The sequence below is a fragment of the Cervus elaphus genome, chromosome 32, assembly GCF_910594005.1.
Source record: "Cervus elaphus chromosome 32, mCerEla1.1, whole genome shotgun sequence".
In the NCBI taxonomy this organism is placed as follows: domain Eukaryota; kingdom Metazoa; phylum Chordata; class Mammalia; order Artiodactyla; family Cervidae; genus Cervus; species Cervus elaphus.
In genome coordinates, this window is record NC_057846.1 from 10,641,330 (window position 1) to 10,763,045 (window position 121,716).

Sequence of the window (121,716 nt, forward strand, 5' to 3'; positions counted from 1 at the left end):
CTGGTATTGCTCAGTTCTTTGTTCTACGAACAGGCCGGCTGTGCCTTAGGTTAGGGCTTTTCACAGGTTAATTCTCTCTCTCTCTTGCTATCCCACAGTTTAAGTTGCTATCTCACATTAGCGCCCTCAGATTGCCCTCAGGGCATTCAGGTCCGGTTCTTACCCTAAGCAATGCCGCCCTCCTCTCCGTTCAGCCTACTTGCTGGTGGTGGATGCAAGCGTCTGGGGTACTTTTCTGCTGGGAGTTGCTTTTAGGCTTGTAATCTGTGCGTTTTATTTATTTTTCCTCCCAGTTAGGTTGCCCTCCGAGATTCGAAAACTTCCCCCAGACCCGCTGGTGAGAGGGTTTCCTGGTGTTTGGAAACTTTCTCTATTAAGACTCCCTTCCCGGGACAGATCTCCATCCCTAACTCTTTTGTCTCTCTTTTTATCTTTTATATTTTGTCCTACCTCCTTGAAGACAATGGGCTGCTTTTCTGGGTGCCTGATGTGCTCTGCTAGCAATCAGAAGTTGTTTTGTGGCATTTGCTCAGCGTTCAAATGTTCTTTCGATGAATTTGTGGGGGAGAAAGTGGTCTCCCCATCCTATTCCTCTGCCATCTTGGCTCCTCCCTCAGAGAAAGCTTTTGACAAATGTCAACAGCCATTTATGATAAAATCTGAAAGCAGGTATGGAGGAAACATACCTCAACATGAAAGCCATGTACCCAAGTGCACAGCTAACATCAGACTCAATAGTGAAAAGATGAAACAATTCTTCTAAGATTAGGAACAAGACAAGGATGTGCACCCTAGCCACTTTTATTCAATATAGTTTTGAAATTCCTAGTGACAGCCATCAAAGAGAAAGCAATAAAAGGCACCTATATTGGGAATTAAACTGCCACTGTTTCCAGGTGACACGGTACTACACACAGAAAAATCCAAACGTACCACTGGACAACTACTAGAGCTCAATGAATTTGGTAAGCTTGCAGGATATGAAATTAATATACAGAAATCTGTTGTATTTCTGCTAACAAGCTATCAGAGAAATTAAGGAAACAATCCTATTTACAATCACATCAAAAAAAAAAAAAATGAAGTAACTAGGAATAAGCCTACCTAAAGTGGCTTAACACCTGTAGTGAGGAAACTATAAAAGACACTGGTGAATGAAATTGATAACAGCACAACTATATGCAAAGATTGACCATGTTCTTGGATTAGAGTAATCATTATTGTTCAGATGACTTTACTACTCAATGTCACCTGAAATTCAATACAATCCCTATGAAATATCAATGGCAGTTTTCACTGACTGGAACAAATAATTCTGAGGTCTGTATGGAAATACAAGAGAACTTGAATAGCCAAAACAATCTTAAGTATGGAGGTATCCCATTTCCTGACTTCAAACAGTACTACACAGCTAATCGAAACACACAACACTGGCCAAAAAAAGACACACAGACCAATGGAACAGGACATATTCCAGAAAGTAACCCATGCACTTATGATGAATCAACAAAAGAGGCAAGAATATATACTGGGGAAACACAATCTTGTCAATAAATGGTGCTGGGAAGACTGGACAGACACAGGTAAAAGAATGAAATTAGAACAGTCTGTAACACCACCTAGAAAAATAAACTCAAAGTGGATTAAAGACCTAAGGGTATGACCAGAAACCACAAGATTTCTAGATGAAAACATAGGCAGACATGTAAATCACAGCAATATCTTTTGTGATTTTCTAACAGAAACAAGCAAAAACAAGCAAATGGGACCCAATTAAATACTCTTGCACAGGAGAGGATACCACTGATGAAACGAAAAGACAACCTGCTGAAAGGGAGAAAATATTTTCTAATAACATGACCAGTAAGGGGTTAATATTCAAAGTATATAAAACATACAACTCAGTATCAAATGAACAATCTGATTAAAAAATGGGCAGAGGACCTGAACAGACAGTTCCTCCAAGGAGAAAATATAGATCGCCAAGAGGCACATGAAAAGACGCTCAACATTACTGGCTAATCAGGAAAATGCAAGTCAAAACTACAGTGAAGTTTCACTTTGTATTTGTCAGAATGAAAAGTAAAAAGTGTTAGTCACTCAGTGGTGCCTGACTCTTTGTGAACCCATGGACTAAAGCCTGCCAGGTTCCTCTGTCCTTCGAAATTCTCCAGGACAGAGTACTGGAGTGGGGCAGCTGTTCCCTTCTCCAGGGGACCTTCCCCATCTAGGGACTGGACCCAAGTCTCCTGCACTGCTGGCAGATTCTTTACTGACTACCCTCAGAAAGACAGGAAGCACTGAGGAGGCTGTGGAGTAAAGGGAGAGCTCCTACAGTGCTGGTGGGAATGGAAATCGGTGCAGCCACTATGCAGAAAACAGTAGTGGAAAAAATTAAAAATAGAACCAACAAGAGGTTCAGCAATCCCACTCTTGGGTACACACACAAACAATACAACACAGACTGGAAAAGAAACATGCAACGCCCAGTTCACAGCAGCAGTATTTACAAGAGGCAGCTAGGGAGATCTGAGCCCACATGCGAGTGGGGCTGGGACATGAGCCCTCCAGGCCCGCAGTCACAGTAAGAGTCCGTGACCTACCCCACCAGCCTCCTGCTAAATGCTCAGCCACCAATCAGGAGGCCCTCCTGCGCAGCTGTGAGCACACACTCCCGCTGCTCTGCCCTCTGTGCTGCCCCTCAGACCCCAGCATCTCCCGAGGCCGCAAGGACTCTACACAGAAGAGAAGGTCCACACCTCACCATCGTTCCATCCCTCCAACTGCCCCAGGGCGCCTGGCCCGGCCTCTTCCCACTGGTGCCCGGGCCTGTCCAGGCCTCTCCGCAGCCCTCCTCCGCCGTCACGTGACCACTTCTCTGCCCATCAACCCTTCTGCTTGATGACCACTCCCAACACTAAGACCTCCTGGATCTCACTCCTTCAGCGGCCACTTTTCTTCTTCACAGAGAGCCCTGAAAGGGCCTCCTGTACCCGCAACGCCGTGTCCCCGGCAGCCCCCACCCCGTCCCCCCACGGCATGCCGCCCACCCCGGCACGGCGGCACCGGTGTCTGACCCTTCACAGCACTCACAGTCGCTTCCCCTTCGCAAGGCTCCTCCTTGAGGGTCTGGGACACAACCCCATCTTGGTCCCTCCGCCCACCAAGCCTCCCCACCACTGTGCTCTCCAGAGGCGAGCCCACCCTGCCCCGGGGGTCTCAGCCAGGCCTGGCCCCTCCAAGCTCCCAGGTTTTACCTCTGCTCCAGCCGCACAGCCAGCTGCCCCCAAGCATCTCCTGGGTGTCCGAAACGCTTCGGAGCGCCACTTCACCCCGAACCGGCCTCGTCCCATCTCTCCTCAACCGCCTCTGCCTCCGCCTCTTGAAGGGCACGGCTTCCCTCCCTGGGGTTTCAGTCAGTCCTCCCGGGATGGCCTGGACTCCACCCCGCCAGCATGTTCCGCGGGCTCCACCTGCAGGACGCGCCAGGATGCACACCTCCGCCTCCGCCCCGGCTCCCCACCAAGACCTGGTCCACACGGCAGAACCACTCTGTTCCTGAGTCACCACACGGCTGTTCTTGGCTGAAGACCCCCAGGGACCCTGCTCTCAGGGTCAGAGCCCCAGTGCCCACAGCCCAGCCGGACTGCCCGTGCCGCTCCTGAAATGGCAGGTCCCCACTGGCCCCAGGGCACCATGTCCCCACTCCTGTTTCCTCACTTATGGAAACGGCTCCAGGCCCTGGTCTGGTGCGACCAACAGATGCAGGAACGGATGTGAGCTCTCCTCACTACTGGAAATTCAGGATAAACTGGCAAAAATATACAATAATTTACACTTCTCAGTGAACGGTTGGTTTTAGAAAGCAGTTCTCTTAAGACAAGAATTGTTTTGTCACCATGAAACGGGTTTACTATATTTTTTAATGGTTACCACAAGTGAGAACCAAGACAAGCATGGCCCCAGTCCAGCAAATCCCGGCCCCACACTCTCCTCTGTGAAGTCACTTCACAGAGGGACACATGCGGCAGCCCCCCATCCTCAGACCCCGTCGCTGTCTACCCCCAACGCTTGTCAGGACAGGAGGAGAGTCAGGTAAGAGGGATTCATTCCTGCCATGGACTTTCCCATGGGGGCAAGGTCAGGCTCACCGCCCGCTCTGGAGGCGACCCTCAGGAGCAGGTGGGGCCACAGCAGGAAGCTGGTGAGACGGAACAGCAGGGGTGGGGCCATCTGCTGAGCTCGTCGCAGCAGGACCACGAGCTGAGTCCTCAGAGCCTGCAGGAGGGACATCCAGGATAAACATGCAGCAGACGCCATGTCTGGTGAGGCCTCTCCACAGTTCACACATGGTGCCTTCTCCCCGTGTCCTCAAGTGGCCGAAGGGCTGGGGGCACTCTGACCGCATTCATGGGGGCTCCACCCTCCTGATCTCATCACCCCCCAAAGGCCACACCACCACCCTGGGCATTTGGATTCAACCTGAGTTTTGGGGGGGATACACACTCAGACCATAGCAGGATGACTCCACTAAACGACTTACAGGATTTGTGCCGATGGCAGGCAGGGGCTCAGACCTCGCTATTGGGATGAGCAGTCTGGTCACACGCTGAGCCTCGGGAGCTCCAGCTAATCTGACTCAATAGGAAACTTGCTAAACTGGGACAATGAAGAGACAGACCTCGAAGCCTGAGGAGTCAGGACCTCACTGGGAACCACTCAGGGGAGCTGACTAGAGTCTGGTCCGGAGTAGACTGTGGCCCTCCTGCTCCAGCCCACCTGTCAGTCACACCGGCCCAGACTGTCCCTTCTCCACAGTGCAGAGGGGCCTACAGCATTCCCGTACCCCCAGTCCTGCTCCCAGAACACAGGCCCCCCAAGGCAAGTGACAGGCAGACCTGGGAGAGAACTGGGTTTACATCCATCACCAGGACTCGATCACACAATGTGAGTCATGTGAACTGGCAGCTGTCCAGTGCATATAAAGCTCACTAACACCACGCCTCAGCCTTTTATGTGTAGACTTATGTCTGAACAGTGCACACACCACTAATACTCCACTGCTAAAAAATGCTAACCAGCACCTGAGCTTTCCAAGTCGTTCCAGTGAGATCACTGACCACAAAGAGCAGAGGGCACCTGCGTCCACGGGAAATCCCCTGCATGGGCAGCAGCTGCCCGGGAGAGACATTTGCTCACTGATCCAGGGTCCCCTGAGGAGCATCCACCCTCAGTGCAGGACCACCCTTGACCCCCTGGCCCCTCAAATGATGGCATTTCCCACAGCGGTCAGGGGACTTGGCCCTTGTCCTTCAAGTTCAGAGTCTGCCGCCTCTAGAGAGCTGGGTCTGGAAAAGCACTGCTGACGTCTGGATCCTGGTCACAGAGAAGTCCTATTGCCCTGGACCTCGCTGACCTTCTGCCCCCACTCAGAAAGCGCTCCAGCCAGGAGGGAAGACGGCCCTGCCTCTGAGTTCTGAACAACTGGAAGACTAACCACTTCTGATGACAAGTTACATGGTCTTCAGGACCGAGTGGGAAGGCCCGGCATCTGAGGATGCTGAGCCCAGCGGCACCGGGTTGCTGTCAGGGGCTTTCAGGGGATGGAGCATGCAGGAGCCCTCCTAGACAAAATGTCACTAGTACTCTCACTGTTAGTGGCCAGGTTCACTCTGCCGGGTGCTCAGTCAGCCAAGACGCTGAGATGCCAAGGTCGCCAGCAAAGAGGGCTTTATCGTGAGGCAGCCAAGTGTGGAGACTGGAGAACAAATCTCAGGTCTGCCTCCCAGGAGGTGCGGGACTGGGGTATTGATAGGAGAGTGAACAGGGCCGTGTGGGCACCGTGATAAAAGAGGTGCCTAACTGTCCTTGTGCACAGGCGTGACTGCTCCAGGCCTCTGCACGTTCACAAGGTCACCAGTGCACATGCAGATCCAGGGGAGGGTCGGTGGTCCTATCCCATCTCAACCAGCTCAGCCCAAACTCAACAGAGCTGCCTCCAAACTCCTAGAAGACACCTCAGATCAACGCTTATCGATTAGGCTCTGCACTGCTGGGAGGACATGTAAGCCTTCACAACCTTGACTAGGGACAGCAGGGAAAACAGGTTTAGCCCACAGGTTCTGGGTTCAGTTCCCCCCCTGCCACCCCTGCCGCCATCTTGTGATCGTGCCTCAATCTGGGGAAGGGGGGAAGAGGATGGCTTTGGCTACTTTCGGCTCGTAAGTGGCATAGACCCAACCAGGGCTTGAAGAGTCAAACTACTCAGCACTTGTCTGAGTGTATTTTCTTATCCCTGGTTTCACTATAACACTGACCCCAACAAACAAATACCTCCTGTGCACCACTTGTCAAGGCAGACACAGGCCCAAGGCTGGTAACTAAAACTGCAAAGACGTACCCTCAAGGGGCACACAGAAAGCCAGCCATAGGTAATGTTCAGGATTTTTAGGGGTTTTATCCAGGGAAAGGTGGGGAGAGGTGATCAGCCCAATTGATAGGTTACATCTGAAGTCAGTGAAGTTAGCTGTGGTCAGAAAGTTGACCACCACAACCAAGGGGTCAGCACAATCTGGTTTTGGAAGAAACCAGGTTCTGGAAGACAGAACCATCACCAGAGAGATTACCCTCTTCTACCAAAGTAGCAGAAATCCTCATCATAACCTACTTCTATCAAAGCAGAAGTCCTTCCAAGCCCAGGAGGTTAGAGACAAAGGACTCACAAAAGAACACATCCTGCTTATAACCTAGAAGTAGCCTTCTAAAGGGTGTGATTTGGACAAAGTCACCACTGCAGCAAACCCATTCACCCTGGTTTCTTTCTTGTAGCTTTTTTTTTTTTCCTTGCAGCTTCTGAAAAGCAACCTGAAATCTGTCAGGGCTGCCCTGCCCCTGGGAGAAGCCAGTGTCGGAGTTGGGGCTGGAACCAGCAAGGTTTGGACGACCCTGGTCAAACCCTTCTGCTGCATGGTTTCCATTTCCCATCACAGTTCTCCTAAGGGCCCATCCTGCAGAGGTGGAGCCAGCCTTCTGGATGTTCATCTTCCAAAATTTTAGCCTAGAGGTCCCGTCTCCTCCTTTAAAGGCATCTCCAGGAGGGCTCTGCTGTGAGTCCAGAGCTGGGGGTCCAGGTGTGGCAGAGCCCAGTCACTCCCAGGATCCCTAGTGTCTTCTGGTGGCAACCGCGATCCTGCTTAGAGCTTCCCCGCCCCCATCAGCAGGCAGCTCTCTCTTCTTGAGTTCAAAACCTCAAATGTTTAAGAGCGCTGAGAATCTGCCTTCTTCCTGGACACCTTACAGCCTTGTTCAGCCAAGAAGTCTGAAGTCAAACCCATACCTGGTCTCAGATGTCCTCTGTCTCACTGGTGCCCAGGCATCATCTGCATCCTGGAGCAGGTTTAAGGGTTCAAGGTCCCCGGGTCTGGCCAGGACTACTCCAGTGAAGAACTCGTAAGGACCTGAGGAAGTGCTGTCCAGCAGTACTGTGGTCTAACTCCTTTACCTCCACCTTTCCACTCGAAAGCAGACTTGGGATTCAAAACTCAAAGGTGTGCAGGAAAGGCCTCCTTCAAGTCCAAAATGTTCACCCAACAAGAGACCCTGAACAAAGTCATGAGCAGAGTATGAATAAGGGAAAGCAATGCATTCCTACAACCTATTAAGTGCTCTTCAATCAAGTACAAACACTCAAATGTGGACCAGCCAATCACAAAGTGACTAGCAGGAGCATACTGGAGGAAGGCCGTTAGGAGTCCACCCCAGGCTTTGCTTCCTCCTCTTCATGGATACTGCATGACGTCTGGGATGCCCGCCCCCTGCAGAGCCTGATCTGTATAGCTGTGGCCGTCTCCCCTTTTCCCAGCACCCACATCTTCCTATCCCCCAGACTCACCCTCTGGGCTTTCTCTCCCAGAACCACCGTGGTAGAGTCTGCAACTCGCAGATCTGCTCTAGTGGTGGTTTAACATCCACCTGGTGTCCAGGTGCGGAGGCTACCCTGGCGCTTAGTTCAGTCAATTTCATCACAGAGGGGGAGCGAGGCCGTCAGGCAGGGACAGAAAGCCAACAGGGGCTCTTCCCCTGCTGGAGAAGAGCTTTTCTCTAGGGTCCTCTGACACTCCTTGCTACTAATAGTCCATGGGGTCACAAAGAGTCAGACACGACTGAGCCACTTTCACTTTCACTACCTTCTTTAAGAGTCTAAGCGTGGGACACTATCCCAGGGTCCCCTCTGCCTGCAGCAGGCACATTAGTGTGGTCCCACTCTCAGGTGCCCCATTCGAGTGGCGGTTTGAGGCCTCCTACCTTTCTCCCTCACTGGGGCCTCAATTTGGTCCACTCTTCCTTGAGTTCAGGCAGCCGCCAGCACAATGGCCCGTTTTGTTTTCCATTGTTTCCTTTTCTCTTGAAACTGGTCCCTGCAATTACAAACTTAAGGCCATTTCAACAAGTTGAGATGTCAGCATCTCTAAAGTCCTTCCCATCTCTTGCAGCTTCTGTGTGTCAGTCGCTCTGACGAATGAGAATCATAGGGCCCATTTTAAATTCTCTAGGTCCTTATGATTGGTATCTGTACTGCCAGTAGGCTTTACAGACCCTGTCTAGAAATTCTGAAAACTTCTCATTCAGTTTCTGTTTTACCTTCTGTACTTCATTAAGGCTTCTTTGTTTTGCCCCCCTCTTCACACACCTGCAAGAATGCAATCTCTATAAAGTTCACGTTTCAGACTTTTCCCAGCATTCACAACCCAACTGGGATCTGCTTTTCACACAGTTATGCTTCCTGCAGCCCGAGGTGGGTCACCAAGGGTTTCTGTATGAAGCCCATCTGCCTCCTTCTGAGCTTTACCCTGCACTATCTATGTTCTTCTGAAGTGAGAAGGGTGGTTAATACACTTTTGAACACTTGTCCAAGTCAGGTTGGACCCCCCCCTTGGGGTCATCTCTGTAAGTTGGCATACTGTTCTTCCAAGTAAGTTCAGAGTTGTAGAAGAAGAGTGGACCCAGATCCATCCCACCCACCTCGCATTCATACTCCCAAGGGAAACTTGCTTTAACAGATGTTGCCCCACCTGAGTTTGGGTAGCTTTCTAGCCAAATTGGCTACCCAAGTGGGTTTGATTGACAGCAAGTTGTCCACCTTTTCATTAGGACCAAGCAAAACAGGTTTCTTTCCATCCTTGCAGGACTTTACATCTTCTTGGCACAGGTTTATTCTGATATAACATAAAAGACTATAAAAAAGCATTTCACCTTCCCCTTTACAAAACAAATCTGGTTGAAAGGTTATATTGTAACTTAAGAATCCATTTCCAGGCTGTTTCCTGTGGAGTCTAAAGGATGCTGTGGCCATGCAGACAGAGAGAGTGAGTGTGAGTGTGTGTGTTGGGGGGGGGGGGGGGGTTGGGCGTGGGGAGGTAGAGGAGAAGAGAAGAGGTAGGAAGAAATTTCACCTCCTCCTTGTCCATGGATTCATAAGTCAAGGTCACCCAACTTTGGTGAATACAGCCTAAAGGGAATCACAGAGGGAACCTTGGGATAAGCACCTCCCATTCTGAAGCAGCTTTGCTTCCAGGGGTCACAGCAACGAAATGTAAGGGTCCTCGCTGTGGTCACCAAGAAGCTTAATTCTCAATAGCCAATTCTTGTTTTTCTTACAGAAGCTTTACTTATTATAATAGAAAACAGGAAATGACCCAAATGTCATTAATTAGGTAAATAAACTGTATTCAGCCAAACAATGATACAGTACTTGGCAATGAAAAAGAAAAGACCACTGAAGCACTTAATCCGTGTGAATCTCCAAAGAATTACTCTGAGTGAAAAAAGCCAAAGGTTACATACTGTAAGACTACATTTAAACAACATCTGTGAAAAGGGGAAATTACAGAAATGGAGATAAGGATGGATGAGGTAGCAAAGACGGGAGGAAAGCAGGTGTAACTGTTAAAAGGCAGGCAAGGAAAAAGGTCTTTGTGGGCACTTAAACGTTCTGTATGGGACTGGATAGTGGCGCCTGTAGTAAAGAACCTGCTTGCCAACACAGGACACATAAGAAACACAGGTTTGATCCCTGTGTCAGGAAGATCCCCTGGAGGAGGGCACGGCAATCCACTCCAGTACCCTTGCCTGGAGAATCCCATGGACAGAAGAGCCTGGTGGGCTGCAATCCATGGGGTCTCAAAGAGTCAGACACGACTGAAGTGACTTAGCTTGTGACTGTATCAGGGTCAGTATGCTAGTTGCTATGTTTAACTACAGTTTTTCTGGGTGTTATTATGAAGGGAATTGGGTAATGAGGATACAGGATCTCTATATTATTTCAACTTTCCAATTTCAACAGTTATCCACAAAGCTTAATAAAAGAAGCTCTCCACATCAGCCCTTTCATCCACACACTTCTGTACTCTAGACAACCTCACGCAGATTAAAGTGTATTTTCTTAGTTTGTATAATTACAGTTGAGTGGTATATTCAGTTTATTACCATTTTGGATAACTGTTTCTTGCATAGAACCGCCAATTCTCTACAGTTAAGACATAGACAGATGTGAACACAGACCGAACTGCAGCGCCCGGGCCTCAAGCGCCGGCGCCTCTGCTGCCGTGTGCATGCTCAGTTGTGGCCGGCTATTTACGGCCCCATGGACTGTACCTGCCCGGCTCCTCTGTCCATGGTATTTCTCAGGCTAGAATACTGGAGAGGGTTCCATTTCCTCCTCCATGGGACTTTCCCGACCCAGGGGTCAAACCTGCGTCTCTTGCCTCTCCTGCGTTGGCAGATGGGTTCTTTACCACTGAGCCACCCGGGAAGCCCCTCAGCTGCTGGACTTTGCCTAATTGTCTCCAAACCCTCCAGCCTCGCCCCAGTCAGGACCTGCCACCGACCTGGCACAGACGTCTTCCTACCCAAAGCCCCAAACCACTTTTCTGCCACAAAATGAAACCGAGAAGCGGGGGTCAGGGTGCCTGGTGGGGACGCGAGGGGCAGCCCTGGAGCAGAGGGGCCCGAAGTTCACCCTGGGCCTCTCGGTCCCTGTGAGGCGCCAAGTCGACGGGCCGAGGTCCTCGGTACCCTCTCCTTCCCGGCCCGCCTGCAAATTCATCACCAAATTCGTCACCAAGCTGGTTTTCGACACAAAACAAACTGAGGCGAGGCACGGAGAGTGGTTACTCACAGCGAGACGACGAGACGGAACGCCAAAGTTTCAAAACGCCTCAGTGAAGCCCAAGGGCCCATGAGAGAGACATGGCGGACGGCTGACCTGCAGACGCAAGGCGTGGGGGACGAGGACGTGGGGACGCTGGGCGTGGGGGAGGTGGACGTGGACGTGGGGACGCAGGGCGTGGGGGACGTGGACGTGGGGACGCAGGGCGTGGAGGGCGTGGACGTGGGGACGCAGGGGGTGGGGCCATGGACGTGGGGATGCAGGGCGTTGAGGGCATGGACATGGGGAACCTGGGGTCGTACGCAGAGCCGGGGAGGGCCGGAATCCTGACTGTAAAAATCTGCCTGGCTGCCCTTGTGCGCACATGCAACGAGGCTCCAGGCCTCGGAACATCACAGGATCTCCAGTCTTGTGCAGACCCAGCTGAGGGGTCAGTGGTGCTATCCAGGTTCAACGTCCAAGCTAGGCAGCTGAGACCCCAAGTGCCTGGAAAATCTGGGGCAAACAGCTTGTTGTTGAGACTCCGGGTCGCATGGAGGACATGAAGTCTTATAACAGCCTTGATTGGTGGGGGCAGGTGCAGTGGGTTTCAGCTTGAGCATCCAATGAGTGATAGGGCTGTGATCCTTAACTTATAAGGAGGTGTTAGAAATGGCTCAAGGGACTAGAGTCACCAGGGGACGTTGGATTGTGAGGTTGAGACCTGGCCTTACTACTAACAGGCCCTGTGTGGGAACAGACTGTCTCCTGCCCACCTTCCTTGCTGGCAACCCGGAGCAACGCCTCTGAGGGGTACTGAATAACTTAATATAAGAAAGCAAGCACCTTGACTTAATCTCATCTTAAAATGACAGCCAGCACTTCCAAGGATTAGCATCTCAGGAACGAAAGTGGCCTTAAAAATCATACAAGCAAAGTTTAAAATATGTTTTACAGTATCACAGAAGTAAACAGCCTGATTCATAGGAGTTCAGAGGAAGAAGAAACCACCAGGTTGTAGGGGCTACAAAGCAGATGAGACTTAAGTCTTGAGTTAGATGGGAGCACCAAGGGCACAGGTCTGGCCTGTGGGGACTTGGGGCAGCTAAAATCCAAGAGCTCCACTTGCCAAGCCTTGTGCTTCCACTTTGTGGACTGCAAGGAGAAGGACAGTAATAAACATTGTATAGAGGAGAGACTCCATTAGTGTGGGTTTAGGGGGAAGGGTTGAATCGTGTTCTAGAAACTGAGGTTTCATGGAGGGAGAAGATAGCTGATGGGGGAAGTGGACTGGAGGCCAATTTCAGTAGAGATGAAATAGGCAGCAGTGCCTGGAAAAACAGAGTCCCTTAGCACCCCCTGGGTGCAGGTAATAGTGCTGCAAGCAATAAATAGTGATAAAAGTAATAATAGTAGTACAAGTAAAGGAAAGAAATGCTTCAGAGACTTTAGAAAATGGTAACGTTGAGGTACCATTGCACGCCAGTCAGGATGGCTGCTATCCAAAAGTCTACAAGCAATAAATGCTGGAGAGGGTGTGAAGAAAAGGGAACCCTCTTACACTGTCGGTGGGAATGCAAACTAGTACAGCCACTATGGAGAACAGTGTGGAGATTTCTTAAAAAACTGGAAATAGAACTGCCATATGACCCAGCAATCCCACTTCTGGGCATACACACTGAGGAAACCAGATCTGAAAGAGACACGTGCACCCCAATGTTCATCGCAGCACTGTTTATAATAGCCAGGACATGGAAGCAACCTAGATGCCCATCAGCAGATGAATGGATAAGGAAGCTGTGGTACATATACACCATGGAATATTACTCAGCTGTTAAAAAGAATTCATTTGAATCAGTTCTAATGAGATGGATGAAACTGGAGCCCATTATACAGAGTGAAGTAAGCCAGAAAGATAAAGAACATTATAGCATACTAACACATATATATGGAATTTAGAAAGATGGTAATGATAACCCTATATGCAAAACAGAAAAAGAGACACAGATGTACAGAACAGACTTTTGAACTCTGTGGGAGAAGGTAAGAATACTGGAGTGGGTTGTCGTTCCCTTCTCCAGGGGATCTTCCTGACCCAGGGATCAAATCCGGGTGTCCCGCATTGCAAAGGAATTCTTTACCATTTGAGCCACCAGTGAAGTCCCTGTAAAATTTATGAAAGGAAATTTAAAAGGAGAGAGCTTTCTTCATGAAATTGGACATTAAGTCCAAAAGAGAATTTGATGGAAACATAGTTAAACTTCAAAAACACAGACCACGCTTGGTTTCTGGGCAGGAAACCAGAAGGAAGCATCCCAATAACCACTTCTGATGCCTACACCATTAAGCTGTAGATACTACAATGCTACACTATCCATGGTTGGTTGAAGCAGTGGATGCTGAACCTTGGGTACAGAGGAACCACCTATACAGAGAGCTGCATCTACTCAGAGGGTCAATGGTAAATTATACACCTGCAAGGAGGGTGAGCCTACCTTAACCTCTGCTTCGTTCACATCCGAAGTCTGGAATAGACCTTTGACTTCTGCCATTTTATGTACTTCTCATGTGATTCTCATAGTTTGGAAAATGCTGAGTTCAGGATGACCCTCAGTGAACAAGACCAGTGGTGTGCTGATAAAGTGGATAAAGTGGGAGTCTAGGAGACTTTTGACCTACTTGTGATGAACAATGGGTTTTGTTTTCCTTAACGGTCCTTTGGGGGACCTGGAACCTCTGAGGGATGGACAAGCAGAGAAGAAGGAGAAGAATGCCAGGTGCTGACGATTGGGTTCCCCTGTTCAGAGGTGCCATTGACAACTTGCCTCTGCCTCTAACCAGGTATTTCTGGCAAAGAGAAAACAATCTCAGAGTGTTCTTGCTTAATTTTATCCCACAAACTCAAAATTGTTAGGCTGAGTTCAGTGGAAATTAGAACAACAATAACAATAAAGCATTTGATTTTGAAAAAAAAAAAAGAAAATGGTAACGTTTCTCCCTTCAAATTAGTGTGTTCATTTTATTCATCTGCAACACAGTGGTCTTGTCTAAGTTTCATGTGGGAAGGAAGCAGGAAAATGACAATAGAGTGAGCACTCACTTAGTCATAGCTTTTCCACAGATGCTTTCAAATCTTGGCTGGATCTGACCCATTAGAGGCCAGGAGCTAGAACGGGCGGGGCTTTTTATTTTTGAGAACAGCTTCTTTGTTGTCTGTTTGTTGAATAATTCAGTCATATTAAACTTGGGAAAAATTAAGTGAAAAAAGTAAAAAGTGATAAAAGCTAACTAAAAGATGTGATTTTGGATGTACAAGGAAAACTGAATTGTTGGTACTGAGGGCTTGCCGTAGGAATGGCACTTTATGGGGGAGGATCTGATGGACTGAGTGTCTAACCTGAAGGTAACTCGTGACACAGAACTTTACATCCTGAGCCTTAGTTGAAGTAAATATCTGTGACAGTATTGCTCTGATTGTTGCTTTATACCCAGGCAAGCTCATAAAACCTAACAAAGCTACCATACCATGCATTTGGAACTATAATATGAAGTGTGCTGTTTCTACACACACAAGTAAGCCAAAGTGAAAATAATTGAAGATGCTAGAACTGAACATAAGTTACTTAAATTTTATATTAAACATTGCTGCCACCCAAAAGTAAGTTTAATTATAGAGGATGGAAAGAGAGCCTTGGGACTCTGAAAGAACCCGCAGGGATGATGGACTTGAACACTCACTGTGTTTCTTGATCATGTTAAAATTCACTTCAAATTCTGCCTCTTCTTGACGTTGATATCCTACTTACTTAAAAAAAAAAAAAAAAAGAACTCCCTTGAGGGACTATCAAATGAACGGGCCCATTTAAAACATACAGTGAGATGAATTTAGAAAAACACATATGCTGGTGGTACCAGCAGCCGGGCCCGCATCTCCATCAGTTGGATGACCCCAGGGCTCCTCCCAGACCCTGGGTCTTATCTGAGGCTTCACTGAATACTATTTTTGCCTATTGAAGAACTTCACATACTTGCGAATACACAGTCGAGGTGTCTCATTTCTTTCAGATTTGTCAACATTGTTCTTTTTTTTTTTTAATACCAAGTAGCATTCAGCAGCAGCAGCAGCATTCAATTGAGGGCTTCCCTGATAGCTCAGTTGGTAAAGAATCCATCTGCAATGCAGAGACCCCAGTTTGATTCCTGGGTTGGGAAGACCCGCTGGAGAAGGGATAGGCTACCCACTCCAGTATTCTTGGGTTTCCCTTGTGGCTCAGCTGGTAAAGAATCCGCTTGCAATGTGGGAGACCTGGGTTCAGTCCCTAGGTTGGGAAGATCCCCTGGAGAAGAAAAAGGCTACCCACTTCAGTATTCTGGCCTCGAGAATTCCATGGACTGTATAGTCTATGGGGGTCTCAAAGAGTCGGAGAGGACTGAGCGACTTTCACTTTCAGCGTTCCATTACATTGTAACAGTATTTGTTTATCTGATCACCTACTGATGTGTTGTCTCTCCAAAGGCACTGTTTTGAATAAAGCTGCCAAGAACACTCCTTGTACAAATCTTGCAATGCAGGTTTTTGTAGCCGGGATAAATACCTAGTGGAATTGCTGGATCAGATGGTACTTACATGCTTAGTTTATGAGACTGCAGATGGTCTTCCTGGTAAAATGTTCTACCTGTACCCCCATAATCAACACGAGAATTCCAGTCACCCCCTTCCCAGCCTTGACAGCACTTGGTGTTGTCAGAATTCTCCACTGTATCATTCTCATGAGCAAACATCTCCTTTTCAATAAAGACCAGGGTCATTTTTGGAGGATTACAAGCAGGATGAAGAGAGGGACCTTGCAGCTAAGGGCTGGGTCCCACAGATGTCCAGCTCACACACCAGCCCAGGCCTCGCCCACTTCTGACTGACCTGGGCTCCGTTCCCTGGGTTCAGTAATTTGCTCACAGAACTCAGGGAACACTACTTACGTTTACCGGTGTGTTACATACATACAGGAAAGGATGAGGTTGAAAGATATGGACAGTCAGATGATGAGGCACAGAGGGCGAGGTCTGGGAGTGTCTGGGGGACAGGAGCTCCCGCCCCTGAAGCTGGGGCCGTGCCCACGCTCCCGGAAGCTCTCTGAACCCCGTAGTTTGTGGGTTTTGATGGAGGGTTCATCACAGAGGCACAGCCACGATGCATCATGAATTCAGTCTCCAGCCTTTCTCCTCCCAGGAGAGGCGGGTGGGGCCGGAAGTTCCAAGCTTCTAATCTCGGCTCAGGACTTTGGAGCCCCCATCCTGAAACCACCACATTAGAACAAACGCGCTCCCAGGACCCAGGAACCCCACAGGATTGAGGGGGTTCTGTCCCCTGAGTCACAGCTCCGTGACCACAGCCAGGCGGGAGAGGGCGGCGGGCAGGAGGCTGGAAAGTGGAAGCGCAGCATCTCAGCGGGCTTCTGCAGAGTTTGCGGGAAGGGTCCCAGGCACAGAGGGGGCCGGCCTGCAGGCACGTGAGAGGGTTTGGAAGTTGGGGAGGGGGGCCGGCAGGCTGTGGCAGCATAGTCTGCAAAGTAGCCGAGGTAGCCTCGGGCAGGAGCAGGGACTCCTGGTCCCCAGAGAGGTGCTCACGTCCTTCCTGCGTGGGTGGGAGTGGAGCCGGGAGGTCACCCCGCCTCCAGGCTCTCGGTGCAGCGGGAGTCAGCGTCCTGCTGAGAGGGGGAGGTGGGGAGGGCAGCCCAGGGGATCCGGCAGGGCTGGGACCTCCCCGAGGGGGTGGGGATACCCTTGAGCAAAGGAAGCATTGTGAGGGTGATGGTGGGCGTGGGGGCAGGTCCAGGACCAGGCGGGGAGCTGCAGCGGGGAGCGAGGGAGGGGGTCTGGGCCCCTCTGTCCCCTGCAGGCCCTCCTTCCTGGGCTGTCAGACTACCTGGCTCTGAATTCCCAGGGCCCAGACCCAGTCCCCCAGCTCATCTGGCGGGTCCCGGATAACTAGGTGCAGATGCTGCCCAGTTCTGAGGGGCGCTGGCCTCTCTCAGGGTGGGGTGGGGGCTGCGATGCCCTGCTTCTCACCCACGGAGACCCAGGCCGTGGGGACAGAAAAAGGAGTGGGGTGCTGGCCGTGTCTCAGGGCTCCTTGAGCCACGGCACCTTCCTGACTGTATCTTCTCAGCACCTATGACACCCCCGCCCCACCCTGCTGAGAATCAGAGCTCGTTCTGGGCAGGACCAGGGCTCTGAGAGCAAGAAGAAACGTTCTAGAACACCCATCCTCTTTCTCTGCCCTTCTTTGACATTCCTTCCCAGTCCCAGCTCCCCGAATTTTGAACTGCTCTGCCAGAGGAGGGGATGGGGGGAGGAAGGGAAGAGCACAGCCCCCGGGGCCTCACAACTCGGGTGTCACCTGCTGGCCCCCAGGAGCCTGCGTGTGAGCGTGAAGCACTGAGGTGGAGGCCCCTGTCCACCACCCCAAGTCTGCAAGGCTGGGGGGCCGGCCTTCCCTGCTCCCAGCCTGCCCTTCACCTCCCCCGCTGGAGACACAGCAAAGCCAGAAAACAGCTTAGTCCTTGTTGCAAGAGCTCTGGGAACAAAAGAGTCCTGTCTCCTGCCTGGAACAATGATTCCTTCTCCCCCTCCAGATTCCAGTGACCACCAGAAACAGCAGCCGCGTGACCCCGCCTCACTTATCTCCCCGGGTGCTTCTGCCTCCTCTCTGCTTCCTGGGCTTTGCTTCCCCCTGCACCCCACCACCCCCACGTCCCCTTGGCCTGCCAACCATCGCAGGGGATATGGGTGGGGGCAGGGTGGGAAGCAGAGACGCTTCAGGCAAGCCCAGGAGGGGAGTGTGGCTCAGTGAGGGAGGAGGCCCTGGGCACAGGTGCTGGGACCCTAACACCAAAGCCACTCTGGTCCAGGCCCTGGGGCTTGGGCTGAGGGAGTGCACCCCCAGACACTGGTGGTCGTTTATGCAGAAAGGGACACACAGTTTTGGGCAGAGAGTTTGCTCCAGGTCTGTTTTGTTTTTTGTTTTTTTCATACAGTGCAATGGTTTTGAGGTTCATCTCAGCTACTGAGTGTAGTTTATTCCTTCTTGTTACTGTTATTTTTTGTTACACACAGTGTTCTACTGTGTGGACAAGTGTACCACACTTGGTCGATACACTCACCCCTTGATGGAATTTGAATTGTTCCCAGTTTTGAACTATGCACTGTTTGGAACAGTTTGAAATGTTATGAATCAAAAACTCTTGCAATGGTCTTTTTATGGACTTATGTTTTCAGGTTCCTTGAGGACATATCTAAGAGCAGGGTTGCTGAGCCTGTCCTACAAGAAACTGCAGAACAAATGTTCTGAGTGGCTGTACCATTCTACATTCACATCAGCAATGTGCAGTTGTGACAGTTCATTTTATGGGGCAACTGACGGCCATGGGTTACCCAGATTGAACATTACTTCCAGGTGCTTCCAGAGGAGATTGTGCTTTGAGTCAGTGGACTCAATAAACTGCCCCCACTCATGTGGGTGGGGGTGGTCCAGTCAACTGAAGGTTGACTGTAACAAGATGGAAGAAGGAGGAGCCCCTCCTTTGGTGAGCTGGGTCATCTCACATCATCTGCTCCTGTCCTCAGACTGGGATTCACGTCATCGGCTCCCGCAGTTCCCTGGCTCTCCGGAGTCAGATGGCAGCATCGTGGTGCTTCTCAGCCTTCACACCTGTGTGAGCCAGTTCCTCATAATCAGTCTCTCCCAGCTTCTCTCTCCAAATATGCATATAATAGCCAAAGGCAGAATTGCAATGGAAATTCTCATCTTTCATCCTCTTCCACAAAAGGGCTTACAGAAAACGGTTATGTATCTGAAGAACACTAGCCCAGATAGGACTGGAGGCCTGAGTTAGAGCTTGTTCTGCCCCAGCACCCCACCCTGCCCCCTGGGGCATGCTCTTCCCAGTGACCCTGAGCTTAGGGGTTAATAGGGCCGTTGTGGAGATGGGGCGCTTCATTCCATGCTTCTAGTTACAGTGCTGCTACTGTATTGTCCCCATTGATCTGAAATAACATGATTTCTGAGTGAAAAATGATGACAATGGCAGCCTCTTGAACTTCCTTAAGTTTTTAAAAATGAACTTGTGAGCCATCTATTAGAAACAGTGGTTCAATATGTTTTCTTGCTCCTGAAAATTATGACCTAGTGAGCATCTACTCTTCCTGGACATCACAGTGTTCTCTGTGTGGTTCTCCCTTTCAAGTTTCTTATCTATGATGTGGACACTATTAATCACATTTTCTAGAGGATGAGAGGGAAGTTCAGAGACTTGTGTAATTCACACAGGATTTTACTAGTGTTACAGACCAAAAGAGGATCCCCAAATCCTTTGTTTCATCCATGCACAGTATAACTTCTTTCTTATTTCTGCCCCACTAGATCAGAAAACACATATCAGGATCTTCTTGTTGGGTAGTGAACTAGCGCTAATTCACTTGGGCTTTCTATCTCTGTCCACCATGGTTACTAGGAAAATTGGGTAAGAGATCTTTGAATAAGCTATTCAAAGAGTCCTAGGAAAAGAGACCCAAAATAATTTTTCCAATAACATTAAAGTCACTGAGAGGAAGTATCTTTTTTTTTTTCATTTATTTTTATTAGTTGGAGGCTAATTACTTTACAATATTGTAGTGGTTTTTGCCATACATTGACATGAATCAGCCATGGATTTGCATGTGTTCCCCATCCCGATCCCCCCTCCTGCCTCCCTCTCCATCCCATCCCTCTGTGTCTTCCCAGTGCACCAGCCCTGAGCACTTGTCTCATTCATCGCAGCACTGTTTATAATTGCCAGGACATGGAAGCAACCTCGATGCCCATCAGCAGACGAATGGATAAGGAAGCTATGGTACATATACACCATGGAATATTACTCAGCCATTAAAAAGGAAGTATCTTTTTCAATTGATTCAGGCTCTAGTATCTTTCCAGAGTGCTCTAAAACAGCTCAATTTTTCCCATAAAATTAGTAATCTCTAATAATACAGATTGCTAAAATATTACCTTGTGCACGTGTGTGTGTGTGTGCTAAGTTGCTTCAGTCAAGTCCGACCCTTTGAGACCCTGTGGACTGAAGCCCACCAGGCTCCTCTGTCCATGGGCTTCTCCAGGCAAGACTACTGAAGTGGGTGGCCATGTCCTCCTCTAGGGATCTTTGAGACCCAAGGATTGAAACCACATCTCTTATATCTCCTGCTTTGGCAGGTGGATTCTTTACCACTAGCACCACCTGGGAGACCCCAAAATAATACCTTACCTACTACTATTTCTCCCCAATCATTGTATTCTTTATATGGTAGCTGTGAGTTACATGAGCTACAATTTGCAGGGAAAGAACTTTTACAGAGCATGGTGGCTTTAGAGTCATTTGATGTTTAAATTAGCTTTGTGACATTTAATTATATTATTGTCTCCCTTCTACAAATCTAGTGGATGGCACCCTAGATCTTTATGATGCCTGGAATTTCTAAAATTCTGAATTAAATTACTTCTATGATTGAGAGGTTTGGACAGGAGTCACACAGGGTGTGACTCACTATTTAGTGTTGACCAGGTAACAGGCAACATTCTATAACTGTCATTTTGGTTTGTATTCTTCTCTGGCATTTTGTCCTACAGCAGAAATTACAGCAATAATATGCTTCCTTTTTAAAATTATAAAACGAAGAAATGCCCCTTGCAAATAATTCCAACAACACATTAGGGAATTCTTTTTCATCCTAAGGCGCGTTTGTGAGGAACCAAGCATATATGCAGATTTTCACCTCAAATGAGCTCACAGTAGGATGCTTTTTAGGCTCAGACCCTAAAGATTCTGCCTGCAAAGCAAGAGATCGGGGTTCGGTCCATGGGTCGGGAAGATCCCCCTAGAGAAGGGAATGGCTACCCACTCCAGTATTCTTGCCTGGGAAATCTCACGGACAGAGGAGCCTGGGGGGCTACAGCCCACGGGGTCGCAAAGAGTTTGACACGACTGAGTGGCTCACAGTTTCCCTTAGGCCCGGTTAGCACTGTCCATTCAAAGGGTGACACCGCAGGGTTACCCTCTGCCTCTTAAGTCATTACTTTTTGGCTCTTACAGGGTAGTGAATTCTAACCCATGTTCACCGGTAAAGTGAAGGTGAATATGAGAACTTTTTAGTAAAAGGCAAGCTTTAAAAACTGCCTCGGAAATGTGAGAAGTCTTTGCTTTTCCAAACCTCCAAGACTTGGCGGGTCTGAGGCAGCTGACCTCCCGAGGAGCCAGGAACGCCCCTGCAGGCAGGGCCAGCCAGCAAAGGGAAGGGGTGGAAGCTCTGGGGAAAGGGAGGGGGTGGGGGAGCTGGGGGAGAGATAGGCCGGAGGACCCTGCCCACGCGTGCCTTGCCCGAGGGCTCTGCGGGGAGAGACGAGGGTCCGAAGGTCCGGGGGTCCGGGAAGCCTGCGCGCCCGGCGCCGGGAGACCACGCGTGCGCAGCCGAGCCGGGCGTTGGGCAGAAGGAGGGGGCGCGCGGCCACGTGGCTCCGCAGGAATGCGCGGGCGCGGGGGCGGGGCAAGACCGAGGAACGGGCAGGCGCAGCAGCCAATGGGCTCCCGGCGCTGCGAAATTAGGCCAATCACGGCGTTCGGGCGGGCCGACCTCCCTGTGGGCGGGGCCAGGGCGCATCCCAGGGCGGCGGACTCGGGGCTGGGAGAGGGGTCGTCGGAGGGACGGCGGGCTGGGGTCCAGTCCCGGCTGCAGGGTGAGTGCGGGTCGGGGAGGACTGGGTCCCGTGGCTTGAGTGCGGGCGGGGGCGGGGGGCGGCTGGGGTTCTGCGGGATGAGAGCGGGCGGGGGTGGGGTGGGGGTCCTTGAAGGGCGCCGCCCGCAAGCCCACCTATCGCGGAGCTTCGGAGTTTCCTTTTTAACTTGGGAAGCTTCCCTTCTGCCCAGTTCCCTCGAACTGGCGGATCCCACCACACCTTGCAGTCCGAGCTGCCCGCCCACCCCAGATTTTGGGGGACGGTGCGAGGGCCGCTCGGGGCGCACGCCGCCCCGGGCGTGGACAGTGCAGGTGGCGGAGCTGAGGCCCTGGAAACGCCCCACTTATCGCGAGTCCCGGGATAACGGCAACGGATCGAGACCCACCAGCCGTCAGGAGATGCAGGAGGCACCCCGGGCCCGGCCTGGGGTCTGGATGAACCGGGCCCCAGTGAAGTCCCTTGAGGAGTGGCCAGTTGGGGTGTTTAGGTCAGCAACAGTCGTTTGTATTTTCCTATAAAGGCAAAAGTCCTTGGCCCACTTTGCTGCTGCTGCTAAGTCGCTTCAGTCGTGTCCGATTCTGTGCGACCCCATAGACGGCAGCCCACCATGCTCCTCAGTCCCTGGGATTCTCCAGGCAAGAATACTGGAGTGGGTTGCCATTTCCTTCTCCTTGGCCCACGTTAGGGTGAAGGTAATTGCTACTTTAGAAACCCCGCCTCCCGTCTCGCATGGCTGGGAGACAAACAGGTGCGCTGCCAGCCGGGACAGGTGATTCCTCATCCCTACCTGACCACACTTCCCCTCTGGAAGACCATCAGTTTGAAGGTAGAAATCTGAGTAAATGTTTCAGCTTTTAACAGGATGTGAACATTCTGAGAAAGCAACAGACATACTTGGTGCAATGTAATATTTACATTTCAATTACTGGGGGTGAAAATTCTTATGAACTCAAACTGCAGTGGATTTTTAGCTTTTCTTTGGTTGAGCCACAAAGTCAAAATAAAGTAGCTGCCAATGTCCTGGATCTTATGCAAGAGTTACTTAATAGTAACTTAATAGTAACAAGAGTTCCAGGTAGAACATTGCAAAGAATAACTTTTTTACTGTTCGTCGCTTAAAATATGTATTTTGAACATGTTCTCAAGGAAATAACCTTTTTAATAAAGGAAAAATGAGATATACTCTGTGTAATATTAATATATTGATATAATGTATCCCTTAAGCTCTCACCATGTTTACTTGATTGGCCCTGGGGTATGGTTTGGTTAAGTGACTCCATCTGCAGCCCAATATTTCAGTTATTGAAATATCAATAATTTCAGATATGCAGATGGCACCACCCTTATGGCAGAAAGCAAGAGGAACTAAAGAGCCTCTTGATGAAAGTTGAAAGAAGAGAGTGAAAAAGCTGACTTAAAACTCAGCAATCAGAAAAGTAAGATCATGGCATCTGGTCCCATCACTTCATGGCAAATAGATGGGGAAACAATGGAAACAGTGACAGACTTTATTTTTGGGGGCTCCAAAATCACTACAGATGGCGTCTGCAGCCATGAAATTAAAAGACACTTACTCCTTGGTAAAAAAGCTATGACCAACCTAGACAGCATATTAAAAAGCAGAGACATTACTTTGCTGACAAATCTCTGTGTAGTCAAAGCTGTGGTTTTCCAGTAGTCATGTATGGATGTGACAGTCAGACCATAAAGAAGGCTGAGTGCCAAAGAATTGATGCTTTTGAACTGTGGTGTTGGAGAAGACTTTTGAGAGTCCCTTGGACTGCAAGGAGATCCAACCAGTCTATCCTAAAGGAGATCAGTCCTGGGGGTTCATTGGAAGGACTAATGCTGAAGCTGAAGGTCCAGTCCTTTGGCCACTTGATGCAAAGAACTGACTCACTGGAAAAGAACCTGATGCTGGGAAAGATTGAAGGCAGAAGGAGAAGGGGATGACGGGATGAGATGGTTGGATGGCATCACCAACTCAATGGACATGAATTTGAGCCAACTCCAGGAGATGGTGAAGGACAGGGAAGCCTGGCTTGCTGCAATCCATGGGGTTGCAAAGAGTTGGACATGACTTAGTGACTGTTGTTACAACAACAGCATCTGCAGTTAGGTGGCTGTGTGGCTGTTCATAGTCAGGTGTAGACTCCCATGGTTTCCTGAAATAATTGATGAGTATCCCTCTCTCTCTCTCGGGCCAGGTATTATCAAAGCAGTTATAGACATTTAGGGATGAGGTAAAATCCAGAGTTATTAAAAATAACTTTTTTAATCTATTACAGTCAAGCTTGACTTTGTTTTACTGAATTTGTCTTCTTGATATTTTGATGTGCTGCGTGTTCTCTGATGTTTTTCTGGTGAGGTTAGAAGGTTAGAAACTTCTCTTTGGAGATTCTTGGAGATTGAGGTCTTCTGGTGGCATTCGGACCCTGGGCTGAGTTCTGGAAATGCTCACCCGACCCTGGAAGAGTCACGTCCCCCGTAGAACCTCAGTTTACTCACTTAGGAAATTGCTGAAAGGCAAGTTGTGGAAATGTATTATAAACCAAGAATGTTCTGCATGAGAGCAAAATGAAAATGCCGTGAGTGTGGCTGTGTCACTATAAATTAAAGACCCATATCGGATAGTACAGTATTCTTATTGCATGAGGCGTGATAGAAAGGTTGCAATGAAAATCCAGATCTTGAGGTACTCCGGCCATGTTGGTGTTTGTTTCACATGTTACTCATAGCTTGCCCGGGTAGAGAGGGAGTGGAGTGAAACGAGACAGGAGGGGATCACAGGCATTAAACATTTATGGGACAGGACTATGGCTCCCTCAGTTATGCCTGCTGGAAATGTAGTTTGGGAAGTTGTGGGGCTTAGCAGTACAGAGGGGCATCGGATCTGGGGGTGTGGGGCGGGGCCAGCAGTGGGAGCTCGGGCCCTTCTCTGACCATGATGGCTGTGAGAGTGAGGCTCAGGAGAGCTGGCACGGGACCCCTGACCCGCCACCAGCACCGCCCCCCCCAGGACACACCCCTCACTGGGGCTCCTTCCCAGCTCAGACTTCAGAGAGCCAGGCCTTGAAGTTGGTTTTTGCTTCTTTACATCTTTGTGTCTTTGTGTGCCTTTTCAAAACTTTGATTATAATAATGACCAGTCACAGGCCCTGCTGTTATTCTTTCATTTCCTGTTCTTCTTTATGTCGGGAAAGTAATGTGTACCTGCTAGTAGAGAGTGCTTTCTGTGAGTTGTTGATGTTTTATGGTTCCATTAAGCAATGTTCAAAAGATTTTTTAAAAGATTTTTTGGAGTTTTTGTTTTAGGTTTAGTGTTTCTCTTCCAGGAGCCACTTTCTGATACTAGAAATTGCTTTTTAAAGTAAGTGTGGTGTCAGAGGTTGCTGCAACCTCCCGGTGCCCTTGTGAAAGGGAGTGGGGACGAGGCCCGCGGGGGCGAGGGGAGACCTCAGTGCTCCTAGGAGGATGGCTGAGCCAGCCTTCCCCAGGGGGCCACTGGCCGGTGGCCCAGGTGAGGCTCCAAGACCTTGACTCGGTGAGTCGCTTGGGACTCCTGAACTGGGCATTTTATGAAGAAAACAAAAGGAATCAGTGAGGGTGCCCAAACAGTCTGCACACTGGTACCTATGCGAAGCCAAGGCCTTCTCCACGCGCGAGGAGGTCGGGGTCCTGGGGGCGGGGGCTTTGCTTCCTGGACTGAGGCTTCGCTCTTGATTCTTGGGTTGGAGACGGGCAGTTTGCGGGGAACCAGTACCTGACAAGTGGACATCTTTTTTGTTGTTGTTGTTGAAAGAAAGCATTGTGGACCTTTAGGCTTCAAAGTCAAACAGATGTGAACTTTGAACTTGAGTCATTTCTCATCTGTGTGGAGACCAGGATCTGACCGTACAGGACAGGCTGAGGAGTTTTAATAGAAGTGCGCCGTGCACACACACACGCGGTATTTTATTCTGTTATTCACGTTCTTTCTCTGAAGGGGTCTTGGTGGTGACTGACTTGGAGGAGCTTGAGAGTGTTGAGCTGAAATGGTCGGAGCAGAGGTCCATGTCTGTCTCCACTGGGGCTGGAAGTCCTTGGTGGGTGTTATTGTTCAGTTGCAAGATTGTGTCCAACTGTTTGCGACCCCATGGACTGTAGCCCACCAGACTCCTCTGTCCATGGGATTCTCTAGGCCAGAATACTGGAGTGGGTTGCCATTCCCTCCTCCAGGGGATCTTCCTGACCCAGGGATTAAACCTGGGTCTCCTGCACTGCAGGCGGGTTCTTTACCCGCTGAGCCACGGGGGAAGCCCAGGAAGCCTTGGACCCAGGAGGGTGTCGGGGTTTCCAGCGCAGGGAGTCAGGAGGGTGCTCTGCCCCTCGGGCCGGCTCTGCCTTGCTTCAGCAGTGGCATGCAAGGGCTTGGAAGTGCAGGCATTTGCCTAGCGGTGGGGATGGGACGCCTATGTGGGCCATTGTAGAAACAGCCCAGGATTTCCAGAGTTAGACGTGATCCCAAGTCAGGAGCCAGAGTCTGCTTCTGGGTGAGGAGTGCTGAGCTCTGATGGAAGGAATTCGGCGTGTCTCTTCAGTCCCTGTGTGTGCAGGTCTGAGCCTGGCCGAGATGCTGGGAGGCCAAGCGTGGGGCTGGAGCTCAGGATGGTGCGGCCGTCAGCTCCCTCTGGGGGACGTGGCCTTGGCCCCTGGCCCCAGCGGCCTGCTCGCTGTGAAACTGATAAGACATCAATGCACGCTTTGTTCTCAAGCCCTGGACTGGGCAGTGGCCAGTGGGCAGCCCTGGTTCTGTCCATCAGAGAAGCTGAATTGGATGTTGCTTGTGTGGCTGGGGACTCAGCCTGCGGGCCCTTCTCCCAGACAGTGCCAGGGCCAAGCCTTGTGTCAGAGTTCTTGTCCCGGGGGGCATGGATTTGGTCACTTTTCTTTTGGAACTAAAAATCAGACCCGAGGATAGAGTCCCGCCTCGGGTCCAGAACTGATCGGGGCCTGGTGGAAACCCGCTGGACCTGCCGCTGGCCTCTGTTCTGGAAAAGCATTTAGACACACGCTGCTCCTGGTGATTTAATAGGAAGGAATGAAAGGTTCAGCGTTTGCCAGATGGCAGGAGTGTTTAGGGTGTGAATCACAGGTAGTTGAGGGGGAGAGATTATTTTCAAGGTGTGCGTCCCTGCATCCCGTCTGGGCCGACAGGAGGGCAGGGGACCCTGGCGCCCATCTCCCCTGTGTGTGGGCGGGGGTGGGGACCCCGGGGAGGCCAGGTGGCTGAGGGCGTCCTGGGCTTCACAGCAAGGTGCTCCCCTGGCACCCCCGCGGTCTGCAGGGTGGTCCGAGTCGGTGTCGGGTGGGTGGGCATCCATAGGGAGGGACCAGGTGGGGCCAGGCCTCCCTACACCGGGCCGGGCCACTGCCTGGACACGTGATGAAAGGCTCCAGTCTCGGGGGACAGTGGCTTCGCCTGCGTCTGCCTGATGTATGCACACATGTACGCAGCGCCCTTCCTGCTCTGCATGAGGAGTTACTTGCATTTCCCATAAATAAGGGTGCACTTATGCTGCAGCGTGACCCCTCAGGCAGGGCCCACAGGCGGGCAGCAGGTGCCCGTGTAAGGAAGGCGGGGGCTTGGGTGTCAGCCCAGGGTTTCCCCGAATTCCTTCTTCCCAAGGCGGGATGCCGTGTCTGTCAGGGTGACTTTTGAGAGCTGGAATTTACTTTATGCAAGAAATTGCTGGGCGTGTGGGTCCCGAGAGGAGGGGCGGGTGAGGGTGCGTCTCCGGCCTCCTCCCCGTCTCCCTGCTCCCCTCCTCCCAGACATGGCCAAGTAAAGGCAGAATTAACTTTGTCCTTGGTGAGTTCTGAAAGGAAGGGGTCGTGTGTCTAGATGGTTCTGAGAGGAGGCTCTCCGGCTGGACTGCGTGGTCTTGGACACCCGTGTTTGTGCCTGGAGGCAGGTGGGCTTCAGGAGCTCATAGAGGGGACGTTTGGGCTGCAAGTCTGGACTATATGTGGGGCAGGGCCCGCTGGGTCTGGGGCACCCCGTGTCCAGTCCCGTGCAGGCCCTGGTTTAGGGGATTGAGGGGAGGTGAGCCGGACAAGGAAGGGTGGGGAGCATCGCCCAGGGCCGCCCCGCCCTCGGTGTGTCTGAAAGCAGTCCCCGCCTCAGCTACGGATATGGGCTCTGACCCTCATTTGGAGGCCCTGCTGAATAGTCAATGCATTTCCACGCCTGCAAACCTGCAGATGCCGGCCTGGGCGGAGCCGGAGCCGCACGGGTTGGTTCCTGTGGTCCTGCGTGTCACGGCCTGGGGCCTGTAGGGACCGTGTCTGGGGAGGCTCCGGTGACTCCCCGGGGAAGGAGCACACCGTGGGGTAGAGCTGTCACCCCCCCATGTCAACAGGATTGGCAGAGCTCTGTCCTGGAGCCTGTGCCCTGAGGGGCCGGGCAGACATGGAGATGGCGTCAGCGCTCCTGTGGGGGCCAGGGCCGCCAGCGGGGCTCCATTTCCTGACTTTCGGCCAAACTTGTGTCCCTCCCACTTCCCCCCCTGCTGTCTGGCCCCTGTTCCTCAGCGGTGTCCCCAGCCTGGCAGTGTCCACCTCTCCTGTCCCTGCCTGCCTGTCTGGTTCCCTGGCTGTCACCAGCCCCGCCCAGGACGGGCTTCCCAAGGAAGGGGTATGTCCCTTCCTGCTGGTGGAGCAGAGAGCAGGCGGGGAGGGGGAGGGGGAGACACAGAGACAGAGACGGGGCCAGGGACACAGAGATGGGGCCAGAGACATAGAGACACAGAGACGGGGCCAGAGACACAGAGACGGGGCCAGAGACACCGAGATACAAGGACAGAGAGAGGGGGAGACGTGGAGAGATACAGAGACACACAGCAGGGAGGGAGGACGGAGCTCAGTCTGCAGGGTGAGTGGATTTGGACCTGGGAGTGTGCAGAGGAAGTTGGTTTGTAAGGATTTGAGGCCAGGGCAGCAGAGCCAGGAGGCGCGGGTGTGGCCGGCAGGGTGTGGGCTGCGGTTCCGGTGAGGGCCCCTCCCACAAGTTCTCAGGGGTCGATCCCCAGGGCGAAGAACCCTTTGGAAAAGACTGAACATTTGCCAATTGGCTGCTGTCTAACAGTCTTTGCCGCATGGAATAAGTTGCTTCTATTCACTCTTTTTTCTTTTTTGGGGGGGGGGGTGAGTGGACTCAGGCCCCATGGATGGCCTCAGTCTGATGTGAGCAGAGAAACAGGTGACCCAGGACACACCGCAGCGGGGCCTTGTGGGTGCTTGGCACCCCGTGCCCTCCGAGGTCAGATTCGATGGTCACCAAGTAGATGTACCCCGGCAGCTGCATTCCCAGCCTGGCTTATGGGAAGAGCTGCTTTTCCTTCTTTCCCCTTCCTCTCTCCACTCTCCTTCCTTCCTTCATTCTTGTTTCTGTGAGCATCACGTTTACTTAAAAATCTATGAAACCATTCAGTGAAAAGGCTTTGTGTTTGGTTTGCTGTGGAGTTTGACTTAACTTAGAGTTAAGTTCATGGAGCCTTCCCAACAAGACATGTGAGCTTTTCATTCTTCCCTCCTGGATTTCCGCGTGGAGGTAGATAGAGCCTTTCTCCCGTGAGCTCACTGGGAAGTTTGTGGTTTTAGACAGAGAAGGGCCCAGCGGCCGTGAGCCATCTGGGTTCCGTGTCCCAGAGTCCCCAGGCCCTGTCCCCGGGCTTGAGGTGCACTGGCTCCCACTCACGGCTGATGTCCAGCGCTTGTGAGGGACCCTGGGTCCCCCGACAGTCTGCAGCACAGTCTGCGGTGGGTGGACTCTGGGGGGTCCGAGCTGGGTGGGTCAGGCACAGGCTCGGCCTGTAATCTGTGCCCCACCTCGTGTGACTGGGCAGCACCGATGCCCGGGGGTGAGTGCCGTCTGCCTCCAGCCCCGCGGCCGCTGACGGGGGCGTCCCTTCATCTCGGTTCACAGCGGGGACGCCGGGGCCCCGGGCCAGAGGGGAGCCCCGAACAGGGTCTCCCCAGACAGGCTTCGCGTCCTGGCTCTGGCCCCAGGAACTTGTGCTGTTTCTCTGCAGGGATGACCTTGGTGGCGACTGCATCCCCTTCCTCACTCTCTGGACCCCGAGTCCCCGGGGGAAATACCCGCGGGAGAGGCAGCAGGTCCCAGACCCTCGGGGCGTCCACGGTGCTCTCCCTGCAGATCTGCAGAGACGGCCCAGCTGCTGGAAACCTCGCTGGAGCAAAGACTCAGGCTATTTCCATGAAATGTGAGGAAAAAAATCTAGTGACGGGGCACTTCCATAGCTGCCCAGGCTCTGGAGCAGAGTCCTGGCCACACCTCGGGCCCACCCCATGCGCTGCCCGTCTCTCCAGGTGGCCACTTAGGCCGCACGTGCCGTCTTTTGTTGGAAACCACAGCCCTAAACTGGAGAAGGACAGTAATAATCCCCAGGGCCTGGCAGCCCAGACCGGTATTACCTCCTGCCGTTCGTCCGCTGGGGCTTGGGGGACTTGTGAGAAAGTCAGGCTTGTCCTCCATTTCTGGGTTGGTTGTGGGCCAAGCGGGCTCCACGCTGTCCCTGAAAACACTGTCTACAAACCCAGCGGGCAGCCAGGAGGCAGCAGGCACCGGCCGGAGGCAGCAGGGCGGCCAGAGAAGGTGGGAGGAGACCCGGCTCTCGCCCGCCCAGCGTCGGGGAGCGAGCTTCCTGGGGCAGTGCCTGCATGGAGCGGAGCAGGGAACACGGGCACCCAGGCCCCCAAACCCAGAAGCAGGCCCTGTGTGCGGGCATTTCCTGAACAGTCTCCTTCTCAGGAAGGTGCTTGCCCGCCGATGCTGGTTTTGGAGGTAAACAGCCCCTGAGTATCATGATCTTCTGAAATCCATACACGTCACACACACAGACCAGGGCACCGGGGCTGGTCCCAGTGCCAGCTCTGCCCCGGGGACGAGCCCTGGGCATCCTCTCGTCTGCAGCAGGAAGACTAGGATGGCTACGCGGTGCATCTCGGCGTCCTGGGAGCTCAGCAGGTGAGCGGTGGTTGTTCAGTAGGATCAGGCTCCAGAGTAAGAGAAACACTGGCATGTTCTTTTGTTTTGTCCCGTGTTAGGAATGGAAAAAGAGAAGTAACTTTGGCTCTCTCTTATGCATTGTAAGTAGGACAAATAGCATTAATGAGGTTTGTACAGTGTGGTTTAAGATGAGTAAGTGATGAGATAGAGAAACCCGAAGAATCTGTAACACTTGGAAAACCCCAAGGTCTGGTGCGCCTGTGCGTCTGGCTTCTCTGGGTGAGCCTGGCCGTGGGCCAGTGGTGTCTGCTTGATGGACGATGGGGCTAGGGTCCCACAGAGGGGTGTGTGGGGGCTGCTCTGCCCTGATGCCAGCCCCAGGGCCCTGGGTGGGTCCTCAGACTGCCCTGGACTCGGCTGCTTTGCACTGGGAGAGTGAGGCAGTGTCTCCACCCCAACCTATGGTGAAGGTGTGAAGTGATACGGCAGCCCCTATCACCCCGGGAGCCCTGAGAACATCAGGTTCTTCTTTCCTCGATTCCTTCCAGGCATTTTAAAATTTCTTCTTGGGAGATGATACATCAGCAGACATCACCCCCTTCTGTGTTCTCCTGACTGCGAGTCCTCCTGGCCTTCCTCCTGTTCCCTCCTTGCAGCTTCCTGGGCCTCTGTGTGCATGTATGTGTGTGTGCATGCACACACTTCTGTGTGCACGTGTGCACGCACACGAGTATGTAATGTGTACACACACCTCTTTGGGCATATGTGTGATCACACACATGTATGTTCACACACCGCTGTGCATGTGTGAGCACATGTATATGCATGTGCATGCACACCTCTGTGCACATGTGCGAGCACACATGTATGTGATGCGTGCACACAGCTCTGTGTGCATGCATGTGAGCACGTGTATATGTATGTGTGCACACCTCTGCACATGTGCAAGCACACATGTGCGTAATGTGTGCACACACCTCTGTGCACATGTGCGAGCACACATATATGTATGTGTACACAGCTCTGCACGTGTGTGAGCACATGTCTATGTATGTGGGCACACACCTCTGTGTGAATGTGTGCAGATACACCTCTGCACATGTGTGCGATCACACATATATGTATGTGCACACATCTCTGTGCACGTGTGAGCACGTGTATGTATGTGCGCACACACCTCTGTGCCCGTGTGCTACCCTGCTGTGACTATGCAGACCAGGATGTGGCAGGTGTGGGCTGAGGGTCTGGTGACTTTATATGGAAGCAGTGGTTTTACATTCACTGTCGGAAGCCAGTGTCTGCTCGTGGGTTGAGGGTGAAAGGCTCAGGTCATCTGCTAACTGTCCCAGCTCCTCCAGGCCTCGAGTCCCCTGACCCCTGTGGTCTGCCCGTGTGAGTCTTGGCTTGGAGACCGAACTCGGTCCATCTTCCAGAGGGTGTCTCTGTGTGGCACCTGTGGGGGCCCTCCCTGGGCCTCGTCCGGGACCTCGAGAACCAGGAAAGTGCGTCTGTCAAGTTTATCTTCCCGTAATGGTTCTGGTGGAGTCCAGGCAGGTGTCTGGGGTGTCAACACCGTAAACAGTATCCTTGGCTCACAGGATGCTCCTCGGGAGCGTGGGACCAGACCTCCCATGCCTGCCTGGTGTGGCTCACGTCTCAGACCCCTCGTGAGGAAACAGGAAGGCAGGAAATAGAAAGAGGATGAAGCAGGACCTGGGATCCAGCCCAGGCCCGCGGGCTCACCGACGCGCTCGCTTCAAAGCTAGCCTCCTCCTCAGTCCTCAGAAATTAACCCTTCACCCCAAACTGGTAAAGATTTAGTTGAAGGAAGAAGAAGAATACTTGGGCTTTCGTGTCCACACACGTGTGAGGTTCAGCAGGGACTTGGCATACGGGCAGGGAGGGGTCCGGCCAGTGCCTTCTGCGTGTGGTTCCAGGTGCCGTCAAGACGCCAGGGGTCTCTTCTCCGCCTCGCTTTGCCCTGAGTGTTACTCCCGGGAGGTTACGGTCCTCACTGCAGCCGCCAATGAACTCCCGCCTTTTCCTCCCCTCAGGCTGTCTGCGGACACCCAGTGGCACGAGGAGCACCGCCCCCCGGCCCTGACCGCCGAGCCTCCTCCCTGCGGCCCCGCACGCCCTGAAGCCCAGAGCACGGTGGCTGTGGCAGCATGGATCAGCTGGGCCCACCGGCTCCCGCCAGGGAAGGTAACAGGCTGCGCGCGGGCGGCGGGGCAGGTGGGTGGGTGGGCACGTGCGGGCCCTCTTCCAGGCGTGGTCCACCTGGGGGGCTTCCCTGGGGAGCCTGGAAGGTGGTGCGGACGTAGGACGCCGGGCGTGCAGGCTGCTGACCCGTGCCGTCTCCTGGGGCTGGTGGCTGCTTCCTGGCTGGCCGCCGTGGTTGAGACCAGGGTTGAAACATGTTGGCGCCACATCTTAACACGATGGTACTCTAATCCTTACATGACTTTCTGGGTAATTAACATCTGTAACAGATAGCAATGGGGCTAACAGACTGGCTGTGCTGTGCGGCATGCGGGGTCTAGTTCCCTGACCAGGGATCACACCTCCACCTCCTGCATGGGCAGCATGGAGTCTGAGCCACTGGGCCACCAGGGAAGTCCCCTTCTTGATGATTCAGTGATACTTCAGGTATGATTTGCCCCATTCTGTAAGTGACATTGTTCTCCTAAAAATTTCCTTGAATGTGAAGAGGGAGCTAGAAATCATCGAGGTCATGCTTCCCTCACCACTACGACACTTGTATTTTGATCAGGTTTCTGTCTTTTCATTCATATTTCTTTTCTACATGATAGCAACTGTTGAATATCCATTGTTAAAACTGTTGACTGTACATTTTTACATCATGCTTAAGACTTTGTTATTTTCCATGTCAGTCCAAGGCTCTCCCATTGTCATTTCCAGTGGTGGCATAGCGTTCTGTATGTAGTGTCATTACGTATTCAGGTGGGAAAGCTCCATCCATGTCCAGCTATTACCTGCCATCAGTGACCTGGGCCTTCTCTAGAAGCTTCCTAGGTGCCAAGTCAAATCACCCGGATGAAGCAGGATTTGGGAGGAAGTCGTGTGGCAGAGAAGTGTGTGGCTTTGAGGGTTTCCCAAACAGCTGCTCGGGTTTGAACATCATCCTCAGGACACACGAGCTGATGACTGAGAACATGTGTGCGTCTCTCCTGGCATCAGTTTCCCTCCTCCTTGGGATGACAGAACTGGAGTAGCCCTGACCTCAGGAGGTAATATTCCTAAAACTCTTAGAGGTGGGGCCCCTGGAGGCGCTCAGAGAGTCAAATTAGAAGATGCAAGTCTCAGATGCAAACACTATTACAAGGTGGTCCAGGTTGTCTCAGGATGCAGATCTCAACATTTATTGATTATAAATGCTTTTGAACTGTGGTGCTACAGGAGACTTTGAGAGTCCCTTGGACAGCAAGATAAAACCAGTCCACCCTAAAGGAAATCAACCCTGAATACTCATTGGAAGGACTGATGCTGAACCTGAAGCTCCAATACTCTGGGCAGCCGATGTGAAGAGCTGACTTAAAAAGACCCTGATGCTGGGAAAGATAGAAGGCAGAAGAAGGGGCCGACAGAGGATGAGATGGTTGGATGGCATCACTGACACAGGGGACATGAATTTGAGCAAACTCTGGGAGATAATGAAGGATAGGGAAGCCTGGCGTGCTGCAGTCCATGGGGTCGCAAAGAGTTGGACACAACTTAGGGACTGAACAGCAACAATAAGCCACCAGAAACTAAAACCTTTCTGTAATTAGTAACAAAAAAAAGAGAGTCCTGGCAGGGAAAGGAAGTCATCAGTGTCGCCGTATCGATGCTGATTCAGGACAGTCCTCGTCCACTGCCTGATGATGTGCAGTGAGCTCACCCAGAGGCAAGGACAGCGGGTAGTGTCCAGCAGGGGAGGGGCCTGGCCTTCGGGGGTGTGTGGCTTTGTTCTGGGGACCCTGCTGCCCCCAGGGACCTGCTCCCAGCTGTGACACGCAGAGCCTGGAGGCGGCGGGGCACCTCCTGTGAATAGCTCCTTGTTGGTGGGTCTGTTTGCAGCCTGGTCCTTCTTAAAGATCTTCTTCTTTATAACAGTAAAAAGAATTAAAAACAAATAACCTTCATCTGAAACAGGAGAAACATCATATGTTGGGTTAAGCTTGCGGATTTAATCAGCTATGGTCTGAGAATCCAGGAACAATATACATAGCTTTGATCTCTGGCCTTAAAAATGACTATTCTTTTAGTCTTTTCCCTTAATGTGTTAATTTGTGACAAGCCTTTAAAAACCACTAATGGGTCAGCAGTGCTGGGGTTAGCTGCTCAGAGGAGGGACAGCCTACCCTCCCGCTGGGAGCACTGCGGGGGGTGGGGACCACAGCCAGCGCAGCCTGACTCCCAGGGCTCCCAGTCATTGTGTGGACTGACTGCTGCATTCATCCCGTCCTCGCCTGCCAGGAGCCTGCCAGGAGCTGCAGGCAGCCGGGATGGATGGGCTGGGCCTGATGGATTTCTCCTCCCCGTTTCTCCCTGCTGCTGCCTGCCTGCCTCCTTGCCTTTTTTTTTTTTTGCTAAATCATTAAGCACTCAGTTTATTCACTGAAATAAAGTGGTGAACACGTCTTAGAGCAAGAAATCTCTTCAACAGAAAAATAAAATTTTCCAGAACATTTTCCAAGTACAGTTGTCATCATTTCCTTAAATTCACACTTGCCAAATAATCGTGACAGGGACATCGTGCCAGTTAAATACCCTGACAAAGGTGATGGTTCGACTCAGCAACGTCATGGATCACGCTGGGCAGTGTGGAGGGTCAGGACAGTGCCAGTCAGAACCACGTGCTGGCATTTTGTCTGCCTTCTCGTTTGGGATCACACCGTACAGCTGCTGGGCTTCGAGAATTAGATCAAGCACACCTAAAATCAAATTGATGAAGACTGTTACAAAGAGAAGAGTTTTATAATTTATTGAACTACATAGGCTCTAAGATAACCTGGGAGGGGTCAGAATAAAACCTGAAGTGTGGGACCTGAGACTCAGGGTCTCCCGTGACCCCTTCACTCATTTCTTTTTAGAACAAAGTATTTGGAGTGCAATTTATTTAGTATTTTTATACTTAATGTATAGAAAACTCAGGTAGACACAGATGACTTTAATGCCATTTCACATTTTACATTTTCACATTTTCCAGCATATACTTTTTTTTTTTCCTTAAAAAAATTTTAAAGACCTTCTAGTGATCTGAGATTACAGCAGATACAGTGTTCTGGTCCTTTAGATTCAGCTGACTTTTTATTTTCTTGAGGGATCTCATTGTTTGTAAGTCATGTAAAAACTCTTGTACCAGCAAATCCTTGCATCTCTTGTCTTTCCCTTCAAAAGAGCATAACCCAGCTGACACAGGTAACTCACAGCTTTACCCTGGAGATGGTGTGCACACCTGGCAGATGCACGGAACAGGCGAAGTCGTTGCACTGGTCGCATAGGGACCGCTGAAGTGAAGGCTGCTCCTTGCCTGGTGGCTTACTTAGTGTTACTCCAAGTTGATTTTTACTCATGCGGTTCTAAGACCAGACTCTAAAACGTAGCAGGGACTTTTTCTCTTCCTTTGTGTCTCTCCTGCTTTTTCTTCCCAGCCTGTGAGTTGAGGGTCCTTCCGAGAGGAAACCCAGATGTATACCCCAAGCCTGATGGCACCGAGTTTTCCCAGTAGAAAGGTGGGGCCCCCGGGGGGGGCACTGTCACACCTCCAGGGCCCACCTGGGTGCCCACTGCTTGCTGCCTGCCAGCCGTGTGTTCAGGGGAGAGGACGTCGTTCTCCTGGTGTTAAATACTAACAGTGTGATTTACGTGACCTTAACCTTCAGAGAATGAAGTCAAGTATGACAGTAATAACAACGAGGAGGAGGAGGGGGAGCAGCTCGATCTGGACAGCGGAGATGAAGCGCCAGAGGCCGACAGGCAGGCTCCGGGCTCCACTGAGGCAGGGGACGCTGGGGCAGACGCTCCTGCCAGCGACACCGCCGCTGCCGCCGCCGCCGGGGGACCTTGTGCATCCTCCAGCCACCACCCAGGGACCAGCCAGCCCACCTGCGGGTTGAACTGTCTGGGGGAAGGTAGGGTGCAGGAGTCCAAAATCTATCATGTGTCTGATGTGCTGTGAACAGAAATTACTTGATTCAAGTTTGACTGAGGTTCTCTTCTTTGTTCTATTTTCTGTGGTTTTCAATCTTGTCCATCTTCTTTTCTGTTTATGTTCTGGAGGAAACAGGTACTTTTTTTCCTAATAAAAATGGCCTCATCATAGTTTGTCACTATGTACATGTATTATTTCAAAATAATGCTATTTGATATGAAACATACAAGTTTAATTTGTGTTTTAAAGTTTGGAGGTGGAGTTGGTCACTTTTATTCACTGACCGATGGTCTGGTTGGTACCTTCACCACCTCTCCATGTGGTTAATGATTCCCCACTTCTGGCAGCGTCTAAGCTACTCGCCTCAGTGGAGGAGCTGCCCTGGGCTCAGCTGGGCTGTGTGCTCCTGGTCCCCAAGGTCGCGCTCACCCCTCGGGTGCCCCAAAGCACGGTGCTCCCAGGCCTGGGGCCTCCCGGGCCAGCAGGGCACGTTGGCCAAGTCCTGCATGGCCAGGCATGTCTACCACAGTCTCCTTTCATCCTCAGGATGTGAAAAAGGACCGGGAGCGGAACCACCGAAACCCGGGGTCCTGTCGAGAGTCAACCCCTACTCCGTCATCGACATCACGCCCCTGCAGGAAGACCAGCCGCCGCCCCCAGACCTGGATGCCGAGGGGGAGGGCGGGGGCCCGCACGTGCCCAGCGGGTACTGCGTGCCAGTGCCGTGCGGCTACGCCGTGCCCTGCAGCCTGCCGCTGCTGCTGCCAGCCTACAGCAGCCCCGTGCTGCCCGCCCCGCCCGCCGAGCCCGCAGGTAGGGGGCCCCGAGGCTGCGCCCCCGCCTCCTTCTCTCAGAGGCCCACATCATGTGTGTCTGTGCCCCCGTGCCGTCCCTTCATGGGCGGCCGGCTCTCTGCTGTCAGACTGTCCAGCGGGAGCCCCGGTTCATGGAACCAGGGAGTGCAGGTTGGCTTCCGGGAGAACCAGGAGGCTCATTGAGGAGCAGCCGCACGGCAGGCGGGTGCAGGAGACTGAGCCTGTGACGGGGCTGTCGGGGGCCCGGGTCCCCACGGGTCCCAGGTCTGTGAGGCTGTCCCGAGGCACAGCGGCACCTCTGCTTAGCGGGACGGAGCCGGCAGGTAGCTTTGAGGACGGGGCTCCCGAAGCCAGTGTCTGTCATCTCTGTAGACGCCCCTTGGCTGTGTTGCTTCAGCCTCAGCTGGTTGTGCAGGGCTTGGGTTTTCAGGTTTAGAGGGAGACTCTGTGTCTCCCCCAGAGTCACATGTTGAGACCTGGCCCCTGAGGTGACGGTGTCAGGAGGTGACGCAGTTCTGAGGGTGCAGCCCCGCACGTAGGTTTAGTGCCCGATGACACACCCCGCCGAGTCCCCAGCTCTCCCCTCACTGGAGGGCATGGCGGGAAGACCGTTTGCAAGCCGGAAGGGGCCCAAGCAGACGCCGGTGCCTTGACCTTGGACGTCCAGGCTTCAGGCTGTCGTCTGTGAGCCCTCAGGCCGTGGGGTTCTGTGGGGGCAGCGCCCCGCTGTCCCGGCCGAGGCTCTCGGGCAGCGGCTGCGTCTCCCCCGGCGCCCCCCCAAGTCATGCGTCCGGCTTGGAGCACAGCGGGTTCTGTCCAGGACGGGCCAGTGCCGGCCTCTCTGCTGAGCTGTCCCCCTCTCACCGGGTCTGTTTCCCTGTTCCGTGCCAGGACACGCGTGAGGACCACCCCGGGCTGCATGTCCTGACAGCAGGAGCAGCCCCGGGGATGGTGGCCTCTCAGACGTGCCGTCAGGACAGATGTGTGTGAAGCCTGAGGAAAGCGGTTTTTTCTCCCCAGTTAAGATAGCTGAGGGGAACACGCAGTTTTGGTTATCAAATGTCGCCAGCTTTGGGATTCCTCCCCTGAGAATCTTTCGAGCTTGTCCTGTGGACACATTTTCAAGTAAATCATAACTGCAGCTTCCCGTGGTGTTACTTTTCGATTCTGGCTTGATTCGTTTGGGCACCACTGTGTTTCAGGCTGGTTCATGAGGCTTTTGGGTGTCACTCTTCATCGTCATCCTGTTTGGAGTACGTTTTATCTAAAGGCTGAAGAGCTTAAATCTGTCAGTTGATCAACTTTACAATAAGAGAAACCTCTCACTGATGAGGAAGGAAAGTACAAAACCATTTAGAGGGTAAAAAGCAAGTTCCTAGATGTGTCTTTAAGGTGTGAACAGTGTGAACTTTCCTCTCCTGGCAGAGACACAGGAAGTGGCAGAAGACAGCCAGCTGAATTCCTTGAGTTCTGAGGATCCAGCAAACAGGTATCTTGTTTGTGTTCCACAGGTGTTCTGAGTCCTGGACCTTCCCTGATATGCCGAGCGCTGTGAATCTGAGCTCACTGCCGAGGCCCCTCACCAGGCCCCTCCCCAGACCCCTCCCCACCCTTCCTTCTGTGCCCTCTGCCCTCTCTCCCGGGGACCCCCAGATCAGGTCTTCCTGAACCCCAGGACTCTTTCAGATGTTAATTTTACACTTATGGATAAAGAGAAACTGGGTTCACGACCAGATAGAGCTGGACAATGTGCTTGACCTTGTTAAGTTTCTCGAGAGTCCCAAGGGGAAGAAAGGATTTTTAATTTTGTCTGACCCAGCTTTCATCTGAAATCCTCGAAACTGATTTGATTATGGGCCTTTCTTTCATGCTGCTTGCCTTCACTTGCTGCTTCATCTGCTTGAAATTCCTAGGAAAATCCCTGCCTCCAGGCAAACTCCTACTCACCCTCCAAAACCTAGCTTAAATGTTTCCTTTCATGAAACCGTCCTCCTCTGTGCTTCCAGAGCTGTGTGCACACACCTGCATTGTGATTGATTGCTTTGTGCTCTCACCGTTATCTCCTGTGTCCCTTTCTGCTACCAGACTGAATTCTTCAAACACAAAGACCAGGTTTCATCACGTTCTAGAGCACCTACCACCCAGCATGGCAGCGTGCTCGGGGCATGGTAGGTGTGTTTGCTTTTAAGTGACTCGATTGAGTTATAATTCACATACCATACTACGTTTCACCTATTTAAAGTGGACCATCCTATAGTTTTCAGTATATTGCATCATTTATTGTAAAAGTACAATAAGAATACATACCATAAAGTTTGCCATTTTTAACCATTTTAAAGTGTAAAATCCAGTGGCATTAAATTCATTCACAGAGTCGTACAACCATCACCGCTCTCTGTCTATGCAACATTTTCATCATCCTGCTCAGAAGCCCTGCCCTTCATGCTGTACCCCACGGTGCCCCCTCCCCGCAAGACCTCTGTTCTACATTCTGTCTCTGAACGTGCCTGTCCTGGGTACTCATGTGATCTGAACCGTACAGCACTTGTCCTGTGTCTGGCTCAGTGGCTTGGCATCATGTGTCAAGGGTGATCCATATTGTAGTGTGTGTTGGAATTTCCTTCCTGTTTAAGGCCCGATACCGTTCCATTGTGCGCACATACCACATTTTGTTTATCTCCTCGTCTTCTGGCGGACACTGGTCCCTCCCACCTCCCGGCTGCTGTGCTAACGCTGCTGTGGACGTTGCGTACAGGTGTCTGCCAGGTCCCTGCCCTCACGTCCTCTGGCTGCACGTTCTCTGGCTGCACATCTAGGACCGGAGGCGCTGGGCCACTTGGTAGCCCTGTGTCTAACTTTCTGAGGAAGAGCCAAACTTCTCCACCACAGCTGCACCATTCTCATCCCACCAGACACGTGTGAGGGGCTCTCAACATCCTGATGTTCTTATGTGTGTTCTTTAAGTGAGGATCCAGACCAGAAGGAGGACAGCGCCCTGGCCCGCTGGGTCGCAGATCCGGCCAATACAGCCTGGATGGAGAGTGAGTACCGCCCCAGGGCCGCGGAGCCGGTGTGTGTCCGTCCGGCTCTGCTGCTGCCCTCCTGTCCTGCGTCCATTCTCCTAGAGCACTGACCACCGCTGACTGTGCAGATGCTTCCCCAGGCCCCGCGAAGCCATGGCTTTGTCTCCCATCAGATCATCTCTGCTCTCTGCATCTCAGCAATCCCCTCGTCCTGGCTGATGGATTTGTTCCAGTACTGATCTTGGCTTTTGTCATAACAGTCAGAGATTTGGGGACGGTGGCACTAACAAGCCATTCTTTCTTGTGATCCCCAGTGAGGTGCTTTCTCATGGTACCATTTTGAAGCGAGGTGGTGGGTGGTTAAGCCAGCCCATGGACCAGATGGCATGACATGGCAGACCTTCTATGCCATGTGTGGTGCAGAAAGCAGAACTAATTTTAGCTAGGCTTGTCTTTTTTTTTTTTTTGTCTTTTAGTTTTTTTTTTTTATAGTAATCTTGCCTTTCTAATTAGCCCTTTTACTGCCCACTGGCTCACTAATTTCTGTGTAATTGTCTTATATGATTGACTCCCAAGGTAGAACCTTCTTAGCATTCTCCTAATTATTAAATTCTCCCCTAGAATGTTTCATTTCTGTTTTAATTATGATATTGTTGAAACGAGCTCAGCGAACATAGATGCTTCTGTGAGCGGGCTATTAAATCTAGATCATTACAGGATTAAATTATCATCTCACTGTCCTCAAGCAACTTTATTTACAAAGTAAAACCTGTCTGACTTTTTCTCCCGTGAGTTGTTTTCATTAGTGGAATAACTGTTCGAACGTGAGGTCTGTACGCCAGCAGCCACTCACGTGCTCTAATAGGAGTGGAAATACTGTGGTCGCAGTTGAAACATTTTATTTCGGGACAGCAAGCGTCTCTGACCTGGGGTTTGACAGCAACACAAGAATACGCCAGGTCTTGGCCATGCGTTCACCCCGGGAACGTGGGAAGGGACAGTGGCTGCATGTCAGAGGAGAGGGGGGCTGTATTTACCTGGTTTTGTCTCCCGTTGCTTAGTAACCGTCACCTTTATGGGTTCCAGGATGGAGCGTACTGTAGTTTGGTTGGTCTCCCTGCAGAGCGTGGAGCTCTCACAAATACGCACAGGAGCTTCAAACTCTGCTTTCCTGTGGGACCCTTGAGTCAGGCACATGGAACGTCAGCCATGGAGGATCCCAATTTTTTTAAAAAAAGAAAACACCTTAAACAATTTCCTAGGATACTAATGTTCCATGTAGTACAGCTTGAGAGGTTCTTGTCCTAAACGTTATACATCTTTTTATGTGCACGTGGCTGCCTTTCATCTGCAGTCGCGGGAAATGAGATGACGCTGTTGGCTGATTCCTACTCAGAGTAGCAGTGAAGCTATCCCTTTGTTTCTGAGACTGCACACCATCTTTGTGTGTTTTGCATGTCAGAAAACATTAATTGCAATAACTTAAAAATGTTTATAAAGATGTGTAATTGAACACAAAACAAAAAAGAATACGTTGGCCTGGAGGCCATAAACCTCTTCCTGGAGATATTTCACAGCCCCTCCGTAGAGCTGTCTTCCCTCGGCAGGAAGTGTTCCGGCCTAAGAACAATGCCTGCAGTCTGGTGGGGCCCTGCCAGTTGCCCTCCCGGCTGAAGCCTCGCCGGAGGCCATGGGCCCATGAGTGCAGACTGCTCTCCCTGCGTCTGGGTCAGTTTTAAAGTCTCCTTTCCTTTCCTTCCAGATCCGGAGGAAGCCATTTACGATGACGTGCCAAGAGAAAATTCAGACTCTGAGCCAGGTTTGGTTTTGTCTGAAATTGAGTTTAATGGGCTGTAGCTTACCGGCTTCCTGCTGGATGGAAGTGGGCAGGTGGAGCCCCTAGGCACACAGCCCCTGCGCGTCTGTGGTGTGTTTTGTAAGGTTTCAATGTCTTGTTGATGCTGTGGGGTAGAACGCTGTGTGTGCACACCTGTGCGCGTGTTTACACCCAACCCTGGGGGTTGGATTACCTGAAAGAAGCAGGAGGAGTTAAAGATGTGAAAATAGAATGGAAAGATAAGGCGTGGAGGCCGGGGGGGGGGGGGGGGGGGGGGGGGGGTAGCAGGTGACGCACAGGAGGTCATGGAAGGAGGGATTACTAAGAGTTTTCCGGGATTACAGACGTAAGCTCCCAGATTATGCAAATACAGATTCAAAGCAGGGTCACGTGTGAATGCACGCAGAGGCGCATACAGCTGAGCCGGCCAAGCACAGCCCCACTGCACAGCCCCACCGTGACCTTCGTAACTGCAGCGGGGGAGGAGCCGCTGCTACCTGGGAGGAGCTGCAGTTAAGGAAGAACAGCATACTTCTGGACAGGCAGATAATGGTCCCAAACTGCTAAAGAAAACGCAGTGTTCTGACCCAGATTTCCACATCTGGCCAAAGTATTGTCCTTTAAGAGAGACACAGGCAGCATCAGATACAGACTGGGGAGCTTGATCGCCCGTAGAGCCTGGAGGAACAGTCCATGTTGCATTTCATGGGAAAGGGGTGCTGAACCCACAGAAGGGAGCAGAGAGCAGTGACGGGTTAGTGGACCCCTTCTGACCCTCGGAGGGTGTTAGCTCAGAATTGGAGCCCCTGCACCCGGAAAGCTTGATGCCGAACGACCCAGATGAAGGGTCAGGCCTTCACGCCCAGCAAGTAAGCCAAAGCCCATCCTAGCCCTGGAGGTGTGTCTCCAGAGTTCAGGTGTCTTCCAACATTGGCTGTTTCGGTGTCATTTCCCAGGGGACCACGTGAATGACAGAAACCATATGTTTAGAAGGCAGTTGGTGCCATGCAGTGGCCGCCTGGTATTAAAAACTCCTGACAACCTTCCCAGCCTCATAGAGGACATATTCTTAAAATCAACAGCAAACTTCCTATTTAAAAGCATGGACTCATTTATTCATCCCCAAAGTGCTCTAGAGGTGATCAGGTCCCCAGAGCTGCTACAGCCTCAGCTAACAGAGGCTGCCTCCCAAGACCCAGCAGGACGGGAGACCTTCCAGCCTCTTTATAAACAACCCAGTGGGTCTTTAGAGTAAGTGTGCTCCTGGGCAGTTATTAAGTACCTGCTGCAAGCAACATGGGGACTAAGGCTGGTTTCTGTAAAGCCAGGTCTGAAATGCATTTTCGGGGAACTGGTCCTCCCTGGTAGGCCTCCCCCAGCACAGACAAGATGATCTGGGGCCTCAGAAACCAAACGCCAGTGGCAGGCGGCCCAGCAGTGCCCCTGCTGAGGTGACGGCCGTTCTGTTCGGCCAGGTGCCCCCTGTGCGGGCAGCGCCTTTGTCACTATCTGGAGGTGTGAACAGATGTGCTTGTCACTAATTTTGAAATGACAGATGTGATAAAGACATTTAAATACAGAAACAGTTTATGGGCTTCCCCAGTTGTTCAGCGGAAAGAATCTGCCTGCAAAGCAGGAGACCCAGATTTGATCCCTAGTTCAGGAAGATTCCTTGGAGGAGGGCATGGCTACCAACTCCATTATTCTTGCCTGGAGGATCCCATGGTTAGAGGATCCTGGTGGGCTGCAGTCCATGGGGTTGCAGAGTCAGACACAACTGAAGTGACTGAGCACGCATGCACGCAACAGGTTGTAGGTTTTATGGGCTAATTTTAGCACAAAAGCAGAATTTATAGTTGTTTGCAATATGCTTCACTTTCGTTCATATTTGATTATCTGTGAACTGTCAATCTGTCTAATCTGTTTATATTCCATATATCTATCTAAAGAATTTTTTCCTTCATCAAGAGTTCTCTGTGGGCAAGAAATCATTTGGTATAATCGTGGTGGGTTCTCATAGACCAGTGGTCCTCTGGATGTGGATGGGCCTGGGGTTTGTCAGAGCTTTGTTGCCCCCACCCATCACTGCCAGGGGTCTCCCCCCGAGGCCCCAGCACTTCTCCTCCAACCTCTTCCCGGGCATCTCCGCCCCAGCCCTCAGCGACGCTCTCACACGGCAGACGCACACAGAGCAGCCAGGAGCTCTGCGTTTTAAATCGTCATTTGGCGTTTTTGCACTCAGATGAAATGATTTATGACGACGTGGAGAACGGAGATGAAGGCGGCCACAGCTCTCTGGAGTACGGGTGGAGCTCCAGCGAGTTCGAGAGCTACGAGGAGCAGAGCGACTCTGAGAGCAGGAGTGGGGTCCCCCGCTCCTTCCTGCGCGGCGACCACAGGAAGCAGGCAGGTGTCCCGCTGCGTGCCGGGGGACAGCGTGCTCACACGCGCGTGTGGCCGGGGCCGGACGGGGTTGCCTCGTTCACGCAGTCTTTACATAATTGTTTTTTAAGATGTTGATGTGCGGTTTGAGGAAAGCACTTGATGTTAGCAAAAGAGAGGAGGCCCCTTACTTCATACAGTACAGTCCTGGCAGGATGGGAAAATGAAATTTACATAAACGGAGCCCCTCAACAGGCCCCGAGCGAGCTCCCTGTCCCGAGTATTCAGGAAGTAAGGAGGCATTCCCTGGCCATCTGTGCCAGTGCCCGGCCGGCTGCGTGGAGAGCCGGGCTGGCGAGCACGGCGCAGCCCGCTGTCCTTTACGGGATGTTGTGATCCTCGGCCTTCGGAGCACAAACAGGAAGGAGTAAAAATAGATGGTGTTACAGGGGATGTTATAGGACAAAGGCCCCACCCCGCTGGGCACTCTCCTCCCTCGGCGGGACAGTTCTGAGACCAGGGTCCGTTGAAGAAGTGGATTCCGGGCTGATGCCAGGGCCAGCGGGTGTAGGTGGGGACCGGAGCACCGCTCATGGAGGGGCCTGGCGGCCGGTGGTGACTGGCCACCCCCACTACTCGTGTCATTGGCTGTCTGGGCTGTTGGTGAAAGAGGGCTTTGTACAGCTGTCCACGGTCACGCCCAAGGGTGCTCCGTGTTCTGTGTGAGGCCACACGTGATCAGAGGCTGCGGCTAGTGCCTCATGACGCAGTCGATAAATCACCGTGAGTCACGGCAGCCTGAGCCCCTGTGACCAAGCTGGTAGGCTCCTGGCATGGCCTCCATGTTTGTGTGGCTTACAGGTCACTTCGGGCACTTGGGGTTCACATATTCTGTGATCTCATCCTGAAACTTAAGAAGGCTCTATCGACTGCTGGTGGTCAACCCAACTACCTGATCCTTATTTATGTATGTATTTTTTGGCCACATGGCTTGTAGGATCTTAGTTCCCCGACCAGGGGTCAGGCCCACGCCCCCTGCATTGGAAGCGTGCTGTCTTAACCGCTGTAGGACCAGGGACATCCCCCAACTACTCAGTATTTCTAACAAGCTTTTCCAGGAACCTGGCTCTCGTCTGTCACCAGAGTTATCACAGCAGAGACTTAACCAGGGAGTGAAGTTACAACTGTAGTTTTAATTGCATCTGGTGACTAAGGTGACACTTGGCTTGTTCTAGCCGAGCCCAACATTCCAAATTTAAATGGAGATTTTCAGTATGGTGCTGGAGCCTGATTTCAGCAGGATGGAACACCCAGTGGGGGCCTTGGAGAGCGGTTAAGACACTCCTAAATTTCGTCTTCAGTGGGCCAGGGGGGTTAGTGCAAATTGGCTTGGTCCATCGATGGCCCGTGAGCTGTGGGCACGATTTCTGGGCAGAAAGTCTGCCCTCCTGGCTGTCCAGGCGGACCTGTGCTCCCAAATGCACCACAGTAACATGCCGGAGGGGGCTGGGCGGCCGTGAGCGCAGAGCCCCCACAAGGGCCAGCGGGCAGTGTCCTGGGACAGGACAGGGGATGCTGTAACAAGTCCCTAGTTCCCTAGTTTACAGAGTCATGTTTCAAAAACTGCCAAAGAAGACTCATCTCCCAGGCTTAGACTGGATCAGAAATTGCCCAGATGCCCTTGTCTGGGGAACATGGGACACGCTCACTAAGGCGCAGGCCTTGGGTTGCACATTGGAGACATCTGTGATGATGTGAGCACAGTTTTGAGACCTCACCCCATCCCGGGGGGCCGCAGAGGAAGTCACGTCAGTGTGGAGACTTAGACGTTTATGTGGCTGTCTCCAAACCATGCCCTCTTAGTCAGTGTTGGACTCAAGTTTCTTCTGCTTTGGTGCTGACATAAAGGAATAATTTTACATGTATTTCTACATTTTGGGTCATTTTAATTTCACTAAAATGTAAACGCATGCTGCTGCCCAGATTTTTCTGTGCGTTTACTTGCTCTAATTCAGCACAGAGGAGTCTCCAGCCTGGCTCACCTGGAGTCTGCCCTCTGCTGACATGTTTGACTCACTCCTGTGTTTATTTCCCGAGAGCCGGAGGGCTAGGACGGGGGGCCCGGGGCAGGAGGACATTGGTGTGTGAACGTCACCCACCAGACGCGGCTGAAGCCCTCTCAACGTAAGATGGCCTGAAAGCGCGGGAAGAGCGTGTTGTGAAAAGCTTGTGTCTCTTTGTGCTGTAGCTCTCCCATGACCTAACCCGCTTAAAGGAGCACTATGAGAGAAAGATGAGAGAGTTGATGGCAAACACGGTGGGCGCGGTAGAGATTCAGCAGCTAAAGCACAAACATGAACTGAAGGTGTGTGGTTCCCGCTGGAAATGCTTCTGCAGAAGCAGACTGTTGTTCAGTGAGCAAGCTCAGACCTGAGCTGCGGCGGTTCTCACGGTGCGGTCCAGGGAACCTCAGGGCCACCCAGGCAGTGGACGGCTGCTGTCATTTCCGGGACGTCCTTTGCCTCTGTCCTTCCTGGCTTGTGACCCACACCCGCTGGGACGCGGGATCCTCTGACTCCACGCCAGACTCGAGGCAGGTTCCCCTGTGTGCAAACCAGTGCACGTTTTCTGTTGTTTCGGAAAACATAGTAATTTATCACAAAACGTTCCTAGCTAAGGTAAAGTTAAATAGTTTTGTTGTTTATAAAATAAATATTTAAAAAATATTCAACATTTTTTCTCAATTTCAACTCCTTAGACAATACAGACAAATGCACCAGGTAAGCCGAAGCCCTCGGGGCTGCTCGGTGACTTTGTGAGCGTGAAGGGCTCCTGAGACCGCAGCGCTGAGAACTGCTGGCTTGAATGTCGTGGCGTCTGCTGTCTGAGATGGTTTTTAAAAGAGCACTGTCAAGTAACTTCACTTCAACTGAATTTGCCGTCCTTCTGATGTTTGTCATTTGTTTAGGTGTTGAAGGACACGTGCCCGAGGCAGGTGTTCATTCAGAAACATCCCTGTAAATGCCACTGCTGTGCTCCACGATTTCCAACTCGGGAGTGAAGCCCCCGGAATCATAGCATCTCCTTCGGCTGGGCATCAGGCTGGTCCCTGGGCAGGAAACAGGTGGCGGCCCTGGGGATAGTCGGAGGCCGGTGGGGGTTTCTGGGAAGCGCAGGGCAGTGTGTGAGGGAAACTGGCTCAGCAAAGAGATGGACACCCCCAGGAAAGGACCGTGGGAAGTGCCGTGAGCGGCAGAGTGGGACGAGTTGTCCAGGGCAGCCACGTGCCCCTCCTGTGCAGGTGAGCGGGGCCCGGTGTGTGGCTGGTGGCCGTGGGGCCCCGGTGCGCCGTTCCCTCTCCATGGACCTCGGCACCTGTGTGGCTTCACTGGGAGGGAGCGTGGACGGAGCCGGGCTGCAGGCCATGTCTGGCAGAAGGAGGGGGGATCTGGGGAGACTGGGGAAGGAGCTAAGGGGAGGCGCCCGGCAGCTGAGCAGTCGGGTGCTCCGGCAGGATGCGGGCACCGTGGAGAAGGGGGTGGCCGGCCGCTGTCCTGGACACGGCCAGGTTTGGTTGAAGGGGTGCAGGAGCAGAAGCAGAAGTGGCTTGGCCGTGTTTGACCTGGCGAAGGTGGGTGGTGGTGGGTACAGGACACGGGGGTGGGGTTGGCCAGACAGCGTGACCCGGGCTTGGTTTCCGTCGAGTCGGGTGAGAGGCCAGGCGCACATCCGAGGCGCAGGGACAGAGGGGCATTGCAGGGTCACTTTGGGCTGCAGTTACGCACGTCTGGCACCAGACTGGCGGCCCTGCGAGTGGGTAACCCGCAGGGGTGTGGCTCTTGCATCTGGGATGCACACTTGGGCTGATGCTGGGTCAGCTGAGCCTCAGCCCCCAAGAGTCCCTCGGCCGGCGGCACTTTGCACAAATGCACAACCAGGCAGTGGCCCTGGAGGCCTGGCGCTGGGAGGCCCCGGCCACAGCCGCAGGGGTGAGCAGCAGGTGTTGAACACCCGCCGCCCGCCGGGGAAGGATCACAGGAGGACTGTAGAGGCACCGTGGATGTACTGAAGGGGTGTTGGTGTGTGTCGTAAGAGGCATCTGGATTTTCTCTAAATGATCAATCACTTGGTGCCGGATGGCCAGTACCGCCAAGGTTAGCTTCTAAAGGACGAGAAAAGTGGATAAAACGCAAGGCACATGGCTGGGGGCTTCGGGCACTGGTGGCGAGTCTAAGTACTATGCCAGGACCTGCCCCCGGGAACCAGGGTGAGCATGCTCCCCTGTGGTGGGCGGTGGTCTTCCTGACTCTGTAGTCTCCACAGAGGAGTGGCTCTGCTGGTCCTTCCTGCGGGCTGGCCGTCTCTCTGTTCACATCCTGGCAGGTATTCCCGCCGGTGCAGTGGGTCCTGGGAGTGGTCAGTATGAAGAGCCTGTGAGCCGCCGGGCCAGCCTCCAGAGTGAGCGGCCGGGCCGGGCGGGGGTCTCCAGCTGGCGGCTCCCCTGTCTCCTGCGAGCTGCCCTTTAATCTCGGGCAGTCCCCCTGACGTCCATGCCCTCGGTTTCTCCACACCCAGGCTTCTCCAGAGCTCTTGGCAAGTGTTTGTAAGAAAAACGAAGGTCAACTTTCAAACACAGAAGGACACACTTTAAAACCTATGCTAAGAAAGGGCTCTTTTTTTAAGTCTCGTATTCATTTTTTTAAAAACCAGTGAAACCAAAACAGCCCCAAACCACCTCCCCATCCTCCACACACAACAGCCAGCTCTCCCAGATCAAAAAGCCAATTTCAGATGATGTTTCAAGACCAGACTACTTGACAGTATTCTTTTAAAATGGATTAAGAGCAGCAAGGAGTTTTCACCGAGCCGCCTCCCTTACCCGGCCCCCCTTCCCTGCAGATGCAGAAGCTGGTGAGGGCCGCGAGAGAGGGCACCAAAGACGGGCTGGAGAAGACAAAAGCCGCCGTGAAGCGGGGCCGCTCCTTCATCAGGACCAAATCCTTCGTCTCTGCCGGTGCGTTTCCTCGCTGGGTCCCCTCCAGGCGGGCGCGGGGTGGGGGACTCTCCCCCCGCGGCAGGAAGTGGGGGCACTCTCCCAGGTGGTAGATTTTGCCACCCCCCACAACCGGCTCCTCCCGGCAGTTGGGTGATGGGGGTCCTTCGCTGTCGCTCCCGGAGCCCCTGGGTTCTCAGCATGGTCGTTCATCATAGAACATGATCGCAGGGATGCGTTCACTGTGCTGGGGCCCCTGGGCGTGTTTCCTGCCCCTTCTGGATTGCGGTGGAGCAGAGAGGATCAGGATCCTGTGTGCTGGCTTTTTAAAGCTCCTCTGACAGTTTTCTGTGCAACTGGGCTTATGTACCTTTGAATTAGATAATCTCAATATTACCTAAAAATTCCTGTGCCTTTATGGTTTCTAGCCGTTCTGTGGATTCTTTAGATTACTTAGCTGCATCTAAGTTCTTAGAAATGAATTTAGTTTTGGTCTAAAAAAGATTTTTTTTATGAAGTTTTGTTAAAGTATAAAGGAGATAGAGAAAGCTTCTGACATAGACATCAGAAGGGGGCAGAAAGGATACCCTGGTCTAAAATTTTGGATCTGGGGGGAGTTGTGCTTTTTCAGAGTTCTAATGAGAAAGGCAGAAAGGAGGTTACTGAGTCTCCCTTCGTTTTTATCTGACTGTGGAGTGTTGGTTCTGAGTGACTCAGAACTGCCTTTATTTGCTTCTGATTTTGGTATGTTATAGATTCAGAAACTGAAATATGTGTTTCTACGCTGCCATCTAGACATTCAAATGACACCTCTGCCTTTTGAAGTTAGATTTCAAGTATCAAAAACTGCAAATATCGACAAACCCTGCTCCCCTTGTGGGAGGGGCTATTTTCTGGGTTTATTAAAGCTTCACTTGACTCATCTTTGGGTGAGAAAGAAGCCTGGGGCTGAGGTGTCTGCCCAGGGCGCCGGTCTGACGGCAGCTTTACTGCCCTGCAGTGTTATGAGCGCCCCATAACACACCCTGTCTTCCTTTAAGACCACAGATCCTGTCTTGAAGAGGAGCAGAACGTGTTCATCGACGTGGACTGCAAGCACCCCGAAGCCATCCTCACCCCCATGCCGGAAGGCTTGTCTCAGCAGCAGGTAGGGCGTGGGGCGGGGCTGGCACGGCAGGGCTACGCTGACCTCTCCGTCCGCCTGGCCTCGGGCCTTGCTGTCCTTAAACATGTTAGGTGTCGTCCCCCCCCCCCCCCCCCCCCCGTGTGATTGTGAGCACGCGCAGAAGATCTGCTTCTTTGTGAGAGTCACTTATGCTCGTTCACACTGACGGCCAAGAGACCAGATATGAGTGTGTGAAGCGTCTGTGCAATGTGAGGTTAGAATACAGATTTCCAGTAACTCATGAAGTCAGCCAAATGTAAACGAATTTCTTAATCTCTGAACATAGGTAGCAGAGGGGAAAAAATTAGGTGGTTTCCATTTGACTATGTTTGGGTGAAAGGAGAGGAGGGCATGAGGGGCCAAGGCATACCCCAGAGCGGGGGGCCTTCGGGGGAAGGGCTGCTGGTCCTGCGGGGATGTGATTTGAGCCTTCCCACGTGGGCAGCATGATGCAGTTCATGGACGCTGAGAGCGACGACCGACGACATAGGTAGATGACAAAGCTGGACAGACGTAGGTGGGCAGGTAGGTGCTGGTCGATATAGATGCACGAGTCGTACACACGACACGCACGCACGCGTGTGGCGTGCAGACCATGAAAACCCTCCGTGTCCGTTTTGAGTCCGACAGGAAAGATGGTGAGCTGCTCCGAGGAGACCGTCAGCGACCCATCAGGGTGGGGGCGGGGCCGGGGCGAGCGGGCTTGTGCCGAAGAGGGCGCGCGCAGAGCGGGGAGGGCGTGCGTGCGTGCGTGCGTGCGTGCGTGCGTGCGTGCGTGCGTGCGTGCGTGAGGAGGGCGTACGCGAGGAAGCCCTGCGTGAGGCAGGTGTAAGCGCCGGCCCGGGACAGCCCCGCGCCCTAGCTGTGCATGGATCTTGGGAAGCCTGAAGTCTGGGGACCGCCCCCAGGCGTGCTGTCCATATGCCAGGGTTGACCGAGGGGTGTCCTAACCTGCGGGGGCCCTGCGATTGGGGCAGATTTGGGGTTTTATCTTTACTTTCCAGTTGTTTTGATACCAATTCCAGGCCCTTTGACCTGATACACCAAGAGTCTTCTCAGGACTTAAGCAGAGTATTTAATACCTGAGTTAAGTAAGTAAGTAAAGTCGTTCAGTCGTATCCGACTCTTTGCGACCCCATGGACTGTAGCCTACCAGGCTTCTCCCATGGGATTTTCCAGGCAAGAGTACTGGAGTGGGTTGCCGTTTCCTTCGCCAGAGAATCTTCCCCACCCAGGGAACGAACCCGAGTCTCCCGCATTGTAGGCAGACACTTTACCGTCTGAGCCACCAGGGAAGTCCATACCTGAGTTAGATTCCCCCCAAATTCCCAGATATTCTGGCTCCAGACTTGAGACAGTGTCTGGGACTCTGAATCTGACCCTCTATAGTTTGGGAGGGGTCCAGAGTGAGGGGTCTGTGGGCTCATAGACACATCTGTATGTGCTTTGAAGCATCCACCCTTTAAACACGTCACTTTGTTCCTCAGATGTCCCTCAGGTTGATTTTTGCCGCCATCTCTGAAGGAGCAGCCCCTCTTGTGAAGAGAGGAGTGGCGCAGACGCAGCCAGGGGCGGCTCCTGCCACCAGGTGGCGCCGCAGTTCCTGGGACGAGCCTCCCCCTGCGCAGCTGGGGGCGGGGAGGAGCAACCTTGCTGTGCTTTTTAGGCTCTACTTCCCATTTACTGGCAAAACCAACTTTCCAAACTGTGTGTCAGCTGGACAGAAGTGCCAAGTGTCGTCCCTGGTCTCCAGCAGGCACCTTGGGGCCAGAAGCTTATGCTTGCGTGCCCTTGGGTCGTGGGAACAAACCCCAAAGTGATGTCACTACTTCACATGCAGGCGTCTCAGATCTGAGGGGGTGGGGGTTGCTCCTGAAACGACCTTGGTGATTCACTTGCTGTGCTTCTAGCTTTGGAGGCTTTGAATGGCCTGAGAACAAAACAGAACTATACCTCCACCTTCCAAGGGCTTTAAAAAAAACTTTGGAATAATGATTTTAGATAAGTGTTGCTAATACCATTTTTGGGGGGAAGATGGGAAAGTTTATTTTTTCTGAACTTAATATGTACACAAAGTATACATTAACCCCATGTAGCTCCATGCTGGGCATGCAGAACACAGTCAGATCATTCTTGTATGAGTGAACGAAGTTGTTATTAATGCCATAATTTTGCTGTGTTGTTCGAGTTGTGGTTTATAATTTGTTGTTTTTAAAAAACAACAGAATTGTAGTGATGGAGAAGTATGTTTTATGCCCATCATGGTAGATCATTAACATATTTTAAGGCCTTGGGAGATTTCACTTATGTACTGTTTTGAACACGGAGAAACTTTATCGATAAGCCTCAACAGAAGTGAAATCTATTTGCTGTGTTTTCCGAGGAAGTTTTTAACTGTTGTGTTTTCAAAATCCCAACAGGTCGTAAGAAGGTACATTCTGGGCTCAATTGTTGACAGCGAGAAGAACTACGTGGATGCTCTTAAGAGGATATTAGAGGTACTCAAATATCACGCTGTTTTGTCTTTTAGGAACCTATGAAATAGGTTTTGAAATTATGAAATACTCAAATTTGCAAAGTTCTTAAAAGATTGAGAATTGTGTCTATGCATTGACATCAAGAGTCATGCGGTTTATTTGGACACACATGTAATTATAAGGGTGAGCTTCTCTGTGTTCCTTGTTGAACCTGAGAAAAGCCTGGGCCGTGCTTGTTGGTCTCTGCCTCAGCAATATGAGAAGCCGCTGTGGGAGATGGAGCCCAAGGTGCTGAGCGAGAGGAAGCTGAGGACAGTCTTCTTCCGGGTCAAGGAGGTGCTGCAGTGCCACTGCCTGCTCCAGATCGCGCTGGCCGGCCGCGTGGCTGAGTGGGACTCGGTGGAGATGATCGGAGACGTCTTCGTGGCCTCGGTAATGGGGCTGGTGCTCACGGAAGGTCTGCAGGGTTCCCTTGGGCTCCAGGGCCCCCTCCCTTCTTTTTGGATGCCTCAGGGTTGGTCTCTTGTTGGCCCAAGCCCAGCTGACCCTGGCTGACCCTGGACGGACACTGCAGACCTCCCATGGAGGCCGGTCTGCGGTCAGGAGGCTCTGTGCACCGTGCGTCTTTCATCCTAAGCTTGGCAAAGAGGCAGTGAACCCTACATTATTTTCATTTCTCGATTTTCTCTTGTATTACAGTTTTCTAAATCCATGGTGCTGGATGCTTATAGTGAATATGTGAATAATTTCAGCACAGCTGTGGCAATCCTTAAGAAAACGTGTGCTACAAAACCTGCTTTCCTTGAATTTTTAAAGGTAAACACTAAAATTTTTTGGTGTTTTTTTAACATCCTTTTGGCCACCTGATGCGAAGAGCTGACTCATTTGAAAAGACCCTGATGCTGGGAAAGATTGAGGGCAGGAGGAGAAGGGGACGACAGAGGGTGAGATGGTTGGATGGCATCACTGACTCAATGGACATGGGTTTGGGTGGATTCCAGGAGTTGGTGATGGATAGGGAGGCCTGGTGTGCTGCGGTTCATGGGGTCGCAAAGAGTCGGACATGACTGAACTGAACTGAACTGAACAGATAACAGGTTCGATGCCAAGTACTTTGTAGTGAAATTTTACCAAATTTTCTAAGTGTATATTTATTATAATGATTTTAGCACCAATGGGACCCTCAGTATTGGATCAGTACCAGAAATAAAGATGAATTTGTCGTGGTAAAATAGCTTCTTGAAAACCACCTTTGTTTGCACATCCTTAGAAGGATGTAGCCAGATGGGTCAAGGCAGAAAGTGGAGACCAGACCCCAGACCCGGGGGCCGGCTGCCTGCTGCTGGTCAGCTCAGGGTCAGGCTCTGGGGTCTGGTCGGAGGGCTCCTTGGCCTCCAGGGCGGGTAGGGAGCAGACCCTTGGAGGATGAGCCCCATGGTGCTGGGGGGGGCTCTGGGGTCTGCCCCTCCTCTGACCCCGGGGTGTACCCCACCCTACCAGGAGTGGCTGCCGGAAGCCGTGGAGGTCCCTGATGGGCGCTGCGGGTGGTGTGCGCTCCTGCCAGGGCTGCGTCCAGGCGGGCGGGTTGGCAGGTGGGCAGCGTGATCTGAGCCGGGGTGACGGGCCTTGTCCCCACAGCAGTGTCAGGAGTCCAGCCCTGACCGCGTCACACTGCACAGCCTGATGACGAAGCCCATCCAGAGGTTCCCGCAGTTCATCCTGCTGCTCCAGGTGAGGCTCCCACCGCGCCTCCCGGTCCTCATGTGGATGGCCGACTTTCAGCCCTACTCCCACCCTCCCTGGTCACTTACATCAGGATGGGCCTGGCGGTGGTGGGATGGGGGAGGGAGGGCAGACTGTGAGGTCACCAAGGTGACAGCGCCCGGCTCGTAGATGGCCCTCTCGGAACCTGACTCAGAGTCTGGAGTTGGGCGCCTGGATGCAGGAGGTGACCACGCTGTGCCCCTGTGGGGCTTTCCCTGCACCCCCCAGGCAGACAGCACTCAAAGCCCAGCACTAGGACACACAACTGGGAAGGAGATCCTGAGCGTCTGTGGGTCCCCTCTCCCCGCTCTCGCAGCCTGACCGTTACCAGAGCAGAAGTTTCTGAGGTCCCGGCGAGCCAGCCACAGGGTCCTTCCCTGGAAACTCAATCTTGTTTTCCTTCCCACCCCTGTTTAATAAGTCAGTTTTGTATTTGCAAAAGGAGCTTCGAATGTTCAGCCAAAGCATGATTCACTGAGTTGGTTGTCCTTTCCCAGGGCTTATTTTATTCCCCAGAAGCAGCGATGCGATGCCAGAACCCTCCTCCCCTCCTCCCCACCGCCCCCGCCCCCGCCCATGCTGGAACCACGTGATGGGGGGGCCGGTGTGCCTGGTGACCGTCTGCCCCCTACCCGGCCTCACGTGTCTGCCTCCCCCTGCCTTGTGTCTCCTGAAGGACATGCTGAAGAACACGCCCCGGGGACACCCCGACCGTCTCCCCCTCCAGATGGCGCTGACGGAGCTCGAGACGCTAGCGGAGAAGCTGAATGAGAGGAAGAGAGACGCTGATCAGCGCTGTGAAATCAAACAGATAGCAAAAGCCATCAACGAGCGGTACCTGAACAAGGTGGACGCTTTCCCGCTCTGTAGGCTGTTTCCGCTTGTGCTAACGAGCTGTTGCTCTCTGAGCCACTTATTACTAATCCCCCAGGACCTTGGTGGTGAGTCCCTGGGCCCAGAGCTGCTGACCAAGGTCCATGGAGAGCCTCTGGGTTGCAGATCCTGGAAAGTGCACACAAAGCCCGCCTGGTTGAGCACTTTTCCTGGAAAGCGGCTCCTAGGCTGACCAGGTCCTCAGATGGATCCAGGGCCCCGAGAGTGTTAAGAGTCACTCTTCTAGTTGAATTTTACTTTCAAAATGCAGCGTTTCCTCTTAGTCTTGCTGGAAGCATGGACGTTCACAGAAGCATAGGCAGTCACACACGGTCTTACCCGCCCCGTCCGTGTGGGACCAAGCTACATATGTCATGAAGAAGGGATGCAGAACGCAGTGTAAAGGTGGCTCCTCTGCAGAGCGGTGTCTCAGCTTCAGGTTTACAAAGCTGTGTTCCTGCCACGATAATCCAGTTTCATGTAGGCTGAGCCATTTTTATTTGAAGCTCTCGTTCACAGGAAGCAGTTACTGGGTATGAGCCATGTTGAAGAATTATGTATAATAGTCTCTGTTCCTAAAGTCACGTTTGTTTCTGTCAGCAGGGGTCCTTTCCTACCGGATACTGGCACCTAATAATTTAACTGCAAGCACTTTATGGTCACACGTTTTAAGCTCAGATTTTCCCTGACTCTCCAAAGGGTTTGTATAGGAATTTTTATAAGCAGAAAGTAGTGTTCACAGATGTTCTCAGCAGGGCTTGTGTTGTTTAAAGTCCCGCTTCCCCATGGTACCGCACGTGTGGGGACCCAGGGCAGCCGGCGTGCTCTGAGGGCCGTATCACTGATGGGCGAGTCAGGGACTTTCAGCCTCGTCCCGGTGAGGTCAGCCAGCCAGGGTGGGTGTCTGGTTTCCTACCAGGCTGAACCGCTAAAATAAGTCTGCCTCCTGCATGAGTTAAGTCATTTTACCAATGAATATGAAGCACCTTTCCTTTGCTAACCAAGAGTGTCTTGATTGGCTCAGACAAGTAAAACATGGCCAGCCACGAGCAGTCGGGGTGTTAGGTCACTACAATATCCTTCGGGAGAAGTAAAAGCACAGAATAAAGACTCCCACAGACTTTCCAGGTCAAGACGGTGTCCTGAGTAAAGGAAAGGTGGGGATGACCGTCCCTGAAGACTGGAGTGTGAATTCTGAGGAGTCATTGAGAGAGAAGGGTTGCATTGAGTGACACGGGAAAACAGCTGGGCCCTCCGTGGCTGAGTCAGCATATCTTAGCTGGAGAGACTGTGCTCCAGGAAGGAAGTTAGGTTCCTGCCATTGTTTAGACTCATTTAAAAAAAATGCAAGGCTTCTCTGGTGGTCCAGTAGTTGAGATTCTGCCTTCCAATGTGGGTGGTGTGGGTTCAATCCCTGGTCAGGGAGAGAAAATCCCACATGCTGCAGGGTGCAGCCAAACATTAAATAAGTTAAAATAAAAAAGAGAATAGCATGGTTTTAAGGCAAAACAAAAATGTTTTTTAAAAAAGCCACTTTCTGAGCTCTCTGCTGTACATGCACGAAGTGTGGTTGGGAACACAGGGTTTCTCTGTAAAGAAAAGAGAATCTATAAAACTTGGACGCTATCTGCTCGTGTCTCTCATGAGGCTTCTTTCTCATCTTTTTTCTTTTCCTTGATGGACTTTGAACGCCTAGCTTCTAAGCAGCGGCAATCGCTACCTCATCCGCTCTGACGACGTGATAGAGACTGTCTACAATGACCGGGGTGAGATCATGAAAACCAAGGAGCGCCGGCTCTTCATGCTCAACGATGTGCTCATGTGCGCCACGGTCAGCGCCCGGTGAGTGGGCGCTGGTGTCGGCCCGCAGGAGCTCTCTGGTCGCGGGTGGAGTGGGTGGTGGCGTGTCCCCTTCCTGCGGACACTGTGTACAGAGCTCAGCTGGTGAGCATGTCGAGGGGCGGGCAGGGTGGAGGGGGGTCTCTGCAGCGTCTCCTGGGAAGAGAAGCCCGGAGACAGGTCCCCGTGGTTGCTGAAACCAGGGCTCCACCTCTCGCAGCGCCTCCCACGACGGCGGCGCGGTGATGTCCGGCCAGAGGTACCTGCTGAAGTGGAGCGTCCCGCTCGGGCAGGCGGAGGTGGTCGAGTACGGCAGCGGCGAGGGCGCGGTGGAGGGCGGCCGCTGTCCCGCGGGCCCTGCGCCCGAGAGCCTGCTGGCGGCGGCCGGTGCCAAGCCCCGTGAGTGATGCTTCCGGGGCTGAGGCGGGAGGCGTGGGTGGCGCGGTCCTTACAGGGGACACGTGGGGAGCGTGGACACACGCCAGCGGGCAGATCATTTCTGAGCGGTCCTCTTTCGGGGTCGGGAGGGGGTCTGCCCTTGGGATGCCATCAGTCTTTCTGATCCCCACCCTGAACTGCAGAAGGCATGTGGTGTGGCTGCAGAGAGAGCCCCAGCGGGCGTGGACTGGGCTGTGGGCTCGGCTCTCCGCCGTGTCTTTCCGTCTCCGTGGGGGCACGCCTGCCTATGCCCCTCACAGAGGACTTGGGGAAGGGCCCAGCAGTGGGTGGCGCTCAGCAGTCCTGCACACAGAGACTGCTAGGAAAGGGACTGCGGACCCTAGGATTTGAACTTGGTATCACAGGCGTAGTCACTACTTTCATCTTCTGCTTTTTTTTTTTTTAGTCCAAGTTAAAACCCGGCTAAATTGTACTCACTCGTTGGCCTCAGCCCCTGAATTGCGGAGTACTTAAAGTACAGTGAAGGGGAACTTCCCATAAATTGTTTTATATATAAAATGAGCCTTATATTTAATGTTATAATGTTATATATAAGTGTATTTGGTAAGCTTTTAGATTGTTTTGCTTCTGACATGTTCAGAAGGAGGCAGCATTTGAAAGGTGTAGCTTTTCCGAGTGAGCATGCACATTCACTTGGGTCTAGGGGGACAGGAAACAGTGACTGCTGGGTCCCCGCTGACGTGGGGTCTGCTCACTGTTTGCTCTTCTTCTTGGCCTGATGCTAACAGTCATGCATCTGGTGACCTCCTTGAGGAGCCAGCTCCGTGAGCATGTGCTCTTAGACTCCTGAATTGCTGATGAAAACTAATGCTGCTGTTTAAACAGTGTGCGTACCATCTCAAGTAATAACCAAAATACCAGACTTTATCACAAGTTTTCCTAAGGAGGGACCAGCTGAGGAGTAGGGAGAGGGAGAAATAGTCTCCAAATTGACTCGATTACTAATGTTTTTACTTAATAAGAGCAACATGAAGATCTGAACGTTCTTAAAAATTTAGTTAAATGTCTTGGAAGGATAACAGATCCTATTATGTTTTGGTTTTGTGAATAAAAATGATGTTTCTGTGCCTATTACCATGGAAGCAAGCCCAAGATGTGTTTGTGATCACGATCACCTCATTGTGTTCAGATCTCCAGGGATGCCTTCGATCCATGAAATAGATGCTATTTTCATGGGAACACTGCGTTCTCTTGTTTATCTTCTAGTTTATGGTTCATGTTGAGCCAGCTTAGAATAGGAGTCAAGTCAGCAGGGTTAAAAAGCAAAACGCAGGATGACTTGATTTTTAAAGTATTACACGCAAGAAAAAACCCAGACCAAGTCCACTGCTGCACTTGAGCCCTCGGTGATCCCAGGAACTTCCCACCTGCCCCTGCAAGTTGGGCACACAGACCTCACTGTCCGTCAGAAGACGGTGTGTCACTTTGCAGAGAACACCTTTTCTTTCATTCTGAATTTAGGGTTGTCCAGCTGCTCAGCTCTGGCCTTACAACTGGCAGTACTGCCAAGTCTTTAAATAGGACCAAGACCACTGAGTGGCCCCCAGATAGACCCCGGAACCCGAGAAGTTGCCATGGAGATGGGCCCCTTGACCCATCCCTATCCAATGGGCCTCTTTCTCTATCGGTTTCAATTACACACACGGTCGCACGCTGGAGAAGAAAGCCTAAGGTCAGAGAAGGAAAACACGATCATTGCTGATAAGGTAGTAAAATATCTCCTCTTGGGACAGAGGAGAGCAGAGTGACCCTGACTGTTGATGCTGAGGGAATGCTGGCCTCTCAGGGAGAAAGAGTTAACCTGTGTGTCCTCAGCGGGTCCCTGTCATGCATGGTGGTGACGGCGGGCCTCTGACTGCAGGTTTCCAGGCGGGGAGACTCCAGTTTGGGGGGCGGGCATGGTCTCGGCCCAGGTGTCCCAGGGACGGGCGCTTTGCAGAGCTGCCTCCCATTTAATAGTCTTGGTTCTGTGTCAGATGTGCTACTTTTTTAAGCGTTTATTAATTTTTAAAATTATGGTACTCTCACACAGCACAGTTCACCCATTTTAAGTGCACGGTGAACAGATGGTGGGGGGCCAGGGTGTGCCGGGTGCTGAGACTGGAGTCGGGGGCTGTGCTGACCTGGGGTCCTCTGCACACAGACGCGGTCAGCACTGTGGGCCTGGATATTCACCTGGTTTAGTGTGGGAACCTCTGTGGTTTCCCCAACTGTGGAGTGGGTCTAATTTTTAGCTCTGAGCTGTGAAAGGTGAGTGGGGGAGTAAATGGCCTTTAAAAGGCTTTCTCGGTTAGAACTAAAGTCTGCTAATTCCGTAAGTGTGGGCAGACAGAACTCAGGTCAGGGCCCTCTGGGACTTTTCCCAGCTCCGGGACAGAGCGTGATGCTGTCCAGCGCTTACAGAGACGCTGAAAATGGTCCAGGTATTCGTCCCACGGCAGCAGTGATGAGGGGTTCATCCAGGTTCACCCTGAAGAGAGGGCTGGTCCTGTGGGACAGATGGTGAGCTGCCCACATGCACAGATTCTGCCCTTTGACCCCAGCACCAGGCTGAGCGCTGGGGTTCCTCTGGTGGGTCTGGGCAGCTGGGAGCCTCCCGTCCATGACACACTCGCTGGCTGGCTGCCTCGGTCGTGCCGGAGTTTTCACAGAACAGCTGCAGCGCCCTCACCGCTGTCTCTCCTGACGCTCCCACGCTTCTCATCCCAAGTTATTTTGAGAAGCTGAGTTAGAAACCCTGCTCCCTGATGTTCACGTGACTGTTTTGCTGTTTGAATGACTCTTCTGAAGTTCAGCACTGCAGGCTGTGCTGCGGTTGAGTGGTGGGGACAGCGTGGGCCTCCCTGCCCGGCAACCACAGCTGTGGGCGGAGGGCCCTGCAGGGCCGGGCTGGGCGGCGCCTCCGCCCCACGCCCTGCCTGTCCTTGGCGGGGTGCCACGTGAGGCCTTGAGTTTTCCCCCAGGTGTGGAGCCTTGCAAGCTGGAGGCCCTCGGTTAGCTTAAGTTCAGGAACTTATTTTGCAAAATTCTGTGCCCACTGCATCTTAGTTTAACTCTGCTCCATGCTATCTCAGGAGGCGGGTTTATGAGGAAATAAATTTCCCTTATGGCAAAAATAAGGTGACACTGGATTCTTCATTTAGGATTCTCATAATCTCAGTTCAGTTTCCACAAGTGGCCCCTAGACCACCCTCAGTTTGCAAGAATTTGTGCCAGGTGGGCACCGTGGCAGGCGTTGAGGGGCTGTGTCCACAGCGCGGATGCCTGGGGGGCCTTTGGGGCAGAGGGTGAGCTGTCAGACCCTCAGAGACGTGTACACAAGATGGGGAAGGCATCGCCACCAGGCAGCCGGCCTGTCCCAAGGACAGGTTCCTGAAACCCTCAGCAGGCGGGAGCAGTCATGTGCAAATTCTGATGCATGTCATTGTGGGAAAATCACTCCCACTGATTTCTATGTAGTTACTTAATGCTCACGATTGGCAGCTCACAGGCATGGCTGGGCCTCTGTTCCAAGGGGAGATGCATGCTCGGGGCTGGGCGCGGCCGCGGCTCTGGGCAGAGGGGCTGTGTGGCGGCACCGGCAGCCACTTGCAGCACCTCCCTGTCTGGGAACAGGCACAGACCAGGGAGACCTGTGGTGGATCAGGGTGACGTGCCCATCAGGAGCCGGGGACGCCCTCGCTGTCTCTGCTGGTGTCTGTCTGTGGCCTCTTTGTTGCCTGGTTCCCCCCCGCCTGGAGATCCCTGGTCCTGGATGCCCCCAGCACCCGCTATGTGGTGGGTGCCTGGGGTGAGGAGGGGCCCTCAGGCACAGAGCTGCAGCTGGCCACATCCGCCGGGCCGTGGTCCACGCCCCTGGGGGTCTCTGGACACAGTCACTGTGTCCTTGGCCGCATGGACTCCACTTGGCTTTCCAACCCTGAGATTTCAAGCCTGTCGCAGAATTTACAAAATTCTGGGTGAGCTAGACTCCGTTCTCGAGTCTCCTTCCTCAAGCCCTGGCGGGAGCACACTGAGATTTGTGTGCTTTAATTTTTTAGTATTCTTTGGCTGCACCGAGTCTTAGCTGTCACACTTGGGATCTTCCATTGCAGCATGCGGGATCTAGCTCCCTGACCAGGCATGGAACCAGGGCCCCCTGCCTTCAGAGCCACTGGAGCACCAGGGCAGTCCTCAGCGTGCGCCTTTTGTCACCTGTGTTGCAGACCGAGGCTACATGGGGCCGGGGCAGCTGTATCAAGACCTGCAAAACTTGCTGCATGACCTCAGCGTCATCGGTCATATCACTCAGCTGGTTGGAAACCTCAAAGGAAACTATCAGGTGACAGCCGAATCTTGGGTTTAAATCCTCTTTTAGTTTCTAAACCACCATCAGTATGTCTCCCACCACCCAGAAGGGAGGACTGGAGTTTCTTCAAGCCTTGATCTGACTGTGTCTCCTATTTCAGAGAAGCTGAAGCCTTCCAGTGTCACTGTCTTCGCCTTTAGGCTGACTCGAGCCTCAGTTCCCTTAGAAACGTCCTGGCGCCGTGTGGCCCTCCTCCCGCAGGAGCCTTTTTCCTGACGTGATCAGTGTCTCTGGTGTCCCTGGATCTTTGATGTCATGGCATCTCTCTCTTCCTCTCCCTCGGTCCGGTGCTGGCCTACTCACACCTCTCCATGTGCTTGTGTGTCTCCTAGAACCTGAACCCGTCGGTGGCCCAGGACTGGATGTCCGGCTTGCAGAGGCTGATTCTGAAGAAGGAAGAAGAGATCCGGGCTGCTGACTGCTGCCGGGTGCAGTTGCAGCTCCCGGGGAAGCAGGACAAGTCAGTGGGCCTCAGCGGGGGGGGTAGCGAGCTTGGTCCTCTGTCCCAACCTGCCCGTCCTCGCGGTTCGGGGACCGAATCCTACAGGCAGGCCCCGGGACTGGATTTCACGCATTGGAGCCCACCTGTGGAGTGAACGGCCTTCCCTTCTCCCTGCAGGTCCGGCCGGCCGACTTTCTTCACCGCCGTGTTCAACACCTTCACTCCCGCCATCAAGGAGTCCTGGATCAACAGCCTGCAGATGGCCAAGCTCGCCCTGGGTAAGCGGGGTTGAGGTCAGCTGATGAAAGCAGGGGCGGCATATGTTCCTCTGCTAGGATGGGTGCACGCCCGGGGGGGGTCAGACTGCGGCTGGGAAGGAAGCTTGAGGAGGGGTTCGTCCTCACCTATTTTGGCTCTCCCCGGCGGCTGCAGAGGAGGAGAACCACCTGGGCTGGTTTTGCGTGGAGGACGACGGGAACCAGATCAGGAAGGAGAGACACCCGCTGCTCCTGGGACACATGCCCGTGACAGTGGCCAAGCAGCAGGAGTTCAAGGTGGGCCAGGCAGCCTAGGCGTGGCCTCCGGGCTGGCGCGCATAGAGATCCTGCAGGACCAGGGTGCTTCAGGCCAGATCCTGCTGGTCTCGGCCTCTGCCCCGCCCTCCTCACAGGCCCCTCGCCCGGCGGCTGGGCTCCCTTGTGGGTCGTAGCTGGGGGCCCTCTGCCGGCCTGGGGAGTGGGCCCACCCCGTCTCCAGGTGGCCTCACACTCGCGTGCCTGTGCTGTGCGCTCAGGCACTGTGACCAGTGACTGCTGTGACCACTGAGACATGTGGTGTATCTCTCTTTAAGAGACATGTTACTGTTTCCCATGTGGTCTCTGGCCGACACTCAGACCTGGAGCTCCCTCGGTTTATGGGGACCCCTCCAGTGGCAGAACCCGCTCCCTAGGAGAGGCAAGGGCCTGTTGATGTGGCCTCCCCCATGGGGATGCAGCCCCCGGGCACACAGGTGTTTGCATCTAAAAACCAAATTTCTGCAACTCGTACATCCATCTTTTCCTCTCTTAGTCTTTGTCATTTCCGTGGCTTCCGTCAGACACTGTTATCTGTTAAAAGACTTGCCTTCCAGCCTCCTCTGAGTCCCATTTTAAATTTGGGTCTTTGATTTTATTCCCCTTTAGATTGAATGTGCTGTTTATAATCCTGAGCCATACCTGAATAATGAGAATCAGTCAGACTCGTTTTCCGTGGCTCATGGTTTCCTGTGGGTAAGATGCCTTTGTTTGTCTTTAATGCAGGTTCGTGAAGAATCCATATCCACAGTTAATGAGAAAATGACAGACAGGGCTGTCCCATAGATTGCTGTTAGGCGTCAGTGTGCTATAGACATGAAAGTCCCAGATGGGAAAAGGACAATCCTAGAGTGAAATGCTTTTCTCTCTTCTTTTTCAAATAAAACTTCTGCAGGTTAATTTCAATCCAAAGACAACTAATTTAAATAATAGAAGTATTTAAATGTTTTTTTTTTTTCAACTGGGGCATTTCTCACCCCTTTTTTCCTCTTTTTGTATCCTTGTTTTCTTAGGTAAGGCTTGGTTTAAGATTGATTCTAGTCCGTATTTCCAGACTTTGAATTACATATCGATGGGCCTCTGCCATCGTGTGGTGCTAGGTGTTCGGGTTTTAAAGGATATAAATGTGACTTTTACAAGAGCAAAACTGTTCTGTCCTCATTTAAGTAAAGGAAAACGCTACCTGATTGAACACAGAGGGTCGCAGAGGGGGCATACGTGGGAGGTCATCCAACGCTGTTGGGAGCTGGTTCCCACTCCAGAGCCGGGTCTCGCTGCGGCCGTGGGGGTCAGCTGTGCAGGCCCCGTGGGAGCCCCCCGCTCACGTCTCCCACCGCCCCCTAGATCGGGAGCTGTACCAGTCAGATGGGCCAGATCGCCATCGTCTCCTTCCACAACTCCAGCCCCAAGGTCATCGAGTGCTTCAACGTGGAGTCCCGCGTGCTGTGCATGGCGTACGTGCCCGCCGAGGACAGGCCCCGCGAGCCTGAGGGCGGGGGCCGGGCGCTGGGCGTGCCCGCCGTCTGCCTGGGGACGGAGGAGGGCAGGTGAGCGCGCCCCTGGCCCTGGGCGTTGCCGCGACCCTCCGTGGCAACTCTCTGGGGTCTGTGTGGTGAGGGTGGAGCAGGCTGGGAGTCGACTCTGAAGGAGCCCATGCGTGGGACATTCCTGGGGAACCCCAGGGGGCGGCGGCACCTTACAGGGAGTTCTAGTCCTGCTGCCCTTTGCTGCAGACGCACTTCCTGCTGATTCATGCTTCTAAGTGCACATCGCTCTTAGACTTCAGAATGAGACAGAGATGTGCTCTGTGTTAACCTCACACTGAGCATCATTCAGAGTTTAAAGGGAAGTTGCGTTGACTTTCCTCGTGTGAAGTCCCTAGATCTGTAGGAAGAACTAGGCTTAAAAAAGAACCCAGAACTTCTCTTTTAGAAGAGAAGAGAGATCAGAGGGTCAGCAGCCTTTTCAGTGCAGCCAGGTGTTTGCAGAAGGAGCGGGAGGTGGGGAAGGGCGGGCTGGGGTGGACAAGGTTCTGCTCAGTGCTCGCGCCCTTCCATGTGAGCGCGCGCCCACCGGGTGATGTGTCTCTCAGCATCTCCATCTACAAAAGCAGCCAAGGCTGCAAGAAGGTTCGGCTGCAGCACTTCTTCACCCCAGATAAGTCCACGGTCATGAGCCTGGCCTGCACATCCCAGAGCCTATACGCTGGCCTGGTCAACGGCGCTGTGGCCGTCTACGCCAGAGCAGACGGTGAGTGTCCCGGGGTGCGCTTGTGAGCGGAGGTGTCACTGCTGCGTCTCGAGGGGAGGGTGTTCACTCTGGGCCGAGCGGCAGTCCCATCAGTACCAGCCACCCTCCATCCTGAGGCTCCCGTGACTCAGTCAGTCCTGAAGGGAGGATGTGGGTAGAGGCCAGCCCAGAGCCAGCTGTTGGCTTAGGGTGAGGGTGAGGGTTAGGGTTAGGCTGCCCGGCACAGCGCCAGCTGTTGGGTGAGGGTTAGGGTTAGGCCGTCCAGCACAGCACCTCCTGTTGCACATGCTTCACTGCGTCTCAGAGCAGAAGCCTGTGGTCCCGGGCTAGGGTTGGTTAAGGCCTGCGCTGAACTCCTGCAGAGAATGAGGGTTAGGGTTAGGGTTAGGCCGCCCGGCACAGCACCTCCTGTTGCACATGCTTCACTGCGTCCCAGAGCAGAAGCCCGCGGTCCCGGGCTGGACTGGTTAAGACCTGCGCTGAACTCCTGCAGAGAACGAGGGGCGCGGCAGGATCCAGGGCCCCTCGGGGAGGGTTCACACTGCAGAGGACCCATTGTTTCGCTCCTGCTTGGTGTGATTCCTGTTTAAATACACGTTTATTTAGAATCATGAGTGTTTATCATGGGATTCTCTCTGCTTCTCTTCTTTGCCACCTTTGTTCAGCATCACTCACTCAAGTTGTTTTTTTCTGCTGCTCCAGTAGAGTTTAAATTTCATGGGAACTATCGACTATTTGAAAGTTTGAAATGACTATGATACATCTGGTCTAACAAGCCTTCCAGCTTGATTTGGGGTGTCTATGTCCGTTTCTTCCAGTGTTATGAATTTTTTCAGGCTTTATTTTTGTTTACTGGGTGAATTTAAACCACCCCCCTCCCCGCAAAGTTTACTGAGATATGACTAACATATAACATTATGTAAGTTTGAGGTACACCGTTTCTTGACTTGTTACATATACATGTTACAAAGTGGTCACCACCACCTGCTAGCTCTCACCACTATCACATCAGGTACTAGCAATTGCTTTTTTTGTTCTGAGAACATTTAAGGTCCATTCTCTTAACAAGTTTCAAGTATGTTGTTAACTGTAACCATAATGCTGTGCATTAGATCCTCAGAACTTTTCATCTTATAACTGGAGCCTGTGCCCTTTGGCCATCATCTCCCTGTCTCCCCCACCCCCAGCCCCTGGCAACCACCCCTCTTCTCTGTTTCTACGAGTTTGGCTTTTTTAGATTCCACATATACAGTGGAATCTGTATATGTGTTTCCTTTTCCATACAGTGTTTCCTTTTCTCTGACACATTTCACTTAGCATCCAGTCCTCCTGGTCCATCCATGCGCTCACAAATGGCAAGATTTCATTCTTTCTTGTGGCTGAGTAATATTCCATTGTGCCTACACATATCGCATTTTCTGTATCTGTTCATCCATCGGCAACTTAGGTTGCTTCTGTGTCTTGGCTGTTGTAAATAATGCTGCAGTGAACATTGAAGGGTGTGTATCATTTCAAAGTAGTGTTTCTGTTCTGTGTGGACTGATACATGCCCAGCAGTGGCGTTGCTGGAGCGTATGGTAGTTCTTTTCAGTTTTCTGAGGAACCTCCGTACTCTTCTCCACCGTGGCTGCACCAGCGTACAGTCCCAGCAGCAGTGCACAAGGGTTGTCTTTTCTCTGCATCCGCACCAGTACTTGTTATTTCTTGTCTTTTTGGTGATGGCCATTCTGACCGGTGTGACTGTGGGTTTGGCTTATATTTCCCTGATGATGAGTGATGCTGAGCATCTTTTTATGTACCCATTGGCCATCTATGTGTCTTTGAAGAAATGTCAGTTTGAGAAACTGAATTTGAATGAAATTGAAAGAAATATTTTCTTCTAAGATGGAGCCTGGAATTCCGAGCCTCAGACGGTGATTAAGTTAGGCGTCCTCCCAGTTCGAAGTCTGCTCTTGATGGAAGACACGCTGTGGGCGGCGTCTGGCGGCCAAGTCTCCATCGTCAGTGTGGAGACTCTCGCTGTGGAGGTGAGTCGTTTTAAGTGGCCACGCCGTGTGGGAAAGACGCCGAGCACCAGTGCACTGACTTCCCAGGCGTGGCTGAGGAGCACCCCTCGCCTGCAGAAAGCTCAGGCAGCGTCTTGCCTGCGGCCCCTGCGCTAAAGGGAAAGCCTTCCTCCTTTGGCGTGGGAAGAAGGATTAACTCAAGGATCCCACAGCCCTTTTCCAGCCACACCCGTGGGATAATTATGCATCATGTACCTGCTAATTAGTATTAATGTTACTTTAAAAAATGTGTTCAGTAGGAACATAGTGGGAAGTCTTCAAGGACACATGGAGGCTTAGTGCTTGATTGAAGAGGTGTTTCATGTCAATGCGGTAAACGCATTTATTCAGTAGAGATGACAGGTGTTGGAGAAATCAGAGCTGGGTCTCAGACCTCGATTCTTTACCCTGGAGACGTTGTGGACGGAGGGACGTTAGAGCCCAAACAAAGCCACAGACTTACAAGGTGCAGACAGTGGGGTGTGCTGGCCATTGGACCACAAGTCGCTCCTCCGTATATTTCTGACGTGACCTCCCCCGAGCCCCCAGGACAGAGCCTCCTCAAGTGGCAAAGGGTCAGCGCTCCGCAGGAGAGGGGACGGGGCTGACGGCAAGAGCAGAGGCAGGAGACAGACCTGGCTTTGCCCGGTATTTCCTGTTTTTTCCTTGGCTGGGCCGCACGGCTTGCAGGATTGTGGTTCCGCTACCAGGGATTGAAGCCAGGGCTGCAGCAGTGAAGGCGCTGGGTCCCAACCACTGGACCTCCAGGGGAGTCCTTGCCCAGCGTCTGTGTAGCAACTTGTTTCTGCTTCTGCGCATCTGCTCCTTCTTACTTCTTGTACCTCAGGGTAGTAAGACACCCTCAGTGGAGCATGAAGAAGTAAGTCATTGACCACACACCTGCGCAGGGGACTCATCAGCGAGCGCGGTGACCGCTTGCTGGAACCACGTTTCCCCGCCGTGCACCGCAGCAGCATCACCTCTGAGCTCGTTAGAGTCAGAGTCCACATCCCAGCTAAGCCCCACACTGCACGGCGGTCGTATTTCGCTTTCTCTTCACGCAGAAGGAGTAGTGAGATAACAACCTTTCATTGGAAGAGGGGTCCCGGCCTCCAGGGTCTAGTGCCTGCTGGCCTGAGGTGGAGCTGGTGTGATAATAGGAGTAACGCATGCAGTAAATGTAATGCGCATGTGTCATTCCAAACTATTACCCCCTCCACCCGTGGAAAAATTGTCTTCCATGAAATCACTCCCGGTGCCAACAATGCTGGGGACCGCTGCTTTAGGACATTTCTCCAAAACCAGTGCATTAGTTTTGTCATAAGTTCATACCAAAGCCAGAATGATGGTTTCTGTAGCCACCACCAGGGCAATTCCATGCTAACACAACAGTATGACCTTATAATCATCAGAGTATGTTCCATCCACAAGTCCCAGACAGTGTGTATGCTGTAAACCTTGGATACTCAGAAACAGTATGTTTAGATTTAAGTAAGAGCCTCCTTTCTGTGCAATTTTAGTACCAAGATGAGTAGATGTATTTATATAGACAGAAGCGAAGTCTACTCTATTATTAAAATATGTGATTTGTCCCGTGGTTCCGTCGTGCAGGGAGACCACAGTGGGCCATTGGTGTAGCTCTAGAGATCTGAATCACGGTGGTCTCCACCCTCTTTGGTTGGGGGGCTGCTGCTGGGAGTGGTGCCGTGGCAGTAGGACCCATGAGGGTCACGAGGCTACACTCTTTCTGGGTTGGGTCAAGCAGGTGGTGAGGTAGGGCATACATTCGGAAGGAAAGGGTGTCTGAGGTTCCGCGGCAGGTGAGTGTCCTTGCAGTGACCTCTGCTCAGCGGTGGTTGGGCCGGTTCCGGGTTGGGGGGTGGGGCTGCAGGGCCAGCTCAGTGTCATGGCGCTGCCCTGGGCGGGCCACGTGCCCAGCACTGCGGGAACAGAATTCCCCGCCTGCCCGCCATCGGGTCAGGGAGAGCAGACGGGGAACCATGACGCCCAGTGTGCGAAATGGAGCTGCGTCACCTGGATTTGGGGGTCAGGCTTCTTCCTCCTTCCCAACTACGAGAGCCTCCTTTCTGGGACTCATTTCATGCCTTTTGGGAAAACGTCGCGCTTTGGGAACATGGCTGCAGCTCGGAAGGTAGCCTGCTGTTTGGGAGCAGGCGGAATGTTCCGGGCTCTGTGGGTGCTTTCCACATAGCTTTGTGTCTTGGGGCCACGGTTTACTTCAGTCTCAGTTTCTTGCTGGAGCTGTTTACCTTAAGGCCTGTTCTTCCTTCCTTTTGATTTTCTGCACTGTGCAGTGCTCCTGACTGCAGACAGAGAGGAAGGAGAAAAAGCTTTCTTTATACCCCTGATGTTGAAGAGGAAAATAGGAAGACTGAAACAGATAAGTTATTAAGGTAGCGGAGTGTTTCCTGAGTTGATGCCTCTTTTCCGAGTTAAATTTCTCTCATTCTGTAGAAAGACGGAATGCAGGGCACACTGGGGACAGGCCTGAGCCCATGGGTGGGCCGGTTCTGAGACACCCAGTAAGGGTTGGGACTCTGCCCCTCCAGAGGCGTTTGGAGTCTGGAGCCTCACGATTTCATGGTGGACAGGGACTCAGGTGCCCTGCTGCCCAAAGTTCCCATTTTCAAACAGAAGACCAAGCTTCTGAGACAGCGGGAGGCAGGCCAAGCATCCTGAGTTAAGCTCTCACTCGCATCGTCCGTCCCGCAGCGGAGCAGGGTCCTGCACTCCCCACATGCAGGTGCCATGCAGAGCGGGCACACGGGGAGAACTCACGGGCCAACGCTGGCCACCAGCCCTGGGGGCGTGTCCGGGTGAGGACGGCTGTGGCTCTGCCGGGCCCCACGTCCTGCCTCCGAGATGCCAGCTGTCAGGCATCGCACGAGGCAGGGGTCCTCTGAGCGGGAACCTGGCCCCGCGGGTCACAGACCTCCAAAGCGGCCCTGTCTGGGGGAGGGGGCGGGCTTCCCCAGAAGGAAGGACGCACAGCGTCCCAGGGCAGGGCTGACGTGTGTCAGGACGTGAGCAGGCGGTTCTGGGCCCTTTTGGCCCAGAAACAGGCTGAGTGCGGGCGTGGGGACGCGAGGGGCACAGGCTGGGCTGGGGCGTGGAGGCCTCACCGGGGTTCGTGGGCTGTCAGCCTCTGGCCTGTCAAGGGCTTGGGGGGCATGGCCCCCGCCCCGGCCCGCCTGGGCAGAGCTGGTGAGGCGGAGGCCGCGGCCATGAGGCGGTGCACTCGGCTCTGTTTCTGGAACGGGCTGCCCCGTGACCCTGAGCCCTGTGCTGTGCTCCGGAGGCGGCGGGCAGGCGGGGATTTAAACACAGACCAGATGTGAAGAAATCTGTCTTCTCAGAGGATTTTCTGAGAGGCGTTGAGGGGAGGGGGGTGAGGTTGGTTGCGGGAGATGCACTGAGAACGTTACCGCAGAGTGCGGCCCTAGGACCCCGCAGACCGGCCTCCGGGCTCCCTGCAGAAGCCTCGGCGATGACGATGACGCTGAGACAGTCGGCCACCAGAGGGCAGCGGGCACGGAGCTCCCTCAGGCTCCGGGAGCACGGAGACGGCCCCGCGGCGCCCTGTTCCTCTCCAGGGCGGCCCCGCTCTCCTGCCCGGGGTCTCCCTTGGAGGTGACCGGACAAGGGAGGTCAGTCTCCGCACGTGGGCTGCGGGCCAGCCGGCCGCCCTCTCGGCAGTGCGCGGGGCAGTGGGGTGTGACCCGGGGCTCCCGCTTCCTCCAGCCCCGTCTGGGCTTCCCAAGGGGTCTGTGCCGGTACACAGAAGAGAGGATGGAAACCGCCCCCCTGGAGGCCTGTCAGGAGGGAAAGGCTGTGTCTGTCACGTGACACCGTGGATGGGGCAGCCCAGCCGCTCCACAGGCTACCTACAGAGTGGAAAGCCGACCCTTGGGAGGCAGGACGTACTGACAGACCAGTCACGGACCTGCCAAGGATGCACAGCAAACGGCTTACACAACCGACAGCTCAACAGGCGGAGGAGGAGCAGCCCGGTCCAGGAGTGGACCGAGGCTCTGCACGGACTGTTCCACAGGGAAGATACCCAGATGGCCCGCGCACACAGGGAAGGGCACACAACATCGTTAGTCCTCAGGGAAACGCAGACCAAAGCGACCGCGAGACACCGTCACCCCCACGGAGACGGCAGTGGCAGCAAAGGAGCGCTGATGAGCACCACAGACGGTGTGGGGAAGCCGAGCCCCCGTGCTGCTGCTGGAGCCCAGGCTGTCCTTCCCCAGAAAGGGGACCGTGGGGCTCCGGCGTGCACTCAGGAGAGCCTCTCCCTGAGGACGCGGGGCGCCTTCCTGACCGCGACGCCGGCCCAGCCCGCTGACACATTTAAGTTGCACGTGCGATTACTGGGGAGACTGGGAGGCGCGCATGCACGTGCCTTTGTTCAGAGGGAACGCGTGGCTCTGGCACGTGGTGGCGACAGAACTGCGTGCTCCAGCCAGCGCTGTGGCTCTGGGATCTCGGCGGTGCCGGAGTCCCCCAAGCCGCTCGAGGCCACCTTCACTTAAGACGGGGCGTGATGCCTTGGGACGGAATCCCCACCCGACTGAAAGCACACTCGCAGGTCCGCCTCCAGTCCAGCTGGCGGTGTGGGTGCGGTGGGAAGGTTTGCCAGCACACCCTTCCTGTGTGTGCGAGGACGGTGCCCGCGTCGCGGGTGGTGAGCACTCTTTTGCTCTCAGCGCTTGAGGAGCAGCCCCAGGATGGTCTGAGCCTGCTCTCTACCCTTACGGGGTCTTCAGTGACTTCTCTGCAGGGCGGGGAGTGGGGCGGGATTGTGATCCACTCTGGACTAAGAGGACTTCTGTGGGCATGCTGTTCCTTCTCCCTGCGTCTCCAGGCTTCACCGCGCCTGCCCCCCAGTCCCTGGCAGTGATCGCAGCTGCCCAGCCCCAGCCGTCCACCGTGGGGACAGGGTGCAGGGGTCCCCCCGGGATTCCCTGCAGAGCAGGGCGGTCAAGATGGAGGTGGGGGCACGCTCAGCCTAGAGGCTTGGGGGGACCCTGTCAGATGGAGCAGGGACCAGAGGGCAGGATGCAGAGGGGTTTCCTCACGGGCAGCGCGGCCCCTCCCTCCCTTCAGGTTGGGGCTGATGGGTCCACACACGTGTGCCCGTGGGTCTGGGGTGACGGTGCCCACGTGGCAGGTGGTTGACGGGAGGTGAGGTCTGGGGCACCGTCTAGACACCATGCACGGATGGGGGGATGACGGGCCCCCCGAGACTCAGCACAGCACCCGATGCCCCACCATGTCTGTTCCCTCATCTCCCCAGGGCCAGCTGGAGGCCCACCAGGAGGAGGGCATGGTGGTCTCGCACATGGCCATTGCCGGCGTGGGCATCTGGGTCGCCTTCACCTCGGGGTCCACACTCCGCCTGTTCCACACGGAGACGCTCAAGCACCTGCAGGACGTCAACATCGCCACCCCCGTCCACCACATGCTGCCAGGTGGGGCCTTTCCTAGGGCTGGGGCGCGGGTGCGACAGGGCGCCCTCAGAGCCAGAGCTGAGGGTCGCGGGCCGTTCCTCGTGGTCAGCAGGCCCCGGCGTTGGGGGCAGGACCTATGGTGGAAGAGCCGAGGACAGGGGGAGACCGGCTGGAGGGTGTGGGGGACCTGGGGGGGTTACAGGGTGGCCCTGGGGTGGGGGGCAGGACCTGAGGTGGAAGAGTGGAGGATGGGGAGACCGGCTGGAGGGTGTGGGGGGTCACAGGGTGGCCCCTCTGGGCTCCACCAGCCCCAGGAGGGTGGGTGTTCCCACAGCAGGACTCGGAGCAGCCAGCATGCAGAGTGGGGGCGTGGGGGCCGCGTGTGTGTGTGTGTGTATGTGTGTGTGTGTGTGTATGTGTAGGCATGTGGCTGTTACACATGTATGCTTGTCATGTATCAGCACGTGGCCCGTGTGTATAAGTGTGTACATGCATGTAGCTAGTATGTACGTGTGTTGCCTGGCACGTGTGTGTGTCTCTGAGGGCCTTCTGGAAGTACGCTCACATTTCGGGCATGTCGTGTACTTCCCCACATGGGCCGCCTCTCCTGGCGGAGCAGAGGCTTCCCTGCACCGTGTGAATGGATCTGTGTAGGCCCCAGCCCCCAGTCCCCATGGGGGAGTGGCCCGTGTGGGCTGGGCTGTGGGCGGGCCCTATCTCGCTCTCTCCCCTTCCCGGCCCCTGGCTAACGCCCTGTGTCTCGCCCACCTGCGTGGCTCCTGCCGTCGGGCTCAGGACCCACAAGGCCCTGCCCGCTGTCACAGGCCAGTGCCTGCTCCCCCGCCCGCCCCACCCGCACCAGGCCTGGGTCTTTTCCTCCTGAGCTGTGGCCCATCAAGGTGGAGCCTCTGGTTGGCGCAGGCTCCGTGTCAGCGTGTTGTGTGAGACATCCTCACAAGCTGGGCGATACCCAGGGGTTCGTGCTCTGTCTGCATCTCGTATTTTACTACCGCCAGGCCTGGTGGGCTGTGAGGAAGGTGGAAGTTAGAGCAGAACTCAGGTGTGCTGTCATGAGGCTGCGGCCACACCGATGGCGGTGCCAGGATGCTCAGACAGCTCTCTGCCGCGGGTCTGGTTCTTGGTGCACCAGTGATCCTGGAGCAGGGACCCCCCTCTCGCGTCACGTCTTGAATCGTCTTACCCTCGGGCCAGTGGTGCACAGTGAGTGCCTGACACTCAGACCTTCAGTCAGCGCGTCTGCGCCCCGCGGGCCCGTGGCATTGCAGGTCGCCGGGCTCCCATCACCCCGGACACGCGTGAGTGAGCCTCATTCTACAGCCTCATTCTGTGTTCCTGAGGCCGCCCCAGTGGGTTTTGCTTTCTATGCAGAAATGGCAGTAACACGTAAACTGTCCTTTCGTGCTCTCTCTCTCAGAATGTGCAATTCCAGTAGGTTCTAGAGATGAAGACTTTCCAGGCCAGAGGAATAAGAGTTGGAAAGAAAAATATACTGTAACTCAGGCCTTTTTTTGTCACAGCGTTGATGACCTGTTTAGTTCATGGGGGCTTGGCCAGCTCCCCTGTGGGCCGGGTCTGCGTGTTGAGCTGCCTCTTTCTGTCCTCTCTGGAGCTCACTCTGAGCACCGTTAGTGCCATATCTTTGTCATAAAACGCGTTGGATTCAGCAGATGGTGGATGGTGGCACCTTGGGTCAGCACGCACGTTCGCAAGGGTAGCCGGTCAGTCTTCACAGCTCTGCTCTGTGGGTGGGGAGTTCTGGCCAAGGTTCAGAGGGTGGTGCGTCCTCCGGGTCACAAGGGACAGCAGGATGCAGCTGTTTCCTGCTGTCTCCAGGGCAGGCATGCAGGTGGAATGTGCTGAGAACTTGCGTCAGATCGGCCTTCGAACTGCCCAAGCAGTGAACACAGCGCCTTCCAGGGGTGAGACCACCAAATGAAACGGCCACGTTTCTGTCTAATTAAAAAGTCACTGTAACTTTTCTAAGTGCCATCAACCACATCACAAGGGAATTCAGCAACTTAAACCAGACTCAAGAGTGACTATTTATAAGCTAGGGAACAGACTGAGGTGTAGGCGGACATGCAGGTCCTAGGTACTGCTAAAGCCCCAGCCGCCCCCACAGGCACACGTTCAGGATTCCTGGGAACTTCATACACTGGCTTTTTATCAGTCACATGCCTGTGTTTAGAAGTAAAACCAGATCTTTGGCTTCCGTAGCTGTTCTTTTCGTTTGGTGGTAGTTGTTGCTGCAAAAGTAATCAAAAAGTGACTTGTGTAGACATGCTGACCTGCCTTTGGCTTTTGTGTTTAGACCATTCATTTTCACACTTTATCTAAGGGGAACTTCAGGTCAAATGCAGAGAAACTGGAAATGACTCGTTTCTGGGGAACAGAAGGGTCCAGCTGTTCTGAAGTGACCTGGCTTCCCGGGAGCAGCCTGGACGGCTGGTCTCGCGCTCGAGTTCAGCACTGAAAGGAGCTCTGCCAGACGGCCGCCCGGCCAAGCTCCCGTTGGAGGCGCTGCTGCTGGGGGCAGGGTCGCGGAGGGGTGGCCCTCCCTGGGACTGCCGAGTCTCGTCTCGGCGTTTCCCAGAGCTGCCCAGACCGCAGGGGTCTCCTGTCCGCAGGGCCTCTGCAGCGCTCAGTCGTGTCCCTTCCCTGGGAGCCCGTCCCGCACTGAGGTCTCTGCTCCCCTGTGCAGTGGGCTCTGGTGCACAAGGCTGCTGTCTGGTGTGCGTGTGCGTGTGTTCATGTGTGCGGCTCTGCCTGGAAGTGGATGGTTTCCCTGGACGGCTCTGGGGGATGCGCTTGGCTCTGGAAGCGCCGGCCCAGCAGTGCCAAGAGCGTCATGCTCGGATTGTCCCGCGGCCACTGCCGCGTGGTCCTGAGTGCAGCCGGGACGCGCCCGCCCCTCGGGGTCTTCCTCATCTGGCTGCAGCATCGCCCTGTGAGCTTAGGGCTCTGGCGACGCCCGCCCGCCCGGGAGGTGTGGCTCGGGGAGCACTCGGGGGGTCTGCAGTGTTTCTGGGCAGTTCCCAGGACACCTGCCCCGGAGCGTGGGCTGCGGGCACCAGCTGTCCTGTCCCTCCGTCCAGGGCACCAGCGGCTGTCTGTGACCAGCCTGCTCGTCTGCCATGGCCTGCTGATGGTGGGCACCAGCCTGGGCGTCGTGGTGGCCCTGCCTGTCCCGCGCCTGCAGGGAATCCCCAAGGTGACCGGTGAGTGCACGGCGCGTCTGCGCCTCTGGGGCCTCTTCCTGTCCCGGACGCTCACTGAGCCCACCGTCTGTGTCCAGCTGTGTCTTCGCTTAATGTGAATTCTTTAGATGGTGTCTCTCTCTCTTTTCCTCCCACCCTTGTTTCCTTCATTTCTTCCTGTAAAGACTGTGTTTATCAACTTGAATCATCAGGTCATGCTTTTATTTTCCTGTTTCTGTCATCAGTGGTCCAGGGAGACCCTCATCCCCAAAACATTTTCATGTTACCTCTTTCTCCACCTCTTAGTCTCTGCCTTGCTCTACACCTTTACTCAGTGAAGATGGATGCTGGTATGTTCTGCAGCAGAAGAGCCCAGCACCTGAGCAGGCTCGGTTGTGCTTTTGTGCGGTGTCGGGAGGAGCTCCAATGGGCATGGCCTTTTGCAAAGCATGTCAGGAGTCAGGTTTCCCCTTCAGGAGCCTGTCTCAGGAAGCAGCCAGATCTAGGAGCAAGGCCTGATGCAGAAAGAGCAGGAAAGAACCTGCAGGTCCAAACTCAGGGGCAGGGAGACTTGTCTCACCTCATTTGTGTATGGAAGGGAGCAACAGCCACAACAAAAAGTGTTCCGAAGAGAAACACTTCTAAACAGAAATTGGAAGGACACCCCATTCTTTTCAGTTCAATTCAGTCGCTCACTTGTATCTGACTCTTTGTGACCCCATGGACTGCAGCACGCCAGGCCTCCCTGTCCGTCAATTTGATGAAATTGACCAACTCCCAGAGTTTACTCAAACTCATGTCCATTGAGTCGGTGATGCCATCCAACCATCTCATCCTCTGTCGTCCCCTTCTCCTCCTGCCCTTAATCTTTCCCAGCATCAGGGTCTTTTCAGATGAGTCAGTTTTTTGCATCAGGTGGCCAAAGTATTGGAATTTCAGCTTCAGCATCAGTCCTTCCAAAGAACATTCAGGACTGATCACCTTTAGGATTTACTGTTTTAATCTCCTTGCAGTCCAAAAAACTCTCAGGAGTCTCCTCCCTAACACCACAGTTCTAAAGCATCAATTCGTTGGCGCTCAGCCTCTTCATAGTCCAATCTCACATCCATACATGACCACTGCAAAACCCAAAGCTTTGACCAGACGGACCTTTGTAGGCAAAGTAATGTCTCTGCTTTTTAATATGCTGTCTAAGTTGGGCATAACTTTCCTTCCAAGGAGTAAGCATCTTTTAATTTCATGGCTGCAGTCACCATCTGCAGTGATTTTGGAGCCCAAAAACATAGCCTGTCACTGTTTCCATTGTTTCCCATCTATTTGCCATGAAGTGATGGGACCAGGTGCCATGATCTTAGTTTTCTGAATGTTGAGCTTTAAGCCAACTTTTTCACACTCCTCTTTCACTTTCATTAAGAGGTTCTTTAGTTCTTCTTCACTTTCTGCTCTAAGGGTGGTGTCATTTGCATATCTGAGATTATAGACATTTTTCCTGGCAATCTTGATTCCAACTTGTGCTTCACTCAGCCTTATTGTTTTACCCAAATGAAACTTTACCTTCTCCGTTTGTTATGTGAAATGTCTCTCTACTACGGGATGGTGGACAGGTAGTGGGAGAGGATGGAGTAAAATGAACTGAGTGACCATATTAGGTGCCAATTTGCAAGTAAGAGGTGGAAGGCATATTAGAAGTGGGCTTCCCAGGTGGCACTAGTGGTAAGGAACCCACGTGCCAACGCAGGAGATGTAAGAGACTCAGCTTCAATCCCTGGGTTGGGAAGATCCCCTAAAGGAGGGCATGGCAACCCATTCCAATATTTTTGCCTGGAGAATCTCATGGACGGAGGAGCCTGGTGGGCTCCATGGGGTCGCACAGATTCAGACATGACTGAATTGATTTAGCACATAGAGCAGGTGAGAAGGCTCGGATGCAGAGAGTGAAACACCTCTTTTATCACTTTAACCATTCTAATCAAGTGCCAGACTGAGATAGCGTTGACGAAGGCCGTGGCTGTACTTTTTTAGACCGTGGTTTTGAGGGCGTTCTCGGAGTAACTGGAAGTGCAAGGGATCGTGGCCTGGGCGCTGTTTTCCTGCTGAGCTGTCACGCGCGGGGCGTCCCAAGTGGCCGGGGTGGTGGGGGGTGCGGGGCCCTGCCAGGAGGGCCGAGCTCAACCTGTGCCCTTGCAGGACGAGGCCTGGTCTCCTACCACGCGCACCACGGGCCTGTCAAGTTCCTGGTCGTGGCCGCAGCCGCCTTCAAGGCCGACAAGGACAGGCCCAGGGACAGCCCGCCGCCCAGCGCCGACCCCCAGGACGACGAGCAGCGGGACGCGCCCCCCGGCGAGGCGCCAGGGCTCTGCGCGGGCCGGGGCGGCCCCGACGCCGTCTGGCTGGGTGCTTCACCGGGCACCATCACCCAGGGCAGCGACGTTTCCTCCTCGTCCGGGTCCCCGACCCCGTCCCAGGGCTCTGGCTCCCTGGAGCCCCGGCCAGAGGAGAGCCTCGCCCAGGACCTCCTGCGCTTGCCCTGCACATCCCCAAGCCGAGGCAGGCGGGCCCGGAGGCCCAGGGCCAGCTCCGTGCTGGTGGCCTGTGGGGGCCAGGGCCACTGGCGCGTGAGCAGGAAGGCCAGGCCGCAGCGGCCAGAGGAGCTGGCGTCATCCCTCATGGTCTGGCAGATCCCCCTGCTGCACGTGTGAGCCGGGGCGCCATCACACAGCCACCCTGCTTGAGGATGGATCCCCGACCGTCTCTGGGGCCGAAATGTGCAATACCGTCCTGGGGGCGTCTCCGGGCAGCCCCTCGCTGCTCCTCGCGCAGCAGAGCCTGTGGTGAATGCTCGTGGAACTGGGGGTGTGGACGCCGTGTCCACGCAAGCGGGAGTCCTCGGAGGGTGCTCTGCGTCTGCCCGATTACCTGCAGAGCTCACAGACTCGGAACTCACAGGAAGTCCTGCATGTGTGGTAGTGGAGGGGTTTATTAACATTCTCAGAGCAATTTTACTTGATTCAGATTCACTACTTTTATTTATGTTGTATATCCTTTAACGCCAAAATAGACTTTGTAACAATGAAGAAAGCTGGCTAAAATATACCGGTCCAGGTGGTGTTATTTGCTTTCTGAGTTGAGCTGAGTTTTCCAAAGTGCTATAATGCGTGTATTATATATTTTTAACAAAGTAGTATTTTTATATCACAATTTTCTATTAAAAAAATTAACAAAGTTTCAGTCAATATATTATGTGTAACATTTCACAAATAATGTTTGCTTTGAACCAAAATGCTCAATTCCTATCAATAGAGTCAAGTGTCGACACCAAAATACCCACGTCAGAGACGCGTGTGTCTTTGTGTCACTGGAGATGGGCAGACGGCGTTTCGGCCTTCCCTGCTGTGTTTGCACCTGTCAACCAGGAGCACTTTCTGGCTTTGAACGCATCCTGAAAGATGTGTGGTGCTGGTCAGGGGGGTGGCCTTGCTGGCAGTGGACGCAGGACACAGGAGGGGTGGCCCTCGGTCAGCACAGCCCAGGCACACAGGCCGCCTGCCTTGGTCACCATGAGCGAGTGACCTGGGTTCACTGTGCTCCACGTGTATCTGTCCACCAATGTTCTACTCACTGGATGGTTAAAAACAGTGCAGGCATTCACCCGAGACAGATGTCTCAGCACTTTACAGGTGACTAAAAATGCTAATTTTGTGACTTAGCCAAATGTTTTCCAAGGTGCATACGTGCCCCCATGTGAAGTAATATCTCCCCATGTTTCCTTAAACTGCTAGCTGCCATCTTATTTCATAAATAAAGTCTTTTTATTTAAAAATACAACATCCACCATTGTGAGTTGCCTTTTGTTCCCATAAAACGCAGTGAAAGTGAAGTTGCTCAGTCGTGTCTGACTCTTTGGGACCCCATGGACTGCAGCCTCCCGAACTCCTCGGTCCATGGGATTTTCCAGGCAAGAGTACTGGAGCGGGTTGCCATTTCCTTCTCCAGGGGAATCTTCCCGACTCAGGGATTGAACCCGGGTCTCCTGCATTGCAGGCGGATGCTTTACCCTCTAAGCCACCAGGGAAGCTCCCATAAAACACAGAGGTGACTGTTACTTTCAAAGGATGGCCCGCTGGTCCCTTCCAGCTTGGCCTCCCCCGTGTCGATTCCAGAGGCGGTGCAAGGTCCCTGTGGAAGGATGCTTTCAATCCCCAGTCGCTGTTGAGAGACTCCAGGGACGCAGTCTAGAACTTCTCAGTCTTTATTTTTAGTGATGTCGTGTGGACACGTGCTCCCAGCGCCTGCGCGGCAGGAAGTCAGGCCAGGGCCGCAGGGCAAGGGGAGGCGGGCGGGTGGGCGCCCCGGGGCTGCAGGCAACACCGCGGGAAGTCAGGCTGGGGCCAGCCTTCCTGTGCTCCCCAGGTCTGGGACGACAGGGCTGGACTCACAGGAGGAGCGAGGGGAGGGCCGGGGCCTCTGCTGGGCCTGGGGCTCAGCCAGCACTGCCTGCAGAGCCTCTGCCGGGAGCGGTCGCCTGGAGCCCGGCCAGGGTGTGGAGCAGAGACAGGGCCGGGGCAGGGACCGTGGAGCTGATCTCGGAGCCCTGCCCTCCGTGTTCGCTGGCCTTGCTGGCAGTAACTGAGCACTGGTTAGCCTGACCGTCTGGCCGGGAACTCCGTCCCCCAGAGCGTCCACTTGGATCCAGAGGGCCTCGGTACGTCAGGCTCACACAGACCACCTTGTCTGCTGTGTGTGGCCCAGCGTGTAGGCTGCTGTTTGAGATGTGACCTTCCCGAGCGGCCGGGGTGTGTTTGCTGCTGGACAGCTCGGCCGAGCCCGGTGGGAGCATGGTGGGGAGGGCAGGGGCTGCGCAGAGCAGAGGCCTGCCCACCGTGGTGTGTGCACAGCCAGGGCACCCCTGGAGGGGACGCAGCGGCCACCTAGAAGAGGCAGGAAGGCTTCCTTCCCAGTGCCTGCAGGTGAGGTGTCAGGTGAGCAGGCGACAGAGTGTGTGATGCTCTCATCGGTACGTAACGGGGCTTATTTCTTCTGCTCATCCAAAATAATTGTTGGTTTCCTTCCTTGCTGCTAACCTACGGGATTCCTGTTCTGGCTTCAGTGGTTCTCAGTCGGAGCAAGTGCCCCCTCCACCTGGGGGCCGGGGTGGGGGGGCAGTCTGCTCACCATCTGCGGGGGCAAGGGTGCTGCTGGCATCCCGAGTATGGGCAGGGATGCTGACAGACCCCGCGGGGCACAGGGCGCCCCTGTGTGGGCAGGGATGCTGACAGGCCCCGTGGGGCACAGGGCGCCCCCGTGTGGGCAGGGATGCTGACGGACCCCGCGGGGCACAGGGCGCCCCCGTGTGGGCAGGGATGCTGACGGACCCCGCGGGGCACAGGGCGCCCCCGTGTGGGCAGGGATGCTGACGGACCCCGCGGGGCACAGGGCGCCCCCGTGTGGGCAGGGATGCTGACAGACCCCACGGGGCACAGGGCGCCCCCGTGTGGGGCAGGGATGCTGATGGACCCCGCGGGGCACAGGGCGCCCCCGTGTGGGGCAGGGATGCTGACGGACCCCGTGGGGCACAGGGCGCCCGAGTTCCCCCTGGTCGAGGCAAGTCTCGGCGGCTCCTCCTCCTTTTCTTGTGGCCCCAGCAAATGTTGCACAGTGTGATGTCTTTTCTGGTACGAACATACGGGATTCCTGTTCTGTTCTCAGATGTCCTCAACTTCTCACTGGTCTGTTTGGTTTTAGCACTGCTTTTCCAACTGGAGTATAAAACACCCTGTGTAGGTCCTGAAATGGAACTTCTCATGCAGACTAGCAGGTGTGAACAGAGGTAAAGGCCCACATTCAAACGGCCTCACTTACATTGGTCTTTAAGTAAGACGCACGATAGTGATAAATCTATAGCCTAAAGAAAATTGGGATCCACACTCAGCCAAGAGAAAGAGGAACCTGCCCTGGCGGGAGACCCCTAATGTTCCATATTTTAAGCAAGTTCGATATACACGCATCCAGATTTACAAGCACATCAGGTGTGGACTCCGGCTTCCGCGTAAGCTCAGAGCCTGGCATTCCTCGGGCACAGACCGTGGGGAAACGAGGGCTGTCCATCCAGATTTTGTGGCTCCGCAGGGTCCACGGCTGACATCAGGCTGACAGCTATGCCCTGGGCTCTGCTCCCGACCCTAGCCCCGGGAGAAACCCCATCCCCCATCCAGACTCATGGGCAGATAACTCTGGAAAGCCGCTTTGCTGGTACGTGAAGTCTGTGCCAGCATCTGAATCCCATTGCAGTGAGTTTTCCAGAAACACAAACCAGGGGTGAGAGCACCCGCCGTGCTCACCAGACGTCCAGCTGGGGCTCATTACTTCTAGAGCCTCCGTTCCCTCGTCTGTATACAGGAGGAGATTCAGATGAATAACGGGTGGAGGGTTTCACTGAGTTGGTGTCTAATAAGTAAGGCTCCTTATTTACTTTATGCTCTGGAGGTTTACTCATTAGGGCTTCACTATGAAGAGATGATTTGAAAAATTAAGCACTGTTCTGCAGTCAGAGTATGACCAGCGGGGAGGCCAGCAACATAGAGGGTACCTTTCGATTTGGATTTCTGTCCTGTTTAACCCTGCAGGTCATCAAAGCCCTTGTTCATACTGCTCCCTCGGGGACGACAGGGCTTCTCCCAGTCCCGGGACCCCCTTGCAGGCAGGACGCGCTGGGTTCCTCCGGCCGCGCGGCACCAGCCAGCACCGGGTTTGTGGGCTGGCCTGGCCCTCCGGCCGCAACATCCTCGTCCCGCGCTGTCTCCTTCTATAGTCACGGGCAAGCCTCCTGACACTCCTGTGCGGAATCATGCATCATAAACCAGGAGTCATGAGCTGGATGACAACTTGGGAAAGATCCCTCTCAAGACTCACAACCAGCCCCCTCTCCCCAAGGGTGTGTACGCCCCAAAGTTGGTCTCTGCTCACAGCACGAAGCGTCTCTGGGGTGGACAGAGTCAGTGCAGTGAAAGGAGGCGGCACTGAATTCGTTTCTCACAAGCGATTCCTGTTCTTGTAAGCCTTCCTGACACCACCCTCATGGCAGAAAGTGAAGAACTAAAGAGCCTTTTGATGAAAGTGAAAGAGGAGAGTGAAAAAGTTGGCTTAAAGCTCAACATTCAGAAAACTAAGATCATGGCACCCGGTCCCATCACCTCATGGCAAATAGATGGGGAAACAATGGAAACAGTGGCTGACTTTATTTTGTGGGGCTCCAAAATCACTGCAGATTGTGACTGCAGCCATGAAATTAAAAGATGCTTACTCCTTGGAAGAAAAGTTATGCCCAACCTAGACAGCATATTAAAAAGCAGAGACATTACTTTGCCAAAAAAGGTCCGTCTAATCAAGGCTATGGTTTTTCCAGTGGTCATGTATGGATGTGAGAGTTGGACTGTAAAGAAAGCTGAGCACTGAAGAATTGATGCTTTTGAACTATGGTGTTGAGAAGACTCTTGAGAGTCTGTTGGACTGCAAGGAAATCAAACCAGTCCATCCTAAAGGAGATCAGTCCTGGGTGTTCATTGGAAGGACTGATGTTGAAGCTGAAACTCCAATACTTTGGCCACCTGATGTGAAGAGCTGACTCATTTGAAAAGACCCTGATGATGGGAAAGATTGATGGTGGAAGGAGAAGGGGACGACAGAGGATCAGATGGTTGGATGGCATCACCGACTCAGTAGACATGAGCTTGAGTAAACTCTGGGAGTTGGTGATGAACAGGGTGGCCTGGCGTGCTGCAGTCCATGGGGTTGCAGAGAGTCGTACACGACTGAGCAACTGAACTGAACTGAGCTGAAGCCTACCTGATTTGCTCTCTGAAGCATGGATTCATTCAATCATTTGGAAGGACAGTGTTTCACTGTGAACATAAACCAGGGCTTTGGGGCTGGACTCCAATTCCTGCTCCACCTCACACAGAATGAAAGAGATAATGAAAGCCTCTGAAAGTTCAATTTCCTCAGCGGTAAAATGGAAGGAGTCCCCACCTCCTGGGGTCCTACACATGTGTGTGTGTACGAGTGTGTGTGTCTCTACACTTAGTATTTTGCGGAATTATACCTGTGCTTACATATAGACATACTGCATAGATTTATGTGAAGTCATACTTAATTGCAGATAACTTGCTCAAACATTATGAATTCATACCTTGAAAATAGTTTAAAGTAACTAAAATTTTTATTTCTTTTCCAAAAGAATATTTGCTAGGATCGATACTAATAAACGTATTGGCCATTTAATGATGGTAATATTTACTTGCTTGACGAGGGTTTATCGCCTCCTGGTAGCTTGCAGTCTGCTGAGAAAAGTGTGTGGATGACACCTGACATGGTCCACGCAGACCAGGGTGTCCACGCAGACCAGAGCGTCCACGGAGACCAGAGCGTCCACGCAGATCAGGGCGTCCATGCAGACCAGGGCGTCCATGCAGACCAGAGTGTCCACTGAGACCAGAGCGTCCACGCAGACCATAGCGTCCACAGAGACCAGAGTGTCCACAGAGACCAGAGCATCCACGCAGACCAGGGCGTCCACGCAGACCAGAGTGCAGGGCGATGAGAGAGAGGCCTTCAGCCTCAGTGAGGTCACTGGATCACTGACTCAGCAATGACTGAGGATCACAGTGCTGACGGTTCCAGGAGGCCACAGAGACAGGCTCTGCTGTCGTACTGACGTCAGGATAGCCAGGGCATGAGCGTGGGCCAGGCACTGTGTATGGTGTGAAATGACTGCACTGGCATGACCAGGGCGCAGTCCGTGTGTGCGCCCTGTTCAGTCAGGAGCCAGCAGTGCTCCAGAGAGCTTGGCAGCATCCTTTGTTCTGAGCACAAGGCTCTAGGCACCAGAAACACTCAAGACATGAAGAAAGGCGCCCCCACTGTTCACGGAGTAGCTCACAAAAGGATGGAGATGCACCCAGGGTTCAACAGAGCTGAAGGGAGTAGTCAGGCTGGGGTTGGGGGAATGCAGGGAAGCAACCAGGAGCAGGGCTTGCCTTTTCTACAATGTGCACAGAACTCTTAAATGAACCAGGGAATGCGGTTTCCACGCCAACACACAGATATTCTAATTAATTTTTCATGCCAAGAGACTCAAAGTACTTTGTAGTGATTGGATCAATTCCTGACAGCTACTGGAATTTAATTGCTTTTTTTTCCCTTGTGGAAGGCTGGGGGAGCGTGTGAACTCGGGGCTGTTAAAAGGAAAATGCTCAGGGCTATTCAAGGGAAAATGCTCTGCTCTCTGGTACTAGCACTCAGGGCTCAGAACCGGTGGCCGTGACCTGCCAGCCACCCCCTCTTCCACACACGATACACACTCTATGAGGGAGCACAGAGTTGGGGAGGCCAAGGTATTTGCTAGAAATCACCCTGAGCAGCAGTGACAGAATCAGAAGTGACAAGGGTGAGTCTTGCTCCCCTAAGATTACGACCTACGGCGCTGAGTGCTTTGTAGCCAGCATCGTGGTTTCTTCCCCGGGGAGGACAGTCACACCCCACTTCACAGAGATGGACAGTGAGCACAGACAGTAAAGATCTTGTCCAAAATTCACAGTACTTGCAGTGGTGAAACTGGTGTTAGAAACCCCACCAGCCAGATTCCAAAGTCCCGTTCTCCCCCCTGCTCTAGGAAGCTTCCAAATGTGGCTTTGAGCTCCCCCCACTGCCCCCAGCCTGGGACCTGGGTCACCTTCAGGGGCCTGTTAACCATCGTGACAAGGATGATTCCATGAGCTTTAGTTCTATTTTTCGGGCACAGTTTTGCACAGTGATATATTTGCACAATTGAAGTCTACCATCAAGAGCAGGCTCTGAGCCATGAGAATTTAAATAGCAAAATAGTTTTCTTGAAAGACTCTAGAGATAGATGTCTTTAAAAAATATTTAAGATAGCTAGTGCTTCTTGACATTTTTATACCCCAGGTTCAATTTCAGGAAATCTAGAGGTCCCTGGCATTTGAATGAACTCCTAATTAAATATATGTAATGTTTCTTAGATGGTGATTGCAGCAATGAAATTAAAAGACGCTTACTCCTTGGAAGGAAAGTTATGACCAACCTAGAAAGCATATTAAAAAGCAGAGACATTACTTTGCCAACAAAGATCTGTCTAGTGAAGGCTATGGTTTTTCCAGTGGTCATGTATGGATGTGAGAGCTGGACTATAAAGAAAGCTGAGCACTGAAGAATTGATGCTTTTGAACTGTGGTGTTGGAGAAGACTCTTGAGGGTCCCTTGGGCCGCAAGGAGATCCAACCAGTCCATCCTAAAGGAGATCAGTCATGGGTGTTCATTGGAAGGACTGATGTTGAAGCTGAAACTCCAATACTTTGGCCACCTGATGCGAAGAGCTGACTTATTTGAAAAGACCCTGATGCTGGGAAAGATTGAGGGCAGGAGGAGGACAGAGGATGAGATGGCTGGATGGCATCCCTGACTCGATGGACATGGGTTTGGGTGGACTCCAGGAGTTGGTGATGGATAGGGAGGCCTGGCGTGCTGCGGTTCATGGGGTCACAAAGAGTCAGACACGACTGAACTGAAATGAATGTTTCTCTGCATTTTCCATTGATCACATTGGGGCCAGCGTGCATTAAAAAAAATAATAAGCATCTAGGGACTTCCCTGGTGAGTCAGTGGTTAAGACACCGAGCTTCCACTGAAGGGGGCACAGGTTCGATGCCTGGCCGGGGATCTGGGATCCCGCATATGGCATGGCGTGGTCAAAAAGTGAAAAATAAAGCAAAACATCTGAAGTCTGAAAATAAATGAGGTTCCCCACCCGGCTTCTCCACTAGATGGTATAGAGATTGCACGGGTGTTTCAAGTTAATTCATTTATTTTTTCATTCCTTCAGTAAACGTTTACTGAGAACCTAGTATATGCCAAGTATTGTAAATCTGCTGGGGAGAAAAGTTAATATGACTTACGAGTGGATCTCTGGAAGCTGGCAGAGTGGTGGAGAGGACAGACCGGGACCTCAGTGGTGACAGCACCTGTGGCCGGGGAAGGCCTGGTGGCCCCTGGAGGCTGATGTAGACAGGTGGCCGAGGAAGCCAGATGGTGCTGTGAGGCTACGGTCAGGCCCGCGTTCCTCTTGAGAAGATTCGGGGAGAGTATACATTTAAACTCCCCTCCAGATATCTTCAAATCAAGGTGTAGGGTAAGCTGGTTATACGCAATCTCCGTTGAAAAAGGTAAAGTTTTTACCTTTCAGAGATGCACTAAAACGATCCCAGAAGATTCTAAAATACTTCTGACATCAGTTGGGTAAAATAAAAATGGTGCAGGATAGGAGTTATTTTAGCATCCAAAGGTCTGCATCCGCTAGAATTAATTGATAATTTAAGGATGTTATTTCCCAATAGTTTGCTCTATGTCTGCCTCCTTTAACCCCAATCCTGATGTATTGTACTTAGTAATTAAACGATCTTTTAAAGGATGGTCTCAGGGCACTAACTCTGGTACTGAAAACCGAAGAGCACGTTAACATTTAACTGGTGAAGACTGACGAAGGCAAAATTTTTAAAAATAACAGTAAAGACATAAGCTTTCTGTGCCTATGGAAATTTAATCATCACTTTTCACAAAACCTTTAAAAATAACATTGACCATCAGGGGTCCAGTCTTTTTTTAAAATTTATTTATTAGATGTGATTGAACTTCGTTGCTGCGAGCTTATTTTCTCTAGTTGCAGAGAGTAAGGGATACCCTCCAGTTGTGGTACGAGGGCTTCTCACTGCAGCGGCCTGTCTCCTGGAGGACGGGACCTAGGGCATGTGGACTCAGCAGTCGCGGCTCCCAGGCTTCAGAGCCCCACTCAGGAGCTGTGGTGGTGTAGTCGCTCTGAGGCATGCCGGATCATCCTGGACCAGGGATCAAACTCATGTTCCCTGCATTGGCAGGCAGATTCTTTACCATTAAGCCACCAGGGAAGCCCCAGCGGTCCAGTCTTAACTAGAGCTGACCCTGCAGGAGAGCTGTGTTCAGTAACAAAGCCGCGGAGGCTGGGGCGGGGTTGGGGGGGCGCACCTCGTGTCCTGCTGCTCCCCGAGGTTCGCGGTCCAGGTTCGGAGGGCCCCCCGTCGTCCTGCGCCCCGTCCCCGCTGCGGGGACCTGGAGGTGGGGGGCCACGTTTCTAGATACAAGAACAAGTTTCAGCGTTTCCTCTACCTGAGTGTTCTCAATGTTGCCTTTTTACTCCGGAGTCTGTACGGATGTAGGCAGTTTTTTAACCACTAAATGTTTCAACAACGCATCGTCCCTAATTTTCCAAAAACTTAAACTCTAAATTCCATTATTTTATTTTATGTATATTCTTTTTTCGGGGGGGATGGGGGGACTAGGACACAAAAGAGCCTGGTTTGTGGCGGGGCCCACGCCAGCGGGAACCTGTTTCTCGCTCGGTAGTGGCGGAGCTGTTGGATTCAAACTCAGTCTGTACGCGGTGCGAGGGGTCCAGGCCGCAGCCCGCGCCTCCCGCGCGTCCAGCCGGCTGGCCGCGGGACCTCCCTGTCCAGGAAAGGGTTAAGCGAGCGGCGAGGGCTCTGGGCTGGCGGCCGGGGGCCGGGGCGCGCCGGCGCGCTCCCGAGCACGCGCTCCCGGCCCCGGGCTGCGGCCGCCCTCCCGCCCGCGTCCCCGCCTCGGCGCGTTTCTCAGATCCGCCGGCGCCCGGCGCGGCCTCCAGGACGCGGTGAGTGCCGGGCCCCGCCGCCGCGGCGGCCGAGTGCGCGCTGCCCGGGCCGGGGGCGCCGGGGGCACTCGCTGGGCCGACTGGCGTCGCGGGGACCCGGAAAGACGCGCGGGCCCCCGCGGGCGCTCGCGCAGGTGCGCGGGAGGCAGCCCGCCCGCCCCCGGCGTTCTTACAGGTGCGCGGGAGAGGCCGGCGCGCGCGCGTCGGGGACCCCGGCGAGGGCTCCGCACCCCGGGCGCGGGAGGGCGCCGGGTGGAGGGCGCGGCGCGGACCTGCGAGGTAGGGGTGGGCCCCCAGGGGCAGGCAGCGGCTATACGGCCCAGGAGGCGGAGGGTAATTGGGCCCGGGGTCCGAGAGTGGGCACTGCCCGGGACAGGGGTGGCCGCCCGGGCGGGGGCGGTGGGGAGCGCGGGGAGACCGCCCGGTGGCCCTGCTTGCCGTGGGGGTGTGGGGTGCCGCCCGGCTCCGGCTCCAGGGTGCCTAGTGGAGGGGGCGGCGCGGGGACTCCCCGGGCCCTGCTGCCGGAAGCGGGGGGCGACTAGCCCCTGCGCCGTGCCCGCGGCGACCGCCTCCGAGGACACAGCCCCAGGGGAACCGTGGTCTCTCCGTCGTTCCCGCCGCCGATCGCGCTTCGGCGAGCGCAACCCAGCCGGAGCCAGCTCGGGGGCGGAGCGGCCGGAGCCGGCGGGGAGGAGCCAGGCCCGCGCCCCGCGCCCCGCGCCCCAGGCCGGACGCTCCTTGGGGAGGCGGCCCGGCCCAGTGGCCACGTTTGCGGCCAGCGGGGCCGGTCACTTCCAGCTCCCGAGGAGTGCCTGGGCCTGTGCTCAGCGCTGCGCGGGCCTGGCTCTCGGGCGGCCATGGCCGGGCCGCGCTGCCTCCGGAGCATCCGTCTCGGCGCCACAGGAAGCGGGTGGGAGGGCCCTCCCGGACCTGGGACCGCGGAGGGGTGGGAAGTGCCGGAGTGGGTGCAGGGGCTCCTCGCCGGTTCGCCCCCATCACCCGCCCTGACTGCCTTGCGGACCCCCCGGGGCCCTCCACGACCCCCCGGGAGCCCCTCCTGGTGCAGCCGGCATTGCTGGGGGCTCGCGGGCTGCTGGGCTGGCAAGGTAGCCCAGCACTTTCTTTTCTCGGAGTCTGCCCCACTGACCGACCAGACGGGCCACCAGCGGTGCTTGTCGCTTGGGTTGGAACGTGCCTGACATCACGATGGCCGGGGGCGGGCGCGAGAAGAAGCCGCATTTCAATAAAGACAGCGTGTGGCCGGCTCACGTGTCTGAAGGGGAGGTTAAATGCATTTCCGCGGAAAGCCTCCCGCCCGCCCCCCAACCGCATTCAGGCGGGTCCGGCAGTGTCTGCCACTCTGGCGTGGTTGCTCCTGTAGCCTTAAGTAAGTTAAAAAAAAAATTCCACCGCTTCTTAGGTTCCTACAAAACCACATCCTCTATCTCCACCCACCCCCACATCTATTCTAAGGGCAAGGAAAAGAATAGATCAATGTAATAATTATTTCTGCTCAAAGCACTAAAGGCGCCTTGCAGGCAGATTTTAAATCCCTGTGCAGCCCCTCAGTGGGGGTGGGGGGGGGTGCGAGTTCACTCTGTTCCCAGCCTGTGATCAGGCCGCCTCCCTCCTTTTGGCGTCAACCAGCAGGTACTCAGCTTCCAACTAGGACCCTTAATGGACCGCCAGTGTTCCCCTGGCCTCTTAGGCTGAGCTAATGGTGCCCTATTATTAGGAGTCCTCCCTACCCGGGAAATGCAGAAGGGAGCACTCCATCCCTCAGATTTGCCCAGGGACAGGTCCCCTGAATGCACTGCAACAGGAGGTTCCAGCTGTCCCTTTGGGGACTAACAAAGCAAATGTTTAAAGAAATAAAGTCTCTCCACCTTTTAATGTCAATTGCAGGGGATACTGCTGATAATATAATTAGAATGCAATGAAAAGAGTTCAGAGATTTTGCTTACAGGCCATAAGGCCCTCTTGGGTATGGGAGGAGGGGAGGAGACAGTGAAGTGTCCGTGGTTCATCAGAATGAGCTGCTGGGGCAGCCTGGCTTTGTGCGGTCCCCTGTGATCCCAGTGTCTGGGTGTTCCTGGGGTGGGACCGTGCCGGCTGCTGGCTCCAGCGCTGGGAGAACAGAGGGTCTGGGAACGTGGTGAGGCTGTCTCTTCGTCCCTGAGCATCTTCCTGGCAGCCCCATCGCTCCGTTTCCGTATGTGCTCATACAAGCTGCCACGCTGGCACTGGGGAAGCAGGAGGCCTCCTTTCAGCTCCAAGTCCACTCTCGTCCCTGAGCTGAAACCAGGCGGCCCTCCGTGCTGTGGGGCCTCCATCTGGGATCCTGTTTCAGTTTTTTTCTAAATACCAACAGCATAAATTGTCTGTAATCACAGCTCTGCGGTGAATCTGGAACTACTTAGGCGGCTGTAATGCCCCTTGGCCTCCCTAGTTGGAGGTGCGGTGGCCCAGGAGGACGGCTGCAGGGCTGCCCCAGAGGTGCCCGCAGGGCCGTCGGGGCACAGACCAGACCCACCCTATCCCCCAGCGCGTCCTCCTCTGCTGACCCTGGGCGGCTCTGTTCTGGGGAGTTCAGGGATTAGTGTCTCCACTGGGGCCTTGACTTGGTTTTTCTCTTGGAATTATTGTAATTACTCTAAAATGACAGTGTTGGCACCCGCAGCTCTTTGTTAAATAGTTAACAATGAGCACTGGCTTTTGGGATAAACTAAGAACTTCCAGGAGTTTGCCTTTTGCCAGCAAGCCAGCTCCTGCTGGAAAGAATATTAAAATAAACAGCACTTTGGAAATTGAAACCGTTGCAAGTCTTATACAATATTCAATGGATTAAAAACCAATTTCTTCCTTTCACAAACATCTATCGAGTGTCTGCCCCACCCAGGTCAGGCGCAGTTCTAGGTGCTGGGAGTATAATGGCATTTAAAACTGACACAGCCTCTGTCTCCCCCAAACTGTCTCGCGGCAGCTTGGGTCCTGATATGGTGAAAGTGATGTTAATTCGTGTGTGGTAATAAGCAGGCAGTGTCTCTGAAGGAAAGGAACAAACCCCTATGAAAGCATCTGATGCGGGGATTGTGAGTTGGGGTCTGAAGGGTGAAGCCGAGCAAAGGAGGACAGGGGCCACCCCGCAGAGATGGTGGTCAGAGACGCTGGCGTGTCAGAGAAAGAAGGCAGGCCGATGGGCACCCTGGCCATGTCAGATTTGTGACTTAATACACGTTTATCCCTCATTAACTGTGGCATTTCCTCTGTAAATTGACGGAGCTTTACACACTAGGCCTAGATGGAGTAGGACGTGGATTAACTTTGAAGAGCTGAGACCACATGGCTCACAGAGTGAGACTGCCCAGGGGGAGGACGTGGACTCGCGTTGTGTAAGCAGGGGCCCCTGTGCTGAGGGGGGTGCCCTCAGCGCTGTCCCTGAGAGCCCTTAGTCGCGGGGCTACGGTGCAGACGCCGAGCCGCTGCCTCTGTCCAAGCCAGGGTTGCCTCCCGCTCCCACTGCAGCACCCTGCTGGGCCCCCCGCACCGCCCTGGCCCCCACAACCAGTTCCTCAGACAGACGTCAGAATGGTCGCTGACAGGCACGAGCCTTGTTATGACACTGGGTGGCCGGTAGCTTCCCGTGGGCCGCGGTGCCCAGCACAGATAACAGGAAGCCCGCTCTAGCCGGCGGGGTCGTCTGACGACCAACCGACAAACCTACTGGCTGCTGCAGACTGAGTGTCTGTGTGTTCCCCAAATGCACATGCTGCGCCCAACACCCAGGTGATGGTATTAGGAGGTGGGGGGCTTCAGGAGGTGATGAGGTCGTGAGGGTGCAGCCCCTATGATGGGCTAAGTGCCTGATAACAGAGACCCCGCGGAGACCCCAGCCCTTCCTCCAGCTGAGGACACAGGAGAAGACACAGTCTGTGAACCAGGGAGCGGGTCTCAGACACTGTGAAGAGTAATGACATTTCCTCCAAGTCTGCTGGTCTGAATATTAATTTCATCTAAAAATACCTTCACAGAAATACCTGGCATTTGAGCAAACACCTGGGTGTGGCGGCCCAGCCAGGCTGATGCATCGCCACTGTCCTGTCCAGATGGGAAGGGCGACACGCAGTGGCTGCTCCGTGGGCAGCCCTGCAGGGCCGTCGGACACAAGCGGGCTCCGTTCCGGCTCCGGGAGTGATTCTCAGATGCTCCTGGCTCTGTCTTCTTGATCCTCCAAGTCGTCCTCCCTTTTTCATAAAAAGTGCCTGGTGCTTGCAGCTGAGTGATTTTCTCAGCCTGCCTCCTGGTCTCTTTGAGCTGATCTGTCCCATTGACTCCAAGCTGGCAGAATCTCTTCCTGTGCAATTATCTTAAAAACACTGTGGGCTTTCTATGGATCTGCTGGGATTGAAGCCATTAGACAAAGGTGTCATCCAGAAATCCACTCAGTCCTTTCTCCACCTTGGACTCCCTGCAAGGCTGCTGTGAAAAGCATCCTTAAAATTCCTAGAAGCCCTGTTGTTTACCGCAGGACCCTTCCAGGGCCTCTGCCTGGTGCCCCTCAGATACCAGGAGGTCTTAAGGAGAGATCAGATTGTGCTGCCTGGACTGATCTTGGCTCTGAAGCTGGGTCTGAATTCGACAGTCTTGGAGGCGCTGGAAAGGAGAAGAGCTTCATCTGTGAACCCAGTGAGCCTGCTTCCTTTATGTTTCCTCCAAATTGCACTTGAAAACGAAACCCTTCCTTCTCCAGCTCCCCTCTTCTCTCAGGTCACACAGAGAGCACTCAGCAGCCACCCCCGCCCCGGCCCCCTGGAAGTCTCCTCTGGCGTCATCCCCAGCCCACTGAGCACCCTCCTCTCTGGCATCGCGGGCCGCGGTGCTGCTGAGCCCTGCCGCCCAGCGCCCAGTCCAGGAGCCCCGCCGGCCTGTCCTTCAAGCCCTGACGCAGTTGCCCACTGCCAGCCCAGCTGGGGCCACCGCGCTGTTCCTGCCTTGCTGTCAGCCCCGTCCAGGCGGCTCCATAACTGACCACTCCAGACCTGCCGGCTCAAAACTGCAGGGCTGCCGTGCCCTGTAGACTTGTAGGCTGGGCAGTCTGGCGGGGAAGCTCGATGGATGCCCTCGAGGCCGCCCACATCCGCTGCCAGCTGGGGGCACGGGCGGCGGCGCTGGGCCCCTGGCAGCACTGTCTCTCTGGGCTCCAGCTGGGTCCCCGGAGGCCCCGGACTTCTCACACGTGGGCACCAGGCCCCTGAGTGTGCGTGCTAAGAGCGGAAGCGGCGTGATTGCCGTTTTCGGCACAGCCTCCCTCACCGCAGTGACCAGCGTTTAAGATCCGGGGGCACACCCGCGGGGGCCGCTGTCACCCGGGAGGTGACCGCCCCTCCTCTCTCATCCTGTCCACGCGGCCAGGCTGCACCAAGGGGCCTCGGGGACCATGGGCCACGTCCCGCGCCATCCCGCCGCGCCCCCTCCAGCTCCTTCCGCGGCTGCGGGCTCCCAGGCTGAGCTGCCCGCTCCGAGGTGCTGAGTGCGGCCCTCCGCTCACCCTCCCGCGGCCCGGCGCCCTGGCCCTTGAGGTTCGTGTCCCGCCGAGGCTGGGTGTCCAGGTCCGCGCGCAGGGTCCTCGTGTGGGGAGAAGTCAGCCTCGCTGGCCCTTTGGTCTCCGAGGGCGGGGCGGTGTGGGGCAGGGCTTCCTTGCATAACTCTAAAGAGATCAAGGCCAGCGGCCCAGGCGGAAAGCCTGGGAGAGAGGGCCCCACCCCCGGGTGCTGGCCATGGCCCAGGCCCTTGGCGCGGTGGAGCCCACCCTGCCCGGGAGAGCCCGCTGTGTGAGGGGCTCCCGGAGTCGGCTGTGCTGGGACCAGACCTGCAGACGCCCTCCACCCCGCTGGGCCGTGGGGCATCACAGCCGCCTCCTGCACTAGCGGGGTGCGGCCACCTCCTTGTAGACTTCCAGACCCCAGAAGACGGCGGAAAGGGCGATGTGTATGTGTGTGTGGGGGGGTGTCACACCCTCCCCAGAGTCACTACTGCCTGGCCGCCTGTGGTGTCTGCCCGAGTGGGAGTGCTGTTTCCCAAAATAGCCTCTTCCTGAGACTGAGGTGACCCCTCACCCTGATCCCACCGCAGCCCCGACTCCACACCCACATTTGGGGGAAATGCAGTGGAAACCAGTATGTTGGCAGCCGTCACCTATAAACTCTATTTAGGCAGATGTTGGGCTTCCCAGGTGACTCAGTGGTAAAGAATCTGCCTGCGATGCAGGAGACACAGGTTCGATCCCTGGGTTGGGAAGATCCCCTGGAGGAGGACATGGCAGTCTACCCCCTGGAGAATCCCATGGACAGAGGAGCCTGGAGGGCTACAGTCCATGGGATCAGAAAGGGCTGGACATGACTGAGCAGCTAACACTTTCACTTTCAAAGAGTTTGCAAAGACAGCAGGTTGATAATATATTGGGTTGGCCAAAATGTTTGGGTTTTTCTATATAATGTAACAAAAGCCCTAGCTAATTTTTTGGGCAACCCAATAGTTTCCTTGGATTGAGTCTCAAGATCATTTAAATACTTCGTTTTTGCATCCACTTATTCCTGGCTGTCTCAGGACTGTCCTGATGGGAGAGACCTCTCTGATGCTCACATGGAGGAACTCCCACTGGCAGACCGTGTCTGGATTTCTGCTTCAGAAGCCAGGTGTCAACAGTGAGAGACGAGCTGGCATTTCATCTGCCTCCGCGTCCCGTCCGCCACCCTCGTTGCTTAGAGGACAGAGATCACATGTTGAATTTGGATGAATTCCTCCCTGTAAGCTCTCCGCCAGGTTCCTTGTCTCCTGACAGCCAAACAGAAGGCGGTTCTGCTCCGCTGCGGTTTCCAGGCAAGACTCAGGCCCTTTCCCAGGACCTGCTGAGCCGGAGGGGGCGGGCCTAGGTCAAGAGCATCGCTTCTGGGAACCGGCAGGATACCTGAGGACACGGGCGGGGCGGTGGTGGTGGGGGGGCTCTATTGTTACATCTTAACCACAACAAAGCAGGACAGAGGTCAGAGACAGGGCTTTCTAGCTGTGGTCCATTCGTGCCAACAGCGATAAGTAAGCAAGTGCGATTAGTAGAGAGGGGTCTGGGTTCTAACTTGCCAGCAACGGGTGTGTGATCTTGGACAAATCTCTCTATAAAACCAAGAGCTTAGAGCTTTGAAAATTATAAAATGTGAGTTTTTATTTAACTTCTCCACATTTCAGTTTGACCTTGACTTTACTCACATACTCTAGCACTAAGAATATGGCAACTTAGGAGTCTTGTTACCTAGTGAGTGACTTAATTATGTGTGGCTTCCATGAGAGTCAGTCGCAGTCCAGATTGATTATTTAATTGATGAATACTCATTACACATATGGGATAACATTTTTAAGTTGTAAGTTATGAAATAATCAAACACCATTAATAATGTGATTAAAATATCAATGTTATCCCAGTGAGCTGTAGTACATGTTATCATCTTGCCGTTTACACTTCAAATCCTTAGGAAACCAGGTGCTAACCCAGCAGGTGGACAACACTTCCCCCACCCCCCACCAATCCTGTCCCTTTCACACTTCCATGAGTGACACACAGTTGTTGTTTTTTTCATGTTTAAATGTATGTAAATAGTATTATGGTGCTCCCAGGCAGCTCAGTGGTAAGGAATACACCTGCCAATGCAGGAGACACAGGAGACAGGTTCAGTCCCTGGGTCAGGAAGATCCGCTGGGAGAGTAAATGGCAACCCACTCCAGTATTCTTGCTGGAGAATCCCAGGGACAGAGGAGCCTGGGGTACAGTCCATGGGCTCACACAGAGTCAGATATGACTGAGCCCAAGCATGAGCAGAAGATCGTATTATATGGCATCTTTCTGCAAATGGCAAACCTTCCAAAATTCAAAATTATGTGTTTGGAATTTATTCACACCGGTACATGTAGATGTAGTTCATCCATTTTAATGTGTGTGGTCCTTTTGGCAGTGATGGAAAATCAGTCTAAAAGACGTTTAATCAAGCTTTTTGTACAGAAGGACACAAAGCATTCTTTCTGAAACAGGCTGCCTTGTCACCTCCCTTCACTTCTTTGAAGCCATCAGAGGATGCCTGTTGTCATTTGGATGTGAGGGTGGGGTGGGGCCCGGCCCTGCTCACCCCGGGGCTCCTGGCCGCGCCAGGCTCTCCAGTTTCTGAACTGGTCAAGCTTGTTTCCAACCCAAGGAGTCTGTTCTCTCTTCTGCTGGCCCTGTGTCTGGTTCCCTCCTGCTCTCAGGAATCTTCCCCAATGCCAGTAGAAACCAGGTCTATCATGCCTCTCAGACCCTTGTTTACGTGGTTTGTAATTCACTAGAATTTGTATAATGATGGCTTAGGTTTACTTTCTCCCTAGACTGGGAGCTCTGCGGGGGCCAAGGTCAAGTCTTTTTGGTTCCTGCTACCCTCTAGGACCAAGGGCACTTCCTGAAATATTGTGGGTGTTCAGCTAGATCTGCTCAATATGTGAACCAAGTAAGTGACAGAATACTATTAATTATTTATCACCGCTAATGGGACTTTAACAGATTGAAGAACTGGGGGAAGTGTGAATTTGTTCAGCCCAGGCAAGTCTCTCACTTCTGACTCCAGCTTCCCATCTCTGCTGGAGAGCTCACCTCTGATTTCAGAGGATGCACAAGACAGCCTTATCTTAGAAGAGTTCAGGTTACTCAACCGTTGCTCGGAACTGGGTCTCATGGCTACAGGTTTCCTGCTGGGACTGTGGTCCATGCACCTCTTTCCAGCCCCGGTGGTCCCGTGTGGGATTGCAGTGTTCACAGTCGTGTCTGCCCAGGCCAACATCTCCTGAACCTGAGCTGCAAACAAGAGGCACGTGTTTCTCTTGCAGCGCGTTCTGGCCTTGCTCCCTGAAGGCGCATCTGGAAACCAAGGGTGTCATTTGCACTCATCTCACTTGGGAGTCTTCCAAGTGACGAATGCACACGTTTATCTCCACCTGTTCTCCTTTCAGCTCCTCGGGGTCTGTGACTCCGTGGAGCACAGGACCATGTTGTAACGGCACCAAGTCGGGTCCTGTCTGTGTGATGTCACGTTTGGTGGTGATTGAAGGCACAGGGTCCCCGGAGCCCGAAGCAGCAATGCCCCCGAGTCCCCCCACTCTAGTGTGCAGATTCAGGAGTGAGAGTCCATCTCCTACCAAGGGCTGTCTCGTGAGTCACGATGCTCTGACACCGTGTGTTTCTCTCAAATATAGACAAAGACTTATGATCTGACGAGGGAGGCGGAGTGGTGAAGCTCTCCTACAGATCTTCATGACCTAGTTGTCCTGTTGGATTAATGTACATCTCATCCCTTCACCCCGGGCATCATCTTACCCAGATGGCTCGTCACTGGCGACAGCCAAGGGCACAGAGACGCTCCCCTGATTTCGGCTCTCTGACCCTTGGGGCCTCTCTCCTGCATAAACTGAGGCAATGTGGCTGCAGCAGGAGGACTGGCAGGCCGTGCTCTTGACGGCGCTCTGGGAGGGCAGGGTGCAGGGTTTGCACGCAGAGGCACACCTGTGTGGGTTTGCACGCACACACAGCCTCACCGGGCTCATCAGGGCGCAGGGTCAGCACACACAGGCACACCTGTGTGGGGTGTGCACACACACACAGCCTCACGGGGCTCATCAGGGCATGGGTCTATATACACAGGTACACCTGTGTGGGGTGTACACGTGCACACAGCCATGCAGGGCTCACCAAGGCGCGGGATCAGCACACACAGGCACACTTGCATGGGGTGTGCACGCACACACAGCCTCACAGGGCTCATCAGGGTGCGGGATCTGCACACACAGGTACACCTGCGTGGGGTGTACACATGCACACAACCTCACCGGGCTCACCAGGGCATGGGGTCTGCACGCAGAGGCACATGTGTGTGGGGTGTGCACGCACACACAGCCTCACGGGGCTCACCAGGGCGCAGAGGCAGTTCTGTGCTCACTCCGCGGGTGGAGAGGCCTTTCTGGCCAAGGATGAGGGCCGAGCTCAGGGCAGACCTGGGAGCAGACGGCTCAATGCCTTGTTTTCCAGCCTAAGGAGTTTGGACTTTGTGAACAGCTATTACGTAAAGGCTTTTCTTCAGGAAATTCTCTAATTTTACTTCCACCAGTGCATCCCTGCCAGAGAGTCAGCCTGCTGTTATTCCCCTAAATCACGCCCACACAGACAGCCCCAGCAGCCCGTTCCCGCCAGACCTGCCTGCATCTCCATCTGCTTCCCTCTCCAGGCTGGGACAGCCCGCGCCGTCAGCATGCTGACCCCTGGACACGCTGGGCAGCGGACCAGACCCACCAGCGTCTCGTAGGTGTCCCTCAGCCAGGCACGCGGATGCGGCAAAGACCCGGGCTTCACCTTCAAAACTGGAAGGACCTCCCTGGCGGCTCAGTGGTAAAGAATCCGCCCGCCAACGCAGGAGACTCAGGTTTGATTCCTAGTCCAGGAAGATCCCACATGCCTTGGAGCAACTGTGCGCCACAACTGCTGAGCCTGTGCTCAAGAGCCCAGGGAACCACCGCTACTGAAGACGGCAGGCCCTGGGGCTCGTGCCCCACCACAGGAGAGGCCATCGCCACAGCTAGAGAGCCCCTCTGCACTGCAACCAGAGAACGCTGGCACCCTGCAGACCCAGCACAGCCAAAATACACAATAAAATTAAAAAAAAACCAAAACAGAAGTAGCAGACAGAAGGACCCGGAGCATGGGGCGGGCGCTGGGCAGCATGGATGCTGGAGCCAGGCAGTGGGCCCCATCTGGCTCAGCCACCTGCCAGGCGCTGGGCTGGTTAATCATATGAAGTTGGTGAGACTGCTTCACATCTCATTTCCTCTGGCAAAACAGGGCTAAAAACTGCAGCCCCACAGAAGGGCTCCTGCAAGGGTCACGTGTGTAACATACGACAGCAGTTCCTGGAGGATAGACGAGACAGGCGTGAACTGTGTCACGGCCACTCCTGCACTGAGGCTGCCTTACAGTCTGCGGAGTCTTAGAAATGTCCTTCGTGAAAAGCAAGTTAAAAATTACAGTGCCGTAGGCTGGCAGAGTAGACTCAGGTTAACGTCATCCCAGGATTCACTGGCTGCTCACTGTGTGGGTGGGGTCGTCCTGGTGTGTGTGGATCAGCGGCGGGCAGGGTCAGGGAGTGGTCCTGAGACCCTGCTGTCAAAAGCAGGTGGCTGGACACTCGGATTACACACACGGCAGGCCTGACCCAGAGGACCCCCAGAAGGAACTGGCTGCAACAACAGGCGCTGCAGGTCTTTAGATAAACTTCCTAAGTCTGTTCATTAATGTTTTTAAAAAATTGACTTTATTTGAAAGGGAGATTCTTTTTAGCAACCTATATCATGATAATGAAACATACTTAATTTTAAATGATCTGATGTCCACATTAAGTGCATAAATAATGTCCACATTTGGAAATCATACACAGTCTTTTTTTCAAAAAAATTCATATAGAGAGGGAAGAAATTCATAGGAAGAGGCTAAAAACTTCTGCTTGGGTATTTACACTGGAGAAGAGATGTATATCCTTCACGGGAAGTGCTACCTAAGTTATATTTAAAGCAGACATGTTCCTATTAAAATATTTTCTCACCAATAGTCAGGAAGGATCCTGTTACTATCGCACACCCACAACTCTGCTGACACATCCCTCCAGTCAGTCACAACCACAGGCGGAGAGGCGGTTGTTCATCTAACAGCCCCAGAAAGGTGGTCGGGGGAGGCCCTTCCCGAGCCACGGTCAGCGGGGAGTCTGGTGGTTTCCTTGCTGTCAGGGCGGGCGCCAGGCTCAGGATCCTCCCAGAGCCTCCGAGGGGGGGACTCTGATTCCAGAGCCAAGCACAACATGGGGAAAAGTCCCTTTGGAAATCCCGGACTTCCAACCAAAGCAACCTGACCTGAGCGTCTTGGCAGACCTGCCAATGCCTCTGAGGACTCTTATACACAAAATGGGCTGATTCCTTCCCATCCATTTTAAGGCCAAACCACAGTAACGGGTCATTCTGGGGGAGAGGGTTTCGCTCTGAAAGTTGAGTTTCTTGAACGTCATTTGGGAAAGGAAGTGGTCCCCTGCTCTCTCCTGGGGATGCTGACCGTGTGTCCTGCGCCGTGTGTCGGGGTGGGGGTGAGGCAGACCTGTCAGCCTGCAGCACCTTCCCTCAGACAGCGGATGGCACACGGGGAGTGGGCACGGCCGTGCCTGCTAAGGCCACTGACCGCCTAGATTGTGTCTGTTTCATCACGCAGCTCTTGCCCAGTGCAGCTATGACAAAATTTCTGCTTTGCCCGATTCTTTCAGGCTTTAAATGGATTCTGGAGAGCTTTTAAAACATGAGAGTTCCAAACTCAGGCTTTTCAAGTGAGTCCCATGCCCTGCCTTGGCTTCGAGTCTGTGATGACTTCCAAGAGGAGAACCCGCAGGGGTTGGGCCTGTGCACATTCTGATGAGAGTCAGGCCAGAGAGGGAACTAGGAAGTTCTGGAACTCTTTTCCTGGCCAAAAACTAGTTAGTTTTCTGAGGCCCAAGACTGGCCATACCATACAGAGAAAGTGTGAAAAGAGAGAGGCAAATCAGAGAGCCCGTTCTCTGGTTTTATTTCAGACGGAGGTGTACACATATATTTGAGTAAGATATGTAAGTATGTGTTACTTTTTATCTAACTTCCCCTGAATGACTCAGCTGACTAAGAAAACACCTCTGGCATTTTGGGAAAAAGCCAGAACCTTTGCTTATAAAATCTGTGCCGGTTTCCAGTCTGTCATCACATTCCGGTCACCAGGGGCCGGAGTTCATCTCCACCTCAGTGGACACAGCGCCTCCCCAGCGGCTCCGCGGGCTGGGGCACAGCTGAGTAAACACGCAGCACCCCCATGACCCTCACGCCTGTGGTCAGAGTTTCAGCCTGTCCCCACCGTCCCCACGCTGCCTTTCCACACGTCCTAGACAGCGCTCTGCACGTGGGAATATGCCCACAGGGTACTGTTAAAGTTTCTGGGAAATAGAGAGGGAGGGAGGGGAAGAGAGACAGAGGAAGGGAGAGGGAACTGAACATCTAGAATTTCCAACTCTGAGACACTTGTATTTCTGAGAATATAGGAAAGCCTTTTTCCTAACATGGCCGCAGGAAAGAGCCGGGCAAGGATGAGTGTTTACATATATACATACACTCAACCCTGCACATTTATAGGGATCAGGTAACAGTATTAAGTATGGTTAGCAGAGAATCAGAAGCAGCTGAGGGTAGGTGGTTACATGTCACTGTATCTCGTCTAAGAGGCGAACACAGCCTGGAAAGACGGCGGGCCTGGCTGCGTGCATCTGGCGGGTTTCTCTTGTCCACAGCCTCTTTGTAGGAAAACCAGAGCACAGCTGCCCCACCCCTTATGCCAAGAGCCCCCCTCCAGGCTGCCGAGTCTCAGTGAAGATTTGGCCAATTTAGGAAAGATGGTTTATTCTTCTGATTCATCTGCAGGCGCTCACCTCTGCCTTCCAAGGAGTTACGTGGGTTTTGTTCTCTGTTTCGTTTCGTCTTGGCTTCTCTTTGGGGGCATGTGTGCTCTTTGGAGCGTCCCTTTCTTGGAGGTTTTCAGAGGTGTGGTGCGGAGAAAGAGCCGATCAAACGGGTTTCAGGTTGGAGCCTCGGAGGCCAAGCCCACACAAGAGCCCTGGCTCAGCAACTTTCTTTAAATACTGGTTGTGACCAAATTTGAGATAGCTGACTGGATCAGGTTTCAGGAAAACTGTCCCAGGGTAGAACTGAGGAGGTGTCATAGGCTAACCATGCTTTTCTCAGTGAGAGTTCTTAATTTCACACATAACATCTCATTAGCTTGGAGTTTGGGAACGGTTGATATTGACTGTCACTGATCCCCAACCCAGCAGTTTTGTGGTTCAACCCAATGTATTAATATTTAAGGCCCTTGGCTGAACCGGGTCCTTCTTTACAGGCCTCACAAATCAGGGGAGGAACAGTCTTTTAATTCCTAAATAATATTCACTGAAGTATCTCTCCAGCACTGAAAAGTCAAAATCCCCTTCCCACCAAATCTGAAGCCTACAGCCTGTGGGGGTGCTGGGGACAGATGGTATCACATGAAATCGCCTATGGAAAATGCAAACTCAAACATCCTCTCTTTCCCCGTAAACAGGAACACGAAGAGCTGGTGATACGACATGGAAACACCTGATACTCCGACAAAGGAAGAGGAAGGTCCCCGGTGGATGAGTGAGGAAGACGGGTCTAGTGTGTGCACTGACTTGCCCTAACGCCCGCCTGGCGAGTGAATTACGCATCCCCACCCGCCCCAGGTGAACACTGCCGAGCCAGGCCCCCCGCTCAGCCCTAATGGCGAACGGGGGTCACACACGAGGAGAAAGCTCCCCGGGCGGGTGCCTGTAAAGCAGGACTGAAAGTCAGGGTTGGGAAGCGTGGGCCGCAGCCCGGCGCCGAGCGCGGACGCGATGGGATGCGAACAGATGGACGGTGACTCGGAGAGAGAGGGCGGGCCCGGTGCTTAGTACCCGACAGCTCGGCCCGCAGAGCGGGAGCCGTGCCCAGAGCGTCCCGTCCGCCGCGCGGAGCCTGGACCGCACAGACCCGGGCAGACGGCCGCCAGCCCGCGGAGGCCGCGCTGGGGTCACAAGTTCAGCCGCGAGCGGGAGCGCGCTCCCGCCGACACACCCCTTTCTCGGGAGAGCGGGCGGGCGGGCGCGAGCCGAGCGGCGCGAGAGCGAAACCCGCTGTGGACACAAGTGAGGTCTGATCGCGCGCCCGGAGCCCGGAGGAGCCATCGACCTTGGGCGGCCCGAGTCTGGGCGGAGTGATGCGGGGCTGCTGAGCGGGGACAGCCGCCCGAGCGCGCGCGCATGGAGAGCCCGGTGGTCCCCTGCGTCCTCTACCCGGGCGACGGAGCGTGCGGCCAGGCCGGGGGCCGGGGCGGCGCTCCCGAGGCTCCGGGAGAGGGCAGCCTGCAGCCGCCGGACGCGGCCGAGGGGGAGGGCGCGGCGTCCCCGGCGCAGACACCCTGCAGCCTCAGCGCGTCCCTGTGTTTCAGCTCCGGGGACGACTCCCCGCCGCAGTCTCGCGCCTCCTCCGCGGCGGAGGACGCAGCGGCCTCGCCGCCCTCGTGTCGCAGCGGCCGGGGGGTGGTGGAGAGGCAGTGGGGCGTCGGCAGCGCGGGCGCCGCGTCCCCGGAGGAGCCAGAGTCCCCGGAAGACTCCGCGTCCCCCGAGGAGCCCGCGTTTCCCGGGGAGCGCCCGCCGGCCAAGGAGCCCGCGTCCCCGGAGGAGCCCGCGGACCCCGCGCCCGTGCCCCCCGGCGTCGGCCCGGAGCACGGAGAGCCCGACCTGCTCATCGAGGTCTCGGGCCGCCGGCTGCGGGCGCATAAAGCGGTGCTGGCGGCGCGCAGCGACTACTTCCGCGCGCGCGCGTCCCGGGACGTGCTGCGGGTGCAGGGCGTGGGCTGGGCGGCGCTGCGGCTGCTGCTGGCCTACGCGTACAGCGGGCGCATGGCGGGCGTGCGCCCCGACAACGTGGCCGACGTGGTGGCCGGCGCGCGCCGCCTGCAGCTGCCCTGCGCCGCGCAGCGCGCCACCGATGCTGTGGCGCCGCAGCTGAGCCTGGCCAACTGCTTCGAGGTGCTGACCGCGGCTAAGCGGCAGCGGCTGGCCGAGCTGCGCGAGGCCGCCTACCGCTTCATGAGCGACCATTACCTGGAGGTGCTGCGCGAGCCTGCCGTCTTCGGGCGCCTGTCGGGAGCCGAGCGCGACCTGCTGCTGCGCCGCCGCCTACGCGCCGGCCGCACCCGCCTGCTGGCCGCCGCCCTCGGGCCGGCCGGGGAGCGCGCGGGCAGCCGGCCGCAGAGCCCCTCGGGGGACGCGGAGGGCCGCGGCGAGGCCGCCGTCTACTGCTTCCACGAGGCGGCCGGCGAGTGGCGCGAGCTGACGCGGCTGCCGGAGGGCGCGCCGGCGCGGGGCTGCGGCCTCTGCGTGCTCTACAACTACCTCTTCGTGGCTGGAGGCGTGGGGCCCGCGGGCCCCGACGGCCGCGCCAGGCCCTCCGACCGGGTCTTCTGCTACAACCCGGCCACTGATCGCTGGAGCACCGTGAGGCCGCTGCGCCAGGCGCGCTCGCAGCTGCAACTGCTGGCCCTGGACGGCCACCTGTACGCCGTGGGCGGCGAGTGCCTGCTCAGCGTGGAGCGCTACGACCCGCGCGCCGACCGCTGGGCTGCCGTGGCCCCGCTGCCCCGGGGCGCCTTCGCCGTGGCGCACGAGGCCACCACGTGCAACGGCGAGATCTACGTGTCCGGGGGCTCCCTTTTCTACCGCCTGCTCAAGTACGACCCGCGGCGCGACGAGTGGCAGGAGTGCCCGTGCAGCAGCAGCCGCGAGCGCTCAGCCGACATGGTGGCCCTGGACGGCTTCATCTACCGCTTCGACCTGTGTGGGGCCCGCGGCGACGCGCCGGCGGCCGTGCAGGCCGCGGGGGTCAGCGTGCTCCGTTACCACTGTCTGGCTAAGCAGTGGAGCCGCTGCGCCTCGCACCTGCGGCCCCCGGGCGCGCCCTCGGGCCTGCAGCCCTTCCGCTGCGCCGCGCTGGAGGGCACCATCTACTGCGTGAGCCGCGCGGGCACCTGGCGCTTCGTGCCGCCCGCCGAGGGCGAGCCCGGCGCCGGTGACACGGGCCCGGAAGGCAGCTTTGAGCTCCATTCGCTCCAAACCCCGGCAGACGCCCGGGGCCTGCTCTTCCCCTTCGTGCTCAACTTGCCGGAGGAGAAGCCGGACCGAGGGGAGGAGGGCGCTGCGTAAGATGGGCCGGGTGGTCACTCGGCATGTCCCTCCGCGGCCCGAAACAGGGAACGCCCCGTGGGCCGAGGTCCCAACTGGGAACCCGGAAGGGCGCAAGGGGAGCGGAGGCGAGGGGAGAGGGTCGGGGGTGGGCGCTGCCCACGGGGATCACTTAGGAGGTAGTGCTTGTTGCAGGGCCTGGGAGACCGTGTCCAACGCTGCCTCAAGGCCCCCTTTCTACTCTGCTTTCCTTCTGCTTTGCTTTGCTTTGCTTAAGGGGGGGTCGATGGATTAAGATGCAGGATGTGAGCAAATAACTTTGCAAATAAGATACAACATACCTGAGAAAGAAGGAAACAATCAGAGACTGCGCTTCCGGGTGCAGTGGGTGGGCTTGAGTTCTGTGGGCTGCGGGGTGCCAGCCCCCTTGTTACTGCCCGCTGAGAAGGCCCTGGGAAACACGGAGGGGCTCCCAGACTGGAGTCCTAAATGAGGCCAGTGTGAACCATATTCCTGGAAACACCTGAAAGAAGGTCATACTATTTTTAGCTTGGAGTTTAAAATTATAACCGATAAATCAAGCTCTTAAAGCTTTTCTAATTTAGTTTAAAAGTTCCTGCGCTATGTGCTCAACTTGCAATTGGCTCAACTCCAAATGTAAGAAGTATTAAAGATGAAATTTTTGATTCCCAATAAGGTCTTCTGTCCAGTGAGCACTGGAGATATTTCCTGTCATTGCAGGGGCCCCAGACGGGGTCAGAGGTCCACACACCTGGAAGCAGGTCCCTCTCATCACCTAACTGAGGTGGGTTTAATACTTTCAATTTAAAGGGTGTTCATCATTATGTTCTGGAGAAGGCAATGGCACCCCACTCCTTACTCTTGCCTGGAAAATCCCATGGATGGAGGAGCCTGGTAGGCTGCCGTCCATGGGGTCTCGAAGAGTCGGACCTGACCGAGCAACTTCACTCTCACTTTTCACTTTCCTGCATTGGAGAAGGAAATGGCAACCCACTCCAGTGTTCTTGCCTGGAGAATCCCAGGGACGGGGGAGCCTGGTGGGCTGCCGTCTATGGGGTCGCACAGAGTCGGACACGACTGAAGTGACTTAGCAGCAGCAGCAGCATCATTATGTTCAAAGGTGTAGCAGTGACTGACTCTTACTTGGGTTTTAGATCAGGAGAGGCTGACAGCGGCCTGGTGCGCGCCTGCTTTGAAAGCGGGGCCAGATGTGCCCAGCCGCAGTGATGTTTTATAGTGGTCTTGAAGAGAGCAGTATTCCCCCTGAAAGGGGACTAAAATCCTTTCTTGTCTGAGAGTTCTAAAGAAAAACATACAGGTGTAGTTTGAACCCACTAATTGTGATGTTTTAAATATTAATTCTGTAACTCTGAGGGAACTTTACTTTTACAACCATTATTCTAAGAAAGCGTGGCAGAGTGACAGCATATTGACACGAGAGGGAGCAAGGTAGTTTGGGGCTTTCCTGGGGGCTCTGCGGTAAAGAATCTGCTGCCAATACGGGAGACTCGGGTGAGGAAGACCCCCTAGGGGAGGAAATGGCAACCCACTCTAGTATTCTTGCCTGGGAAATCCCATGGACAGAGGAGCCTGGTGGGCTGCAGTCTGTGGGGCTGCAAAAGAGTGGGACATGAATTAGCAATTAAACAATAACAAAATAGTGTAGTTCAGCAAATGAACTACTTTTGTCTAATTGTGAACTCCAAAATACCATTAATAAAACTAACATGAAGTTTCACTACTGTGATAGGGCACAAGGATTAAAAGGCAGGGTTTACTATTTATTAAACATTTAAGGATAAAATATATATTCATAAAGAGAGGCCAACTGACTTGGATTCTGAATCCAATCCACTTTTTTTTATGACAGCAAAAGTGCCCACTGAAGGTTACTGGCACAGAAGTCGATGAAGTCACGTGTAGCTTACTGTGGTTTCCTCATGAATCAGTGATGGGAGGGAACCTGCCTGTGCGATCTGTGGGTGGGCGGGGAATAGGTTATGCTTCCTAAAGTGGCAGTGGTCATTAAAGTGGTCAGTTAAGCATGCTTAGAAATTCAGCGTAACTCATGCATGTCCTGAGGACAGAGCTCTGCCGTCTCAGCTGGTGTGTTCTGGGGATTTGTGCGCCTGCCCGTGACCGCTCCTGACACGACAGGATGTCTTGGCAACTTGGGTCAGCGTCTTAGGAAAAACCAGGCCCCAGATTGCCTGACTTTGTAGGAGCAGACTGGAGGCATGGCAGGAGAAGAAGAAGTGAGGTCCAAAAGAAACAAACAGTGTTCTTGTAAAGACACGAGCTTTTCACATGACAGTACATTTTTCTCCAGACTTTCATTATTTATGCTCAATTTTTATTTGAAATGGAACCGAGGTGATATTTTCATTCCTTCAATATCAAACTCATGAGATATTATCACTGTGATTTTACTTGAGAAATCATTCCTAGGATGCTTACCATTGAAAAACACAAATGCTAAAGCGGGCTTCCAAAGTCAACGCTCCCCATTGGAGATGGGAGACATACTAGCTGTCAGACGTGGACAGCCAGACGATGACACAGCCCGCTGGAGTGTTTGGATATTATTTCATCCTTGAATTGAATGAAGGGACGCCTGGCTGAGACGCAGCACCGCTTCCTGTGGGAGCTGGCCCCGAGCCCCAGGGAGTTGTCAGGACCAGATCCCGGAGGATACCTGAGGAGGGTGATGGACTTAGAACCTTGCAGATCACGTTTCTCATGGCAGCATCATGGAGAACAGGTGCCGGAGGACCTGTGTGCTGCAGAGACCAGTTTATCTTGTTTGGGGGCCAGTTGGACAGTGCGCCAAGTACACGAATGGAAAAGCCCCCCGCCCAGGATCCTTCCGCACAGGAGGGCGGGGCGAGGGGCAGGCCTCCAGGGCTGACGTTCCAGGACCGGGGCTTGTCCCATTGCCGAGCCTGTGTCCAGCTCTCTGTAGAGAACCAGTTGGTGCAAAAGTATCCCTGCTCTTCGATCGCTTGAGTCAAATGAAGGCAGTGCATTTACAACATCCGTAATTCTCATGAAATTAAGAAACCCCCAAACACTGACATTTCCAGACATTTGAAAGAGCAGTGGGGCATTTTCAGGGGAAACGTAATTCGCGGAAGCTTAATCTTTTGGTTGGTTGACAGCAATGACTTCTGTGTTGTGAATCAAGGTTTGTTTGGAACCCCAAGGGTTGGGGTGAAGTGATCTTCATTTCCTTTCTGTTTTTACTGCTGGCTGGGGAGAGCCCTGTTGCCAGCGCCAGCGTGGACTCTGGCAGCTATGGGGCTGGCCTAGGGCTGCGGTGACTTTATTTCTCCACCAGTTTCCTTTCCTTTCAGAGAAGGAATGCTGCAGAAGTTCTTTGGCTTCTTAGTGACAACAACTGCCTGTATCACTCTTGCTACAAATACTTAATATGAATCACCTGGCCCATTTTTGTTACTTTCTGGTGTCACTTTATTAATGCTGGTAGCCACTGGTTAATTTGTTGGTCTCTTGGGTAACTTCCTCTGAAATGTTTTGAAATGAAATGTGTTTTAAGTCTTGGACTTTTCCTGAAGTTAACATGGTTTCAGGACATTATCTGTTGTAACACCTTCCTAGGTCGAAATGTAAACACAAGTGCTCTTTTGCATTCTGTCTTATTGTAGATGATTTCCTAGCTTACAAAATGTTTTATTTTTGGTGTCTTTTAAAAAATCAGTGTTCTCCTTTTCCCCTTTCCTCTGTGACATCATTATTCATGGGAAGATAACAGGAACTAAGAATGGGAATGCATCGTGTTCTGGTTTCGTCTGAGTGTGCATCAGAGCCGCGTTCTCTTTGCTTCCCTGCATCCTGGAAGGCACCGCAAGGCTCCAGCTCCTAGTGTGGGAACTGGCATGGGTGAGGGCCTCCTACCTGCTTGGTGAATTGGTGTGAAATGAAATAGAAGACCAGATTTGTCCTCCTGTGAGACGCAAGCTCCTCTGAGGCTTTGAAAGCGCTAAGCAGTGCTGTGATGTTGCTGGATGTTGAAGACAAACAGTCGCTTTGAAGACACAGATTTGCCCAGCTGATGCTGTACCGATCAGCGCTCGCGTTTCGAGTCCTGAGTGCCCACCCCCATAAAACCCTGTCCATCTGCCTGCTTAAGCCAAGATGAAATAAATCACTGGGCGATGCTAGCGCTCCTGCAGTCTGCGAGGCTGGTCTTGTGTCTTCTCTCCGGAGCAGAGCCCCTGGTGGCGGGCCTCTCTGGGAATGAGCTTCAGGGCTGGGAGATTCCGGCCTGACCTGCGAGGCCTGGGGGTGGGGGGCGACCCCTCTGTGAGTGAGGCGTGTGGAGTGTGGAGGGGCTTCCAGCGACCAGATCCAGGCATGGGTTTCTTCATACTCCTCAGGCACCTGTGGGCACCTCTGCCCACCCTCTCCACCGTGCCCCTTCCAGCTCACTGCTCCTGGGGGGCAGTGTCTACGCCAGGACGTTGCCTGTGGGCCACAGGAGGACCCAGGGCTGGGCGGGGCGGGGGGAGAGGCAGTCAGGGACACAGCACGAGGGTGAGGGGAGCGCTTTACTGGGGTTTCCGTGGGAGAGGCAGGTGGGGGGGACAGCGGGGCGCTGGCTGCTCTGAGCAGTCTCAGGGGCTGTTGGGGGGTCCCTGAGCTGCCCAGGGTGCCAGGCAGGGGGGATGAGTGAGGTGGGCTGGGGGCGGCCAGTTTGGGGGTGACAGGCTGGGAGTGCTGGGGGCTGGTGGCCGTGGGGCTGGGGGCGGCCTGGGTTGGGGCTGCAGGGCTGGGGTGTGGGTGAAGGACAGGCAGGGGCCTCAGTGGGCAGAGAGGAGGCCTGCGCCCTGGAGGGAGGCCCTCCCGGGCCAAACCTCCTGAGTGAACAAGAAGCCAGGCGGGCATAGCTGTGGTCCCGTGGCTTAGTCCCGCCAAGGGTCTGAGGCCCAGGGGTGTCGGGTGAAGCTCGGGGCGCAGTCCCTGCTCCCTGGGATCCTCCTCCTTCCCTGAGAAGCACCTGATGCCACTCAAATCCAGAGGACACAGAGTGCCCAGGGCCTCCCCCCTGCTTCCCTCCCTGCCCAGCCAAGTCACCCCCAAATGAGAAGGAGGCTCAGGAGGGGAGAGGAAGTGGGGCTTGGGTTACTTGGCCGAGTGACTGGTACCCGCCCCCTGAATCACCGCCTGGGATGCAGGCCTGCAGACCTGCGGGAGTGGGTGGGCTGTATCCCTTTAAAGTTTTCTGTCTCCTGTGATGTTCTGACAGCTGAAATCCCACCTGGTGGGCAGATACCCCCCCCTCCTGCCAAGGGCCCGGGAGCCGCCCGTGACCTGTGCCAACCCCCCGGGGTGGCCCGGCCTCTGCCACCTGCCCTGCCCCCGGAAGGGACACTCCTCTGCCCGAGTCACCCTGGCCGGGTGCCCGGCACCTCAGAACACCCCAAAGCCCAGAGAAATCACTAAACCCGGCCAGTGTCGTGTCCACCCCACCCTGCTGGCCTCTTCCTGGAAACCTGAGGACAGCTGTGGCCTCCATCCCCCTCTGTCCTGTCGTCTGCCCCCTGACCCCCGACCCCCGCGTGCCCGGCAACTTGGGACACCCCTGTGGCCCAAAGCCCATCGACATCACGATGAGCAGCCAGCCCCGCGCCTCATCTGTAGGGTTCTGCGAGGAGCCTGACGTTTCCTTCACCAGCTTCTCCTGCTGCCACCATCTCCTCTGCGGACTGAGACCTGGTGTGGGCACTGGGCGAAGACGGAAGCTGGCCTTGGCAGGGGCAGGACCCACAGAGGGGGCCCAGGGTGTGACGGGCAGGGCCTGCCCCCGATGCAGCACTCAGCGCCCCTCCCCTGGGCGAAGGGGGCAAGGTGCAGAGAGACCCAGGCATGCCCCTGGAGACGCCCTCCCCGCGGAAGAGGCGTGGAGAGGACCGTTCCGCCGCAGCCGTCTCCTGGGTGTGCTGGGAGGAGGAGACTTTCAGAGCTTGTCCTCGGCACTCTGCCTGGCTTCGGGCTGGAGTAAGATGGGCGCACCAGACCCGGGCCGGGTGGACATGGCCTCTGGCTCGCTTGGCTCTGACCCGACTGCTCGGAATTTCCAACACAGCCCAAAGGGCCCCAGCTGCAGCTCGGCCTGGGCCAGACAGTCTGCCCCTCACCCCGCGCGCCAGCCACGTCACCCTGCCACACTTCTCCGGCACCAGGCCCACCTCACTGGGCCTCACTGGGCCTGGCAGGGCCCACCCCATGGTGTCCACACTGTCCCCTCTCTCCTCGCCCCCGCCCCGTTCTCCTCTTTCTCTCTCTCCTGCCCCGGGACGGCCTTCCAACACCACCTTCCTTCCAGCCTTCGCCTCCTCCATCCCGGCCACCATTCACTCAGCATGCTGTTTTCTTGACGGCTCTTGTTACTTTCTAGCTCGTTGTGTCTTTATTATTATTGTCCATTATGTCTTGTCCTTATGGTTACTGTCCAGTGTATCACATGTTTATTGTTATCACCCAGTTTTATCAGACCCTTATTATTACTCAATTAGATCAAGTCTTTATTGTTAATATCCCTCATGTGGTGCCTTTCTTTTTGTCCACTTATGTCTCTGGTCTTAGCCATTTAGGTCATGTTTCTGTTGTTAATGTGCAGTCAGAGCAGGTCCCTGTCTGTTTGCTGCAGTCTTTCGTCCTCACTGGAAACCAAGCTCTTTGAAGACATGGGTGGGCCTGGTCGTCGGGACCCTTGGCTTCCAGATTCACGGTCAGCGCTGGGGATGGTGGGCACTCAGCTGAGTCCACTCGTGAGCTGTGGACACCGCAGGCGGGCGTGCTACTGTCTGCAGACCGCGCCTCCCGTCCAGAACCTTCACCTCCGGGCCTGAGGTCATGGGTGCAAAGCCACTGCCTGCATGGTGGTGAAAACACTGGGGCCCAGCAGGGACACGGAATTGACTGGCCGGTTCCTCTCTGGAGATCCGTGTTCGCGTGAGCCCCTGGGGCCGTGTTCTGAGTGAACGGCCCCCGGATGTTCTGTAGGAGAATCCACCAAACCCCAAACAGACAGACACCCGTGGCCACGCAGCGTTTTTCTCTGCTGTCTCCTCACACCTGCCGGTCCTCCGGGTCCGCAGTCCTGTGTCCACAGTGTCCTGGCCCAAGGCTCCTGCATCCGCGGCCTCTGATGCCCACAAAGCTGCTGAGCCGCTCACCACCCCCGAGTGTCATCAGGACGTCGTGGGGGCCGCTGTCCCTCCTCCACATCAAGGCTCAGGCGAGCGCAAGTTTCCTGGCCTTTGGAGCCCATCGAAGACAAACACAGCTGGGCGTCTGCTAAAGCGGATTCTGCTCAGCGTCGCCCACGGCGAGAGGAGCCAGCATGGGGCTCAGCCAGGTGATGGCGCCTTCGAGGGGGCGGGAGGGGGCAGCAGACAGTGCCGGGGCCAGTTCCCAGACCGCGATGGGGCCGCGTCTGAACCTGGCAGCTGCTGAGTTAGGGCTCCGCCTCCCCCAGGGCCAGGGGACCAGCCGAACTTCCTCAAGCTTCCTCTGGAAGGCGTGGCTCGCAGGCCCCAGAGAAAGATGCTCCGAATGGTGGGAGCACTCAGGTGTCTCGGAGAAACAGAGGAAGGGCCCATGCTCCTCAGCCCTTCTTAGTGAAAGCTCTGGAAGGTCAGGGCCCGGCTGGGCACGGCGGGAGCAGACAGCGCACCCCTTACTGCAGCTCCGAGCTTCCGGGGAGGCGTTTCCACAGGGCTGGGGCCCCCAGGACTGCCTGGTGGGCGGGAGGCCCTTCTCGGGTCAGACTCGGGTCCTGGTGCTGAGCTCAGACGGAGCGGTGGGTGCCCGGGGCCCCGCCTTCAGACAGATGGGCCACACAGCGACTCCTACCCGCGACGAAAGTCAAGTTCAAGCCACTGCTGGCTCTGCAGGTTTCTAATGCACTCTGGAGACATTTCCTTCTGCTTCTGGGGCTTAATTTGAGAACTCTCTGAAATTGAGCAGCAATGGTATAATTGGGACCGCATACACAATGGAAAGAAGAATCTAATGTATCAGAAGTAAGCATCCTGGCCATGCCCGCGGTTTCAGGGCCGTGTGATGCTTCAAACAGACTGCACTTGCCAAGTCAGGCTGCCCGGTTTCCTCTTAGGTTTAGACTACAGGCCCCTCCGGAGCCCCTAGGAGTAACCTGATTACCGAGGCCGCTGCGTCCCGAGGGTGCTTTCCCTCCAGGGCGTCGGGGGATGGGAGGTCCAGGCCCGCCCCCGCGTCCAGCCCCGTCTGCCCCGCAGCTGCTGCCCCTTACAGCCCAGCGGGTCTGCCCTTCAGATGTGCTGTGACTCTGCGGTGACTCACACAAGGCTGTGGGCAAACCGCCCTGCAGGCCGCGCGGTGCAGGCGCCGGCGGAGCGGGCAGGGCGGCGGTTGGGGCTGAGAACCCCAGGCTGGCCTGGGGCCCCCGGGGCGCACCGTCCTGGAAGGAGGCCGGGAGGGCAGGCTGGCCGGGCACCTGCAGCCAGCCCAGGCCTCGGGACGGCCAGGGGAGCTCTCTGTCCGCCTCCAGGACGGTGGCCGGGTGCCCCACCGGCTTTCTCGGCGCTTCTGTGCGCTTTTCCCCGCAGGCTCTGTGCCACCCTGGTGCCCGCCGAGCCCGCCCCGCCCCTCTGTAAACAGCAGAGCAGTGTCCGCCGGCCTTTGTGACACAGCGGCTGTGGGAACCGGCCCTCGGGCAGACAAAGGCTCTTTCTCTCTGCGGCTCGCTCTGAATCTCCTCCTGTCCCCGGGCAGGCGGGCCGGCGTCCCCACAGTGTCCTCAGCAGTTAAGGGCTCTGAGCTCTTTTCAGAAGGTCGAGGCCCAGGGCTCTGTGTCCGGGTCAGGGAGGCCACTCTCTGACCTCGGCCCTGAGGGATGGACGGGCCCCCTGCCCCCACCCACCCCATCCAGTTACTAATCATTTACTTGGCACAATTCAGATGCATTAAACCTGAATAGAGTTCAGGTTCTAAGGAAGGATGGGTAATAGAGACATGTAAGTAGGAAGGGATGGATCATAGGAAATCCTAAGTGGGCGCTGTGACTGGGGCAGCAGATGGGACGAGGGCAGTTGGGAGGCGGGGGGGCCGGACCCCCCCTCTGTCTTTTCAGCCACCACCAGCCTGTCACAGCCCAGTTCTGGAATGCTAACTCAGTAACCTGACTTGGGCCATTGTTTCCCCATCTATTTGCCATGAACTGATGGGGCCGGATGCCATGATCTTAGTTTTCTGAATGTTGAGTTTTAAGCCAACTTTTTCACTCTCCTCTTTCACTTTCATCAAGAGGCTCTTTAGTTCCTCTTTGCTTTCTGCCATAAAGGTGGTGTCATCTGCATATCTGAGGTTATTGATATTTCTCCCGGCAATCGCCTCATGGCAAATAGATGGGGAAACAGTGGAAACAGTGAGAGACTTTATTTTTGGGGGGCTCCAAAATCACTGCAGATGGTGACTGCAGCCATGAAATTAAAAGACGCTCCTTGGAAGAAAAGTTACTATCAATTTACACAGCATATTAAAAAGCAGAGACATTACTTTGCCAACAAAGGTCCATCTAGTCAAGGCTATGGTTTTTCCAGTGGTCATGTGTGGATGTGAGAGTTGGGCTATAAAGAAAGATGAGCGCCAAAGAATTGATGCTTTTGAAATGTGGTGTTGAGAAGACTCTTGAGAGTCCCTTGGACTGCAAGGAGATCCAACCAGTCCATCCTAAAGGAAATCAGTCCTGGGTGTTCATTGAAACGACTGATGCTGAAGCTGAAACTCCAATACTTTGGCCGCTTGATGCGAAGAGCTGACTTATTTGAAAAGACCCTGATGCTGGGAAAGATTGAGGGCAGGAGGAGAAGGGGACGACAGAGGATGAGATGGCTGGATGGCATCACTGACTCAATGGGTATGGGTTTGGGTGGACTCCAGGAGTTGGTGATGGACAGGGAGGCCTGGCGTGCTGCGGTTCATGGGGTCACAAAGAGTCGGACACGACTGAGCAAATGAACTGAACTGAACTGAACTGAACTGACTTGGTCACCCCTTCCTTTTCCTCCCGTTCTTTGCCCAGGGCCCCCCACATCCCCTTCACCTTCACTGGGCCCTGGCATCCACCCTGGTTCCTCACTTCCCTCTGGCCTCGGTGGGCATCTTCCCCTCTCATCACAGCCTCGACCTTCCCACACTCTCCCCACTTCCTGTCACCCCAAAGCACTGCCCACCAGAGCCAACGTTAAATTCATTAATGTCAAGAGGGGGCTGACCTTTTCCCTCTGTCCTGTTCTGAGTCTGTTTGTAAAGGTGACTGCATGATGGCAGGCAGTTGGTCACACGTTACTTACAGTCCCCAGGAGAGACGGGAACTGCGGGACGTGTGGATGCGCAGGGGGATGGCCTGGGGTTGGGGCAGAGACACGTCGAAGGCAGGACGAAGGCCGTGGGCTTCCCTGGGCTCCAGGATGGAGGGCAGGCGTCCGTCCTCGAAGGACACAAGGGGACTCAGTCTCAGGGCTGCAGCCCGCAGGGGGCCCCGCGGTCCGCGGAGGAGGGTTCTGACGCTGCTGCAGCCACCCTGACGCTGACGCTGAGGGTGGGAGGGGCTGCCAGGACGCCCCCGCCCACCTGCAGCTGCTGCTTCATTTTGTGTTTCTCAGTTCTAACAGTGAGTCCCTGGTCCCACCCCACACAGTCGGGCAGCTTCCACACAGCAGCAGGAATCAGCTGTCTTTGCGATCAGTGTTCTCAAACCTCTGGCTGTGACTCACTTGTCAGGATGTCAGTGTGCTCAGCTGCAACTGCACGTGTGAGTTGAAATAGAGCCGAATAACCAAAGTCAGAGCTCCTCCCCCCGCCCCCGCACCCACACATGTGCTCACACGTGTCCTCTGAGATGGTGGGCAGGGGCCTTTGATTTCGCACGTTCTCTGTTCTCCTCTCCCCTCCTGTTTGCTGTCACATCCCCAGTGATCTTTGCATCATCCATGATTTCCAGTTCAAGGACAAGGAGGCTGAATTAGAGAAACAGGAGCAGTAGGAGGTATAGAGATAGGTAGGTAGATAGATGAATGGATGGGTAGATGATGTTGATATCAATACAGACACATAGATGCACATTTGTGTCTGTGTATACACATATACCTGGGGCTTCCTGGTGGCTCAGTGGTAAAGACACTGCCTGCAGTGGAGGAGCTGCAGGAGGCACGGATTCCATCCCTTGGAGGAGAGCATGGCAACCCGCTCCAGTATCCTTGTCTAGAGAATCCCAGGGACAGAAGAGCCTGGTGGGCTACAGTCCATGGGGTCGCAAAGAGCTGGACACGACTGAAACTACTTAGCATATATGTATCTATATCTGTTTCTAGAAAGATCCGTCATGACGTGTTTGCTCACGCGAGGCTGGAAGCTTAAGAGCCAGCGATGAACCCTCTGGGAGCTGGCGGCCAGTGCGGCCGATGGTGCAGCCTGGGGCCTGAGCGGGGTGCTGCCGGGCAGACCCCAGTCTCAGCGCGAGGGCCTGGAACCCAGGGGGCTCAGGACAGAGGCTGGGCGCGGGCAGAAAGGAAGAGAGATGCATCCACCCTGCTCTGTCCACACAGCGGGTGGGATGATGCCTCCCAGACACGCCGGGAAACACTGCTTAATCTGACACCAGAGTGGCCCCGAGGCCCACGGAGGTGACAATTGAAACCACCCGTCACAGAGGCAAGTCCATTTAACACAACGGATGCAGCCCTGGAGGCAGAGAACCCGGGCAGGGTCACCAGCAGACGGGCTGTCACGGGGCAGCCGGCCGCTGCTGCTGTTCTGCTTAGAAAGATGCTTTATACCCGCTCCCACGTGTCTCTACAAACCTGCTTGTCCTTGGAGCCTCACTTGCTTAACGCTCAAGTGGGTGACAGCTTTGTTCGGTTTCTTCCGGTTTGGGCCGTAATTCACAGCACCCCGAGTCTACTGCACCCCCTGAATTTCTGAACTGTGACTCTCGCTGCAGACCCAGCAGGGGTAAACGCCCAGGCTTCCTGTCAGACCTGACTGGAGATTCCAGGGTCTCCCAGGCCTGAGCCCAGACTGTGATGGGCAGCGCTGCCGCCATCTCGTGGACAGCTGCAGACATTACACTTCAGAGCCCAGCGTGAACTAAATACTCAGTACGTTGAACTGGCGAAAGGTCAGTCCAGTTCAGTTCAGTTCAGTTCAGTCGCTCAGTCGTGTTCGACTCTTTGCGACCCCAGGAATCGCAGCTCGCCAGGCCTCCCTGTCCATCAACAACTCCCTGAGTTTACTGAAACTCATGTCCATCGAGTCGGTGATGCCATCCAGCCATCTCATCCTCTGTCGTCCCCTTCTCCTCCTGCCCCCAATCCCTCCCAGCCTCAGGGTCTTTTCCAATGAGTCAGCTCTTCGCATGAGGTGGCCAAAGCATTGGGGAAAGATCAGAAGGTTCTAAATTATACAGCTACTATAACATAGGACGGGGCACAGAAGATATTTGCAAAGCCCTTTTATGTACATCCAATATTATTTAAAGTGAATTCACACAATAGATGGTTGCTAATTAAAGGACTGACATGCATCTCTACTTTCAAAGGTGATGCACACCCCAGGACAAATTAAATCCTCCAGCGACACACGTTTCTGATCATAACATGACACATGATTGGCCCCTTCATGCGTGTGCACTGTGGAGTGTGAAAGCAACCCTAAGGGGTGAACAATTGAGGATTCCTGCTGTAGCAGGCACCTTTAGGAAAATCCCAAATAACAGCCCAGAATTATTAAAGAGGCCAGAAAATTTATATCTAGCATTCGGAATATAAGAAATCAGGAACCTTAAGTGGGAGGCTCTCAGAAATGCTACATTTGCAACCACAAGTTCATGTAACATTGAGAAAGGATGTCAATTTCTTCTGACCTGGCCCTCCCCTCCTCCATCACCGTGTCCAAGACTGCAGCCCAGCCCGGCTCCAGCCCCCAGAATGCAGCCAGCACCAGCGTGTTCCCGCGGGCCCCCTGGGTCCTGGCCTCCTGTGGCCTCTGCGGGCCGGGGCTCTGGCGTTTGGACACAAGCACGCACAGCCCCTGCCCAGGGGAGATGCATGGTGCAGGGGCTGGGGGCGGGTGTGGGCTTCGAAAGGCCCCCGTGGCTCCCAGGGCCGGTCAGCAGAACCAACAGGAGGTAACCCAGGAAATCAGCGTAAGAGCCAAGCTAGGGTGGGAAACCAGCTGACACCACTGCAGGCCAGCAAGCCCCAGATCTGCGGCGGCGGAACCCCAGCGAGGGTTGCAGTTGGGGTCTGAAGATGGTCTGCTGACAGAATCCTCTTTCTGGGACCTCGGTCTTTCCCTGTGGGGGCCATCAACTGATCGGGCACGGCCCACCCACACTGTCGATAATCCGCTTCCCTGAGCCCACGGACTTAAATCTTAATCCTTTCCAGAAAGGACCTTCACAGGAACAGCTGCGTGGGTGTTTGACCAAATATCTAGGTGCCACAGCTTAGCTGAGTTGACACATAAAATTAACTGTCCCAGTGTGTGAACACACACATGCACACACATCTTCAGATTTTTTTAAATACATATTTTCAGTGTAAGAGTTACTATAAATAATTAACCTGACATTACTCAACTTGGAGCTTTTTTTACACTGATATGTTTTTGTTTAGATAAAATTACTGTGATTAGCTGGAGCCGTGTTAGGATTATTATAATTTGTTTCAACACTGAAAAAGATTATTGGTGACACAATTATTTAAATTTGCATTTAGTGTTTTTCCTCTTTCTTAGAAAATGCGTTCAAATTTCTTGAAGGAACTGGTAATTTTTGGATAGTTCTGCTGGCGTGGTGTGCCCTCCAGTGGATGTAAGTTGAATATGCACTCATTCAACATTCAGTGGATGGTTAGAACTTCTGAGCGTGGTCCAGAGTCACCTGGAGGTTTCTGATGCCGCTTACAGAGCCTGGGCGTCAAGAATCATTCTCATAACACTGATGAGATTGGTGGTTGTATCAACAGTGTGAGCTTTTGCTCCTGTATGATGGAACTTGGCAGATCTGTGTAAATTCAGGGAACTCTTATTTTCCGAATGGCCAACATAGGATGTCACAAAGTGTGTGGGTGTAGATGGTGCGTCTAAGCCGCAAGAGAGATCACAGGATGTGACAGGTGTGGAAGGTGGTGGCTGTGGATCTAGGTTCCCTGCTGTAAAGAAGCTTTGAGAAATTACCAGAGAGCATCTGACTGCAGTAAAAGAAAAAACTATTCACTTCTGAGAAGGCCGTGAAGAGTGCCGTCTCCTGCACTGTGTATCTACGAGAGCCTGGATCTTTCCCACACATTCCAGCCAAGAAACAGACGGCAACAACCTGAACGCAGGAACACAGCCCCAGCTGACTTTTCTTAAACCAAACGTCGGTTCAGTTCAGTCGCTCAGTCGTGTCCGACTCTTTGCGACCCCATGAACCACAGCACTCCAGGCCTCCCTGTCCATCACCAACACCCGGAGCTTACTCAAACTCATGTCCATTGAGTCAGTGATGTCAGCCAACCATCTCATCCTCTGTCATCCCCTTCTCCTCCTGCCCTCAATCTTTCCCAGCATCAGGGTCTTTTCAAATGAGTCAGCTCTTTGCATCAGTTGGCCAAAGTTTCAGCCTCAACATCAGTCCCTCCAATGAACACCCAGGACTGATCTCCTTTAGGATGGACTGGTTGGATCTCCTTGCAGTCCAAGGGACTCTCACGAGTCTTCTCCAGCACCACAGTTCAAAAGCATCAATTCTTCGGCACTCAGCTTTCTTTATATTCCAACTCTCACATCCATACATGACCACTGAAAAAACCATAGTTTTGACTAGACGGACCTTTGTTGGCAAAGTAATGTCTCTACTTTTTAATATGCTTTCTAGGTCGGTCATAACTTTCCTTCCAAGGAGTAAGCGTCTTTTAGTTTCATGGCTGCAATCACCATCTGCAGTGATTTTGGTCAGAGAGAGTCTTAAAAATATAAAGAAGTGCCACTCTATTTTCTGTTT

General features: G+C 54.2%; 3 protein-coding genes, 2 long non-coding RNA genes and 1 other non-coding gene across 18 annotated transcripts; 5 read left to right on the forward strand and 1 right to left on the reverse strand.

The window, feature by feature from the left end:
* Positions 1-3,907: 3,907 nt before the first annotated feature.
* Positions 3,908-11,287, reverse strand: LOC122687960. 2 transcript variants are annotated; one of them, XR_006339282.1, is made up of 4 exons: positions 11,177-11,287; positions 8,305-8,417; positions 7,337-7,599; positions 3,908-4,278 (listed from the first exon to the last, which is right to left on the reverse strand). It is a non-coding gene; the product is annotated as an uncharacterized LOC122687960 (long non-coding RNA). The 2 variants fall into 2 exon arrangements; XR_006339281.1 differs by having other exon boundaries at positions 8,305-8,430; positions 11,177-11,252.
* A 7,792-nt stretch (positions 11,288-19,079) lies between these two features.
* On the forward strand, positions 19,080-31,710 carry LOC122687784. 2 transcript variants are annotated; one of them, XM_043893422.1, is made up of 3 exons: positions 19,080-19,090; positions 22,407-22,408; positions 23,977-31,710. In XM_043893422.1, the coding sequence occupies exon 3, from the start codon at positions 29,800-29,802 to the stop codon at positions 30,766-30,768; it is 969 nt and encodes a 322-aa protein (XP_043749357.1). In that variant the 5' UTR covers positions 19,080-19,090; positions 22,407-22,408; positions 23,977-29,799; the 3' UTR covers positions 30,769-31,710. The 2 variants fall into 2 exon arrangements, with proteins under 2 accessions (XP_043749357.1, XP_043749358.1); XM_043893423.1 differs by lacking the exon at positions 22,407-22,408 and having other exon boundaries at positions 26,231-31,710.
* On the forward strand, positions 21,790-80,879 carry ARHGEF10 (Rho guanine nucleotide exchange factor 10). 4 transcript variants are annotated; one of them, XM_043893418.1, is made up of 29 exons: positions 21,790-21,908; positions 32,973-33,123; positions 36,807-37,055; positions 37,622-37,888; positions 39,316-39,379; positions 40,855-40,931; positions 42,676-42,732; positions 44,993-45,156; positions 47,381-47,497; positions 50,032-50,146; positions 51,166-51,272; positions 53,711-53,788; positions 54,020-54,199; positions 54,467-54,583; positions 55,406-55,498; positions 56,208-56,378; positions 58,101-58,246; positions 58,464-58,642; positions 62,908-63,023; positions 63,383-63,510; positions 63,670-63,770; positions 63,925-64,046; positions 64,674-64,760; positions 65,409-65,611; positions 66,157-66,314; positions 68,199-68,341; positions 73,683-73,857; positions 76,953-77,075; positions 79,242-80,879. In XM_043893418.1, the coding sequence occupies exons 2-29, from the start codon at positions 33,087-33,089 to the stop codon at positions 79,751-79,753; spliced, it is 4,086 nt and encodes a 1,361-aa protein (XP_043749353.1). In that variant the 5' UTR covers positions 21,790-21,908; positions 32,973-33,086; the 3' UTR covers positions 79,754-80,879. The 4 variants fall into 4 exon arrangements, with proteins under 4 accessions (XP_043749353.1, XP_043749354.1, XP_043749356.1 ...); XM_043893419.1 differs by having other exon boundaries at positions 55,409-55,498; XM_043893421.1 differs by lacking the exon at positions 76,953-77,075.
* An 863-nt stretch (positions 80,880-81,742) lies between these two features.
* On the forward strand, positions 81,743-84,229 carry LOC122687868. Its single transcript, XR_006339247.1, has 3 exons — positions 81,743-82,033; positions 82,797-82,881; positions 83,678-84,229. It is a non-coding gene; the product is annotated as an uncharacterized LOC122687868 (long non-coding RNA).
* A 5,426-nt stretch (positions 84,230-89,655) lies between these two features.
* Positions 89,656-107,000, forward strand: KBTBD11 (kelch repeat and BTB domain containing 11). 8 transcript variants are annotated; one of them, XM_043893591.1, is made up of 2 exons: positions 89,656-89,784; positions 104,003-107,000. In XM_043893591.1, the coding sequence occupies exon 2, from the start codon at positions 104,721-104,723 to the stop codon at positions 106,662-106,664; it is 1,944 nt and encodes a 647-aa protein (XP_043749526.1). In that variant the 5' UTR covers positions 89,656-89,784; positions 104,003-104,720; the 3' UTR covers positions 106,665-107,000. The 8 variants fall into 8 exon arrangements, with proteins under 8 accessions (XP_043749526.1, XP_043749522.1, XP_043749529.1 ...); XM_043893587.1 differs by having other exon boundaries at positions 89,669-89,784; positions 100,080-107,000; XM_043893594.1 differs by lacking the exon at positions 89,656-89,784 and adding an exon at positions 89,831-89,959.
* Positions 96,011-96,081, forward strand: TRNAR-GCG. Its single transcript has one exon. It is a non-coding gene; the product is annotated as a tRNA-Arg (tRNA).
* Positions 107,001-121,716: the final 14,716 nt, after the last annotated feature.

Coding starts and splice junctions, on each gene's coding strand:
- ARHGEF10 (XM_043893418.1), top strand. CDS start 33,087: ATGGATCAGCTGGGCCCACCGGCTCCCGCCAGGGAAG. Junction 37,889..39,315: donor CCCGCCCGCCGAGCCCGCAG/GTAGGGGGCCCC, acceptor CTCTCCTGGCAG/AGACACAGGAAGTGGCAGAA. Junction 42,733..44,992: donor AAATTCAGACTCTGAGCCAG/GTTTGGTTTTGT, acceptor TTTTGCACTCAG/ATGAAATGATTTATGACGAC.
- KBTBD11 (XM_043893591.1), top strand. CDS start 104,721: ATGGAGAGCCCGGTGGTCCCCTGCGTCCTCTACCCGGGCGACGGAGCG.
- LOC122687784 (XM_043893422.1), top strand. CDS start 29,800: ATGCCCGGGGGTGAGTGCCGTCTGCCTCCAGCCCCGCGGCCGCTGACG.